At 36.3% G+C, this 144,179-nt stretch overlaps 6 protein-coding genes across 8 annotated transcripts; 4 read left to right on the plus strand and 2 right to left on the minus strand.

Annotated features, from left to right (window-relative positions):
* Positions 1-18,123: 18,123 nt before the first annotated feature.
* LOC132558848 (uncharacterized) lies at positions 18,124-26,306 on the plus strand. Its single transcript, XM_060223469.1, has 4 exons — positions 18,124-18,780; positions 22,337-22,360; positions 25,644-25,682; positions 26,064-26,306. Exons 1-4 carry the CDS (start codon positions 18,124-18,126, stop codon positions 26,304-26,306), a joined length of 963 nt encoding a protein of 320 aa, XP_060079452.1.
* Positions 26,307-29,319: 3,013 nt separating this feature from the next.
* On the plus strand, positions 29,320-31,587 carry LOC132559187 (uncharacterized). The gene is made up of 2 exons (XM_060223810.1): positions 29,320-30,717; positions 31,357-31,587. Exons 1-2 carry the CDS (start codon positions 29,320-29,322, stop codon positions 31,585-31,587), a joined length of 1,629 nt encoding a protein of 542 aa, XP_060079793.1.
* A 4,309-nt stretch (positions 31,588-35,896) lies between these two features.
* Positions 35,897-67,978, minus strand: LOC132559374 (uncharacterized). 2 transcript variants are annotated; one of them, XM_060223985.1, is made up of 13 exons: positions 67,928-67,978; positions 63,961-64,495; positions 62,029-62,204; positions 58,383-58,551; positions 56,772-57,070; positions 55,131-55,218; positions 54,691-54,797; positions 54,057-54,231; positions 43,124-43,239; positions 41,589-41,766; positions 40,494-40,618; positions 36,968-37,012; positions 35,897-36,576 (listed from the first exon to the last, which is right to left on the minus strand). In XM_060223985.1, the coding sequence occupies exons 1-13, from the start codon at positions 67,964-67,966 to the stop codon at positions 36,457-36,459; spliced, it is 2,172 nt and encodes a 723-aa protein (XP_060079968.1). In that variant the 5' UTR covers positions 67,967-67,978; the 3' UTR covers positions 35,897-36,456. The 2 variants fall into 2 exon arrangements, with proteins under 2 accessions (XP_060079968.1, XP_060079975.1); XM_060223992.1 differs by lacking the exons at positions 35,897-36,576; positions 36,968-37,012 and having other exon boundaries at positions 40,499-40,635.
* Positions 67,979-69,176: 1,198 nt separating this feature from the next.
* On the plus strand, positions 69,177-87,587 carry LOC132559143 (uncharacterized). The gene is made up of 10 exons (XM_060223755.1): positions 69,177-69,263; positions 70,835-71,492; positions 72,467-72,636; positions 73,173-73,341; positions 73,580-73,803; positions 76,932-76,995; positions 77,125-77,225; positions 77,877-78,084; positions 79,491-79,594; positions 87,391-87,587. The coding sequence occupies exons 1-10, from the start codon at positions 69,180-69,182 to the stop codon at positions 87,508-87,510; spliced, it is 1,902 nt and encodes a 633-aa protein (XP_060079738.1). The 5' UTR covers positions 69,177-69,179; the 3' UTR covers positions 87,511-87,587.
* Positions 87,588-95,254: 7,667 nt separating this feature from the next.
* LOC132559086 (tuftelin-interacting protein 11-like) lies at positions 95,255-112,687 on the plus strand. Of its 2 annotated transcripts, none has more exons than XM_060223700.1 (15): positions 95,255-95,386; positions 97,011-97,183; positions 97,664-97,836; positions 98,575-98,632; positions 99,687-99,899; positions 100,440-100,584; positions 102,533-102,695; positions 105,890-106,012; positions 106,731-106,878; positions 107,307-107,503; positions 108,578-108,993; positions 109,320-109,526; positions 110,128-110,303; positions 111,147-111,212; positions 111,757-112,687. In XM_060223700.1, the coding sequence occupies exons 1-15, from the start codon at positions 95,281-95,283 to the stop codon at positions 111,928-111,930; spliced, it is 2,538 nt and encodes an 845-aa protein (XP_060079683.1). In that variant the 5' UTR covers positions 95,255-95,280; the 3' UTR covers positions 111,931-112,687. The 2 variants fall into 2 exon arrangements, with proteins under 2 accessions (XP_060079683.1, XP_060079690.1); XM_060223707.1 differs by having other exon boundaries at positions 111,154-111,212; positions 111,757-111,935.
* Positions 112,688-115,318: 2,631 nt separating this feature from the next.
* LOC132559114 (zinc finger protein 18-like) lies at positions 115,319-120,677 on the minus strand. Its single transcript, XM_060223727.1, has 2 exons — positions 120,623-120,677; positions 115,319-118,764 (listed from the first exon to the last, which is right to left on the minus strand). The coding sequence occupies exon 2, from the start codon at positions 118,728-118,730 to the stop codon at positions 117,339-117,341; it is 1,392 nt and encodes a 463-aa protein (XP_060079710.1). The 5' UTR covers positions 118,731-118,764; positions 120,623-120,677; the 3' UTR covers positions 115,319-117,338.
* Between the last annotated feature and the right edge of the window lie 23,502 nt (positions 120,678-144,179).

A 144,179-nucleotide genomic window follows, 5' to 3' on the forward strand; every position in this document is an offset into this window, starting at 1 on the left:
TGAGGTACAGATCCTTCAGAAACCTAGTCATAAACATTGGATGAAGGCTCCAGCCTCTATGGAAATTCAATTTCGATTTTATGTAACTCAAACTATAATTGCCAAATTCTCTGTAATTCGTAGAATGTATGATAATTATCAGTCTCTCCTTCCATGATATCTGTCCTTACTTTTAATAGCACATAAAACAACAGTTGTATGTGTTGTGGACTGTTTCTTGTCAAAAGTGTATGTTTTACTTTGTTGAAGTATGAATTGATTATTATCAATTCATCAAAAGGTTGTAAATCATCTAAATGATACAAATTCTTTGTATTGTTAAACCGTTATAAATGAATTCATGTTTCCGTCCTAAATCTTATTTTTTTCGTGTTTTGCTTATATATAGGGCAATTTTACACAAATGAGTGTCCACCATGTTTTACACAGGTAATGTTATTTGAAGGATATATGCTACTTTGACATTTTATTTTTGTTTGTATTAAAGTTATCTCCCTTAGCTTTTTTATGCTGCCTTATGCCACTGATTTGATTTAAAAGTTATCTCCCTTTGGCATTGAAGAATTTTAATTGCTAATTTTATCATAATTATCTTAATGCATTATCATGTCAACCCTCAAAATGAGGTAACAGATATTTTAATGTTAGGAGTTTTAAAATAAAAATTACACAGAGAAAAATACAATTTAAATCTAGATTATCTTGAAATGTACCATAAACATAGAGTCAATCTCTTTAGTAGAAAATTGAAAAACAACATTCTGTCAAATTAAATCTATTGTTTTATTTTCTCACTTTGACAGTCTAGGCTATGTTACCATCAAATTGAAAAAAAAAAAATTTCATTTGCAAACCTATTCACATTTATTGAAATGAACATGTAATTTATTACTATTGTCTGAGTACAATGGTTTGACACAATATCATCAACATTCATTGTTGTGAACTGTAAAGATAGCAAGTTGTGTCTATCCAAAAAAACATACGATTAGTATCTGAAAATTTCCAAATAAAGTAAAATCATGATTGAAATTCAAGTTCAAACTTCAGACAACAATCAGAATTCAAAATTGCATGGATATTGTTTTTATATTCTTTATCTCAAGAATCAATTTTTATATTTGAAATAAAGACTGTTGATGAAAGATATGAAATTATTTCACTGATAAGTCAAATTCCAGACATTTACCATAAAAAAGAGGACTTGAACTTTTCCAGTGTATTTGTGGATTATAGAATGGAGACAAGATCTTGAAATACTCGGTATATTAATTATACTTTGCTTGTTTTCAGACTTGCTATCATGGAAGAATCTCCTTCTCTGGTAATTACAGTCTGAACTATTGTTGACCAAATATTTTTTTTCAAATAAGAGGATATTATGTATTATAAGATCAGATCATCCTGCACACATTTCACAATACAAGTTAACAAAAATAAAAGCACTTTTTCAAGTTGATGGTGTTGGGTTCTTTTATAAATATATATATATATATATATATATACATTCATTTGCTTACGGGTCTGATGTCAGTTCTTGTTACCACAATTTTTCAAGAATTATGAAAGAGAACATTTTAAAGATGGTACAAAAAGACACACAAGCAAATATTGTCTTTCTATACAGTAGAGCCAAATGATACACTACATTATAAAGCTGTTTCATCTGGCTCTAGTGATACGTTATGTCTTTGTGACGTTTTAAGCCATAATATTGTGGAAACCTTATAGGCAATTGGAGAGAATCAAATCTGGTCAAAATGATCTCCAAATCAGGATGTGGAAGTGCAATAAATCCCAGGATCCAAAAATAAATAAATAATTGGTGTAATGATTTCAAAATAATGTAAGTATATGTGTATCTTTTAACTTTGCCATCACTGGAATGAATTAAATGTAGGCATGCAAAACCTTTTACAAGAAAAAAAATAACGGACCGAGTTGTCAAGTTGAACATTTGATATTCATCTGTCAATGTACATTTTGGGTGTTGTCAATAAAGGATCTTGTTTTAACTTTAATTTAAGAAATATTGAAGACAACTTTCGGGAAACATCGTCTTTTTTACTAAAAATTGCTATTAGTCATGAATGACTGAACAGATGTTGACCAAATTTAGACCAGAAAGGAAAAGGGAAATAGAGTAAATTCTTTAAAATCCCACACCTACTACAGGAATGACTGAATATTGCCCAAATTTGGTCTGAAATGTTGTTGCGTGAAGGGTAATTAGTCTCTATAGATGTAAGGCCTCGGCCCTCTAGGGGGTTTGGAGTGTGGGGCACATTAGAGGAAATTGAGTAAATTCTTTAAAATTCTACTCCTCCTTTAGGAATAATGCCCCCATCCCCCAAATTAACAAGATGAGCAATGCAGGTCCCTTGGACCTCTTGTTTTCCTTTCAAAAATGAATAATGTCCACTTTGAAAATTATGTGTCACTTATAATAATTCATTTGGACACACACTTTGAGTTGACGTGATATCGTTTCATAAGCCAGCAACCAATCAAACGCCAGTTATATATTTTAATCGCAATTGAGCATGCGTGGAATTGAAGGTTTCTTTTCCTAATAGTGTCGTATGCAAAATAAAGGCAGCCATATTTGAAAATTTTGAATTAAAACCTTGGGCTAAAAGGCGGGCAGAAAATACTCTGAAGCATTTTAACATCGGAAAACGGAAGTGTGAAATGGTATAAAAGAATATGGAAACCAAAATATGAAGGTAATTATCTTATTCAGAACAATGCAAGTTGCTTATGAATCGTTCTTCACACATTTCAAAACGAGTCTGGAGTTGCGTTCAACTATAGCTGGAAGAACGCCTTTCAATGAATAGGTTTCACAAGATTTTTATCACGCTAATATCCAACATGCCGACACGCTGGGATTTCCTATCCATTGACGATATCGTTTTACAATAGGGATGCATTTTTTGTAACGCATATTTATAATTTTATAATAGGGCGAGGAAAATGAATTCTTAAGCGAAGAATGAAAGCAAAACTATGTGGTTGGGATTCTTTTCTTGGTGCATATTCTACTCGTGAACTAATAGGACTAGAGGCATGATATTTAGCTGGTATACATGTACCAGGTGAGCTCTGCAGGCCCATTAGGCCTCTTGTTTACATAATTCCGATAAATTGGATTTTGTACCTATTTGCTTTTGCTTTATGTTAAATGTCTTCCTGATGTGTTTACCATATTATTCCTTTGATGTTTCTCCTGATTGCAGTGATGACTAGCGTGCACTGTAACCTGTCTTATAACGATGCCAAGGTTAACAAGCAAATTCATGGAATTTATATTCCCCGCTTTCCAAACATATTGTAAGTTAATATTTTAGAGGTTAGGAGTAAACATGCCATAATGCTATGTAGAATTATATAGTTTGAGGATAAACTGGTAATATTTGTGGGACTTCAAGTTACATCTAAATCAGATTATATTTAGGAAAGTTAGAGCACAAAAACTGACCGACCAAAGGATACCTAATTAGTTTGCATAGAAATGAACAGATAATGTTGATTGCTGAACTCAGTCTTATGTGCCCTAATATGCATCTGCAGACCAAGTTTCATCTAAATTGGATTATATTTAGGGAAGTTAGAGCACGGAAATGAACCGACCAATGAAATCAAAGGATACCTTATCAGTATGCATAATTATTAACAGATGACACTGATAGTCAAAGTCAGTCTTAACGACCCCAAGATGCATCTGCTGACCAAGTTTCACCCAAATTGGATGATATTTGGGGAAGTTAGACCACGGAAACGAAAGTGTGACAGACAGACTGTTTATAAACGAACAAACAAAAAAGTGAGCTTAATATAGTAATTATTATACGTATTAAGTGAATCGAATTTAAAAAATATCTAGAAAACGAACATTTCCAAAACTTCCTTGCGAGTTTGTTTGTCCAAGACTTTTCCCTCATCAATATCCAGCATGCCATTTTATAATAGGTATGTTATGTCTTGTTATTAAAACTTTACGTTGGTATTGGTATTGTCACTGATTGTTACCTGCAAAATATCATGATTCTTGGGGAGTATTTATGATTTGATCATTCAAATTCCAAAAATTTGATCATAACATACTTCCGTGAAGCCGAACAGAAGGTCTAGTTAACGTACTGTGGTAAGGGTACCGCATTTTCATAAAAATAAAAGAAAAATGACTGCTTAGGATTTGGTTTTCGGTGCACCGTTTGGTTTGAAATAGTATTTGACGAGGAAAAAAATGGAGAAATATATGTCAGAATGAAGCATCCGATCAAATCTACGTGTATTGATAAACAAGTGGCCCAGAGGGCCTGTATCGCTCCCTGGATCTTTATGACCAACATTACTATATCTGTGCATATGTTCCACGTTTAACACATTTGACCCCTGTGACCTTGACTATGGGTTAAGGTCATTTCTCTTACTTTCTTGAACTTCATAAAAGGAACATACTGGTTAAATATAATGATTCTAGGCTTTTCGATATTTCAGAAGAAATTGTTTAAACGTTTTAACACATTTGATTCCTGTGACCTTGAAGATTGGTCAAGGTCATTTCTTTTAGGACACCATAAAAGGAACATAGTAGCCTAATATAATGATTCTAGGCCTTCCGGTATTTTGGAAGAAGTCGCTTAAAGGTTTTAACACATTTGACCCCTGTGACCTTGAATATGGGTCAAGGTTATTATTATTATGGGGTTTTTTTTACAAACTTTGTTGGGCTTCATCAAAGGAACCTTCCAGCCAAATATAATGATTCTAGACCTTCTGGTATTTTTGAAGAAGTCGTTTAAAGGTTTTATCACATTTGACCTCTGTGACCTTGAATATGGGTCAAGGTCATTTCTTTTTGTAAACTTTGTTTGGCCCCATCAAAGGAAACTTCCAGCCAAATATGATAACTCTACGCCTTTCGGTATTTCAGAAGAAGTTGTTTAAATGAAAAGTTGACGGACGCCGGACGGACGGACGACGGACGCCGCGCTATGGCATAAGCTCACTTGGCCTTTTGGGCCAGGTGTCATGTTAGTGTAGCAGGGTTATCCCCCTTCTCGGAACTCCTGTCTATATTTGGTAGCGGGGATTTCCATTATCTGTGTCGTATGCTGAACGTTTCAAGATGTCGGACGTGTTTACATCGCTGAGCGATTCACACAGTACAATTCTAGGAATTTTACCGTCTCTAGTCCCCCAAAGATTGAGTTTATTGTCCCATACAAGTTGAAGAATTATGTTCTTCCAATTGTTGTAAAATAGTCACTGCCTTTGATACGCTACACAAGTTGGAACTTATTACCAATTTGCCAATTTTTCCACTGTCCCATTTCGCCCCATAATGTTTTCATCCTGAATCGACCCACTATTTGCTCCCATCTCGATTTCGTGTTCTTTCTATGTTTTTGCTAAATATGAGCCGTAGTAGATTTTTCCCAATTACTCGTGTTGTGTGCCCAAATTTTGGTAAGTGACTTATGAGTGTTCATTTTGTTCTTTCAGTTTTTCACTACATACATGCTCACATCCGTAGTCTGATCTAGATACATACATCGATCAACATGTTGTACTTCGTTTGACTTCTGCGTGTTAGCAACATACTTGAAGTATTGCTTTTTCTGGAATAAAATCGAAGCCAACATTTCTACATGCTTCAAGCGTTTTTCATTTTCATCGATCACAGGCTTGATAGTGAAAAATCTAGTCGGTCTAGAGACGCAAAATGATAAATCTACTCAGTCAAGAGACACAAAGTGAAATACCATCTCGGTCCAGAGGACGCAATGTAGAACATTTATAAGGTCAGCTCGACCCAGAGAAACGAATTGTTTCAAACTATAGAGTTTCATCATGTCTTTTTCGGACCAACGGGACGAAATTAACCAGGACGATCCTGAACAAATGGATTCAACATCCAAACGGCAACATACTCTGACAGAAAGAGGCCAGTCATTTTTCAGGGAAAGCTTGGATCATAATTTGAATAAACTGACCAAAATTGCTAGGGAAATTGACAGTATTGTTGAATGTGTGGTCCCAACATCCCATGATGCCATTGCTGATTTACACTCACGCTTAACCGAAACATATAATCGCTACGATAAACTTTGTGTTGAATTGTTGAACTTCCTGGTCAAATACAATACCCCTGAAAGTGCCAACGAACAGGCAAGCCTTGCATCTCTGAAAGAGGTCTACGTGAATAAAGTTTCGAAATTAAAAAAACAGCTTGAATACACGACAGCTGAACTTTGTGACCAACATTCATCTGAGAAACTAACACCATCCCTTGTAAGTTCTAGAAGGTCATCTAAGTCAAGTTCTAAAAGATCTTCAGCATCGACGGTATTAGGTCGCCAACGAGCCAAACTGGATGGGGCTATAGCTAGATTACGTTTCGCGCAGAAAGAAGCTGCTATGAAGCAAGAAGCTGCTCTACTCTCCATCAAGATGGAACTACTGGAAGTAGAAAAGGAGGCTGCAGTCGCGAGTGCAGAGTATGCCGGTATGAAGGAAGAGCTGTATGATGACCGAAAAAGTAGCTCGGATAACGTCAACAGAAGCGACAGTATGAATCGGTATTTTGATTCCATGAATCCAGACACTACAGGTAATATACAGGTCAATACCCAACCTGACCATTCGATCCACACTGCTCGTCCACAACCCGCGGATATTGGTAAACCTATCGTGTCGACAATGAATGTACCGACAGCGATACAGCAACCTAGTCATTCCATCTCATCCCCTATTCCTACTGCATTTGACCAGAACAAAGCCCCTATGGGTGAGGAACATGTACATCAAACTGTTGAGTTCGAACCTGGTGTTCAATATTCTATTAACACGATAAATTCTGCACCTATCCCTCAGACTGTGGTTACTACTGCTCCGTGTTCTGTTATGGTAACTAATCCTACCAGCTTGATATCGAGTTTATTACGTACCAGCATGCCTGCTGCTCCATTACCCAGTTGTAGCACTCAAGTACCTCCTCAGGTCACTCACATACCCCCCGATGTATCCAGTGCACTTAATGTTCATGGGAGAGATCCAATTGCCAACGAAATGAATGCATTTTCCAATTATCTGATGAAGCGTGAAATGCTACCTCTGCGGCTGATAGAATTCGACGATAAGCCCGAGACGTATCAATCCTGGAAGATCAGTTTCGACATCCTCAAGGCAGAACTGAGAACAAATCCTAGGGAGGAACTAGATTTGCTGTTGAAATATCTGGGACACAAATCTAAACAGCATGCGATTAGTATAAGGTCTGCGAATGCCAATTGTCCTACACGTGCCGTTGAGATGGTTTGGAAACGTTTAGATGAGCGATATGGAAGTCCTGTGCTTCTAGAGACATCCTTGAAGGCCCGCATAGATGCATTCCCCCAACTTACACCCAAAGACAATGCTCGATTGTATGATTTGGCTGATCTACTTTGCGAAATACTGTCCAGGATGGAGGATCCCGTGTACAGTCGTTCACTGAGCTTTTTCGATTCATCTACAGGTATGCGACCTATCATATCTAAGCTCCCCTTCAATCTACAGGAGAAGTGGACTTCTCGTGCCTCGAGCTACAACGCGTCTAATCAAGTGACTTATCCGCCGTTCGCGTATAGGATATATATATGCGCAGGATAGACAACTATGAGTGGTAGGCAAGCGAAAGGATTTGTCATTGAGTCAGCTGATGGTACTTCTAAACTGGATCTGCCAATTATCACAGAATGTAGCGCGATCCCAGATGAGAGAAGCGAGATTCCTACGCCAGAAATTACTCGATACCACAATCATCTTAGAGATGTTCCGATTCCTCCTTACGATCCGGATGCCCCCATCCTTCTGCTGATTGGTCGAGGCGCATCACACAGAAGATCAACGTACAGGTCCTAAAGGTACACCGTTTGCTCAGAAGCTTGCACTTGGATGGGTCCTTGTTGGTAATGTGTGCCTGGGTAACGTTCATCCTCCAGATAGGCTGAGTGTTTTGAAGACTTCCGTCACCAAAGATGGCCGAGTGAGTACCTTCACAGAATGCGACCTCTCCTTGAAAATGGATGACAGCAATCTTTTCGTTCGGGATTGTAATGATAATAACATTGGGCCATCTATCGAGGACGAACAATTCATACATCTCATGGATAAAGAGTTCAAGAAAACTTCTTCAGGCAATTGGACAGCTCCTCTTCCTTTCAGGGAACCTAGGCCTGTACTTCCCAACAACAGACAAGTGGCATTGAAACGAGCACTCATTACTTGATACCAGGTGAGGTAAAAATGGGACGTTTGTCAAAAATTTGCTGAAGTGGCTACAACCAAAACATTATTTGTTACCGAACAAATGTGTTTTTATGAAGTGTCTTATGTGAGGGAGCATTTAAATCTAATTTAACAGACACCGACACAAGTAATCAGTTTCTACTAAGTCTGACTGCACTACTGCACATTTGCTGCGATTTTTTTGTTCCTTTGTTAATAACATTTATTGACATTTTAACAAAAGGATATTTATATATATACCATATAAATATCATGTATACGTATTTTCAAAATGTATATTATTATTTTTGAAGACCGTATCAAGTCATTTGGTTTTAAATTATCATTATAAGTAAGATTGTGTATCCAATGACGACATATATTACAAAAGAGATGTGTGTCTTGTGACTCAGATTTCACTTGGGTATTACGGGCATTGACTATGGACATTTACATGTATAGTGAGGTATTGATATCTTATTGACTAATATGTTAGTTAGATATTAAACAGGCATTGTTCTCTCTCATCGTTGTTGAAGATTGGGGATCAACAAATAGTGACAGAGGGAGTGAGCACCGAAACTAATAAACATTTGGCACCATTAAACTTTTTGATAGAAAAAATGAATGGACATTGCATTCTTGTTTTATTGATGAATTACTTGCGGCATGGGCCTGTCATTTCCATCTGGGCCTACTCTTGATCTTGCATCTCGCGGTGAATGTTGGTGGAAGAGTTATCTCCCTTCGATTGCCCCATGCTAATTGCACTATGCACGTGAGTTTCCCTGTTTCCTGATCTGGGGACTTCGTGTTGCTATGTCAATGAGAAAGTCTGTATTTTAATGCAACATTTCGCTTGATAGCTTCGTTTTACTTCAGAATAGAGAATTCGGAATATGTGTTTTTTTCTTGCCCGAATTACATTGCTTACTTTAAATTACTGTCACGTGACAGATTAACAAATACGGAGATACAGAAAAAATGGCTGCACGGAATATGGGTGATAAGTACTCCGAAGGTGCCCTACGTAAAATGACTCGTCGGGTGAATAGGAGGATGGGAGATGTAAACATATGTATTTTCCACAGATATAAAGTAGGTACATTTTAAATTTGTGCCCCATCTCAATACAACGTATTGTTTTGTGTCCCAACTTCTCATACGTATACACAATGAATCAGTGTCATACTTCCTGTATACAATGCATTGATAATGCCCAGTACAACCAATATACAATGTATTGATGGCCCAGTACAACCAATATACAATGTATTGTTGGCCCACCACCCGTATACAATGTATTGATGGCCCACCACCCATATACAATGCATTGATGACCCACCACCCATATACTATGTATTGATGGTCCACCACCCATATGCAATGTATTGATGGCCCACCACCCATATGCAATGTATTGATGGCCCACCATCCTTATAAAAGTATTGATGGCCCACCACCCATATACAATGTATTGATAGCCCACCATCCATATACAATGTATTAATGACCCACCACCCATATACAATGTATTGATGGCCCACCACCCATATACAATGTATTGATGGCCCACCACCCATATACAATGTATTGATGGCCCACCACCCATATACAATGTATTGTTGGCCCACCACCCATATACATATACAATGTATTGATGGCCCACCATCCTTATACAATGTATTGATGACCCACCACCCATATACAATGTATTGATGGCCCACCACCCATATACAATGTATTGATGACCCACCACCCATATGCAATGTATTGATAGCCCACCACCCATATGCAATGTATTGATGGCCCACCATCATTATAATTGTATTGATGGCCCACCACCCATATACAATGTATTGATAGCCCACCATCCATATACAATGTATTGATGGCCCACCATCCTTATACAATGTATTGATGGCCCACCACCCATATACAATGTATTGTTGGCCCACCACCCATACACAATGTATTGATGGCCCACCACCCATATACAATGTATTGATGGCCCACCACCCATATACAATGTATTGATGGCTCACCACCCATATACAATGTATTGATGGCCCACCACCCATATACAATGTATTGATGGCCCACCATCCTTATAAAATGTATTGATGGCCCACCACCCATATACAATGTATTGATGGCCCACCACCCATATACAATGTATTGATGGCCCACCACCCATATACAATGTATTGATGGCCCACCACCCATATACAATGTATTGATGGCCCACCATCCATATAAAATGTATTGATGGCCCACCACCCATATACAATATATTGATGGTCCACCACCCATATACAATGTATTGATGGCCCACCATCAATATACAATGTATTGTTGGCCCACCACCCATATACAATGTATTGATGGCCAACCACCCATATACAATGTATTGTTGGCCCACCACCCATATGCAATGTATTGATGGCCCACCACCCATATGCAATGTATTGATGGCCCACCACCCATATACAATGTATTGATGGCCCACCATCCTTATACAATGTATTGATGGCCCACCACCCATATTCAATATATTGATGGCCCACCAACCATATACAATGTATTGATGGCCCACCACCCATATACAATGTATTGATGGCCCACCACCTATATACAATGTATTGATAGCCCACCACCCATATGCAATGTATTGATGACCCACCACCCATATGCAATGTATTGATGGCCCACCACCCATATGCAATGTATTGATGACCCACCACCCATATGCAATGTATTGATGGCCCACCACCCATATGCAATGTATTGATGGCACACCATCCTTATTAATGTATTGATGGCCCACCACCCATATACAATGTATTGATAGCCCACCATCCATATACAATGTATTGATGGCCCACCACCCATATGCAATGTATTGATGGCCCACCACCCATATACATTGTATTGATGACCCACCACCCATATGCAATGTATTGATGGCCCACCACCCATATACAATGTATTGATGGCACACCATCCTTATTAATGTATTGATGGCCCACCACCCATATACAATGTATTGATAGCCCACCATCCATATACAATGTATTGATGGCCCACCACCCATATGCAATGTATTGATGGCCCACCACCCATATACATTGTATTGGTGACCCACCACCCATGTACAATGTATTGATGACCCACCACCCATATACATTCGATTTGTAAAGTAAGTAGTGATAATGAAGCTAGAAATACCTTAATTATTCAGCAATAAATAAATTAGATTTTTTTACATTGTTGTCAAGTGTATCAGAATCATTTGGTGAAAAGCGTCTACACTTGGTTGGGATAATCAAACAAAACAAGAAATCAAGATTATTATTTCATTAAATCTATGTAATTTAACGCTGGCAAATTTAGTGTTTCTGTTTTAAATGTTATCCTTTGATTCCTGTTTAAAAACTTGTTCGATATTGATTTATTTCACCGACACTAACGTCAGTGTGTAAAGCTCTCGAAACAGCAAGTCAGTATTATTATACAATTATCGACCTGTATTTATGCGACTACAATGATTTATGAACCTGAGAAAGTGATATATACCTCCGCCTCAACACGAGAAAGTGATACCTTCCTCGGCTGAGGGAAATATCACTTTTCAGGTTGATAAATCATCGTAGTCGCATATTATATGATATTTCCCCAAATATCTTTACAAAATGGCGATTTCTATCATTTGAGAGCGGGAATGTATAAAACATTATACATCAGTCAATAAAACAATTCAATATTACAAAATCTAATATTGCTAAAAATCAACACAGTTAATAGGAACTACATGTACACGATTTTATACACCATTTCATTTACTGTTCTTGTCTCGGCATAAAATATCTACAATAATCTATCTAATTCAACACTTGAAAAAAGTTTTCACAATCGGCTAACTTAATTTTTTCCATTAGATATTATCAGAAATCTTAACTGCTATATCTGTTGCGCTTTTTTTCTTCCTACAAACTTTAATATTGCTCCTCATCTAGAGGGATTGGAGACAGATGACTTATTACAATTTTGTTGTGTCTAGATGGAAGAGGTTTTAATGTATTGTGTAGTGGGTTATATTCACAGAGGATTTAATTTCGCTCTATTTGCGGCTGTTAAAGGTAGCACGAAATTAAATACCCTGCAAAATTTTTTTCATATTTTTCATTTACCTGAATACTGTGGTACACATTCATACACAAGCGCAAAAATGTACCACCAAAAACATGTATACCACAAATAGAAATATTTGATAAAGCATGAAGCTTACACTGATTATAAATTAAGGTTACCCTAGTTGGAGTTTAAGTAACACTGATAAAGGATAAAGGTAACACTGATAAAGAATGAAGGTAACACCAGTGAAGGATGAAGGTAACACTGATAAAGGATGAAGGTAACACTGATAAAGGATGAAGGTAACACCATAGAAGGATGAAGGTAACACTGATAAAAGATGAAGGTAACACTGATAAAGGATGAAGGTAACACTGATGAAGGATAAAGGTAACACCAGTGAAGGATGAAGGTAACACTGATAAAGGATAAAGGTAACACTGATAAAGGATGAAGATAACACTGATAAAGGATGAAGGTAACACCAGTAAGGATGAAGGTAACACCGGTAAGGATGAAGGTAACACCGGTAAAGGATGAAGGTATCACCGATAAAGGATGAAGGTAACACCAGTAAGTATGGAGGTAACACCAGTGAAGGATGGAGGTAACACCGGTAAAGGATGAAGGTAACACCAGTGAAGGATGAAGGTAACACCGGTAAAGGATGAAGGTAACACTGATAAAGGATGAAGGTAACACTGATAAAGGATGAAGGTAACACCGGTAAGGATGAAGGTAACACCGGTAAAGGATGAAGGTAACACCAGTAAGGATGCAGGTAACACCGGTAAGGATGAAGGTAACACCGGTAAGGATGAAGGTAACACCGGTAAAGGATGAAAGTATCACTGATAAAGGATAAAGGTAACACTGATAAAGGATAAAGGTAACACTGATAAAGGATGAAGGTAACACCGGTAAGGATGAAGGTAACACCGGTAAAGGATGAAGGTATCACCGATAAAGGATGAAGGTAACACCAGTAAGTATGGAGGTAACACCAGTGAAGGATGGAGGTAACACCGGTAAAGGATGAAGGTAACACCAGTGAAGGATGAAGGTAACACTGATAAAGGATGAAGGTAACACTGATAAAGGATGAAGGTAACACCGGTAAGGATGAAGGTAACACCGGTAAAGGATGAAGGTAACACAGGTAAAGGATGAAGGTATCACTGATAAAGGATGAAGGTAACACCAGTAAGTATGGAGGTAACACCAGTGAAGGATGGAGGTAACACCAGTGAAGAATGAAGGTAACACTGATAAAGGATGAAGGTAACACTGATAAAGGATGAAGGTAACACCAGTGAAGGATGAAGGTATCACTGATAAAGGATGAAGGTAACACCAGTAAGGATGAAGGTAACACCAGTAAGGATGAAGGTAACACCAGTGAAATATGAAGGTAACACTGATAAAAAATGAAGGTAACACTGATAAAGGATGAAGGTAACACCATTGAAGGATGAAGGTAACACCAGTGAAGAATGAAGGTAACACTGATAAAGGATGAAGGTAACACTGATAAAGGATGAAGGTAACACCAGTAAGGATGAAGGTAACACCGGTAAGGATGAAGGTAACACCGGTAAAGGATGAAGGTATCACCGATAAAGGATGAAGGTAACACCAGTAAGTATGGAGGTAACACCAGTGAAGGATGGAGGTAACACCGGTAAAGGATGAAGGTAACACCAGTGAAGGATGAAGGTAACACCGGTAAAGGATGAAGGTAACACTGATAAAGGATGAAGGTAACACTGATAAAGGATGAAGGTAACACCGGTAAGGATGAAGGTAACACCGGTAAAGGATGAAGGTAACACCAGTAAGGATGCAGGTAACACCGGTAAGGATGAAGGTAACACCATTGAAGGATGAAGGTAACACCGGTAAAGGATGAAAGTATCACTGATAAAGGATAAAGGTAACACTGATAAAGGATAAAGGTAACACTGATAAAGGATGAAGGTAACACCGGTAAGGATGAAGGTAACACCGGTAAAGGATGAAGGTATCACCGATAAAGGATGAAGGTAACACCAGTAAGTATGGAGGTAACACCAGTGAAGGATGGAGGTAACACCGGTAAAGGATGAAGGTAACACCAGTGAAGGATGAAGGTAACACTGATAAAGGATGAAGGTAACACTGATAAAGGATGAAGGTAACACCGGTAAGGATGAAGGTAACACCGGTAAAGGATGAAGGTAACACAGGTAAAGGATGAAGGTATCACTGATAAAGGATGAAGGTAACACCAGTAAGTATGGAGGTAACACCAGTGAAGGATGGAGGTAACACCAGTGAAGAATGAAGGTAACACTGATAAAGGATGAAGGTAACACTGATAAAGGATGAAGGTAACACCAGTGAAGGATGAAGGTATCACTGATAAAGGATGAAGGTAACACCAGTAAGGATGAAGGTAACACCAGTAAGGATGAAGGTAACACCAGTGAAATATGAAGGTAACACTGATAAAAAATGAAGGTAACACTGATAAAGGATGAAGGTAACACCATTGAAGGATGAAGGTAACACCAGTGAAGAATGAAGGTAACAATGATAAAGGATGAAGGTAACACCAGTGAAGGATGAAGGTAACACCGGTAAAGGATGAAGGTAACACTGATAAAGGATGAAGGTAACACCAGTAAGGATGAAGGTAACACTGATAAAGGATGAAGGTAACACAGGTAAGTATGAAGGTAACACTGATAAAGGATGAAGGTAACACCAGTAAGGATGAAGGTAACACTGATAAAGGATGAAGGTAACACCGGTAAGGATGAAGGTAACACCGGTAAATGATGAAGGTAACACCGGTAAGGATGAAGGTGGCACCAAAACAGCCTCCTTTCTTTGTGTACCTTTACACCAATATCCTTTATCCCTGAAGTTTACAGAGTATATTGCACTGTTTTGCATTTCAAGTAACCCTAGTTCTTACATGTATTTTCACCTGATAATCACTTTTCTACTGTTTGTTGATATACAAACACGCTGCCCTCCCTCCCCCTTCCCCTTAGTGTCATTCAGTGAGGTACTCAGTAGTATATATCTTTCTTTATGTTCTGATTGAGAAGAAGAATACATCCAACATTGCAGGTACGTTGAGGCATGAGGTCATAAGATGTTCTGTGGAAAAATAATACTGCACTGTCCCTTAAGGAAAAAAGGAAGAACGAGAAGACGTCTGATTTCGCACAGTAGCGCTCACTGGTAAAGTTGCTTTCCAGTATACCCAAAGGGGTCCCTCCGTACACTGAATTACCCTCCTCATCCACACAGGTTAAGTTACCTACCAGTGTAACCAAAGGGGTCCCTTCGTACACTGTAATGTCCTCCTCATCCACACAGGTTAAGTAACCTACAGTGTAACTAAAGGGGTCCCTACGTACACTGTAATACCCTCCTCATCCACACTGGTTAAGTTACCTACCAGTATAACCATAGGGGTCCCTCCGTACACTGTAATGTCCTCCTCATCCACACAGGTTAAGTAACCTATCAGTATACCCAAAGGGGTCCCTCCGTACACTGTAATACCCTCCTCATCCACACAGGTTATGTTACCTACCAGTATAATCATAGGGGTCCCTCCGTACACTGTAATGTCCTCCTCATCCACACAGGTTAAGTTACCTATCAGTGTAACTAAAGGGGTCCCTACGTACACTGTAATACCCTCCTCATCCACACTGGTTAAGTTACCTACCAGTATAATCATAGGGGTCCCTCCGTACACTGTAATGTCCTCCTCATCCACACAGGTTAAGTTACCTACCAGTATAACCATAGGGGTCCCTCCGTACACTAATGCCCTCCTCATCCACACAGGTTAAATTACCTACCAGTATAACCATAGGGGTCCCTCCGTACACTGTAATGTCCTCCTCATCCACACAGGTTAAGTAACCTACAGTGTAACTAAAGGGGTCCCTACGTACACTGTAATACCCTCCTCATCCACACTGGTTAAGTTACCTACCAGTATAACCATAGGGGTCCCTCCGTACACTGTAATGTCCTCCTCATCCACACAGGTTAAGTTACCTACCAGTATAACCATAGGGGTCCCTCCGTACACTGTAATGTCCTCCTCATCCACACAGGTTAAGTTACCTATCAGTGTAACCCAAAGGGGTCCCTCCGTACACTGTAATGCCCTCCTCATCCACACTGGTTAAATTGCTTTCCAGTATAACTAAAAGGATCTTTCCATACATTGCAATTTTATCCTCAACCCACCCAGCCGCCCCCTCCCCCCCCCCCAGTCCCAGCCCCACCCAACGCTGACTTCCGGCCGACGGTACAACCGAATACGGCTGTCATCTCTGAAAAAGCTCCATGTTCAGCGATAAATCTGTAACGGTGAAGCAAAACTATACGGATAGCTGGCCGTCATGGGCAGTTGCTATTGACTCAAAACCGTTTGGCAGTATTCGTTGCCTAGGTTCGAAACCCGAAAAATTTCCGCTGACCATTGGAGCGTTACGAAAGCAAAGTTAAATTTTTAACTATTCTAATTTTACCACTTTTATAATTCATAATATAACTTTTGAAATTAGCGATAAAAATACTTGGATTATTATTTTTTTGTTCTGTTTGTTTTTTCCGTGCGTGTATAAACAATTGTTTTGTATTTACATCAATCCTCATTTTGAAAAAAAGTAAAGTTGTTGATATGCTAACGATTCCAACAGTATATTTCCGAATTCTTCATCAGCAATCTCCCGATTTTGTGAAAGAAGCGCTGGTCGATGCTATCTCCTTTATTCTCAAAAGAATGTGTTTTCGTGTGCATATCTGTACACTTAATGGGAATTACTACAAGGCTGTAATTAAATTGTCTAATTATAATTTGACATGTAACATATCCATAATGTCTCGTTGATACATCAACGTAAAATTAGTGAAAAACGAATCAAATTTCAATTAGATTGACACACACACGTTTTTTAATTGACCCTCCTCTGTAAATAGTACACATCAATTATATCTTTCAGTGAAAATGTAGTCTACACAGTACTTAGATGTAACATGACCACTTTCGCCGTAATTGTATTTTTTTATAAAGACGTACCTGTAGGGGTGATATAGTACCTGTCTGTTACCTGTAAAACCAGTCAGGTATAGTGAAAACACTCTTATGTTTAACTTATAGATCCATAACGGAATTTTCTACACGAAAACCGGTTTTGTATTTATTTTGTCAGACTGAACATTGGATACTGGGTATTTCACAGATCTTGGGTTTTACTTAGTGTACCGTAGTGTAACACATGTCTATATGGGAAAATATAAACAATAAGGTAATTTCCTCGTCTGTCGTCACAATAGCTGTCTTTTTGTATCTGACTACAGGTGGGAATTACAATTACGTGGTCTCATTGTCCAGCGGCTTAGTGTTGGTCAACGATCGCTGTGACGTGTTAAGGCTGACCTGTCGGTCTTCTAAGGTATTGAGTTTGTTGATGGTAACTAAGGTCACAAACACGTGAACGATGTTATGATACCTGACGGATCAGGGAAAGCCTGTCGTTGACATTTACCCGAACACAGATATAATGGAGCAGTAGTGTTGTGTATGTGGTGATTTTTTGGTCTGGATTTCTATGGAGAAATATGCCGTTACTGACCACGGGTTAAGCTGTTGTGTAGTGATTTATCGATTATTTACTAGTGTTTTACGAGTCCAGAATGCGGGGGGCTCCAAGTGACGTTACAGGAGGGGAATTAGATTTTTCGGAAAGTGAGAGAGTGTATGGCAGAGAACTCGGATACGGACGTATAGAACGACCACTGGAGACAGAACGAAGGCAGGGTGGAAACGTGGAGAGTGTTGGTACTGTAAACTTAGAAAGATTTCGTAGAGACGGTCTGAGTAGTCGACAGAGTGCTAGCATGGGATACAGGGACAGGAGGAGAGTAGATTCCTACGGGGCTGGAAGGATCATGACTGTTCCGGAGCGAAGGGTTGTAAACCACACTTCACATGACAGAGTCGTTAATCGGAATCCGGATAAACGTATTGTGGAAAGCAGAAATATTGTTCGTAGTTCGGACAGACGGCATGTGATCGCGTCTCCAGAACGACGTCGCGTGTCACCTTCCCCGGAAAGACGGCGCGTCTCCCCGTCTCCCGAGCGGTATTACGTCCGGGAGACGGTTGAGACGAAGCCGAAGGTTGAAACGGTAGACAAAGAGGTGGAGACATGTTGTTGTGGCTGTGTGGAAATCGTGGACAGCATTTACTGTTGTACTGGTGTCAAAATGCTCCGTTGTACGTGTCTTGATTCTGCGGAAGAAGAGGAAGAGGCACAGAAGGAGACTGTTAAACAAACGGAACAGCCTAAGGTAGATAAACAGTATTTATTTTATCGGACACATGACCGGATGTCGGATTATTCAGATTCGTATACTGACGAGACAGAGTCAGATACATACGACGAAATAGATACAAGAAGACTCGTGCCTCGACCGCGCTCAGCAACATACGAAAAACGCGTGGTGTCACGTGACCTAGGAAATAGTACACGCGAGTATGCTAATGTCGCACGTTCCTCCAGGCTTATGTCTAGGCCGCGGTCAGCGGAGCATGCGCGGTACGTCAGGAAAGTGCAACCGGTACAGACTCTTCATCGCGAACAGCTGGCCCCTACACTCCCCCCTCGTCCACCTATGTATGAGCGGGATATTCACGTATCCAGCAAACCACCTATGATTCCATCTACGTCAAAACCAACACAACGCCACGTGGGTGTTCAGATGACCACAAAGTATATAGTCGAAGAGCCGAAAAAGAAGCTTGTACGAAACATGGCATGCCAAACAGTACATATTCCTTCTCCTCCTTCTACACCCTCTACATCATCCTATACCTCCCCCTTCCCCAGCCCTGCCCCAAGCCCCGTCCCAAGTCGAGATCATACCCCTGTGCCAAGTCCCAGGGTGATCTCCCCACCCCCTAGCATACGAGAGAGGACGCCATCACCGGAAGTTGAACCTCTTTCGCCATATGAACCGACGCCAATTCGTGGATATAAAACGGCAGTCATCAATATAGAGGAACCGGAAATAGAACCACAAGAGGAGGTTTTAGTGTTAACAAAGCCACCACATAGGATTGAGATACCAGCACCACAAACACCACCTCCGCCACCACCACCGGTAATGTATGGTATTTCTAGACCTGAACTTTACGTAAAACCGGATGTTAGCTCTCCTTCTGAACCTTTGTACTTTTCTGTTAATGTTAATCCACTTCCTGTCAAAGGAGCCCCACTTCCTGTAATTTCACTTGCTGAGAAACCGAAACCAGTTCAGAGACCAGAAGTTTATGAAAGTGGGGATCCTGTTTACTCTATCCTTCCAACTAAATCTTCTCATTCAAAATGTTCACCTCCTTTTAACAAAGCGAAACCGGATGCTGGCACCGTTACGAATACTGATTATTATCCTTTTTCAACTAACGCACCAAAGGCAAGATATGAATACTTAAAAAACTGGGAACTTAAACCAGATCACATTTTGGAACGGCCAAACTTAACTCATCCTACAAAATCTCGTAATTCCAAATGTCTGTCTCGGCCGAGAAAGAATCGGAAGAAACCGAAATCAAAACAAGAACCGGAAATACTCAATGTGGTGGATCCTGTTTACTATTCTGTTCCTACGAAATCTCTTTATTCTAGAGGTGGAACTCCGCCTCCTATTGTCTATAACATCATAAAACCTGAACATCGTCTGGATCCGGAACCAGAACCGGAACCGGAAGTTAAGAATGTAGTGGAAACCTCTCACGGTCTTCGTCCTGTAAAATCATGTCCTGAAATTCCTGTTAACAAGAAGGTATTTTCTAATAACATGTTTGTAGAGTTTGCCTTTGTCGATACTGATACATTTGTCAAAACATATATATTAAATCATGGAGATATATTATTGTAATTTGAATTTCAATTTTGGAACCAGTATTTAAATTTAAAGTCCTTTGTAAATACCACAAACAGACGAAAGCAGTATGGAAATTAAAATTTGATAACGTGATTGTAGAAATAGCTTTAATTCAATAGATTAATGCATTTGATAAAGATACAAATAAACAAACTTCTATAGGTTTACGTCTTGACAAATTCATCTTTATTGTAAAATAGTCCTCGTGGTTTATACCTATCCTTGTTCTAATTATGACGATTACGAAGGCCTTCTCTACAGTTACCTGTCACTGTCTATTTACTGTTTACTCACTATGATCCTATGTTGTGTTACCTAGCAGTGGCAAATTTAGAAACCTGTCTGGGATGAAAACTGTGAATTTTAAATTGGTAAATGTATAAACTTGGTTGGGGAGGAAGTGGAGGAGAAAGGGGGTTGACGGTTGACTGGTTTCCAGAAGTTTCTTTAGATTCGTCACTGCTTGGCTTCAGAACCTTATCCAAAATATTTTTTGAGCGAAAATAAGCTTAAAGATCATTTGGATAAGATACTGGGTGTTATTCTAGTTTATGTTTGTTTTTAATGTTTTCTCATTCTTTTAATAATGACACAATATATTTCCTCCAAATATAAGACAACATTGAAACACATTGCTGTGCCTGACTAACATTAGCGGGTATCGTGATGTCCGGTAAATGTCGTGATATCGGGATTTTTCTAATGCTCTGTAGTACAAATTTCCGGCCCGATACCGTGCGATGCTGTGTCATGATACACCGCAATTATGTCATGATGTGCCGTCGTGATATTCCGGTATCCTGTTGTTTTTACGCGATATCCATATTAGTCGTGTCGTAATAATGTTTTATATTGTGCCGATACCGTTTAATGCTGTGTCGTGATATCTCAACCTCATTTTATGTTGTGTCGTGACATACCAATATCGTTTTATGGTATATGTCGTGATATGCCAATACTGTTTGGTGATATCACAGCATCGTTAAATGCTGTGTCGTGATATCACAACATCGTTAAATGCTGTGTCGCGATATCAGAACATCGTTTTATGGTATGTCGTGATATACCAACATCGTTTTATGGTATGTCGTGATATACCGATACCGTTTTATGGTATGTCGTGATATGCCGATACCATTTGATGCTTTGTCGTGATGTCTTATATGAAGGAGAATGTGTCTTTCACTAACCCTCATCCGCCGATCATACTTTCTGTTTGTGTATACGTGTGTTCTCTCTGTCACATCTTAGCTGTAGAGCCCATTTACCATCAAACCACAGGTAGTCTACTGTATATGTCGTCATTGCCAGTTAATTGTAGACAGACCTGTTTAGAAATCGATTTTACTACCATTACTGGATGTTCTCGGTAGATATAAACTGGCGATGTGTGCGAGATTAGTCGGATTGCGATCCATAAATTGTCCACTAGCAAACTCTTTGTTAGGCTGGAAGCCATGACGGTTATCAAGCATCTACTTGTAGGCGTGTTGATTACAATACATTTTGTTTCTGTCTCTGACGAAATACACACTCACAAATAGAAATACATAATTTAATACATTTCTGACAGTGAAATAAAGAGAAATATCTTATTGATTAAAAGGGGGGAGTTTCACTAGTGTCCGTCCCAGTTTTTTTTTCACATGCATCATTAAAATTAGTCTATAATATTCATGTTCCCTTTGAGAGTTTACCCATGTCGTATGAAATGTTCATGGATCGTATATTATAATACCTGTATAAGATCTTTCATGCTTCTGATAAAATTTTACTTACACTTCTTGCCTGTAATATACGACAATTTGTTTACATCATATTATACAATACAGATAAAAAAATACCTGTATCGATTGATTGAATTGAATTATATGACATTTTACCTTTACGTACACATACAATGTATGTATACTGCTTATACTCGTCACCTAGTAATACAACTCTGTAAATTGTATTTCAGAAAAAAGATGACGCATTATTACGGGTAGGTTGTTTTAATTATTTCTTTGACTTAACGCAAACTAACTGTCTGTAGCCATTTAATAAAGGTCTGTAGTCCTTGTAGCAATTTACGTCGTTTTCGTTTCCACAAAGGGGGCCTGTATCGATTAATTTGAAAATTTAATTATGTAATGTGTACTCCTCTATCTAATGGAATTCGTCGACATATCGGAAATACATAGGTCTCTTTATTTACCGAAATCATAAATTTTAAGTCGTTGATGGAAAATTTCTGTTAAAGAAATGGTGCAATTAAGCGGAAACTTGTCACCCTGGACACCGATACCGCATAGAAAAAAAAGTTCATTTATATACTGATGTACAAGGTTAAGAATTGTGGTTATATGCACATGGAAAAAGTTAATCACGTGAGAAAATAGTGACTTTAATTACAATGTACGTAAACACAGGTTTAAGGAATGTACAGATATATAACTACTTATTGATACATATATATGTAGTAGATAAGAAACTATCTAGTCCACTCGTTTAATATGTTTGTTCATTTGGACAGTAATACGAGGAAAATAGGTCAGAGGAAATGCCCATAGCGGTACAGTAATTAGGGTCGTTAAGCAATATGCAGTTAGGCTGCTTAAAATTTTTTAATTGAATTGGGCGGTTTGGCGTTTCATATTTTCAAACATTACAACTATAAAAACGAAGCTGTATTATTCAAATTCACGCTTAAAAATTATGAGTTCTGTACAAGATGAAATGAATATCGCCTTCTTGGTTTTAGTTGTAAATTTGCCTGTGCCACTGAGGCGGCGTGTTTTGACAAGAAAATCTAACAAACAAGAATTCTCTGATTAATGAATAACAAATGATTCATTTATAAGACCTTGTGCGGGCATTCCTTGTGCATTGTTTGAAACTTACGCCAAATTTTTGTAAATCAGAATCTTACCAACAGAGGGTGGGGCGTGAAACAGAGTATCCATTGTACACTGCATGGTAGACTGCTGGTTGTCACTTCTCTAACACAAATTTAGTGGAAAAAAGTGCAAGTGAACGAGTAGAGAAAGTAAAAATCAATTGATACGGGTATGAAGAATTTAAAAAAAAGTGTGTGTATGAGTGTGTATGGTATTTTTAGTTCAATATCGTGGGTTTGCCGTCGATAGGACGATTTCAAATGTCACTGTTACAATAGATGATCCGAGGATATCTTCTAAGTTTACACCAAAGTAAAAAGTCGTGTAGACTTACGTTCGTGTTTCAACTTGAATAGAGTTAAATTGAGAAGGGAGGACTGTCAGCGGAATTAATTGGGTTTTAAAGTCACCAGAATATATAGGTAATAAACACGTGTTAGGTGCGTACTAGTAAACAAGGTGTATTTTATAGGTCAAAAATTTAATCCTTCAGTGACGGACACGGCTCGGTTACTTAAACAAGGAAGCATTATATATTGTACATGTACATATACTATTACGAATCGAAAATTTAATTCTTATTTAAGTCTCCGAATATATATATATATATAATCAATGAAGTAATAACGACGGTATGGAGAAGTGAATTGTTAATTTTGCGAGGCAATCTGCCCCTTTATCGAGACACAAAATAAGTCACAAAATATTACATATTTTACATCACATACATAGAATATAAAACAAATTCAGAGTTATAAACTGAAAATGAGAACGGTAGTGTAAATTAAGGTGTCTCTTTAATCCTTCGGCCGATGGACGCCAAAGGCCCTTTATAAGGGGCAACAACCGTCTTAAGTTTTGTGTGAAAGACAGTGACTCAGCTATATCATATACCGTTGACCTGAATGTTCTAGATTTCAAATGCTTGTCGTCATTGTACTTGAAGCCATCTGGAGTAAATGCAAATATAGCGGGTTTTTTTTTATATATACATATTTTTATGCTGTCATTTGAAACACATTAAAATTCCAGTTTGACGTTCGTCTGTGATAATTTCCTACATGCTTGTATGAATTCCCTAACAGTTATTGAACAAGGTCATTCCTACATTACTGAAACCTTACTAAATATGTTCATCCATTCAGCGTTTTAAATAATTGCCGACATTTTGATTCCAATAAAGACGAAAAAAGTGATTACTACACTGATTTCACTGTTAACAAAATAAATCTTATCCACAACAATACGCCCGTAGTAGACTATATTTATTATCAATTACTGACAAGCTAATGACTTCAAAGCCTTTCGCTATTTGTAAGTGGGTGTATGGGAATGGTTTCGTGTCACGTCAACCTGTCCCGAGAACATCAGTGTGAAAGTCCTATGTAAACGTACATACCTGTATACCTGATTTCAGTGGGGAACAATTTCAATAACTTTGTTATTAATAATGATTAAAAATGGATTTCGTTTGTTAGGTATGTGATCAGTCTCGAGTCGAACACAACCATTTATATCAAGACAGATTATTATGTTATACATATAATCCGGGGATTTGGAGAGGGTTGTCTGTAACCATTTATATCAAGACAGATTATTATGTTATACATATAATCCGGGGATTTGGAGAGGGTTGTCTGTAATGTTGTAAATGTGTTACTTAGAAGAGGGGCAGGGGAGGGGGTGGGGGGAGAGAGAGAGCGAGAGAGAGGGGGGGGAGAGATTGTCATGTATGTAAGTTGTTAAGTAAAACAAATTTCTCATATTTATAAAACATGCTTAAAATAAATTTTATTCATGTAAAAGATAACTCCCTCCTCTAACATACTTCTCGATTTTCAGAGTGCGCTCAGTGTTCACACATTAGATTTCTTCTCATTCTGTTTTAAAAACCCTGCATGGCTATATTTGCCGAGCAACAATTAAATATTTTTAGGTTTTCAAAGAACATAGAATCTTTGCGTCTCTATGATACACCACAGAGACATCGAACTCTAGGTTCAACTATTCAAATACTTCAGCAGTGTGTGTACAATGTATATATGGATATGTAAATTGTACACGACTCTGAAGTATAAGGGGTTTTATGTATGAGAGGTGTATACATTCAAATAGTCACTCCACGTCTAATAGAATTTTCGAATAATAAAACTTTGAATTTGAAAACAAATTGATAATGTTTAGGCACAGATCAGCTGTAGTGTAATGCTGTACAAGGCTAAATAAGCTGAGAGAGTGGGAAGCTTAACGTGTACATATGAAGGTTTTTCACGATGAGTAACTACACCCACCACAAGTCCGCGCCTTGAACTACAAACGGCTGTAAATTCTCCACATGTACTGAATTTAAGACACCAATTTACTCACTACATTTAAATGATTTTGCAGGTCTTCACGAAATCTGCCACAGCACTGTACAAAGTCAACGTAAGTATTTCCGCGTGATCCCGACTTACTTTAAATCTACTTCTGAATTTGTATAGACACGAAATAGGTATAATCTTAAGATGTACTTTATATACATATATCTTATATGCCATCTGTGTACCAAATTCAGAGCACAGGGGCTTGGTTCACGATAATAATAATAGAAATAATTTACATCCACCTCGGTTTACATATAATGGTATTATTACAATGTATATCCACCTAGGTTTACATATAATGGTATTATTACAATGTATATCCACCTCGGTTTACATATAATGGTATTATTACAATGTATATCCACCTCGGTTTACATCTAATGGTATTATTACAATTTTTCTCGAAAACAATATAACATGCAATCTCTCTTCCAACTTTCAGTCTGTTCCGAAAGGGAAATCGATGATGGTGCGCGTGGGAGGAGGCTGGATGAAGGTGGAACACCATCGTAACCATCACATCCCCCTTAAGGTCTATGAGCACAATCGTGACGCAAACCGGGACAAGTTTCTCTTCATCAAATCGCGCTTCGCAACGAAACAGAAATACGTACCTATCGCATATCGGAAGTACAGAGAGGAGATTGTCCGAGACCCTTGGGACCCGTCGGTTAAATTAACATAGATAATGAGTTGACGGAACCGAAGTACGTCCAGATTTATAAGGACCCGGATGTTGTGCACAGATGAATGAAACCGTTCCGACTCTATTGAATTGTCTGTTCAGTATAAACAAAGAAAAGAGTGATGGAACCGAAAGTACAATAGGGAGGAAGACGGAGGAACAGGATAAATTTCAATAAATACGCGCTTATTAGGATCGGGTCCGGGAATACATTGGTCATAAAGCAGTAACCTTCATTTTAATTCCACGGAAGCAGTTCTAAGTAAAATAATTATGGAACGATATATATATATATAAACTGTCAGCTCATGCTAACCGGAAGCAGGCGTAGCATGACAATGCAACATTACGTCATGAAAAGATGACAACGAGGAATAAGCAGAAATGATCGTGCTCATTACGACAGTATGACTTGTAAACAGAAAATATTGAACAGACTTGCTGAACTGTACAGCGTTTACTCTGTAAAAGGATATATTGTTTTTTTATCAGCTTGATACGAAAACCTCCAGCAAGTCATGCTTAATTTCCTAATTTCAGGAACACGAAACAGTCCAGCCGTTGTACAGTATGAACATATTCGTTTAATTTATTAAATGTGGAATACATGTGTTATTATACAGTAGACAGATAAACTGGTATCAATAAATACACATGTTGGTTTCTAGCCAAAGATGACGAAAACAAGAAAAGAAAACAAAGTCATTCAGATATTTCCCTTGGGTCACAATTTAAAGTAAAATGTTTGTTTTACTCAAAGTTTATTATTTTAAAATATATAATTTTCAAACAAAAATTACATTCTAGACTTCAAAGACCAATACTGTTTCGTGATTCTGCATCTTTGATCATTTAGCGAGTGAAACATCAGGATTTGAAAGGCCTTTTAAACAAATATACACATAATATATTCTGTATCATGTAGGCATTTTATTGTGATGAATTTTCTGTGATAATCAAATGTAGACATTATGTTATATCTCCGACGCAAGTAGTTTAGTGGCAGCAGAAATACACTCTACTTAATCAATAGTTTTAGTCTTCTTCAATGGAAACTTATACAACTGAACTCGTTAATCCGGATTCCGGATAATTCAAACGCTTTGCTATCTGACTTAAAAGATTTCGTTATTCTGAATTTGTATGGAAAGGTGCTACAATATATTCACTTCTGCATCTTTTATACGATAACATGTACATTATATCGTAAGTATATCTAGTGTTGATAAAGTCAATCTGAATTAATTATGAAAATAATAATATTGAAATAATACACATCTCCATTTGTCCCGGATAACCCCCATCCCCTCAAAAGATGTATTAAGTGATTGGAGAGTTTTCAACTCCCCCCTCCCCGCTCCCAAATAAAAAAGCCTCAATGTACTTTACTGTTCATGAGAAATGAAACAAGCTGAAAAATTACCTTTTTTTTTTTTTTTTTTGGAGAAAATGTACTTCTTGCTCCTCAATAGTTACATGTTATCATTCATTTCGACGTGTCTTACGTATATAGATGTATGTCTACATACACTGTACCTGCATAATATGCTTTTATGTATAATGGAATTTGTAATATTTAATCAAGGTTTTGTATTTTAACGTATTTCAAACAGGAGTTAAACCCCGCCCCCATAAATTATTAGTTATTGTTTGTCTATATCTATATCAGATTTTCCCAACAATGAAATTTCCAGAAAATTTCTTTTCACAGCTTTCCTCAATCACAATACGCGTTATCGCTGTATACTTAATGTGTGATATAATGTTAATAAAAGTTATAATTAGAAGAAAAAATACCTCGCTGAAATCAGAACTGTACCCAATTTCATAATGATTACATTATACCGATAATAAAAACATGATGTACACATGAAGTTGTTTTTTTTTTATTTTAAGCCCACCATCATCAGTTGGTAAGCTATACGTCCTTGTTGTCGCTATTTCTTCTGAAGTATAAGATGGGTCTTTCTTAATTTTCCGCTTTGTCTCTAGTTGGGCTCTTTTGATTTTGGTACTGATTAAGAAAAAAAATCCGACAGGTGACCACCATCGGTTAAATATTATCACCGCTATTTCTCACACAAATTCTCAGATTTCATGTAATTCAGAGCGAGAACGGAAGAAATATTAGAAAAGAAGGGAAAAGATCCACGTTTTAAAGAACAAATAATGACCAGACAATGGCGAGCTTTAAGATCCTTTTGGGATAACTATTATGTTTCTTTTTCAATGCAAAAGAGTTGTGTTGCATCAACCACAAGGGTTTATTTCTTTTATATAATGAGAGACAGTCAGTACAGTAAACTATGACCTTGACGTACCCAACAATCAAAGTACCTGAGTGTGTGAAATTTACAGTATAGAATAATTTCAAGATTAATTTCATATAAAACTAATTTAATGGAATAGAAACACTTTATACCTGTATCATATTGTTTCCTTAACTACAGCCCACAGTGTTTACTAGTGTGTTACACCGAGTGACTATATATAATATTAGAACTTCTTAGGATTAAAAAAATGCATTTTGTATGTGTATACAATAACTGCTGCCGATATAGCTAGCTGGAACAAGTAGTGTATACATATATATATATATATAGATATAGACTTGATCACATTTACATGTAAGACAAACGATCGCTGATCTGAATAACAAAAGGGATGAATACACAGTTCTTGGTAACACACGATTCGAAACACAGATAGCTTTGTACACTACCAGTGGATCACGTTGACATTGGCTATACTTCAAAACAAACCACATTCGAACTTGAACGCTTTATACTTCTTTCGAATTAGGTCAAATATTTCAGTTTTGACAACCATACGACATTCAAGAATAATTCTTGAAGATTCTGCAGAGAAGAGCCAGGAATTAACAAAAAGGAGGTACGTTAACCGTACCATAGTGAGATTTGAAGTGGAAGTTTTGTTGTTCTACGGGGGTATCAATGTGAAGAGGTCAGAGATTTTCCGCATTTTTTTGTTTTATGAGTCTGGAGTATGAGACATGGTACAGGAGTATTACTTGCCTTCGCAAACAAGTGTCTATCCCAGCTACCTGTCTCGCCCCAGCTACAGGTACTCTGTATCCTCAGGACATCGTGATGGACGTCGACGACAGAAGAGGGTTGGTTGGAATTTTTCTGATCTAAACAGTACCGGGAGTACTCATTATGGATATAGCACGGATGGATATTCACGTGAAGTTTCTTACAGAAATGCTCGTGCCCGATACAGCTATACGCCCGTTGAGCCTCTTTACGGTCGGAACACCTATGTGAAAACGTACCCAGGACACAGCAGTGATTCAGATGATATGCGTAATTATGGTTGGCGAGCACGTCACCTTTGGCAACCTGATGGCGCCCGACGAGATTTTATTGAGTCGGTCGACAGGAATGGCAGCAACATTCCATGGCAACCTCAGAGATATAGATACAGGCGCAAGACAAGTGGCGTGGTCTACTCGTCTCCGAGACCTGAACAGGTGTCTGAGGAAAACCAATCAACAGACGACGAAGAATCTGTTGATACCGTTGTTGACACGTGTTGTTGTGGTTGTGTAGACATCGTGGTGACGTCATGCTGCTGGAAGACAACCGTGGTCACGTGCCGATGTCATGATTCCTCCAATGATGAAAAAGATTCAGATACAGACACATTGAGTACGGAAGAGGACAAACAACTGATGGGTGACAAATTAAATGATAAAATCATTATCATCGATGAAGATGACGATGATGATGAGGATGACGACGATGATGAGGATGACGACGATGATGAGGATGACGACGATGATGATAAACGATGGGCGACACCCCGCCGTAAACCCCCTGCTGTGATACCAGTATCTCCACCAAAGATAGAAACCAAAACTATAGTTGCTAAACAAGTCCGATCGAATCCCAAGAGTTACGAGGAATACTCGACAAATGGCTCTTCAGATTTATCAGACTCCACAGAAAATCTCACCTCTGTTCATTCGAGCAACGACTCCACTGACACCACCCCACCGGACACAAACAAAAACAAAATAACAAGTACACGCAAGATATTTCTACGTGAAAAAATTGAACTAGAAATCGAACCGAATCCCACTGAAACTACGCCGGTTGTCTTTCTTCCAAAACCGCCTAAGTCACCGACAGAGAGACCACAGAAGAAAATATCCAAAATGCCAAAATACATAGGCGAGAAACCGAAACTAGACAATTTCAAGACTGCTATACTGGCGGATATTGATCCTGCCGATGGTCCATTTGTTGATGGTGAAGGGGACCATCCACTCCATATTCGAGATACTGTTCATCGCGAACGAGAACTTATCATGTACAAACCGGAACCGGAAATACCTCCTCCGTACAAGCATAAACCGATTCCACCACGCCCCATGTTTCCTTTAAAGGTGAGTTAAAGCAATACATTGATATTCTACAATCAAAGTAAGGAAAACAAAAAATAAAAATTAAGTAATTGTCATAGTAATATTGAATACGTGTTCTAACAATAAAGTAACCTTGGGTGGACTTCTAAAGCTACCTGCCCGTGACGGTTTTTCTTTCACAGGTGTATGCTGTGTTGGTTGTGCTAATAGGAGTCCTCGCCTAAAAATGACTGTGACTGTTCACGGGACAAACCCGGCGTGCGATATAAATGTATTTTGTGTAAATAAAATAAACAAAAGAGCATGGAATCATGTTATCAATAGCTGGGGTCGAACGTGCGACCCCCTTGAACTAACCATCGGTGTTGAGACATGGATTAGAAATAAGGGTAATTTAAATCGTAACTTCAAAATAAGTTCACCACTTTTGGTCAACTTCAATTTTCATTGTTTTGGTAACAGTCTCGTTTTCGCGGCTTTTCATCGCAGGCCCGATAAAACGTAAACTTTTTTTGTGTGTTGCGTCCGGTATTTGAAATGATTCTGTCGGAGTGTTGCGTCTGCATTTAAAACAAAAGTTCTGGTTGATAAATATTCCCATCTGTAACAATGTAGAGGCCTGTACGTCATAACTTTAACACCGTGTCCATTTTGTTACAGCATTTACCAAAGCGAGAGGCCGTCATGGTTCGTGTTGGCGGAGGCTGGATGAATGTGGAACACCATCGAAAGAGACGAATACCGTTAGAAATACATGAACACCACCGAAGCGTATCGAATGATAAGTACCTGACGATCAAGTCGAAGTTCACGTCACATAAAGAATTCATTCCAGTAGCATATACAAAATATCGGGACAGAGCAATATGGAACAAAAAGGAAACAAAATAATCGTTACTCTTAAAGCTTAAAGTATTTAAAGAAGATTGTCCCTTATTTAGGTCAAATTACATATATCCTCTACTATGACGTTTAACAACATTTTATGGGATACCCGCCGCAGGTAGCTCATGTGATTTGACTCTCACAGCGCAGGACTTCAATTAGTGTTGGATCGGTCGAAGAAACAGCATATATATCTATATATATTGAGTACAAGCTTTTTCGTTCAATCAGCATGAATATTGTAAGTAAAGTATCAGTTGTCAAAGCTCGTGTCATTGGAGAATCACATCCCAAACCTCACACATTTATTTATCAGAGTTGAGGGGCTTGTGTTTATTAACAGTATAAACAGAGAATACATAGTTATATACAGATCACTGATGCTGGACGTAAATATTAGTCTGGTCATCAATGGAAACGAGCCCCAGTAGTTATCATACTACTATCATATGGTTTGAAGAAAATTAAAGAGAAGAAAGTATTTTTGTCTGGACTTTAAATGTCACATTCTGATATAATGATTTGTTTTCTTGGATATCAAGATTGGCAAGAATTCAATCTATTTTGAAAAAAATACTCTGGAATAATTAGGATTCTGTATACTATTTAAATAACACTGTTCTTGCGTATCTACCAATGATCATATGGAAATTGTATGCCTTAGTCAACACACACACACTTACAATATTCATCATGTAAAAAATCTAAATATAGATTTAGTTAGTTTGATTTACCTTTGGTCCTAACTATGTCACAGCACATTTACACATGTGTATTTTACAAAAATGGACAAAAATGGATACTTCATTTGGTGTGCATTGTGCAGCTCAAAGTCTAACTGTGATGTCATCCATTGTTGTTTTTGTACTTTAATTGAGTGTGTATATGGCCATTATCTATAACACATACCTGTGGCTGTCTGGGGACTGCATGGACATGAAAAGAATAATACATACATACAGCCATATATTAGATTCAAGTCAAACTGAAAAGATCAAAGGAAACATAACCCTAATTCACTCCAAGAACAATAAATTTGTGTATAATTTGCCAGTAGATGCATATATAAAGTTTATCCATTCAAAGATTTTCACATAATTTCTGTGGTGGTAATTTCCAAGACTTGAAGCTGTAAGACATATTTTCAGCATTGGTGTTGAGCTCTCTAAAGTCTATAGGTGTGGAATTTTCATCTTTTTCATAAAACGTTTGAACTACCTTTTTGAAGATATTATACAATGGGTCAATACATTAACAAAGCTCTTTGCGTCATTTACAAAATTATTGGTAGCTGATGATATTGTTCAGTCTATTTAATCCTAGAAGTATATTTAATGTCATATATGTCCGTTCCAATAGTACAAACTTTGATTTCTGCGATGATAGCATCCTTTATATAAGTTAATCTTTGCTTGAATCTATGCATTAAAATGAACTCTCATTAGACATTTTCGTTTTTGTTTTCATTGTTGAAATAAATCCTGGGTTTTGAATGCTTCAGTTCCAAAATAGACACGTGATAAATGTGCTATATTTTGACTGCCTAATTCTGAAATGGTCAATGGGATTTCCACAAACTTGGTCTAAACTGGCCAGAGGAAAGATATCTATATGCTGAAGATACTTCAAGAAGTAAGCAGAAAGAGTTCTGGTACAGAATATCTAGAAATGCACACCTGGTGAAGAATGTCCCTTTAACACACTCCTGTTCTTTGTCTGATATAAGCAGGTGTAAAATTGCGACTTTCCTTCATGTCTTCCTGTGTAGCTACAGTTTTCTTAGATTGTGGCTTTGGTAGGAAGGAGGACGAGTATCAATATTGCTACCAATGTCAGTGGTAAAAAGCCTGATTTTTGTAAATATGTTTTTTCACTGTCCTACTACTTTGGATAAGGTTACTTATATCTAAGTGTCCCCTCAATTCCTGTTCTAATTTGGAATTTTAATGTTGCTGTCTTCCCTTTGTATTGATACCTTCCCTTTTTCCTGTTCTTTCCATTTTAGCATCTATTCCAATCTCAATTCCTTTTGTTTTGGTGATTTCTTCTTTTTCATATTGGTGCCTCTTTTGTTCTTTTTGAGTGATTTGTCATCCTCTCCTTTCCCCATGATTCTTCTTGGCATCTCCTCTCTTCATGTTGAGTCCTTGTCTTTTGCTATAGTGTCTCCTCTGTTCCTGTAGAGTCCTTGTCTTTTGCTATAGTGTCTCCTCTGTTCCTGTTGATTCCTTGTCTTTTGCTTTAGTGTCTCCTCTGTTCCTGTTGAGTCCTTGTCTTTTGCTATGTCTCCTCTGTTCCTGTTGAGTCCTTGTCTTTTGCTATAGTGTCTCCTCTGTTCCTGTTGATTCCTTGTCTTTTGCTATAGTGTCTCCTCTGTTCCTGTTGATTCCTTGTCTTTTGCTTTAGTGTCTCCTCTGTTCCTGTTGAGTCCTTGTCTTTTGCTATGTCTCCTCTGTTCCTGTTGAGTCCTTGTCTTTTGCTATAGTGTCTCCTCTGTTCCTGTTGAGTCCATGTCTTTTGCTATAGTGTCTCCTCTGTTCCTGTTGAGTCCTTGTCTTTTGCTATAGTGTCTCCTCTGTTCCTGTTGATTCCTTGTCTTTTGCTATAGTGTCTCCTCTGTTCCTGTTGATTCCTTGTCTTTTGCTTTAGTGTCTCCTCTGTTCCTGTTGAGTCCTTGTCTTTTGCTATGTCTCCTCTGTTCCTGTTGAGTCCTTGTCTTTTGCTATAGTGTCTCCTCTGTTCCTGTTGAGTCCTTGTCTTTTGCTATAGTGTCTCCTCTGTTCCTGTTGATTCCTTGTCTTTTGCTATAGTGTCTCCTCTGTTCCTGTTGATTCCTTGTCTTTTGCTATAGTGTCTCCTCTGTTCCTGTTGATTCCTTGTCTTTTGCTATAGTGTCTCCTCTGTTCCTGTTGAGTCCTTGTCTTTTGCTATAGTGTCTCCTCTGTTCCTGTTGAGTCCTTGTCTTTTGCTATAGTGTCTCCTCTGTTCCTGTTGATTCCTTGTCTTTTGCTATAGTGTCTCCTCTGTTCCTGTTGATTCCTTGTCTTTTGCTTTAGTGTCTCCTCTGTTCCTGTTGAGTCCTTGTCTTTTGCTATGTCTCCTCTGTTTCTGTTGAGTCCTTGTCTTTTGCTATAGTGTCTCCTCTGTTCCTGTTGAGTCCTTGTCTTTTGCTATAGTGTCTCCTCTGTTCCTGTTGATTCCTTGTCTTTTGCTTTAGTGTCTCCTCTGTTCCTGTTGAGTCCTTGTCTTTTGCTATAGTGTCTCCTCTGTTCCTGTTGATTCCTTGTCTTTTGCTATAGTGTCTCCTCTGTTCCTGTTGAGTCCTTGTCTTTTGCTATGTCTCCTCTGTTCCTGTTGATTCCTTGTCTTTTGCTATAGTGTCTCCTCTGTTCCTGTTGAGTCCTTGTCTCTTTCTATGTCTCCTCTGTTCCTGTTGATTCATTGTCTTTTGCTTTAATGTCTCCTCTGTTTCTGTTGAGTCCTTGCATTTTGCTATGTCTCCTCTGTTCCTGTTGAGTCCTTGTCTCTTTCTATGTCTCCTCTGTTCCTGTTGAGTCCTTGTCTCTTGCTATAGTGTCTCCTCTGTTCCTGTTGAGTCCTTGTCTTTTGCTATAGTGTCTCCTCTGTTTCTGTAGAGTCCTTGTCGTTTGCTATAGTGTCTCCTCTGTTCCTGTTGAGTCCTTACATTTTGCTATAGTGTCTCCTCTGTTCCTGTTGAGTCCTTGTCTTTTGCTATAGTGTCTCCTCTGTTCCTGTTGAGTCCTTGTCTTTTGCTATGTCTCCTCTGTTCCTGTTGAGTCCTTGTCTCTTTCTATGTCTCCTCTGTTCCTGTTGAGTCCTTGTCTTTTGCTATAGTGTCTCCTCTGTTCCTGTAGAGTCCTTGTCTCTTTAGGTCTGTCTGTATTCTGACTGGATTCTTGCCTTTTGGTTTGAACTTCCTGTTTTGATTTTACTATGATTTGCTTTTGTTCAAAGCCTATAGTTCTTTTTTTCTTGTTTTGAAAATAACAAAATGGCTGAAAGGGTGCCATCTTGGATTTTGAAAGCAACAGTTTTTCACCATTTCTGTACTGGAATGATCTTTGTTAACATATGAAGGTTTTTTTTGTATCTTATTGCCCATGATAAGTGTTCAGATGAAATATGAGGATAGAAGAGAAAACAGCAAACTAATAAAGATCATACAATTGTGGGCATTAAGATTGATTAATCGATTAAGACAACATTGTACTAAAAATAAAGACAGTAAGTACTCTATTTTCATTAATATGCTAATAATGAAACAATTTATCTTCTACAGTACAACTGTAATTTTTATTAAAAGATTGTCATTTATACACAATGGATTCCTTTTATACACAATGCTATTTTCTGTGTTTTAAAATATCAAATGATATATTTATGTCTCCACACCTTACCATTTAACTAGACATATGTTGTTTTACTTTTGCATTCCAAACATATGGGAAATGTAACCAGTATGTCCTAGTTCTGAAAGACACAACTTCATCATCAAATGGTCTGCTGTATAATGGGATAATGTAACCAGTATGTCCTAGTTCTGAAAGACACAACTTCATCATCAAATGGTTTGCTGTGTTATGGGAAATGTAACCAGTATGTCCTAGTTCTGAAAGACACAACTTCATCATCAAATGGTCTGCTGTGTTTTGGGAAATGTAACCAGTATGTCCTAGTTCTGAAAGACACAACTTCATCATCAAATGGTTTGCTGTGTTATGGGAAATGTAACCAGTATGTCCTAGTTCTGAAAGACACAACTTCATCATCAAATGGTCTGCTGTGTTTTGGGAAATGTAACCAGTATGTCCTAGTTCTGAAAGACACAACTTTATCATCAAATGGTCTGCTGTATTATGGGATAATGTAACCAGCACGTCTTAGTTCCATTATACACATTTTTGCTGCATCTTTCTTGGCCTTTTTCTTTGAGCTTTTTGCCGACCCTTGGAATTCATGAGAGTTAAAAAGAACCTGTAAAATAGATTGAATATCAACTGTATTTACACAGCAACCCACCTTCAATTAGACTGATGTTTACAACAATAAATAAATGTATATGCTCACACCTGCTTTTCTGGCAATTGAGCTAAAATTGTGTTGTTAAAATTTCAGTTTTGAGAAGTTGTTTAGACCTATGTTTAGTGCATTTCCAGTCATTGCACATTTCCATACTAATCTTGAATGATTCACTTATTTTTTTGTTTGACAATTTTTTTGCAGAAATCAAATCATCAATCAAATGTTTATGAAAAAAAATCTAATAATTTTGAGTTTTTATGAATCTAACAAAATTAAGCTTTTGAAACAAAATCATTTAAAGAGAGTTATTAAACAGAAACCAAATCATCAGAATTAGCCTTACCTTCTTGGTGTTATCCTCACCGGGTTTTGATAAGTTTATAATCACCTGCAAAACAGATGTTAGACTAAATTAACATTAATTAGTGTTTAATACTGGAATAATTTAAATTGATAATACAACTACAGTTTTCATTCTGGATTCATTATAAAGAACAGGGAACATTTGTGTTGAAAAGTTCACTTTTGCTTTTCGATGGCTACAAAGTCAGTTTTTCTATTAGACTGATAGTAGTCTGTTTTTCCCTTTTTACTGCTGGAGGAATTCTACTGAGAAATTTGCAACTTCTTTTAATAACATATCAACACCGCCTCATAACTTTAATGCTGAATTATCAGAAAAAACAAATGTTGGAATTTAGAGTTCACTGATTGGTGGTTTGGTCATCACTACCGACCAATCAAGAGGAGGATGTCGTGGTTCAGGGTTGAAACATCCAGCAGTACACTGACAATCACTTGATGACAGGTGTCAGATATGGAATTTACTTTGGATATTAACTAACAACAACAGGCCCAAAGGGCCTGTATCACTCATCTGGTTTGGTCAAAATTGCCTTATCTAAAATAAAGAAGAATGACAGCGAAGATTTACATCAATTTTCTATATTGCTGACCTCTGAACCTAAGAGGGTCAAACAACTAACAAAATCAGATTCTCTCTATCCTAAGCTTCAGGAAAAATCTGAGTGAAATCCCTTCATCCCAACAGATCTGAAAGAATTTAAAAGATTTACTGAATTTCACATATTGGAACCTACCTCAGAGGCCCTAGAAGTGCAAGACATACTGTTAATACAAAACTGATACAGACCCTCTCACCAAAGGATGCTCCAGACAAAATTTGGTCCAAATCCCTTCATCCCAGCAGGAATAAGATTTTAAAGATTTATCTCTACTTCACCTATTGGTCCCTGCATCTCTGACCCTCTGCTCCAAAGGGGTCAGAGATACTGTTTATACAAAACTGAGCATTCAAGGGTGCTCTAGGTCAAAATATATGAGTGGAAATCCCTTCATCCTGACAGAAGAAAAGACTTCAAAGACTTAATTGAATTTACCTTCTTGGGCCTCACCCCTTAGGCTACAAGAAGCCAAAACCTACCATTTAAAACTGAAACCCATAAAACCGTAAAAGTGACGATCTTGGTAACAAGACAAGAAAATGTCTATTTATTGAACAATTATAGATACAACTGTACACAAAAGTTCATTACCAGACCTGGGTTTATTATCGCATAGATAATGACTACATCACACTACATCAATAAGAGTACTTACATAACACGACATCAATAAGAATACTTACATAACACGACATCAATCAGAGTACTTACATAACACTACATCAATATTAGTACTTACATAACACTACATCAATATTAGTACTTAAATAACACGACATCAATCAGAGTACTTACATAACACTACATCAATCAGAGTACTTACATAACACTACATCAATATTAGTACTTACATAACACTACATCAATATTAGTACTTAAATAACACGACATCAATAAGAATACTTACATAACACTACATCAATCACAGTACTTACATAACACTACATCAATCAGAGTACTTACATAACACTACATCAATCAGAGTACTTACATAACACTACATCAATCAGAGTACTTACATAACATTACATCAATATTAGTACTTACATAACACTACATCAATATTAGTACTTACGTAACACTACATCAATCAGAGTACTTACATAACACGACATCAATAAGAATACTTACATAACACTACATCAATCAGAGTACTTACATAACATTACATCAATCAGAGTACTTACATAACACTACATCAATCAGAGTACTTACATAACATTACATCAATATTAGTACTTACATAACACTACATCAATATTAGTACTTACATCACACTACATCAATCAGAGTACTTACATAACACTACATCAATATTAGTACTTACATAACACTACATCAATATTAGTACTTACGTAACACTACATCAATATTAGTACTTACATAACACTACATCAATATTAGTACTTAAATAACACGACATCAATATTAGTACTTACATAACACTACATCAATCAGAGGTACTTACATAACACTACATCAATCAGAGGTACTTACATAACACTACATCAATCAGAGTACTTACATAACACTACATCAATCAGAGTACTTACATAACACTACATCAATCAGAGTACTTACATAACACTACATCAATCAGAGTACTTACATAACACTACATCAATCAGAGTACTTACGTAACACTACATCAATATTAGTACTTACATAACACTACATCAATCAGAGTACTTACGTAACACTACATCAATCAGAGTACTTACGTAACACTACATCAATCAGAGTACTTACATAACACTACATCAATATTAGTACTTACATAACATTACATCAATATTAGTACTTACATAACACTACATCAATCAGAGTACTTACATAACACTACATCAATCAGAGTACTTACATAACACTACATCAATCAGAATACTTACATAACACTACATCAATCAGAGGTACTTACATAACACTACATCAATGAGAGTACTTACATAACACTACATCAATCAGAGTACTTACATAACACTACATCAATGAGAGTACTTACATAACACTACATCAATCAGAGGTACTTACATAACACTACATCAAAGAGAGTACTTACATAACACTACATCAATATTAGTACTTACATAACACTACATCAATATTAGTACTTACATAACACTACATCAATCAGAGTACTTACATAACACTACATCAATATTAGTACTTACATAACACTACATCAATATTAGTACTTACATAACACTACATCAATCAGAGTACTTACATAACACTACATCAATCAGAGGTACTTACATAACACTACATCAATGAGAGTACTTACATAACACTACATCAATATTAGTACTTACATAACACTACATCAATCAGAGGTACTTACATAACACTACATCAATGAGAGTACTTACATAACACTACATCAATCAGAGTACTTACATAACACTACATCAATATTAGTACTTACATAACACTACATCAATCAGAGGTACTTACATAACACTACATCAATGAGAGTACTTACATAACACTACATCAATATTAGTACTTACATAACACTACATCAATATTAGAACTTACATCACACTACATCAATATTAGTACTTACATAACATTACATCAATATTAGTACTTACATAACACTACATCAATCAGAGTACTTACATAACACTACATCAATCAGAGGTACTTACATAACACTACATCAATGAGAGTACTTACATAACACTACATCAATATTAGTACTTACATAACACTACATCAATCAGAGTACTTACATAACACTACATCAATCAGAGTACTTACATAACACTACATCAATCAGAGGTACTTACATAACACTACATCAATGAGAGTACTTACATAACACTACATCAATATTAGTACTTACATAACACTACATCAATCAGAGTACTTACATAACACTACATTATCCAGATTACCTACCTTATATATGAACTGGTCATAACCAGGGGAATCATTCTCACTGACAAGCTCATATACTGGTGCCTGCCACCCACGTTTTACACAAGATTGGTGCAGGAATTGTTCAGGGAATTGTTCACCAAAGTCTGGAAAGGAAGAATTACTAAAGCAAGTTAATGACGAGGAAACCTGCAGAATTGATGTCTACCATATTCTGAACAGCATGCTAGCTATGGTGGAGTTTTAGTGTGGCACACTTAAAAAGACTTCTTAATACGTGTATGTAATCTACATTACTGTCAGTCATTATCAATCAATTTCCCATAGATTATTCTATGGGAAGTATTCAGCCAATCACAATCTTGCATATTCATTGTCTAGGTGTGTGTAAAACTGTAAAAATAAACACAACTATAGCTGATACCGTTACATAGTTAGCTGGTTTTATTGCTCAAAGAACTGCCAGCATTATTTTGAGATGCAATCTCAATATAAAAGCTGGTGTCTACTTCACTTAATAACATATGAGAGACACATCACTTGCCCTTCAGAGCAATTAGGGTAAAGTCCAAGGATGCAGCCATGACAACACAGACCAATCAGATACTAAGGTTCCAACGAAACACAAACTGCGTTGGGTAGGGAGTCATCCCTTGCACCTTTACCTGAATTCTACTGACTGAGATTTTGCAGTCCCTGATAGAAAGAATGAGATTGTTTGGTACTAGAGGCCAGCTGAACTAACAAGGCCAGCTGAACTAACAAGGCCAGCTGAACTAACTAGGCCAGCTGAACTAACTAGGCCAGCTGAACTAACAAGGCCAGCTGAACTAACTAGGCCAGCTGAACTAACAAGGGCAGCTGAACTAACTAGGCCAGCTGAACTAACAAGGCCAGCTGAACTAACTAGGCCAGCTGAACTAACAAGGCCAGCTGAACTAACTAGGCCAGCTGAACTAACTAGGCCAGCTGAACTAACAAGGCCAGCTGAACTAACTAGGCCAGCTGAACTAACAAGGGCAGCTGAACTAACTAGGCCAGCTGAACTAACAAGGCCAGCTGAACTAACTAGGCCAGCTGAACTAACAAGGCCAGCTGAACTAACAAACTACTTACGTATTTGATCTTGTCTCCTTATTTTGTTTCCTGTTTGGATTAAATGTTTTATAACATCCTCATAGGTATCACTCTCGGATCTCTGATGATATGTAAAAAAGGACTGTGCTGCTGCTTCCTTGGCCTCAGTTTTACTGGAAACGGCTTCTGACTGATAGTCTCTACCATCGACCATAAGCTGCAAAACATGATACACACAATCAATAGACAACATCACCTAATACCTAAAGACATATCAATATCACAGTTGATATATTTTCAATTTCAATGATTGTAAGGGTCTGTTCAAAAAGACATGTATTGTTGATATAAATACCCAATATTTATATCAGGAAATGATAAAAATAAATACCTTCATTTTAACAAAAAGTACTGGCCTTGCCCTTCTACCCCAAAGGTGGGCAGATCTAGTTTTCTTAACTAAACAATGTTTACAACCAAATCTGGACAAAATCTTGTTATTCCTACAGAAGTCAAAGCATCAGAAAAAATTTACAATATATCCCCTATTGGGCCCACTTCTCTGCCATAAAGGTGTGGGTGTCAGACCCACTGTTTATACAAAATTGATTTCCGTTCACCTAAGGATGCTTCAGACCAAATTGGATAGGAGGCCTAGTGGCCTTGACAGTCACCTCAGATAAGCAATATTGGATATAAAGGTTAAAGGATAGTTATCAAGTGTCATGAAACAGAAATTGTGACACTGAATATAGACAGTGTCCATACATGCATACCATCAAAATTGTCATCCTATACTGATAATTCTTATAAAGTTAGTTCCATTGGGAAATAACCAACCTTATGCTAAAAAAGGCAATACTTTTATGAAAATTGCAGTAAGGTCTAACAAATATGCCTCCCCAAGAAGAAATGTGAAATAAAAGATTTTAAAGATTTTTTATAAAGTGGTAATTAAAGCACCTTAAGATGCTTCCATTCATGAAGAGCATTTGAATCTTTTGATTTTTTGATTTTTTAAATTTAATTCAACTTGGCACTTTCTGGCTCTGCCCATATGTCCCTGGATCAGCCAGGATGCATATGGGCAAACCATCTTGCCATCATCCTTCAATTATTACTATAACAACATTTGAAATATTTCAAATGAAAATTAGATAAATTATGTTCAAAATTCTAGTTTTCCGATATAAAAAAACTAATAAAATTTATCCCCTCCCCATGGGGAAATGCGAGACCCTTGGGCCATGAAATTCAAAATTTTGGTAAAGCACCCTAAGATGCTTCCACTCATGAAGATACTACCAGATCTGGGTCTTGAGAAGAAGACTTTTGAAACCTGAGTCAATTTGACTCCTTTCGACCTGCCTCTCAGGCCCCTGGGTGTGGGGACTGTATAATTCATAAATTTGGTTCATCTTAGACCAGGGAAGGTTTCTGCAAAATTTCACTGTTTTGCTTCAAGGTTTTGGTTTCATCATGAAAATTTGAACTATCCCAAAAAAGACATTTTATTTGATTTGACTGTCCACCAATACAACGATCAATGTATAAAAGAAAAATGTGTTTTTCACCTTACAAACAAACTTATCGGTGGACTCTGAACATTGTCTTTCAAACTGGTACACTGGAATATCCCATTCTAAGTCTTGGTAGATAATATTCAATGCAGAGACAGCATTCCTTATTGCTGTAAAAATAAAATAAATCCATTTTAAAAAACTCATCATTCCACTTTGTTATAACACACCTGTGCAAAGACCCCAGTTATAAACCTAAAGACCCTTCAAATTACCAATCTGAAAATATTTCTAATTTGCATAGGTCATTCAATATTGACCAATCAGAGAACATCTCTTTTGGAGGTTTGCATTATCTAACTAGAGACCACAGAGCAATCTTGTCACCCACCCACAAAAGATCTTTTCTCTTTTTTTTTTCTCCTCAGTCCTCTTATTTGCTCTTGATCATAATTATTTTTGTATCAATATAGACAGGTGAACCATTATATAATAACACTGGTGAACACCAGAAACTTAATCAGATTTTTTTTAAAATCCTGAGGAAGGAATTCAACAATTTGCGAGTGCCAACCACAGGCCATCTGCACTTCTAAATATAAAAACCATGGGGAACTTCTTAAAAGAAATCTGATAACAATCCAACAAGTACTGAGAAAAATAACGATAACAAATTTAATCGAATATGGCCGTCTGCCAGTCATTTCCTTTTTCCTTATAAAATTTTATATAACACTGAGCATTGGAAAAAAAATCGCTAACCGAGATTCATCAAGACAAAGACCTTCCAAGTAAGAAATAACGATATCAAAGTATAAAGATACTCCTAGTAAGAAATATCAAAGTATAAAGATCCTCCAAGTAAGAAATATCAGAGTATAAAGATCCTCCTAGTAAGAAATATCAAAGTATAAAGGTCTTCCAAGTGAGAAATATCAAAGTATAAAGATCCTCCAAGTAAGAAATAGCGATATCAAAGTATAAAGATCCTCCAAGTAAGAAATATCAAAGTATAAAGATCCTCCAAGTAAGAAATATCAAAGTATAAAGATCCTCCAAGTAAGAAATAACGATATCAAAGTATAAAGATCCTCCAAGTAAGAAATAACGATATCAAAGTATAAAGATCCTCCAAGTAAGAAATAACGATATCAAAGTATAAAGATCCTCCAAGTAAGAAATATCAAAGTATAAAGATCCTCCAAGTAAGAAATATCAAAGTATAAAGATCCTCCAAGTAAGAAATATCAAAGTATAAAGATCCTCCAAGTGAGAAATATCAAAGTATAAAGATCCTCCAAGTAAGAAATAGCGATATCAAAGTATAAAGATCCTCCAAGTAAGAAATAACGATATCAAAGTATAAAGATCCTCCTAGTAAGAAATAGCGATATCAAAGTATAAAGATCCTCCAAGTAAGAAATATCAAAGTATAAAGATCCTCCAAGTAAGAAATATCAAAGTATAAAGATCCTCTAAGTGAGAAATATCAAAGTATAAAGATCCTCCAAGTAAGAAATATCAAAGTATAAAGATCCTCCAAGTAAGAAATATCAAAGTATAAAGATCCTCCAAGTAAGAAATAGCGATATCAAAGTATAAAGATCCTCCAAGTAAGAAATATCAAAGTATAAAGATCCTCCAAGTAAGAAATATCAAAGTATAAAGATCCTCCAAGTAAGAAGCGATATCAAAGTATAAAGATCCTCCAAGTAAGAAATATCAAAGTATAAAGATCCTCCAAGTAAGAAATATCAAAGTATAAAGATCTTCCAAGTAAGAAATATCAAAGTATAAAGATCCTCCAAGTAAGAAAAATATCAAAGTATAAAGATCCTCCAAGTAAGAAATATCAAAGTATAAAGATCCTCAAGTAAGAAATATCAAAGTATAAAGATCCTCCAAAAGAAATATCAAAGTATAAAGATCCTCCAAGTAAGAAATATCAAAGTATAAAGATCCTCCAAGTAAGAAATATCAAAGTATAAAGATCCTCCTAGTAAGAAATATCAAAGTATAAAGGTCTTCCAAGTGAGAAATATCAAAGTATAAAGATCCTCCAAGTAAAAGAAATATCAAAGAAATATCAAAGTATAAAGATCCTCCAAGTAAGAAATATCAAAGTATAAATATCCTCCAAGTAAGAAATATCAAAGTATAAAGATCCTCCAAGTAAGAAATATCAAAGTATAAAGATCCTCCAAGTAAGAAATATCAAAGTATAAAGATCCTCCTAGTAAGAAATATCAAAGTATAAAGATCCTCCTAGTAAGAAATATCAAAGTATAAAGATCCTCCAAGTAAGAAATATCAAAGTATAAAGATCCTCCAAGTAAGAAAATATCAAAGTATAAAGATCCTCCAAGTAAGAAATATCAAAGTATAAAGATCCTCCAAGTAAGAAATATCAAAGTATAAAGATCCTCCAAGTAAGAAATATATCAAAGTATAAAGATCCTCCAAGTTTGAAATATCAAAGTATAAAGATCCTCCAAGTAAGAAATATCAAAGTATAAAGATCCTCCAAGTAAGAAATATCAAAGTATAAAGATCCTCCAAGTAAGAAATATCAAAGTATAAAGATCCTCCAAGTAAGAAATATCAAAGTATAAAGATCCTCCAAGTGAGAAATATCAAAGTATAAAGATCCTCCAAGTAAGAAATATCAAAGTATAAAGATCCTCCAAGTAAGAAATATCAAAGTATAAAGATCCTCCAAGAAATATCAAAGAAATATCAAAGTATAAAGATCCTCCAAGTAAGAAATATCAAAGTATAAAGATCCTCCAAGTAAGAAATATCAAAGTATAAAGATCCTCCAAGTAAGAAATATCAAAGTATAAAGATCCTCCAAGTAAGAAATATCAAAGTATAAAGATCCTCCAAGTAGAGAAATATCAAAGTATAAAGATCCTCCAAGTAAGAAATATCAAAGTATAAAGATCCTCCAAGTAAGAAATATCAAAGTATAAAGATCCTCCAAGTAAGAAATATCAAAGAATAAAGATCCTCCAAGTAAGAAATATCAAAGTATAAAGATCCTCCAAGTAAGAAATATCAAAGTATAAAGATCCTCCAAGTAAGAAATATCAAAGTATAAAGATCCTCCAAGTAAGAAATATCAAAGTATAAAGATCCTCCAAGTAAGAAATATCAAAGTATAAAGATCCTCCAGAAATATCAAAGTATAAAGATCCTCCAAGTAAGAAATATCAAAGTATAAAGATCCTCCAAGTAAGAAATATCAAAGTATAAAGATATCAAAGTATAAAGATCCTCCAAGTAAGAAATATCAAAGTATAAAGAAAGTAAGAAATATCAAAGTATAAAGATCCTCCAAGTAAGAAATATCAAAGTATAAAGATCCTCCAAGTAAGAAAAATCAAAGTATATCAAAGTATAAAGATCCTCCAAGTAAGAAATATCAAAGTATAAAGATCCTCCAAGTAAGAAATATCAAAGTATAAAGATCCTCCAAGTAAGAAATATCAAAGTATAAAGATCCTCCAAGTAAGAAATATCAAAGTATAGAAATATCAAAGTATAAAGATCCTCCAAGTAAGAAAAATATCAAAGTATAAAGATCCTCCAAGTAAGAAATATCAAAGTATAAAGATCCTCCAAGTAAGAAATAGCGATATCAAAGTATAAAGATCCTCCAAGTAAGAAATATCAAAGTATAAAGATCCTCCAAGTGAGAAATATCAAAGTATAAAGATCCTCCAAGTAAGAAATATCAAAGTATAAAGATCCTCCAAGTGAGAAATATCAAAGTATAAAGATCCTCCAAGTAAGAAATATCAAAGTATAAAGATCCTCCAAGTAAGAAATATCAAAGTATAAAGATCCTCCAAGTAAGAAATAGCGATATCAAAGTATAAAGATCCTCCAAGTAAGAAATAGCGATATCAAAGTATAAAGATCCTCCAAGTAAGAAATATCAAAGTATAAAGATCCTCCAAGTGAGAAATATCAAAGTATAAAGATCCTCCAAGTAAGTATAAAGATCCTCCAAGTGAGAAATATCAAAGTATAAAGATCCTCCAAGTAAGAAATATCAAAGTATAAAGATCCTCCAAGTAAGAAATATCAAAGTATAAAGATCCTCCAAGTGAGAAATAACGATATCAAAGTATAAAGATCCTCCAAGTGAGAAATATCAAAGTATAAAGATCCTCCAAGTGAGAAATATCAAAGTATAAAGATCCTCCAAGTAAGAAATATCAAAGTATAAAGATCCTCCAAGTAAGAAATATCAAAGTATAAAGATCCTCCAAGTAAGAAATATCAAAGTATAAAGATCCTCCAAGTAAGAAATATCAAAGTATAAAGATCCTCCAAGTAAGAAATAGCGATATCAAAGTATAAAGATCCTCCAAGTAAGAAATAGCGATATCAAAGTATAAAGATCCTCCAAGTAAGAAATAGCGATATCAAAGTATGAAAATGGTATCATAATCAATGACTTTTGGCTGTTGGCCAGGCTGTTGTTTTCAGTCCCAACATGGCTGACACACATTGTATAAATCAAAAACATTTCAAAATGATCCTGAACTTGTTGAGTAATAACAATAACAAACTATGATTGTTAAAATCCAAGATGGTTGTATGTTGATCATTTTATTTTTTTGATCTGTCCCAAAATGGAAATGTACAATTAGAGAACAAGGAAAACCTAACTAGGCAACATGAACTGCCAGGAACCAGGTCTCATTAAATGGATAAATCCGTTACACCAGTGGTACACCCCCCAAGGAGAGTACCTATATCACTCAGAGATAAAGCCAAAGATGAACTGGACCGCATGGAGAACCTGAGAGTTAGAGTAAAGCAGGAAGAACCCACTGAATGGGTTAACTCCCTTGTGACAGTCCTGAAACCAAATGGGAAACTGAGGTTATGTATTGACCCATGTGACCTGAATAGAGCTATACAGCGAGAACATTTTCCACTCAAAACTACTGAGGAGGTGGTTTCAAAGATGCCCGGAGCTAAGATTTTCAGTAAATTAGATCTTACTTCAGGATTCTGGCTACCCTTTGGAGTCAAGTCAGCACCCGAAGTATTTCAACGGGTAATAACAGAAATGGTATCAGACCTTGAAGGGACAGAAGCCATAGTTGACGACATATTGGTATGGGGAACCACCAAAGAGGAACATGATCACAGGCTACAGAGAGTGCTGGAACAGGCACGTGAGTACAATGTAAAACTTGGCCAAGACAAGTGGGTAATAGGTCAGACAGAGGTCATCTATGTGGGACATTTATTGACTATGGATGGGGTGAAACCAGACCCCGAGAAGGTGAGAGCAGTACAAAATATGGAGAAACCAACCAATGTAAAAGAGCTCCAAACCCTAATGAGTTTCATTCAGTACCTACACAAGTTTTTGCCAAGACTGGCAGAGGTCAGTGCACCACTACGAATTCTCGAGAAAGAGACTGAATGGCATTGGGAGGAAAAACAGGAACAAGCATTTCAAACTCTTAATACATTTGGTTTCAGCCGCACCTGTACTACAGTTCTATGGCAGCAGTAAACCACTTACACTCTCAGTGGATGCCAGTAGCTAAGGGCTAGCTGCTGTTCTTGTACAAGAGGAAAAACTGGTCGCGTACGCCTCGAGGGCACTCACCACTTCACAGCTAAAATACTCACAAATAGAAAAAGAGTTTTGTACGGATGTGAGAAATTTCATGACTACGTGTACGCATGACAAGTTACAGTGCAGTCAGACCACAGACCTCTACAGGCAATATTCAAAAAACCAATTCTACAAACACCTCCGAGGTTACAGAGGTTGTTGTTGGCTATGCAACGGTATGATGTTGAAGTCGTTTACAAGCCAGGAAAGCTCATGTTTTTAGCTGACCATCTGAGTCGTGCATACTTGAAAGAAACAAAGGAAGTTTTGGTTCCAGAATTACAGGTAAACGACATTAACCTGACTGCTTATTTACCTGTCTCACCTGAGAAATACAAACAACTCAAAGAGACTACTGCTACAGATGATGAGTTACAGGATATTGTTCTGTACGGATAGCCGGACAACAAGGCGGACGTACCAGATGAGCTACATTCATATTGGACCTTTCGCGATGAAATATCGTGCATTAATGGGCTCATGTACAAATCTCAAAACTCATAGTTCCCAGGTCTATAAAAAATGAAATGTTGGACTTTATTCACTCTTCTCATCTTGGTGTAGTGAAATGTAAGAACAGAGCAAGAGACATACTGTTCTGGCTAGGCATGTCACCAGACATTGAGGACCGAGTCAACTCGTGTGAGATATGTGCCAAACACCATAACACCAACCATAAGGAGCCAATGGTCTAAAATAGGTGTGGACCATAAGGAGACAATGATCTAAAACAGGTGTGGACCATAGGGAGCCAATGATCTAAAATAGGTGTGGACCATAAGGAGCCAATGGTCTAAAATAGGTGTGGACCATTAGCAGCCAATGGTCTAAAATGAGTGTGGACCATAAGGAGCCAATGGTCTAAAATAGGTGTGGACCATTAGCAGCCAATGGTCTAAAATAGGTGTGGACCATAAGGAGCCAATGGTCTAAAATAGGTGTGGACCATAAGGAGCCAATGGTCTAAAATAGGTGTGGACCATAAGGAGCCAATGGTCTAAAATAGGTGTGGACCATAAGGAGCCAATGGTCTAAAATAGGTGTGGACCATAAGGTGCCAATGGTCTAAAATAGGTGTGGACCATAAGGTGCCAATGGTCTAAAATAGGTGTGGCAATAAGGAGCCAATGATCTGAAATAGGTGTGGACCATAAGGTGCCAATGGTCTAAAATAGGTGTGGACCATAAGGTGCCAATGGTCTAAAATATGTGTGGACCATAAGGAGCCAATGATCTGAAATAGGTGTGGACCATAAGGAGCCAATGATCTGAAATAGGTGTGGACCATAAGGAGATAATGGCTAAAATAGGTGTGGACCATAAGGAGCCAATGATCTGAAATAGGTGTGGACCATAAGGTGCCAATGGTCTAAAATAGGTGTGGACCATAAGGTGCCAATGGTCTAAAATAGGTGTGGACCATAAGGAGCCAATGATCTGAAATAGGTGTGGACCATAAGGAGCCAATGATCTGAAATAGGTGTGGACCATAAGGAGATAATGGCTAAAATAGGTGTGGACCATAAGGAGCCAATGATCTGAAATAGGTGTGGACCATAAGGTGCCAATGGTCTAAAATAGGTGTGGACCATAAGGTGCCAATGGTCTAAAATAGGTGTGGACCATAAGGAGCCAATGATCTGAAATAGGTGTGGACCATAAGGAGCCAATGATCTGAAATAGGTGTGGACCATAAGGAGCCAATGATCTGAAATAGGTGTGGACCATAAGGAGATAATGGCTAAAATAGGTGTGGACCATAAGGAGCCAATGATCTGAAATAGGTGTGGACCATAAGGTGCCAATGGTCTAAAATAGGTGTGGACCATAAGGTGCCAATGGTCTAAAATAGGTGTGGACCATAAGGAGCCAATGATCTGAAATAGGTGTGGACCATAAGGAGCCAATGATCTGAAATAGGTGTGGACCATAAGGAGCCAATGATCTGAAATAGGTGTGGACCATAAGGAGCCAATGATCTGAAATAGGTGTGGACCTGTTTGACTACAACAATGAATCGTACCTACTGACAGTTGACTATTTTTCAAAATGGACAGAAATTGTGAGACTTGAATCTACCACAGCAAAGTGTGTCATCAGCCACATGAAAAAGTGAGCATTGTGTCCCGTTCAGAATATCCAAAGGTCTATGGTCATGGTGGGCTAAAAGTTTTCATTAGAACTGGTTTAGGCCCCTGTTCCTCTGAATCTTCCTTAACTTAAAGAAATCTGAATTCCCACAGAAAAGCATTTCATATGTTAAAGAAAGGCTTAAATTCAAGGAAATTTCTTTAACTTCTGCAATATTTTGCTTTCCTTTGGGCAATTTAATGTCGAAGAAAATTCATTAAGTTAAGGAAAATTGATTAAATTTGGATCAGGTGCTTTTGAGCAAATTTTGTTTACAGATTTATGATGGACAAAAACAATTGTAATAGTCTCTTCAGATTTGGTCTCAAAAAACCTAAGAACACTCAGTGTTAACACCTAATCGGACCTTACTGAATCTCAGTCTACAACGTGTCAATTTCTTCTGTCCAACAAGGCCTTACTGAATCTCAGTCTACAACGTGTCAATTTCTTCTGTCCAACAAGGCCTTACTGAATCTCAGTCTACAACGTGTCAATTTCTTCTGTCCAACAAGGCCTTACTGAATCTCAGTCTACAACGTGTCAATTTCTTCTGTCCAACAAGGCCTTACTGAATCTCAGTCTACAACGTGTCAATTTCTTCTGTCCAACAAGGCCTTACTGAATCTCAGTCTACAACGTGTCAATTTCTTCTGTCCAACAAGGCCTTACTGAATCTCAGTCTACAACGTGTCAATTTCTTCTGTCCAACAAGGCCTTACTGAATCTCAGTCTACAACGTGTCAATTTCTTCTGTCCAACAAGGCCTTACTGAATCTCAGTCTACAACGTGTCAATTTCTTCTGTCCAACAAGGCCTTACTGAATCTCAGTCTACAACGTGTCAATTTCTTCTGTCCAACAAGGCCTTACTGAATCTCAGTCTACAACGTGTCAATTTCTTCTGTCCAACAAGGCCTTACTGAATCTCAGTCTACAACGTGTCAATTTCTTCTGTCCAACAAGGCCTTACTGAATCTCAGTCTACAACGTGTCAATTTCTTCTGTCCAACAAGGCCTTACTGAATCTCAGTCTACAACGTGTCAATTTCTTCTGTCCAACAAGGCCTTACTGAATCTCAGTCTACAACGTGTCAATTTCTTCTGTCCAACAAGGCCTTACTGAATCTCAGTCTACAACGTGTCAATTTCTTCTGTCCAACAAGGCCTTACTGAATCTCAGTCTACAACGTGTCAATTTCTTCTGTCCAACAAGGCCTTACTGAATCTCAGTCTACAACGTGTCAATTTCTTCTGTCCAACAAGGCCTTACTGAATCTCAGTCTACAACGTGTCAATTTCTTCTGTCCAACAAGGCCTTACTGAATCTCAGTCTACAACGTGTCAATTTCTTCTGTCCAACAAGGCCTTACTGAATCTCAGTCTACAACGTGTCAATTTCTTCTGTCCAACAAGGCCTTACTGAATCTCAGTCTACAACGTGTCAATTTCTTCTGTCCAACAAGGCCTTACTGAATCTCAGTCTACAACGTGTCAATTTCTTCTGTCCAACAAGGCCTTACTGAATCTCAGTCTACAACGTGTCAATTTCTTCTGTCCAACAAGGCCTTACTGAATCTCAGTCTACAACGTGTCAATTTCTTCTGTCCAACAAGGCCTTACTGAATCTCAGTCTACAACGTGTCAATTTCTTCTGTCCAACAAGGCCTTACTGAATCTCAGTCTACAACGTGTCAATTTCTTCTGTCCAACAAGACCTTACTGAATCTCAGTCTACAACGTGTCAATTTCTTCTGTCCAACAAGGCCTTACTGAATCTCAGTCTACAACGTGTCAATTTCTTCTGTCCAACAAGGCCTTATGTAGAATATCATTTTATCCCTATAACCCAAAATGTCATTGATTTAACTTTCATGCATTGACTCTAACTTGTGTGATGTTATATTTTCAAGAACAAGAGGCCCAAGGGTCTTAACAGTCACCTGAGGTACAACACTTTTTGTAACATGTCCTGGAAATAATTGTATTAAACAAAGTCAGATAACTACATTTTACATGTAATACAAATGTATATTGTGCATAACATTGACTGTCGTCTAATGATAAACTTCTAACCAATTTCAATTAAAAGAAATTACACCCCAAGATGTAATTTCCTTATAAACTCTTCGTTCCATGAACAGTATTTTATAGATCATACTGGGGTGTCATGATGATCCTTTGAAGTTGGAGTCAATTTAACCCCTTTGGACCTGCCCATCAGCCCTTAGAGTTCAGCTAAGGTCAATATATATGCATATCATAAAACCCATCATTCTATCAAAGTTTCAACTATTTCTAAAAGAAAATAAACAAATTATGCTCAAAAACGTAATTCATATACTATTGTAAATTTTACCCCCTCCCCATGGGAAAATGCGAGACCCTGGGGTTATGAAATTTACAATTTTGGTAAAGCACCCTAAGACACTTCCATCTATGAAGAGTTCATGTATTTGGTTTTTCTTATCTGGGAATTGAGATTTGTGAAATTTCAGTCAATTTAATAATAATAATAAATAATAATGATATACAACATTTATATAGCGCACTATCTATTTTGACAAAATACTCTAATGCGCTTCACAATTACATAATAATCTTACTACAAAATTTATAGAACATGTATAACACAGTAATCAACATATGTAACACAGTAACCAAATCAAGTAAGTAGTGGTGAAAGTATGTATATACAGGACGTCTGCGTTAGAGTCTAAAATGCAGACGTAAACAGGTGGGTTTTAATATCCCTCTTGAATTTGGCCAGGGATTTTGATTCATTTTTGGCCCTGCCCATCAGTCTTTAGGGGTCAGGCAAGGTCAATATGTGCGTATAATCAAATTGCCATCTTATAGTAAGAATTCTAACCAAGTCTGGACTATTTCTAATTCAAAATGAACTTTATCCCCTCCCAAGAGGGGAAATATGAGACACTGGGGTCATGAAATTAGGTAAGTTTGAAGTTTGGTCATCTTACGGCCTTTCTGATTATACTATACTTGGTTCACAACACATGAAGCTGGACAAAAGGTGATCACAATAGGTCACCATGAGACTACGAGACCATGAGACTATGAGACCATGAGAATATGAGACCATGAGACTATGAGACCATGAGACCATGAGACCATGAGACTATGAGACCATGAGAAGTTGTCAGACACACAACATGCCAAGGCTCCCTGATTTTTGTGAAAAATTGCTCACATGACATTTTGCTTGTGTTCTCTCTATCGCTGCTGGTTAACCGTTCTATTACACTTCTGTTGGTTTCTTTGTTTGATTTCCGATGATGACAAAAAAATCCTTCTGTCGCAGCTGCTTTGGCTTTTTTTTTACTACGAAAGGCATCTGACTCATATTCTTCACCGTTCACCAAAAGCTGCAAAAAGTTAAACAAACTCATAGATATATACAGACAACAGTTTTCAATACTGATCTTCAGTCCCACAGAGATACATCTGATAGAAATGGGGCAATATATCAAGTAGATATAGTGAGGACACCAATGTATGAAGACAAGAAAAAAGCAGACTAAAAATTTATTCAAAATTAATTCGTCAGTTGACTTCATATTAAGTAATTCTGGGTTTGTATTCATGGTGTCTTTTAAGAATATTCAAGATTGCTGATGGTAGACATTGCTGGTGTATTCTCAGTTCCTGAGGTTTTATTAAAACAAGCATGCCACATCAACATTCATTTGATCATTGACATTATTTTGAAATCATTCAATATTGAAAATCAAGAAATTTACCTGGGACAAATGGACTGACAGAATACTAATATATTCCCTACATATATCTTCACCCAAGGGTACATTATAATTTTCGATATTTACCTTACAAACAACCATTCCTGATGACTGCCATTTGTATTGATAGTCTGGTTGCTCCCATTGTAACTTGTCAACAATCATTAATAATTCATTGATTGGACTTAAAGGAACTGTGGTAACCAAGAAGGAAACAAAACACGACTTTAAATCTTCCACACAGATTTCATACTTATATATACTTACATATATAAACACTGTTAACAAGGTCCAACTTAGATATCTACAATATTTTTAACAACTCAGTAAATCGGTTGTAATTAAGCAACTGACAAAGCAGTGGTAGTATTGAATTATTATTTCCTTTTTAAATTCTTCAGTCTGGGAAATTAAGACAAACTGTAACATAGGAAGAGAAATTGTTGTAAAATTGCTGCAAAAATCTTTTGTAAATTGACAGGGGCAGGCTGTTAAAGAGTTACACAAGAACCAAGTAGTAATATTACCTTTATCATAGACATTTCTGTTTGATGTACCATAGCCAATGTTATTTACACTGTCTAGTGGAGTCTCAGGGACATCTGTCTCACAGTTCTGAAAGAATACCACGGAACAATGATGTTAGACTCCACAGAAGACCAAGGGGTTGATTAGGTTTATTGTTGCTTTATGTCCTGTTAACAGCTGGGGTCACTTAAGGACATGCCAGGAGGATGAGAGTGGAGGATGAGTTACGGGAGGAAAACCACTGACCTGTGGCCAGTACCTGGTGGTTGGCCCCATAGGCCTTGAACCTAGAGGTGGAGGGCTAGTGATAAGATGGTCAGACACCTTAATCACATGACCACTGCAGCTCCTCTGTGTTGACATAGCAATAACAACAACAGTACCGCAAAGCGGAACAAAACACGCCCGTAAATATCCAAAACAAAGAAGATAATTCAAGAATTACAGTCCTCCACCTGGTGTGCCTTTGGCGAGGTAAAATGAAAAATTTGACGCGAGTTTCATAAACCTCACATCAAATGGAAACGAATATAAGATCCTTTTCATCACATGATCAAATATTCACACAAATTAATCGTAAAAATATTGAGTGATTGAATACTTTTGGAATGGTTCTGTATATATCATCTAACTAACCTCAATTCAGAAAAATAAAATCATGTTATAGAGATTAAACCTACAAAAGTTCATAAACATCGTTTAGAGGAAATATTCAGACAAGATTTTTTTATTTCATATCATGGTGATTAAGCCTACCAAGTTTCATAAAGATCGGCTGAAAAATGTAGGAGGAGATCTCCGGACAAATAAAAGTTTACGACGGACGACGGACGGACGGACAGCACCATACTATAATACGTCTGTCTTTCGAAGGCGTATAAAAATTTGGATCACAACATCAACACCATTTAGATATGTTTCATGATTCCAGAGAGTCATGTGTTCATTTGATGTATTGTTCATGGCAAATACTAGTATCATTGAAACAAATCACCTTCTAAATGAGTTCTAGAGAAAGATATATATACCTTAATGTTTTAATGAGAAAGAACTAGGGAAAGGAGCCAACGTCAGATGATGCGGGTTTCATATGGTGGCATTGAGTATGGATACCCCAGTGAATAAACTAATTATAAGCCAGGTAAGATAACTGCAACATACTCAAGCGTTTTCTGGTACTATTTATAATCGTCTGCTATTTTTGACCCAATCGCTGGGTCTTCATCTGGACAATTTATTTCAGCCAAAAAAGCTTTCTTTATAAAATGTTTAAGGGAGGTACGATGTAGTAACTCTGACATATGGATACAAACATACTGACTTCCACAAGGTTTTACAATAAGTACTTCTTCCTGACGTCTGATTGTGGGGTAATTGTATTATGATGAAAGAGCATTTGTTTACATTTTTTCATTTAAAGTCTTAATTTTTTTTTATCTTTACAGGCATGGGCTTATTCTCAGATAAAATACAGTCGCACACATCAAAATCAATTTATGGTTTAATTATCACTAATTACATCACTAAAGCTTTGTGAACTAAGGAGAAAACTGATCAGAGGTGACAGAATTACTGGCATCCATTTTAACACACTAAACAAGATTTTGTCAACAATAAGTTGGTATACCACACATACATACCCTGGGCCTAAACTCGTCTCCCAACAGCTCCTCATCCTTCTCACTTCCATCGATCTGTACAAAATGTGATCTTATTGTACTATTACAGTGGATGTCAGATGTGGAGTTAGGCAGATCGACATCTGATGTGGAGTTAGGCAGATCGACATCTGATGTGGAGTTAGGCAGATCGACATCTGATGTGGAGTTAGGCAGAAATGATGACTCTTCCCACTCCTTTCTCATCAGTTTAAATAAGTCCATGGCAGCTGTAGCATCCTCAACTGGGCTGTGAGAACCAGTTACCTGTATTTTCTTACCTTGAAACACAAAACATACACTCAGATTTATGGTTTTTCCAAAGAAGTTGTTCAAACATTTTTCATATATCTAGTCCCTGTATCATTGATATGAGATCAATGTCATTCATTTGAAAACCAGAGATCCCGGAGGGATCTTGGACCCCACCACTAAATGATCTTTATCAGTTCTATACCATACTGAGCTTTTCTCTACTTTTCCTTCCTTTCCTATTTTCCTCTTAATTCTTTGATAACAAGGGAATCCTACCTATAACAAGGGAATCCTACCTATAACAAGGGAATCCTACCTATAACAAGGGAATCCTACCTATAAAATCTTCCTACCTATAAAATCTAACACAAACTTTCTAAGAAATAGCAATAAAAACAAACTTCAACAGTCAAAATAAAAGATTATCTATGGTTGGCCATTTTCCTTTCTTGACCAGACACAAAATTGAACGGGCACAACTTTAGATCAAAAGGAACCTGTCAAATTTGACAACTGTCAAAATCCAAGATGATGGCCTCTCAGCAATTTTGATTCACTGATTAGTCATAAACTCAAATGGGCACATTTTGTAAAGGGACCATGGGAAATATACACAATAAGTTATCCTTCCAGTACTTCTTAAGAAATGGCAATAACAATGGTCCATCAGCCAGTTTGATTCACTGACATGACTTAAAGTTCTATGGGCACAACTTAGGACCATGGGGAACATACTTTTGAAATCTGAGAAATATCACTCCAGTACTTCTCAAGAAAGAGTGATAGCAAACTTCAACTGTTTCATTTTCAAAATTATACAGCCACTTCTAGGGATCATGAGGAACAAACTTGTCAGTTTTGATAAATATCCTTCTGTTACTTCTCATGACAGATATTGATAATAAACTGTCAAAATTCAAGATGGCCACCTGTCAACCATTTTGTTTCACTGATGGGACCAAATTAAATGGGCAAGACAAGGGACAAGAAGGAAGCTACATATGAGGTTTGAAAACTACCCCTCCCATTCTCCTCCAAAAATAGTGATAACAAGGGTTATTTACTGACAGACTATAGAAAACAGATGATAGATGGTAAGATAAAAATTAAGAATTTTTCATTACATTAAGCCATCATAATTACATTTTTACTCTAGTCTTAGCAACTCAACATAATCTCACTTGCCTTATAGACAGTGAATTTTTTCAGAACACACATAAAATGTTGGAGGCTGGTAATATAATACATGTGTTATTTTTGACAACAAAGTCATTCTTAACTATTATTTATCTGTTAAAGTTTGTAACTGTTCTTGATGTCATTCAGACAGAGACTCACCAAGAAGCCACAGGGAAAGACCCTTGAGAGAAGCTACTTTACATTTCCTATCCCTGGCTAGTTGTTTCATGCATGGATGAGTGTAAGTATCTATAATCATCTCCGCAGGGTGCTTTATTCCCAGAATATGCAAATCCGAAAGGATGCCATGGCCAATTAAGATTTTGCCCTGTAAACCAAAATTGTTTTCAGATCTAGTAACAATAAGAGTTTTTAACCACTACACATTACAAAGTATTCTTTAATGAGAATTAATGGAAAATTCCTGAAGTGATCGGTAAAACTCTTAATTATACTAAATACAATGTAGCAAATGATATTAAGGAAATGAAAAGGTTCAAAGAAACCATGTTAATTGTAAATATCAGAGAGTATTTCAGAACATTTCTTCAGGTTGGTAATGTCAATAGGATAGAAGTCCCTAAAACACAACCAGTAGGAGATTTGTGCATGACTTTTTGATGACTACACCGTCACCTTTATCAGACAAATGATCAGTGTGGAGTATACTAGCAATGACGTATGTAGTGTCCGAGATCTGCATGGTCACCTTCATCAGACAAATAATCAGTGTGGAGTATACTAGCAATGACGTACGTAGTGTATGAGATCTACATGGTCACCTTCATCAGATAGATGATCAGTGTGGAGTATACTAGCAATGGCATACGTAGTGTACGAGATCTACATGGTCATCTTCATCAGACAAATGATCAGTGTGGAGTATACTAGCAATGACGTACGTATTGTACGAGATCTACACCATCACCTTCATCAGACAAATGATCAGTGTGGAGTATACTAGCAATGACGTACGTATTATACGAGATCTACACGGTCACCTCATCAGACAAATGAACAGTGTGGAGTATACTAGCAATGACATACACAATGTACAAGATGGTAAAGAACTCAGTTGGCTGTACTACAATCCTACTAAAGTTGGGAAAAAGTGTGATGGGCTGGTGAACAGATGATAGTAAAATGTACTTAAGTACAGCCATAAACAGTTGGTTGATTCTATCGCCTTAAAGCACAGTGATGAAAACCATTGGCAAACAACAATTATACACACTGTGTTAGTGTCTGCATCTTTCAGCTTTGACAGACACCTGATAAACCTCCGTATACATTATTCCCTTTGATATATACAGTATTGTTCAGACAAAAAACCCATCCCTGGTTTTAATCCTACTCATACAATTATTTTGCTGTACAGAAAATATCATACTGATTTTTATGAGCCTACCCACTAACTTTTAATAAGAAGTATTGGTCATCTGGGTTTTTTACAGCCCAAATCCGGTGTTTTGATATCCATGTTGATGTGCTTATATTGTAGATTGTACAGATTGTACTCGTATTGTATCAAAATCTCTCTCAGTTATCAAAAAGGATCTGTTCAAACATCTACTAATTCAAAGTGATCTGATATTTATATAAAGCTTGACAGTGTTCATCTTACAGCAAACTTTTTCCAAAATGGTTTGATTTCCTGTCATTAACAGAATAAGAGTTTTTATAAACTGTGCTGTAAGTTTTGATGATAAAAACAAACCATAACAAGTTTAAAGTAATGGGTAACAAATAAAGATCAAAACTGTCTAGACATGAGAAAAATGTCCAAAGAAGGGCAATAACTCTAACAAATATTATTAAATCAAAACATTGTTTATGAAAGAATCATGTTTATGGTTTTACTGCTTACTAAGTTCAAAATAAATTTGTTACAAACTGAGGTAGGAGATGAACAAAGAGCAATAACTCTTCTGAAAATGTCCACAATGTCATTTAGGACTGGAGCACAACAATTTCATTTTATAGGTATCATGTTTCAGAGTAATTAGTTGAAACATAAGGAGGAGTTATCTGTACCAAAATAAAATGCTGTAAAAATGAAGGGCAATAACTCCTTCAAACATCATTAAATTGAACTGCTGTCCAGTTTAATACAACAAGGAAGAGATCACACAAGAAGATTAACATTACGAAAACCAAGAGTGGTAACTCTTCTACTTACGGTCAAATCAAATTCTCATTCAAGAAAACAAACTTAATGTCTTGGTGTTTATACCTGGCAATTTTGAAAGAAAACAGTAAAAAACTGTCAGAGCAAAAAGATCTCATGAAAACAACAAGGAGCAGTAAATCTTCCAAATTGGGTCAAATCAAACTGTCATTCAGTAAAAACACAACCTCATGTCATCATTATAAAGCCTACCGAGTTTGAAAGTGATTGGTTGTGGGAGATCTCATGGCAAGTTAACTTTTTCCACAGAGATTGTTTAATTGTTGACCTTGTTGAACTTGAAATGATAGAATTTTCACTAAATAATCATCTTCAATTTTTATCCTACAATAAGACTAGTGGTCAAACACATTACCTCAAGAACTGTCTGAAAGTCAGGACACATGGGCTTTTTACCAGACAGCTGATCACAAAAGTAGACTTAGAGTCTTATGTGTTAAGGCAGATGCATGTACTACAATGTAACATCTTATGTGTTAAGGCAGATGCATGTACTACAAGGTAACATCTTATGTGTTAAGGCAGATGCATGTACTACAATGTAACATCTTATGAGTTAAGGCAGATGCATGTACTACAATGTAACATCTTATGTGTTAAGGCAGATGCATGTACTATAATGTAACATCTTATGTGTTAAGGCAGATGCATGTACTACAAGGTAACATCTTATGTGTTAAGGCAGATGCATGTACTATAATGTAACATCTTATGTGTTAAGGCAGATGCATGTACTACAAGGTAACATCTTATGTGTTAAGGCAGATGCATGTACTATAATGTAACATCTTATGTGTTAAGGCAGATGCATGTACTATAATGTAACATCTTATGTGTTAAGGCAGATGCATGTACTACAAGGTAACATCTTATGTGTTAAGGCAGATGCATGTACTACAAGGTAACATCTTATGTGTTAAGGCAGATGCATGTACTATAATGTAACATCTTATGTGTTAAGGCAGATGCATGTACTATAATGTAACATCTTATGTGTTAAGGCAGATGCATGTACTACAATGTAACATCTTATGTGTTAAGGCAGATGCATGTACTATAATGTAACATCTTATGTGTTAAGGCAGATGCATGTACTATAATGTAACATCTTATGTGTTAAGGCAGATGCATGTACTATAATGTAACATCTTATGTGTTAAGGCAGATGCATGTACTACAATGTAACATCTTATGTGTTAAGGCAGATGCATGTACTATAATGTAACATCTTATGTGTTAAGGCAGATGCATGTACTATAATGTAACATCTTATGTGTTAAGGCAGATGCATGTACTATAATGTAACATCTTATGTGTTAAGGCAGATGCATGTACTATAATGTAACATCTTATGTGTTAAGGCAGATGCATGTACTATAATGTAACATCTTATGTGTTAAGGCAGATGCATGTACTACAATGTAACATCTTATGTGTTAAGGCAGATGCATGTACTACAATGTAACAGCTGTCAACAAGAGGCTTCTAGGGATTCACATTTCAGTTATAAACATACACAAATTTTAACATTTATTCACAATACATGCCCTTTTCACCTATACACGTCTCTACCAAGATCACCTGAGTCCTGAAAACTCTTGATTAGTTCATATTTACCTTCACTAAATCTTTCACCGTTTTCTGCATATCTTTAAAAGGTACAGCATTGGTCCTGCGACCAGAGCAGATGCCTCTGTAGCGGGTATTGATAGGGTAGTCAGTGATGATTTCATCAGAACACCTGTACATGTCATAAACAACCTTGCCATGATAATCCACAACAGTACAGCGCCCTACAAGACAAAAACATCACCCGATTATAACAAAATATGTACCTGTTCCATGCCAAAGAAATATTCCAGATTTATTGCATTGAAATCAGTACAAATTAAGAAATGATAATTGAGTTGAAATCCAAAGAGAGTAAACAGTGCTATGATTTGATGATAAATTAAAACATAACAGTAACAAAGGCCAATAACAGTTTCAACTTTTGTTGATTCATGGTAACAAAATTTCCAGATTAGATTTACATCTGAGAGAGGAAATATGTGAATAAATTTCCAGATTCATGATTTACATCTGAGAATAATTTTGAAAACATAATTCCATATCAGATTAACATCTGAGAGATGAGATCTGCAAACACAGTAAGGTGAAAAAAAACTGCTGTTCAGGAAAACACATGAAAAAAACTGCTGTTCAGGAAAACACATGAAAAAAACTGCTATTCAGGAAAACACATAAAAAAACTGCTGTTCAGAAGAAAAAGACATGAGAAAAAAAATGCTATTAAGGAAAACACAACTTTATATTGAGGAGATTAATCTTAGGCCATTTGGAAGAAATCAATGACAATATTAACATTGTGGAAATAGCATGTTGCTGTTACTCTTTCAATTAGTCAGATCAAACTGCCTTTCAGGAAAACACAACTAAAAAGAGATTGCATGGTTGATAGTGGTGAGGAGATATGTGTACGAATGGAAGATTACAAGTAATCAATGGTCCTTGCCTGTTAGTAAGTATAATATCCATGTCTCTAAGCTATGGAAGAAGATGGCTTAATTTTTCCTTAATGTGATTTAATTAATCATTTGCTAATTATAGGTGTGTAACAATATATACATTATCCTACAGCTGACTAATAAAGTGATAAATGCTTGCATCAAAATGTTTCAACTGATGAAAATATAACCAAGTACAATCATAAAATTAAAATGTCATTAAAAAAAAGGACGAGTACAATTTACATATGGTATCTAAAGGCTAAGCAAATTTCAATTTCAAAGTAGGTGGTCAAAAGCTGAGATAATATCTCCAAACAAATGCCATAATAATTTCTCATTGTCATTTTTGAACTTTTTCACTTTGTTGACATCTTCTTCTCCCTCTTTGGAAGTTTTATACCTTACAATTACACTACCATGAATTATAATTTAACTTAATATTGTTAAATTAGTCAATGCCCTGAATCCATGCTTAATGAGAATCTGAATTTCCCAGACTATACCTGACATATACCACCTATACTAGTACTGAATTCAGCAACTACTCTTCTGTATTACATTTTACCTAAGGATGTGTACAGGGGACACTCTGGATATAATCTTACATCAATATTTAATTCAGCAAGTCAATAATAATATGAATTATATTTTCCATGTGAAATATACATCTTATTAGCTAAACTCCAATCAGTCATTCTGGAGAGGAAGACTTTAAAAAGACACAATTATCAAGTTCCTGTGAATTTGATTTTGATTGATTTTGTGTATTCAACAATTTTTCTGTCCACAAATTGTTAAATGAATATATTAAGTATATTTATTAGGAAATTTATCTATCTACAAAATTATGTATCCATGAAATGGTATTTTGTGGAAAAACCACAAAAATTGAGCCCAACAAATATGTATTACTGTATTGCACTTATCAATGACCAGTACATATGCTGCAGATTCAGAAAATTGATCACTGCCTATGCACCTAGTATGATAAACAGTGCAAAAGAGTATATATAAGGAAAGGTGGTCAGGTGGCACGTACTTATTCCACGGACAGCTCCATTTAAGCTGACTCCGAAAAATTCGCAATCAAGAGCTAAATACTGATCCAAAGATGGTACTGGTCGCTGATTACTTGTATCTTCTGGAAAGTCTTCTTTTTGACAAGGTTTATCTGAAGAGGAAGACAATGTACTTGTGTCCACTTTATAGTGTTTTCTCACTTCATCGTCCAGGTGATGACCATCATCACCAGATTGTGTGCTTGTTTTTTCACCAATATCTATGGATTCATCAAGAAAGAGTTCATCAGAATTTATTCCACATGTTATCACAGAATCTGTTAATACACTTTGTATTGGAATATTCTTCTCAATATGAACATATGTTCTCAAACCACAATTGTGCTGGAATTTACACTTCTTTTTGTGCTGTATTTTACTCATGACTTTTTGTAGATCTACTTCATCAACATCACTGTCTGCAGCCAACACAATAGATGGTTCTTCCATTATTGGTCTGAAGTATTCTATCTGCTGAGACAGATGCCCAAGATAAGACTGAATAACATCCTTCATCTAAATGAAATAAAGATACAAAAAAGAAAATAGAAAATGTCTGTTATGAAAAGAATACATTGCAAAAACTATCAAATTATGTAAAATGCAAGGCAAAAAGAAAATGGTTGACAAAAAAAGAATAATTTTAACATCCTAAAAATATTCCACCTATCCAACATGACCCATTGAGATATACCAGCTACAGAGTATTGATATGGCTATATGAAATTGTTTATCCATTTTTTTTCTACTTCTTTAAAATTTCAAGTTCAAATTCTGTTTTCTTTTAAAACCAAAATTCCATACAACCTACATTTGAGGTTAAAGCAAACCATTTTTTTTTGGCTTCTGTGAGCACACAGTAAAATGTGAAACTCAGAGGTAGTATCCTGGGGTGGCACTATAGGTAGATTCTACAGACTGCCTTACTAATAACACAAAGAATCTCATTACAACAAAATGGTTTACAGTGCTGTTTACTGTCTACAAGTTTTTCTGTTTGTGCAGGCATCATCAGGATCCTGATGACCACCACATTAACAAGCTGAAACATGTAGACATGAGTGTAATACAAAACCTCTTTGTGGTGTTTAGAACTCTTAATTCTTTTATTGGGGTTTGGAAACATTTCCCATCCCGTTCCTTAACATCTGAATTAGGTTCTACTCTCCCTTTCCTGTAAATCAATGATCTACTATCACATATTACTAACTTCTACCCAAGTTAATAAGAATGAATCTCAGGAACCACATGGGCTCAAGTGGTGCTCTTCAAAGACCAGAGAATGCATTTTAGATCAGTGACTAGACTGAGTTATCTTCCTTTCTATATGTGTTGCTTTTATCTTTAGATGGTCTGAAAACCTGAAGCAGTACTCCAGCAGAGAAAGTCTCCCTTCATCCAGTTCTTAAAAAATTTACAAACAGATCAAGTGGCTGGGTGAATGAGATTAGAGTAACCTTCCTAAAATGAATGGTCCACACATGTTGCTGCACTGCACAGTGTATGCAGCTTTTACTTGAATACTTACTGCTTCATTTATTGATACATATTTTTATCCATTTAATGAATATTTCATGTCCAAACTAATTATTTGCAGAATAAATAATATGTAAAAATGCATAGCCTTCACAAGAGTGTCACGTTTGTTTACCAAGCAATCAGTAGCAAAGTACATGTACCTTTTCTTGTAGTTTTACCCCCTTACATGAATGCACTACAAACATTGTGGTGATGTAACTGGCCTACCACTTTTATTCAATTACATCTACATAAGACTACATTCAGTGATACAAGAATGTATGTTTACTAATCTAGAGAATGATTTACATCTGAACAAAATGTAACTTGAAAACTAAAACTTAAAAATTTCAGATAGTCAAACTAAATTTAAATCAACCAAATAAAAACTTGTTGCTGTGTCGTCTCCATTTGCTTCAAGATTATTTCTCAATGGAAAACTGCTTCCAGTTTTCAGATCATCAAATAATATAGGCAACATATATGAGAAGGGAGGTAATCATGTCAAGTCTGATTTTAGTTCCATATTTCCATAACAGATCTAGAGCTATGCTTATGTGCCTTTAGTGCCTGATGGCTACATTCTTATTACTTTGGTATTTAATAATTTTTCAATGTAAATATCCTGGTACTTAACAAGCCATTTTGAATAAAACTTTAAAATGGAACCACAATTGAACACTGTCACTGGCACAGGAAGTGGAAACCAACTTTTCCTCCCCGACTCTGGAGATGCCACATGTGTTTTGTATTTGTGGGAATATTCAAATTTCTTGAATACTGATAATAAAAGAGACAAGACAAAAATATGATCAACTTCATAGTTGGATTAATTAATAAAAGAGACAAGACAAAAATATGATCAACTTCATAGTTGGATCAATTAATAAAAGAGACAAGACAAAAATATGATCAACTTCATAGTTGGATCAATTAATAAAAGAGACAAGACAAAAATATGATCAACTTCATAGTTGGATCAATTAATTATGGTATACTCAAAAACAAGACATATTACTTACTTACTTGATAAAACCTGTCATTATTTGAAAAATTGGAGACCACTTTCTTTTTTAAATTTTGTATAAAAGATAGCTTCAGGGTTTATAGCAGGTAGAATGAAAAAGTATTAAGTAAGCAGATCAAACAAGTTTGATTTCAGTAGGATATATAGGGGAAATACTAGACTGATTTATGATATAATTCAATATGTAGAAGCTAAGAAAAAGGGGATATTTAATAGTCTTCAGTAATAAATATATTTCACAAGTGCATCAATCTTACAAAAATCAAAGACCCGAAAAATCGCCCCTTCATGCACATCTACCCATTGTAGTAGTGACATTGAGCAAGTTTCGTGAAAATCTGATGATTAGTTTAGGAGGAATTGCGTTCACAAGAAATGGACGGACGGACAGACGGAGAAGATGATGCCAATATACGACCAATTACGAGAAATTAATCTATTGGTTTTTGTTTTATTCCATTTCAGTTGGCACATGGTGGGAACTTCCCTTCAGTCGAGTGGCAGAATGTCCAACTAGAGACTGAAGGGTCACTAGTTCAAACTTCAGAAGGGTGTTTTTCATTGCTTTGTCCTATATTAACCAGACAATCTACCTCTCTATCATCACTATAAAAGAGGGATCAGGACTTCTCTCCCGACATGGTAACATACCGCAAAACAATTTCCAACAAGAGATCCCAGAGGGATATTGGCAACCACCATTGTTTGACTTTTCATTTGCTCTTTGAAAGTTTGATCTTTTCCCTCCTTTTCTCTTCCATGTTTATGCTCTTAATGATAAGAATTTTGAACCTTCCTTTGCAGAAATAGCGATGATAATCTTTTATCAGCCAAATCCAAAATGGTCGTCTGGAAGCCATTCTGTTGGCATAACTAGGGACCAAGACAAACCTTTACATGACCTTTGAGAAAGATCTATACAATACTTCTTGAAAAATAGCGATAACAAACTTTAGAAGTCAAAATATAAGATGGCCACCTGTCAGCCATTTTGTTTTTTCTAATCAATACTAAAATCAAACCAAGGGAAACCTACATCTGTGTCACTTTAAGCTAACTCAAGCGTCTCTTTGATAAAGTGATGTAGGTTATCTCAGGTAAGCAAATTTGTGGTTGTATCTGCGGATATGTTTTAGGAAATACTGGTGTTTCATCGGTCAGGTTTTCTTTTTTTTTTTAATAAATTTTAGAGTATGAACACTTTTCAATTTATTATATGTATTTGTTTGTTGGCAGTTCATCGACATAACGTAGCTAGCGAGAAATTATTCTTAAGGGGTCCGAAACTAATGCGCCAAGGATATACAAGTGCCACATTTGCTGGGTTCCAACCTATATTGACACTTCAGTCCCGTTGACGTTTCGTCGCAGTGTCGGTTACGGTAAAACACAATTAAACAAACCTTATTAGATAGCACCTGTCGAACCGGGATGTAAGCCATCCTTCTTTGAAATATTAACAATCTACAATGTTATTGACACATGAGCTGGATCCTTCTCTAAGACGCTTAACCTCGTCTATTTCAAGCGTTAGTCAGATCATGATACAAACTGTTAGCATCTAATTTCGGTCCAAAACCGGTCTGGTCCCGATTTCTTACCTGTTAAATGCTTGTAAGATGTCTGCATCATGAGCAAACCCCAATAAATGAATTTAAAAATTAAACAAACAATCAAGATAATGTATTGACTCAAGAAATGCTTTGTCACCGATTGAAAAGACTGATTCATTTTACGAAAACAAAATGCCAATCGCCAATATCAAGAAAATCAAGAAAATAAAGCAAATTCATTGGAAGTGTCTGACTTATTCTGTTTATTTACCGAGTTAAAATTTGTGAAAAAAATGAAATTCGTCGTTTTTTCAGGGATGTATCATATAGAGTGATAAGAAACTAGGTGCAGTGGTGATTTATCTTATGTTAGCTTTTGTGTTTGTGCACTGAGCTATAAAATTCCTTCTTCTCCATGTTGTTAATTAACCTTATCTACCTATGCCCTATTCACTTCATTGCAGATAGACCTGACCACAGCCATTTTATGGCCAGTGAGAAGTGAATATCATTTCGCTAAAAAATAACACTAATGAATTAAAGCACAGAGATCTTTCTCTTAATCTGTTATTAAAGTTACTTATCAATTTATCACAAAACTGACATAAATCAGTTGGAAAATTACACCGCTTTTAAATGATAAATATTCTTAGACTTGAATTTCTTATTAGTTTTGTCAAAAAGTGGTTGAAATACATGATGGTATTTCGTTGGTAGTTAAAATGAACATAAGTATTAATTGTCAACAGAAATTATTTGTTGCAAAAGTTAGCAAATCAATTTTAAAATTTTGAAAACCAAATTTATTTTATTTTGAAAAAAATATATATACTTTTGGTTTATAATCACAGTAATGTTAGCTAACTCCAATTTCTTCGCTAAAATGATGCAGAGAAATATAGGAAGTTTTGTTATACGCCCTTCAATTTTCGTTCTTGATATATTTTTCTATTTTGTTTAATCTTGATACTAGTTCCTGTGCCGGAACTGGTCACGGCGTACACCAATTCACCCCATCATCAACATTCTTGTCTGACTAACGCTTGAATTTTACATGGAGTTGAAGCGTTTGAATGACAAGTGATAGTAATGTATAGAAAGCATGGCCTTTGGATTTCACATTTTGCGGAACTCTCGAATCGTAAGCCAGGTGTTGACGTTACAAAAGGGCAGGGCGTACCGACAGGTATTTCAATTAAAATTGGTTTCACTTTGTGTTGTAGCGCATGACACAAGGTTTAGTCTAGTCCAAAATAATTTTAGGTTCAGCAAGGAACATTTATGTGATAGTTTCCGATGCTGAATCTTATATTGAAAGTTTGGATTTTGATGACATCACAGAGATCGGACATACTTCTACACGTGTATGTGAAATATACCTAATATACTTATGTATGAAGTAGTTTGAATAATTTACATATGTTCATAACTTTATGTAATAAATGTCCATGATATTAATCGGATGCTATCTCTAATATTTATCTGTATTTATGTTAATTGCGTAATATGAGTCAGGCATTGAAAGAACTTGCCGACATCTTAAGCAAACCACCAAATATATTTAATGAATCGCCGCAATCTTGGAAAGATGCTAATATCACAGTCATTTACAAAAAAAGGATCCAAATCGGACACAGAAAAAATATCACCCAGCTAGTCTCACACGTATCATAGTAAAGGTAATGGGAAAGGTAATGCGAGATAAAATTGTATTACAGGAAAATAATCAGCAACAAACAATTAGGCTTCATTGTTGGAAGATCAACAACTCTCCAGATGTTGATGGTTTTGGATGATAGGGCAAGGATGTAGGATTCAAGTGGGACATACCAATGTTATGGATTTCATGAAGGCTTTTGATAAGGTTCCTCATTGCTGCCTACTACACAAACTTCACAGATAAGGAACCATATTCAGTAAATTGGAATTAAGACTTTTTGAATAATAGACATCAAAGAGTACTCATAAATGGTTCATCATCAAAAAGTCACAAAGTACACAGTGGAATTCCACAAGGAAGTGTACAGGGGTGAATTTCATTTTCCACTTCTATCAATGATATGCCAGAGAATACTGTACCAACATGTGTTTCCTTTGTGCTGAATAAATGAAATTATGCCGTAAAATCAGAAAGTAGGATGACATAGATATTCTACATTAGGTTTCAAATCAGCTGCAGAAATAGTCAAATGATTGGTTATGAAAATGTTATCCTAATGAATGGAGAGCATTACATATTAGAAAATCAGGACAAACAAAAAGGAAATACAAAGAGCAGAAACTGAAGTTAAGAAAGTACTGAAACTGAATAAGACCTGAGTGTGATGGTTGATGATAGATTATACTTTTGAAACCATATGCAAAATTCTGTCAATAAAGCCAAATCAATGTTAGGCCTTATCAGAAGATCCTTTATATACATTGGTGAAACTCTTACGAAACAATTATTTATAGCATTGGTTAGGCCACATGTGGAATATGGAACTCCAAAAGACATTCAAATGATAGAAAACATACAGCCAAGAGTCACCAAGCTAATACCAGGATTTAAAGAATTATCATATGAGGAGCGACTACATAAGTTAAAGCTCCCCACTCTGAAATATAGAAGAATGACGAGACACTTGAAAAGTTTCTATGAAGTAATTAACAAACATTTTGATGACGATGACTGTTGCAGCATCTGATTTATAAGAATGTGCCTACAAGTAAATATTTTAGTGGTATATGTCAAATGGGATTTTTTTTCTCTTTCAGATTAAGGGTGTGATTCAGTCCTATCAAGGACAACTTTCTCAACAGATAGAATACTTTAGACCAATAATGGAAGAACCATCTATTGTGTTAGCTGCAGAAAGTGATGTTGATGAAGTAGATCTACAAAAAGTCATGAGTAAAATACGACGCAAAATGAAACGTAGTCTCCAACAAGACTGTGAAGGGTTGACAGAGGATAAGCAAACATGTGATCAAATTGATACAAACATTTCAATACCGAGTGTGTTAACAGATTCTACGTTACACTGTGATAAAGGAAACAATACAGGGTCCAGTATTCATGAAAGTCCTCTGAATCACTCGTCTACTAATGCATCAAATGTTGGTGAAACATCTCACACAAGCACTGGTGAAGGTAGTGGAAAGGAAAAAAAGAAGCGAAAATTGTCATCTAGACTCCAAAGGATTCTTAATCATCACTTGGATAAGAAAGTGAAAAAAAGTTGTGGTGATATAACACATAGTCAAGTGAAATCAAGTACAGATTCTTCTGTTTCAGATATATGTAGTCAAAATAGCAATGAAAATGAAGTGATTGATAAAAAGATCAAACAGTCAATACCACCTGTAAACCAGTACTTAGCTTTGGACTGTGAATTCGTTGGAGTTGGAATTAAAGGATCCATCAGTAGATTAGGTATAATCTTATTTACAGTTCGTTTTTGAGTCTACCATCATCAGACGATGGAGTGTTCAAATCGCCCTTCGTCTGTGGTCTGTCATCAATTGACAATTGTTCATGTAGTAACAATTATCACTATATTCTCGAGTTTCAATATACATTCTTCTTGGTCCCTAATTGTTCATTGTCAGTTTTTGGGATAGATCAGAAAGTAAACATGGCTGACAGGAGACCATTATGTATTTTCTAAGTTATACTTTATCACTATTTTTGACTGAGGTGCCTTGTCTGGATCATTAATAAATTGACAAAGTATTCTTGAGTAAGCTGTAGAACAGGTGAGCGATACAGACCCATTGGGCTTCTTGTTGTTGTTACCCTGTGGACAGGGTTTAGGAATCCCTGAATGGGGCTGAAAGATGAAAATACATCATAAGTTACTTATTATACTTTTCCAGCATGCACAGTTAAAAAAATATGAATGATGAATATTTGACATTTTTTTTGTCATTTAGACTTCATCCAGGATGCCTGGAAAATAAGAAATCCTGGCTCATGCAAAATTATGTTATTGCATGGTACAAAACTTAAAAAACGACCAAGGGAAAATGAGAAGATTAAATGAGATAGGACTAATAAGCATTAATTAATTAAGCATGGATTCATGGGATTTTAAGGAAGGAAGACAGATATTAAATATTATGGTAAGGATCATAAATTACAGAAGGGGCTATATTGACTGCTTTGAAATGAAAAGTTTTAGGTAAGCAAGGGGAAGTCAGTTGATCAATGAATCTATGTGCCCCTAAAGCAGAGGCACGTACCAGTACTGTACATGTCGAAAAACTTTTCTAAACTTTTCACAAGGAATATGTTTGAAAATATGTTATGCCATGGTGGATCTATGATCTAAAATTACTTTGTATTGACAAAAGTGTTATAGAGATATTTGGTCAAAGGTGATAAATATGCTGATGGTTTGTTTGTAGGTCGCTGTAGTATTGTGGATTATTATGGCAATATTGTTTACGACATGTACAGCTCTTGTGAGGAATTGATCACCGATTATCGTACCAAGTACAGTGGCATCAGACAAGGTCACATGGTCAATGCTTTACCTTTTGAAGTTGTACAGAAAACTGTGAAAGATTTATTGAAGGTAAATATGAACTGAACAAGAGTTTTCAGGACTTTGTGTTATAGTCTCAGTAGGTAGGATTGTGTATGTTGGTTAGATGTGAAAATGACTTAGTAGGTATTTCATTTGTGTCCAATATTGTGTTTATTTAAGGATTGCAGTGTCTTCTTATGGCATTTATGGTCTGTATAAATGCCATAACATGAAGACAGATCAATGCTTATATTTACATTCCCTATCCATTTTGTTGTCTTATGTCAATTATAACTTGATTTAGAATGAATAATTCATTATTAGCGGTGTACGCCAGTTATAATAGAACAGATATTTTCCTTGTAGTGATGGGAAATTGGTAAAAAAGTCCATAATAGATCATTGCTTAAGATTGGAAAGACTTTTTCGATAATTGATTCATTGCATAATCAGCTGACTGTGTATTCAATATTCATAGAAAGGGATGAATGCATTTTCTGTAGTGATAGTATGACATTTATGTTGTGTGATATATATAATCTACTTGAAATACAAGTACATTAACGTTAAAATATTGTTTACAGGATAAAATTTTAGTTGGTCATGATGTTGGTAATGATTTGCGTGTGATGAAAATAGAACACCCAGCAGAGATGATTAGAGACACTTTACATAATCCTGTTATGAAACGAAAAGTGAAGGAATTGGGATGTGAAAGGAACAATTTAAGGGAGCTATCCTGGCGTTTACTTGGTAAGACTAGTTTTAAATTTTGACAGAATTTGAAATCAAAGTAAAATTACATAGATTTATACATGTTCTGTTAGAATGTCAACATTTGTCAGAATAAATATTGAAAAACAATATTTAAAAATATTAATGTTTGATGATTTGGAAGAACTACACAAAAATAGGAATTAAGTTGATTATGGTAACTTACACATGATATTAACAACATTACACCGAGTTTTTTTCTGTTGTAAATTTGAAGGAAGGAGAATACAGTCACACACTCATTGCTCAGTGGAGGATGCTACAGCCACTATGGATATATTTAAATTAGCTAGAGAGGAATGGGAGGAGTCATTGAGTGAGCCCAACCCCAAGTCAAAAAAATATATGATGCAGACACAGCACACACAGCATTCACAGCTTGCTTGTAGTATGGAGGATAACGGGCTCTCAGAATACCTGAAGGACAAGTTTTGGCCCAAGGTGTGTAATATTAACTTGTATTATTGACTGAAGATGATGTGTCAATTTGTAGAAAAAAAGTTTAGTCTAAATAAACAGTAGTAAATCGGTTTCAGAGAGTCTATAGATGAAATCTTTTAATACTGTATAAGATTGGCTGTCCACCTGTCCTTTCAAACAAACCTTGTTTTTTTGTGGTTAACTGACTTCACCTTGTCTGTTCTTTTATAGGTATAATTTTATTCTTTTGTGGATTCTTGAGTTTCAGTTGAGTTTTGTTTTTGTGCCTAACATGTTAAATGAAATAGCAAAGAAAAGAAGGAAAAAAATCGTACTTACAAAGAAGAAAATTAATAAAGATCAAACAATGGTGGATGCCATGATCCCTCTCGGGCCTCTTGTCAAAATATTAGTCAGTTTGACCTGTTTCATCCCTCCCTACAGGGAAATTGGAGGCCCAAAGGTCATAAAGTTGGCAATTTTTAATGAAAGCATCTTCAAATCATTTCATCCTTACCAATAAGCACCATAGAATAAAAGTTCTTATAACACAACCAGAAGCAGATTTGAAAGTGAAATTTTGACGACTGCATGGTCGCCTTCACCATACATATGACCAGTGTGAATTGTGCTAACACTGAAGGTACGAGATGGTAAGGAATTGACCAATTTTTTTGGCTGTACTCTAATCCTATGTGCACTAAGATCAAAAATAGTTTGACGAGATTGTTGATGTACACAAGGTGGTAACAATGTACTGTAGTTGATTTGCTTTGTAACACGCATGGTCATAGATGTGTGAGACTCTGTAGCCTGCAATGGTTATTTGTCTGATGAAGGTGACAGTGTAGTCATTGAAACAACCACATCTTCTACTGGTTGTGTTATAAGATGAAGGTGACAGTGTAGTCATTGAAACAACCACATCTTCTACTGGTTGTGTTATAAGATGAAGGTGACAGTGTAGTCATTGAAACATCCATTTCTTCCACTGGTTGTGTTATAAGGTGAAGGTGACCGTGTAGTCATTGAAACATCCATTTCTTCTACTGGTTGTGTTATAAGATGAAGGTGACAGTGTAGTCATTGAAACATCCATTTCTTCTACTGGTTGTGTTATAAGATGAAGGTGACAGTGTAGTCATTGAAACATCCATTTCTTCCACTGGTTGTGTTATAAGGTGAAGGTGACCGTGTAGTCATTGAAACATCCATTTCTTCTACTGGTTGTGTTATAAGATGAAGGTGACAGTGTAGTCATTGAAACATCCACATCTTCTACTGGTTGTGTTATAAGATGAAGGTGACAGTGTAGTCATTGAAACATCCATTTCTTCTACTGGTTGTGTTATAAGATGAAGGTGACAGTGTAGTCATTGAAACATCCATTTCTTCTACTGGTTGTGTTATAAGATGAAGGTGACCGTGTAGTCATTGAAACATCCACATCTTCTACTGGTTGTGTTATAAGATGAAGGTGACCGTGTAGTCATTGAAACATCCACATCTTCTACTGGTTGTGTTATAAGATGAAGGTGACAGTGTAGTCATTGAAACATCCACATCTTCTACTGGTTGTGTTATAAGATGAAGGTGACAGTATAGTAATTGAAACATCCATATCTTCTACTGGTTGTGTTATAAGATGAAGGTGACAGTATAGTCATTGAAACATCCACATCTTCTACTGGTTGTGTTATAAGATGAAGGTGACAGTATAGTCATTGAAACATCCACATCTTCTACTGGTTGTGTTATAAGATGAAGGTGACAGTATAGTCATTGAAACATCCACATCTTCTACTGGTTGTGTTATAAGACCTTTTATTTTGTAGACATTATCCAACTGAAGAAAATGTTCCGAAATATGCACCACTTGTTGATATATACATCCAAACATACGTTTATATATCTACCTTTTTAAGGTTAAACAATAGTAGAGATCAGCTGAACAGTTTTAAAAGAAAAGCTTACTATCATTAAGTTTTGTTTTTCTGACTGTTTCCTTGGTAACAGAGAGAAGATATCAAAATTAAATTCTTATCAATATCAAAGGCACAACTAGGGCACCAGCCTGATTTGCTCACACAGTTGTGTAGAGATCCATTGAAGACTAAGTTGTAGTGAAGAAAATCTTGCAATTGGTAAATTTTGTATTTCTGACATTGATTCCATGGTAACAGAGAAACGAAATCTCGAAAATTTCAATGGAACAGATAGATTATGAGTGTGATATGCATACAGAGCTTTGTAGAGATCAGATAAACAGTTTACAAGTTATGATCTAGAAAACTTGTAAATGTTAAATTTTTGTATTCATGATGTTTCTTTAGTCATTAGCAATGGCACAATAAGAGCAATGTAACAATAAGCATACAAAGTTTATTGAGAATGGATTTCAAGTTGTAGCTCTTAAATCTCCTCAGACAGACACACATTATAGCATCCATTCAAGTTAATATCCTCCACAAATTCATTTCCTGAAAGGAATTTCATTTTTGTCCAATACACAGTAGTGGCCATAGCAGCCATATTGTAACATCTGTGCCCAGTCATGATGATGATTTGCTGAGCAAAACCAATTTAAAATTTTTGCTTAGAATCCACCTGTGGGATTGACTTAAAACTTGCCTGAAATGATTCTGAGTTGGTCCTGATCAAGTATTGTTATATTTTGGGTTGTTCCAAAATCCAATATGGCTCCTGTCTTGAAAAACACATTTTAACATTTTTTTTATTCTTTTGGTGCCGTTGAAGTGAAATTTTTGGGAATTTTAAGAAACTGTAATGAGGAGTGTTTTTTAACATTTACTGCTAAAATGTTTAATAACAGTTCCTACTACAGTTACCTGTGATTAACCTGTAGTTTCTTTGTGATAGTCAGCAACTTGAAGTGTTATTATGCATTGCTCACATGAAAATAAGTAATATCAGATGTTGGATAACATAGAATATATAGGGGAAAATCAGTGTTTCAAGAAAATGTGATATTAACCAGAAAGTGATCAAATGTGACATTAAGTGGGTTCCACTGTACTACTACTGGTGTTGTATCATAAACAGGTATTTATAGTCAGATGATCAGTTAGGTCCACGGGCATCTCATGTGGATGTTCACACCATTACAGTACTCTTCGATATTATTTCAGGACCATGTGACAGAAAACATGTACACTGACAGTGATTCATCAGATGAAAGTGTCCAAACTGAAGGTAGTGTTCCAATAACTTGAATTTATAATATCAAATCTTAAACAGACTCAGATCATTTTATCTATTTGATATTTAAACTTGGTGCTAGTTTGGGAATATTTTATACTGTTTCATTTATAATTGTCACAGCATCACAGGATCCTGTCGCTCTCTTAAACGAGATTTGCCAGAAGTTACAATGGAGTGACCCACTGTACAGCAGCAAATTGCAACCAAAGTTTATTTGTAAGGTAAAAGAAATCTTCATTTTACTCTAATTTATCCCAACAACAAAAATTGTTTAATGAGATGTAAGACTGAAATTCTTAAACTATGATAAGGAAACTTGGTGGATACATAGGTCATACTAAGAGGATGTATAGTGTACCAAATTCAGTGCCTGAAACCTCTTAATTACAGAATTATTGTCCTTTGTTGAAATTTTTGTGTCAAATAAAATTGTTTTTCGGGAAATGTTCATCAGATTTACATTATATTATCCAACAAAACATTTTGCTCTCGCGTAGTTGTCGCCAGTTTGGCAGTATACTTCAGTGTGGTAGTGCCATAAAGTTGGCTTTAGTTTAACATCATTACAAAGAGGCTTCCACAAAAATACACAGCCAGCTCCCACAAACAAGGTGACACGCACTCAACACATGCCCTCACCTCATGATATATACAGATAGACAGGCTGTTGACAATAGTAAATGCTAGGAGTTTAGACAATATAAAACCAAACTCAATACGTACATTTCCCTCCCTGATAGCCCTACCAGGGACCTAGGACAACATGGAACCCCCACCATTCTTCCTCAATTAGTTAAACTGGCATGTTGTCCCAAATCTGGCCTTGATCCTTGATTTAGTATTTGAAATAAATTAGAATAATGTTTTTGCAGCTGGTTGTAAATGGAGAAGAATTTGAGTCCAAAGCTTGTTCTACTGAATGGGAAGCCAGATCATCTGCAGCAGAAGCATTTTTTGCACATCATCGGATATCAAAGAGTGATACCAACACAGATGTTTTCGTATCTTTTACTGGCACCACACCGAAGATGGAATACAAGACAAGTCAAAGCAACCAGTCAAGACGGCTAGAATCAAAGAGTAAGAGGTTTTTTTCAATTAATTATTTTTATTATTAATTATCTTAGTCTACTTTGAAACTTAGTGTCATATTTGACCTGAAACATGCTGAACAAAATATATTAAGTTTGTGATTCACATAGATTAATCCCAAACTTAATTTTACACAACAATTTGAATTTCACTGGCATAGCTGATGAAAAGTAGGCATCTTTATTTATTTCTTTTGTTTCAACAACAGCCTTGAAATGTTTTAACCAAATATTTCATATCTCAGGCTAAGCTAGGTTGCTAATAAGGTGAATAAATACTCTCATTAATTTGCAAAGGTAATTTGTACTTGTCAGGATGACCTATAGCCATCAAGTGTTGGTATTTTGTTGGGTCAGTCCAAAATCCAATATTGCTGCCGTGGCCACCATCTTGATAAACACATTTCAAAATTTCTTCTTGATTCCAGAGATGCCACTGAGCTGAAATTTTGAGGGAATATTAAAACTTAAGAGGAGTGATTTTTGCTATTACTGCAAAAATATTCCAAATTGTATTAGTCATTTTATTAATGGTCCTGATATTTTAATGCAAACAATATTGTGCATTAATCCTGTCATAAAGATCTGTATAGTTAAGTAGCTTGTTCACAACATCTGTTTGTTTCAGTAGTATCATGTACAGCTACAAAATTAGCAGCAGAATCATTACAAAAAGCTGACAAATATTTGATGAGATGAAGAATCTGCAAATAACCCAACCAAGTACATTGCTAAGGGGCAAAACAGTGTATGTAATCCCTATGTGATTGGGTATACAATATTACAGGTATTGCATGGTTTCAAAAGACATCAATATTTTTCATTTTCACCAATTTTTGCAGGTATGAAGGAATTACTTGCACCCCTATGAATGTTTACATTCAATAATCCAGTCATGAACAATCATGGGAAATCCTGATTGTTTTGTGTCATTGTCAGAGATAAAACAAGTAATTGATGAAATTCATATCACATTACAAACCACATTAACTCTGCTGTTGTCTCTGTTACCTAGCAATAGTTCATAAAATAACTTTCATAAAAATTTAGGACAATTTAGTACCTAAAGTCTGTCCAGACACCCGGACATAATTTTGTCTGGAGCATAAGACAAGAACAATAAAAGGTATCAATGTTAAACTTCCTAGGTACATAGATCACAGCAAGGAGAAGTGCAATGCATTAGAACCTTCACTCTCTCTTGCATAAATTAGGAGTTATTGCCCTTTGTTATTTTTCATACTCAAATTATGTCCCAATCAGGGAGCATAATCCATCTTTGACAGCCCTTGTTTTATAAGTCCTGCAGTAAGTCTGTCTTCACCAAACCTGAACTATAGGCTCTTTCAGTTTGTTGTATAATTGCATGAATTATCTTGTTTTCATTTTTTCCAGGAGCTATTCTCCATGAATTCTGTGTTAGACAAGGCTGGGAAATACCAGAATACTACCTTGTTAGTGTGACTGAAGTGAATTTAAATAAAAAGTTTGTGTACAAGGTAAATATACATTATCTGGTACAACAATAACAGTACCTTTCATTTCTGACATGATACACATCACAATACACAGACTACAATTTTCAATTCTCTATGATTTTTGATACAATACTTTTGCCATTAGTAATATTTATGCTGCTTTTAAAAGGAACAATTAAAATTCAACTACAATACAACAATGAAATAGAACATGATGCTGATAGAAGGTATATTTAAAATATTAATGAACCAAAAACTAACAATTTCAATCAAAAAAACATCAAGAAAAATATCAATATGTCAAAAGTGCCATTTTTGCTTGCCATAGAAAAAAAAAACCATTCATGACATGACAATCAGGATGCAATTACTTGGTGTGTTTAGCACCTGTTTCAACAATAATGGGGTAGGTATTACATTGAAAGAGCAAAAGAGATATCAGAGATGAATCAGGACTAAAACATCACTATCTGAATTGTGATGGGAGCTACTAAAATACTGGAGTGCACTGGTCATGGGAGTAACGATAATGGTCTTACTGAAGGCACTAAAACAATGGATGAAACAACAATATGACAGACACAATGAAAGGCATTGTGTATGTAATGTTTCATAATTTGATATAGTCATGACACAACAGTATTTCATTTCAGTAATAATTACCATAACTTTAGTATGCAAATATGGTACCTACACCCATCTTTGTATCCCAAAAACAAAAGATTCAAAAATCCCGCCCTCCCTACGACCATGAGCCTTCACGTCATGAACATAGAGTTATTTCCCCTCCTCTTATCTTTATGGCTACCGGAGCGGGCGGACGTGCTATATTCAGCTGAGTGCCTTCCTTTTCCTTTTAGCTTAAGTCTAGCTTATAACCGAGTATTTATATATCGGTTTATTGCTTTAAACCCATCCTTAACTATAACTGTCTTTTGCAGACGTTTATTTAGTTAATATATCCTGCTTTTAGGCCTTTATCGGCCGGCCTTTGTTCGGCCATTTTGCTATACTCCACGCACCGAGCGCGTATCTACGTGTTTTGCGCTGTTCGGTTATTTCGTGAAGTTTTTTCGCTTTTTATCGGTCGTATTATTTATTCGACCGTATATTTTGCTTTGCTTTTTTACGTTTCGTTAGCTTTTGCTTTCGTTCGTATTTGTTTGTTGGAGTTGTGTTTTTTTCACTCCATTTATTTTTGTTACGTTGATTTGTATTAATAACTGTTGTTATTTGATTATTTATTTCGTAACAATTATGGATTCAGGGATGCGTCGTGGTTCAGCACATGGGTGTTCTCACTTCTACGGAGAGCAGGACCCCCATGATGCCTGTCCCTTATGCCGGCCTTGCAGCGATGCCTCGCCGTGCGAACTTTGTTTGCACGCCGGGTCCGCTGTAAAGGTTCCCCTACCCAGTCGGCGAACTTCTCGCCGGAAGAGGGATTCGTCCTCATCTTCCGGTAAGAGAGGTAAGCCATCCAGGTTTTCTACCCCCGGCCCTGAGCCGAGGGGTGAGGTTGTCACTGCTGGGGGTGTTCTCACACTGAGCTCCGCCCTCGAGCAGGGGGTGGCTCCCCCTGTCCAGGCGCGTCCTGGTATAGGGGGGGAGCAACCCGACCCTGACTCGGCGAAGTCTAGGGTCGAATCGGCCGGTAGCTCTCAACAGCCGGCGGTGCTACCGTCGGAAAGGGACTTCCGGTCACAGGTCTCTGAGTCTTTCAGGGACCTCGGCACGCCAGGTGGCGTCGTTGGTGGGGGCCGCCCTGACGCCGGACCGGTACCCTCGGGTATGGGGTCAGGGGTCACTGATTTTTTGTCAGGGTTGTCAGTGGCTACGGGGATTAGTGACACTGAGTTCACTAATCCTAGTGTCAGTGCGGGGCCTGGGTTCCTACCCTCACAGGTCTCTGCATCTGGGGCTTTTCGCTCTAGTCCAGATTTTCCTGTGCAAGGTTTCCCAGGGGGTTTCCCCCAGGGATTTGGGGCCCCAGGTCAGGCTTCCGGTTTCCGGTCGCCTTTTCCCCCGGGCTCGGGGTGTAGGGGTGCCTGCGGGCACTCAATCCCGGGCCGCCCAGGCCAACCTGCGGATGGTCATGGGTACCAACAGTTACCCAGCTGTTACGGGCTCGGCCCGTACATGGCTGGGTTTCCACCTGGTGGGAGTGGAGGTTCATCCTGGTCCTTTGGACAGGGTGTCCAGCCCCAGGCTCAGGCAGGCCAATTTGGTCAGTTCTGGGGTCACTCCCAGCCCGTGTGACTGTTCCCATTCCCTCAGGGGTTTGGGTTCAACCCCATGGGTCTTCCTTCATGGAACCCTTGGGGTATGGTCTCTCCCTCTAGGAGACGTTTTAGCAGTGCTGAATCCCCCCAACGCTCTGCTACTTCGGGGGCCGTTTTGGCCGGTCCTAAAAAGGTTCGCCGGACCTTTAGGACTTCCGCCTCCCGCGCGGACTCGTCGGTCTCCTGTCCTCAGGGGTTGGCTTCTAAGCCTACAGCTTCGGCTGTTAGACGTTCTACGTCTAAACGCCGTATAGAGGAGTCCCCCTCTCCGGAGAGGTCTCCTCTGGCGGCCCCTGTTCCTCCCAGGGCGACTTCGGTCGTTAGCGAGGAGGAGATGGACGCTGAGGGCGTGGGCTTGGCAGAGGATGACGATGTTATCCATCTGTCTCCTGGGTGCTCGGCGATTGATCCGTCCGAGTCATCGGCAGATGACCCTTCCGACCAGGAGGGTTCCCAGGAGGTAGGGGGCTCCGAGATTGCTGAAACCGAGGCTCAGCATGTTCTTTCGGGGATGCGGGCCCTACGGGCCGACATTTCTCGGATTCTCGGAGCGGAGGTATGCCCACCCCCTTCTGCATCGTCGGTGCCCGAGTCCACCACCCTTCTAGGTTCTTTGGTGGCTCCTCGGGCTTCCGTTCGTACTGATCGGACTCTGCCAGAAGGCACCATTGTGTCTTCGGCTCTGGCCACTGCCCGGGCACGGGTTTTGGAGAAGAATTCTTCATCTACCCGCACCCCCGGGTTTGCCGGTCTGCAGCTCGGTGTTGGCGATTTGTCAGAGGCTTCTACCGCTGACTACGCTACACATGACGGGCAACTGGCCCCTCAACCAGCAAAGCTGGAGTCGAGGGAGCTGGCTGCCTGGCCCGGCAAATCAGTGGACCAGGTGGTGTTCGATGCTAGAGAACACCACAGGATGGAGAGGATGTTGCGCCTTTCCATCCAAGTTCTGTCTTACATAGACTTCCTGACTGTGAGTCTATACAAGGTATCCGACTTGCCTGAGGGTCGGGTACCAGAGACGGAACAGGCCGACATTCAGGACAGGCTTACAGCTGCCCTGAACGTGGCGTTGAGGGCATCGGCGACCTTACAGGTCTCCCTGCTCGCCAATGTCGTGTTGGCTAGGCGATTTTCTATTTTAAAAAATCGCCCAGTCGAAGAACCTTATCTTTCTCGTCTATTGACTGCCCCCTTCACTGGCTCTACCCTGTTCGGGGGAGCTCTTCCTTCTGTCCAGAAGGATATGAAGGAGGACTCGGTCGCCTCAGCACTCTTGGTGAAGAGGTTTCGTTCCGAGAAGGCCAGCACCTCGCAGGGGTCAGCGCCTCCCAAGAAGAGGGCTAAGTTTTCGGCTGGGCAGGCGTCTGCCCAACCCAAATCGCAGCCACACTTCAAGGGCAATAAGGGGAAAGGTAAGAAAGGTAAGAAACCTCCTGGGAGCAAGAAGAAGGGCTCCTGACTCTTTCTTCTCCTTGACCGAGACAGAACAGGGGTCTGGCGGGGTGGACGGCGGTCCTCCCGTTCAGGTCTCTTGTCCTTCTCCCGCAGGCTCAGACTCCGGATGGGCGGACGAATCTCTGTTTTGGCAGGGACTCGATCTGCCCCAGCCAGAGCTTCCTGTGGGCGGGCGTCTCTCCGCTTTTCTATCCCAGTGGCAGGAAATTACGGAGGACGTGTGGACGTTGTCGGTGGTCAAGGAGGGTCTAGGTATTCCCCTTCTTCAGGATCCGCCTCTTACCGCCCAGCCGATCTTCTTTCCTCCTCCAGGGGATTTGGAGAAGGCTCGGGCGATCCAGGAGGAAGTAAGGACCTTACTTGCCAAGGGCGCGGTAGAGGAGATTCCTATGTCGGAAATCACTCCCGGCTTCTACTCCCGAATGTTTCTCGTTCGGAAGAAGTCCGGAGAGTGGCGCCCGATCATAGATCTCAGTGCCTTCAACAGGCACGTAGATTCTCCTCACTTCAAGATGGAGACCCCACGGGGCATCATGGCCTCCGTGAGGGACGGGATGTGGGCAACTTCAGTAGATCTGAAGGACGCCTATTTCCATATCCCCATCAAGAAGTAGGCACGGAAGTTCCTCCGTTTCACGTGCAACGGCAAGGTCTTCCAATTCCGGGCCATGCCCTTCGGGCTAACGACAGCTCCCTTGGTTTTCACCAAGCTGCTGCAGGTAGTCGTGGGATTTCTTCACTCTCGTGGAATAGACGTCCACATCTATTTCGACGACTCCCTCATGCTTCACAGGGTGAGGGAATCGTTAGTGAAGGATACCAGACTGGTCCTGAAAGTCTTACTCAAGAGTCGGCTTCATTCCTTCCAGAGAGAAGTCAGAGGTTTCCCCATCTCAGGACTTTGTCTTCCTGGGGAATCGTTTCGATACGGTTCTGGGCATAGCCCTACCACTGGTGGAGAAGTTCGAGAAGGCCAGGGCTCTAGCTCTGTCCTTCATCGAACGGTCGCAGGTCCAGGTACGTTGGTTCCTCAGTTTTCTGGGGTATCTCAACATTCAAAGAACCACATATTGGGGAAGGGAGACTGTTACTACTTTAGAAATTGAAAATTCACAATACAGAAATCAGTGGTCATGCTTATGATACTGCTAAGTGGAGCTTACCTCGACGGCCATTGTCGCTCGGGGAAGTTTCCCTCGGAGCACATCAAATGCATAGTCTTTTGGCACTGTAATCCTTTGGGGATTTCTGCAGTCCAAGGCGATTTGTGTGTGTCGCGTTTGGAGAGACAAGGGGGCACCAGGTCTCATGTCCTGTGCGCCCTCTATCCTTCTTCTCTGTCAGGAGATGCAATTGTCCATTACGGTCAAGCATCTTCCGGGCAGGTTGAACGTGTTGGCGGATACCCTCTCCAGGCGCCGCCGGACGGATTGGCAGCTGTGTCCCTGCCGGTCATCCGGGGAATTTGTCAGGTGTACAGACCTTATGAGATCATTCTGAACAATCAGCTGCCAAGGTCCCAGATCCGAAGGCTTGGGCGAGGGATGCATGCTTATGCATTCCCTCCCTTCAACCTGGTGGGCAGGGTGCTTCAGAAGTTCAGGGAGCATCACTGCTCCTTACTTCTGATAGCCCCCCTGTGGCCGAGGCAGCCTTGGTTTCCGGAGCTCTTGTCGTTTCTGGTGGAGGAGCCACTGGCTCTCCCCACCAGCGAATCTCCTGCGTCAGCCTCGGCAGGATGACACACTCGACCAGAGATCCTCCACCTTCACGCGTGGAGGCTATCTCTGGAAGCCTCGCCAAGGCAGGCTTTTTCGAGAGAGGTCGCATCGCACGATCTATCAGGGCTTCCTCTTCTGCCGTCTACCAGTCCAGATGGAAGATCTTCTGTGATTGGTGTGTCGGCAGGGAGGTTGATCCACGAAGCCTCTGTTCAGCTGATTGCGGATTTCCTACTCTCTCTGTTTAGGGACCGCAATCTGGCACCTGGCACTATTGCTGGCTATAGGACAGCAATTGCCAGTGTCTTGGCTTTTTACGGCAGGAAGGAGATAGGTTCTTCCTCATCTCTTTCTGCCCTAATCAGAGGCTTCGCTTTGGATAGACCCAGAGTTCGGCAGCTGGCCCCGCAGTGGAATTTAGCCTTGGTGCTAGATTCCCTGACGAGGTCACCTTACGAGCCTATGGAGTCTGCCTCTTTGAAGTTTCTAACTTTTAAGACAGTCTTCCTTTTGGGTCTGGCCTCTGGACGTAGGAGGAGTGAAGTGCACGCCCTGTCGTCACTTCCTTCCTGCCTTCGTTGGTCCAGAGGCTACGCTGCCGTTACTCTTTTAACTGATCCTTCCTTCCTTGCGAAGAATCAAGTCCCGGGGTTCTCGCCCGATCCCATCAAGATTCCGGCTTTGACTAGCTCGGAGGAGAGGGATAGATTGCTTTGTCCCTGTAGGGCTCTTAGGTTTTATCTCGATAAAACCAGGGGGGGGGGGGGGGGGGCGGGGTCCAGATCCCGTCTGTTTTTGCCTATCAAACAGGGACAGCGAGACATCTCCTCCCAGTCGGTGTCTAGGTGGGTATGCCAGGTCATTAAGTATGCTTATGAGCATTCTGATGACCAGGCTCGGGCGAGGGTGAGAGTGCGGGCTCATGAGGTAAGGGCCCTCGCTGCATCCTGGGCCCTTCTTAATGGGTCCTCCTTTCAAGAGGTCATGTCTGCTGCCTTCTGGCGGGGCAGGGATACATTTACAGATTTTTATCTGAGATCCCTGGCTTCCCACTCAGAAGGTTTGTATTCTTTGGGACCTCTGGTGGTTGCACAGTCTGTGGCTGTGCCACCCGTTAGCCCCGGGGCTCGTCTTTTCCGTTCGGCGGCACGTGGTTTACCTGCTCGGTCACGGGGAGGTTGCCCCTCCTTATTCTATGCACTCTGTCCCCCCTCCCTACCAAGTTTAGTGTGCTAGATGGGCTGCCTGGCTGCTAGTCACCACTACGGTAAGACGAATTCGCATACTAAAGTTATGGTAGTTATTACTGAAATGAAATTGAGGTTTTTTAATGTAAAACCAATTTTCATGAGGTAATACTTACCATAACTTTATGGAGTCCCACCCTTTCCTCCCCTCTTCCTATCTGCCTGACTGCCCCTCTACGGGTGCTACATAAAGGCTAAGAGGAAGGGAAATAACTCTATGTTCATGACGTGAAGGCTCATGGTCGTAGGGAGGGCGGGATTTTTGAATCTTTTGTTTTTGGGATACAAAGATGGGTGTAGGTACCATATTTGCATACTAAAGTTATGGTAAGTATTACCTCATGAAAATTGGTTTTACATTAAAAAACCTCAAATTTGTACCATATTAGACACTAATTGCCTTAGTAAACAGACACAATGAAAGGCATTGTGTATGTAATGTTTCATAATTTGATATAGTCATGACACAACAGTAATTTGTACCATATTAGACACTAATTGCCTTAGTAAAAATATCAAAAGTTTCATTACAGTATAGTTACCAGAAGGCAGTACACAGTGTATGAACTGTAATGTTTATTGGGAAGGAAGTGATCAGTTACAATGAATTACATTATGAAAACCTTATAGCCATTAGACACTGCAAGTTAGATCCAACAGTGCTCCTCTTCAAATAGTAAAAACAAACTTATAACCGTAAAGAAAACCACATGAATTCTCATTACAGTTTGATCAGTATTGGCAAAACTCAAAATCTCACTGCACTTTAGTGAGATCACTGGCAAAACTCAAAATCTCACTGCACTTTAGCGAGATCACTGGCAAAACTCAAAATCTCACTGCACTTTAGTTAGATCACTAGTAAAACTGAATTTCTCACTACACTACAGTTAGACTACTGGTAAAACTGAATTTCTCACTACACTACAGTTAAATTAGTGGCAAAAATAATTTTTTCTCAACATCTCTACATTTACATCATGTAGTCAAGTGACAATGTAAAGTAAAATTGACGATATAAATAGGCAGTGTGGTTTTAACATTTTTACCATAGTTTTATTAAGTACAGTTGATGTTTTGTTAATTTATTTTCTGTTTTTTTTTTTCAGGTTATTGTAAATGGTTACGAATTCCAGGGAAAAGAAAAAGTCTCCAATAGACAAGCCAGGGAAAATGCAGCAAAGTTGTGTCTATCAGTACTGAAACGTACTGGTTACATCATTCAATAACACAGCAGATAATTTGATATTGAAGGTGACTTTTTCTGCAGCCAAAGTATTGAAAAAATGTTGATAGCAATCGTTGTGATGATATGTTAATAAATAATATTTATATGTTACTGTTGAAATTGTTAAAAAGTTTTAATATTTTGAGGAAGGGATTTTCTCAAGTAAAAATAATGTACCATATACAAAAGCCAGTGATTTGGTGACAAAACCTGTTTGTGGAGGACATTTAACTGGACTGTCTTGTGTATCTGTCTGTGTATACATCCTGAAGCATAGTTCTAACTCTTCCACTACAGTTGTGTATGTCAATCTTTACAACACAAAATGTACTAGTCTAGACTAGGGCTCCAATAAGGGCCTCTTATTTCCATGTATTTCAACAACTGGGTGATGGTTCTTCGACTTCAGGAGATTGAACTCGATCAAACTAGATTAACTTTCAAAGGAGGATGCTCCTGACTAAATTTGATACCAAAAGAAGCAAAACAATTTTGAATATCAGTATATACCAACAAAATGTTGTCACCTTCATTGAAAGAAAACCCATATTGGTTATGATACGAACATATGGCAGTAACTAACCTGCCTCTATTTTTTACTATTGGACCCTGCCTCTGCATGAAAGAGACAAGACCCTTAATACAAAATGCAAAACCTTTACACCAACAAGAACTTACAAACATTGTATCAAAGTATTTATTACATCCAAAAATCCATAAAGAAAGAGCAAATTATGAACAAACCAAAACTTGACACCAAGACAAATGTAGAATCACAATGACGTATGAGAATATGACCAGGTGTTTAGGAAGGGCCAGGACTCGTGTATTATATATTTAATCTTGGACATTTGCCAAGTTAATCTTTGTCAATCCAAGTAAGTAAGGTAATACCAAAATATCCAGACATACTATTGAACACACCTAACTTCATAAATGAACAATGAAATAGAATATTTCTCACCGAGATCATCATGATAGAATATTTCTCACCGAGATCATCATGATAGAATATTTCTCACCGAGATCATCATGATAGAATATTTCTCACTGAGATCATCAAAACACCCATAAAAGTTTTCCGTTGTCATTATCAACCAGCATCTCTCAAACTTTGTGTTGTAACTTCGTGGAAATCGTAATATTGCAACAAGCTTTTTAATATTGAATCAACTGTGACATTCAAAGAACCACATATTGGGGAAGGGAGACTGTTACTACTTTAGAAATTGAAAATTCACAATACAGAAATCAGTGGTCATGCTTATGATACTGCTAAGTGGGAAAGTTTCCCTGTCAAATGCATAGTACTAAGTAATGATTGAAGGTGCTGTAAGCAGCTGATATATTGATTTTCTAATTTTGGTGGGTATAATACCATAGACATCATACTCTGGACAAATAAGATCTTTATACTTTACATACATACATTCTTTTCTACTATTTTAAATTCTACTCAAAGAAAAAGTTGATGGACAGTCGATCACTCTGATCTATGCACTTGAAAGTGGGCCCCAATGATAAATTTCAAACTTTCATGTATATGATGACACTAAACCTCTACGAGGTATTTAGTGAAATATCTTATAAGAATTCACCTCCCCATCTAGATTTTGATATTTCTTTAGGTCACTAAATTGTATTTTCTTCTGTTGCCTCCTAGGTTTCCAAAACTTCGACCTTTATCATCAGTGACGAGTCCTAGAAGGACTTAACATCTCAGTGACGCAATTAATTCATTATTTAGCTCTGTCTAATTTTTAATTAGTATTGAAAGGTGTTTTTGTGTCTTTTGTACAATCTTTGAGATTTTCAATAAGTCCCTGAGGTCTTCTTTATTCTGCTCGTTATGTTTTAATTCATTTTAAAAGTGGCACAGCTCAGAATATGAAGATGTTCTTGACCTTCCTCTGAAATAATCAGATGTATGAAATTTACAAAATTATTGAATTATGGAACAAGTGTACCTCCCCATCTAGATTTTGACATTTCTTTTGAACACTTTGGATTTTCCTCAGTCACCACCTAGGCTTTATTTAGGCCTTTAACATTGCTGGCAAGTCCTAGGATGAAACAGTTGTAGGATGCTGTTTCATTCATTATTTGGTGCTATTGTATCAAATTCTGAATTAATATTGAAATGTGCTATTCACTTGTGTGTCTTTTGTACAAATTTAAGACACATTTAAGAATGTTGTTAGCTTGGGTAAAGGTATTGGGACCAATCCTCATGTGTGTAAAGCTTTGTTTAGAGTAAGGTACAAATACACCTTGTGTCCATGTAGACTGAGGTTCATTTCAACATACAGTTTGTCATCCTTGCTCGCGATGGACTGGATATTGTGGTTCTCAGATACTCCTTCTTTGACACCTGTAATCTGATTTAAGGTCATTCCTGACCCTTGGTTCTAATCCATACATCACATGCATAGAAAAAAATCATGACTTGCATGCCAATTGCTGTTTTATTTTGCTCATATTGGTAAACCTCTGGATATATTTCTGTATTTGGGCTGTTCCACTTTCATACACAAGATGAAGTCAATTTGATTGACCATGCCCTCTATATAAGGCTTGATCTCAGAAATAATGAGAAGATCTGCAAGTTATCCTCTGCATCATCAGTTGGTAAATATTCAGTTATAAGCCTTGATAATGTGTCGCTACAGTAACGGAAATAACATATACATTTTCTAATTACACAGACAAAGTAGTACAATTTAGTAACATCAACAAATATAGACAGAATAAACTAAAAAGATTCACATTATTCATGTATATATATTTATGTGCACCCATAGGGCATGTATCATTCATCATGTTTGACTTGGTCACAATTGCTTAATCCAAGCAATATGATAGATCCTAGATTATACACATTGAGCACTCTCTTAAGATATTTCTGACCAATGATACTCAACATACCTTTTTCACAGCGAAAGGACTTTGCAGCTTTTCCTTGACTGAAATAGAATCCTGACATTCCTACGGAAAGCAATTTTTAAGAATTTGCCCTATTTCTCTCGTTTGGCCCTGTCCCTCCCAGCCAAGGGGGCCAAGACCCAGTGTTTATACAAAATTGATTCCCCATCACCCAAGGATGCTTCTGATCAAATTAGGACAGAATCATTCCACTCCTATAGAAGGGTTTTAAAGAATTTGCCACATTTCCCCTATCATGCCTTTGTCCCCACCCCTACCATTAAAACAAAATTTGTTTCCCTTCACCTAATTGGAATCTGGTCAGTTCCCAAGTGAGGCAGTCACAATTGGGTACAATAAATCATGTATATCTCAAGTAATGGCTGGAGAAAACAGGAAGAATGGAGGTATCGTACATGACAGATCATGGTGGCCAATTTTAACATCCTAACAGCTGATGATGGAATTAAAATCAGTTCAAGAATCCATGTTGTCTTGTGAGTCACAGTCATGAAGACCAGCTTAGTCCAGTGGAGACATTTTCAGATGGTATCTTGTGATCAGTCTAGCAGCAACACAATGGATTTCATGTATTTATCAGGTATTGTTCAGACCACAGAATCATTACACACTCTAAGCAAAAGCTTGATAAACAACACTGTATCATTTATTGTTGTTTTGAAACTGAGCTTTATCAGAAATCTGCCTAAAACATCTTTGTTGTGTTCCTACTTATGAGACTGTTTAACTATTCTAACAAGTTACACATATGTATTCTATTTTACTAATTACAATTTATCTACTTAGTTTATGTTAAATGAGTACAATGTTTCCTTAAACTGTTTGATAACACATCAAGATGGATACTTTAAATATCTAGTACAGTTCACCATAGATGGTTTGACTGCGTGAAGTCATAACAGCACAAGATGTTTTTATCTCTAATCAAATGAGAAAAGCTTAACAAATTTACATGGTTTATAAAGTTGTCAAGATTTTGTGTTTTTTGAGACGTTTCATGATTTGACTGCACATAATTCGTTTGAGCAGTTTGGTACAGGGGATACTACCAGTCAGTAGCTTGTTGCTCTGTGGCTGTCACCTTTCTTCAATAACTACCTGACTGAGCGTTGGAGCAGGATGATCAGCACTCTGTTTGGGTGCTCTATTTGGGATGTTATCTTGTCCAGATGCTCTTGTGGGGTTACTTTTTCTTAGTTGTCTACTCCATCCTCTGTGATTTGGGATGTTAGTATTTGCTCTTGGTTGTGTTTATATTTTACTGGCCTTTCCCCTAGTGTATACAGAGGAGAATTTTCTGATGAGGATTTGTGCCTTAGTTTTGCTGTTTTTGATAACTAGGCCATTTTTTTCAGGGCTACTACTCCTTTGCTGTCTTACTTCCTGGAGTTCTTGTACCTCAGGAAAGGCTTGTTGTAGTTATTCTTAATACTCTCGATATTGCTGAGTTTATGTACTAAAATTCCATTCTAATCGTCTTTTTACTTTTTTGCATCCTTTCTGGTAGTGTTTGGCTTGATTTTACATGTGTTCTATTTTCCTCGACATTTGCTTTAAGTTTAGGTTGAACTATCAAGGTACTTTGTTGTTTGACTTGATGGATTTTTGCTCCATATTTGGCATGTGTGTTCTTTGTGATATGACCTTTTCGTTGGTACCATGTTTGTTCACTATGTGACCTTCATCGTGACCTTTGACCTACATTTGCAAAATTTTAACATCGTTTATAACTATTGCACCATGAGAGGTCGGGCTTTCATATTTGGCATGTGTACTCCTTGTGACAAAACAAAATTTGTACCAAATGTTTTCACCGTGTGACCTTGATCGTGACCTTTGACCTACATTTGAAGTGAAAAAATATATGACCTCAATGAGGACTAAGTGTTTCACAAAGTGTGCATGCATTAAGTACCTGCTTTACACAGTACGGTTTTAATGTCCCACTTCATAATCTTGTTGCAGCAGGGGGTATAGTGTTTCATAAACATATCATGTATAACTTATTCTAACCCATTCCTTTTCACATTTGGTAACTTATTGCACATTTTTAGTTGTTTTGATGGGGTTTTTTTAACAACACAAGTAATACCTTTTATAATTAATTCCGATTTGCAATTTATACCTCTATTCATTCGGTGTGAGAAAATATCTCCCAGCAATTGTTTGCAGTTGTAACTTTCAAATTAAACTTAATTTGCCAAATTAAAAAAAATAGATCGTACATATTTATATTTAATACCGAATTTCTAAGTATATAAAACCCCAATACATACTTACAAGTATTAAACAAATGACTTCATATCGTGACAACCAAACAAAATATTTCCAAATTTGTGTATGACGAACTGTTTATTATAAATCTCGTGAAAACCATCAGCTATCGACACATACATCGGATACGAACCCTTCATTCAAATCGAATGCGACATATAAAAAATATTTGTTGAGAAAATCTGTTGGTTACTACATAAAAAATTAAAATAACCAATCGAAATATGTTTTGTAAAAAGATGTATTCGTTGCGTCGCAATTAAATATCGAAGTAAACGGCTGTCGTGTCCCTGTGCTAAATAACTATTATTTAAAACACAAGACAACACTATACAAATCTTGTCCAGATACACCCCCTCCCCGTTTTCTGGTCAAACATTGTAGGTTTTATAACTGTGACGTGAAATTTTGTTTTCAAGAACATAATTTTGATCCAATAACTTTTGTTATTTTCCTTTGTTTTTTTTCAGCGTGACAATTTTGTTCGGATATCTCCTTTGGTTTTCAATTAACATCATTGAAACTTGGTAAACTTTACTTCAATACACCAGGAAATTGTTTGTGCTTTCCTGAATATACGGTATTAAGAGTCAACAACTTTGGAAGAGTAATTCCCCTTTGCTACTTTTAGCATTTTTACTATTGTACAGACAATTTGTCTCTCATTTTCGACCGTTTTCTTCTACTCTTTGTTTTGCTTTATCATAAACATGTAAAACTATTTTCCCTATTTTCACTCTGACTCTACAGATTTTGAAAGAGTTAATGCCCTTTACATTTTTGTATGGAGGTACTCTCCATCAGTTTTAGTGACAATTTTCCATGAAACTTAGTAGCCATTCTTTTAATGACACGATATTATGGTTTTTAGCATTTCGATTATCGATAATGGTTTCATTTCTATTTGGTACGGGTTCTACCATGAGATACTCTGGTTACACAAAACAAGAGATTCCAGAGTGTTCTTGGCACCCACCATTGTGTGATCTTTATTTAGTCTTTAAAAGTCTGTTCTTTTCTCATTAAGCATTGGTTAGAAGCAAATATTTGTTCAATCCATCATTTTTTTTCTTGTTGCACTATCATGAATGATATAAGATACCAGCTAAATGCCGACCCATCTCCGATTCGCTAACATTTCGTGTTTTATGTGTGATGATTCTGACTATCAACACACAAATGTGGTTGGTGTCGCAGTGGCCTTTCACCTGTAGGACCAGAGTTCGATTACTTTGACGTGAACAATATGTGACCAACTGGTTAGCCACATGGATAATCTTCCAGTACTACGAATACGGTTTGCTACCTCAGTAAAAACCCTGATTGGTATCAATCCCAGCCAACAAGAGTGAAAACCGCTTAGTACAGAGAAACCATTCATATCAAAGCTAAAAATCTTTATGGACAAGATTAGAAATTGCCCCCCCCCCCGCCCCTTGCTCATTTGCTCGTTGAGCCCATGATATTCTCAGCTTGTTTTATACATATTGGAGAGCAATCAGAGTCTATTTCTGGACATTTTTCACTGAATTGCATTTGAAAAAAAAAACAAAAAAACAAACAAAAACAATAATGATCATAATGGATTTCGTTGTCTTTAATTGTGGTCTATATAAATTGCTATTGTTACTGCTATATATGCTACACAATCCTTAAATAATGGCAATATTAATAACAAAGGTTTTAGTATGTCGTAATATATTCATATATATATGTGAACTGTGAGTTGGTAATCCGTGCCTAGCGAGTTGAAGTTGAACTAAAAATATTTATATTACATGATGACATCCTTTCGAGATTTTTTCGATTCCACAGAAGAGACATAGATATGACAGGTAGATCCAAAATATTTTATCTATCGACGATAACATTATTCTTTGAAATGTATAATCGCATGCAACGTTCATATATCCGTGAAAATCCGCAATACATTTTTCTTTACCCTCACCCCAAATAAAACATTTATGTGATTATGTTTCTCCTATAGACTTCCGGTGCTGGCGGTAAGTGGATTTCGGCGTACGTTTTGTCGTCGTTTTTAATATTATTTACTCGCTTTCAATGAAGATATTCACTGTTTTAAGTTTGTATGATACATCAACTCTGTTCCGTGTTGTTGGGCTATTCAAAACTAAAAGTATTATTCAAAAACATGGTTAAACTGACATATTTGGCTTACTTAGTCTAACACATTCGACTATACAACAATCTGTTTCTTATTTACAAAATCTGGTTACTACACATCGATGTACATGGTTATCTGTTGGATGTAAAGTCTGGTTGGCGAACCGGGGAAGACATTTTTCGTATATCTGACCTATGGATTATGAAGAATGAGAGAAATTGACCATTTTTACCAATTTTAGACAATGTCCATTTTACGTAAAGAAGAAGAAAAAACCCACACACAAGTTGGACCATTCTTTGTAAAACAAAAAGGTGATGTCTAATATGCTTAATATAATTCCACATGTTTAACTGACAATTTCACTCTTTGTTTCAGCTTGCTAAGGAATACATGGATAAAGTGACGTTTTGAAGATATTGACCAACCATGTCATCACCAGAGGTCGAGCGATTTGAGGTCACTGAAGATGACCTTGCCAATGAGTTCAACCAGAGACCTGGACATAGAATGTCCAAAAATAGGGCCATATATGGTAATATATACATATGATATTGATTGGCATTTATTTATGATAAATTTGAGAATGTCAACGAAGCAGTTAAAAAATACATTGGGAGTATCCATCTTGTCAAGCAGTATAGTGCTTATTCAAACCCAAGTGAGGGTAGTGGCATGGAAGATATTGATATTTTGCAGAGGGATCTGGATAAGCTTCAAAATTGGTCTAAAAAATTGCTGTTGAAATTCCATCCAAATAAATGTATAAAATATTATCAATTAAACCAAGTGAAAGAAGAAATTATTCTATGTCTGGACCCGAAAGAGAAAACCTGCAATTAGAAAACATAGCGAAGGAAAAAGATCTTGGTGTAACTACTGATGATCAATTAAACTTCCGAAGCCACATTCAATTAATTGTCAACAAGGCGAATAGCAAAGCAGGACTTATCAGAAGACCGTTTGTATTTCTAGACGAGACCATGTTCAAATTGCTATTCAAAGCTCTGGTAAGACCGCACCTCGAGTATGCCTCTAGTGTTTGGAACCCGCACCTGGTCAAAGATATAGATATTACTGAAAACGTTCAAAGGAGAACCACAAAATTAATACCAGGTTTTTAAACATTAATCGTATGAAGAGCGCTTAGCGAGACTGGACCTACCTACCTACATTGCAGGATGAGGGGAGACATGATCAACACCTTCAAAGTCATAAACAATAAATATGATACAAGAGTTACAGAAAACCAATTCCAGATGGCATCCTCCACTACAACAAGGGGACACTCCAAGAAATTGTTTAAGAAACATTCTCGATTAGACATCAGAAAACATTTCTTTAGTTAAAGAACTATAAATGTATGGAACAGTTTACCTCAACATGTCGTTGATGCTAATACAGTTAAACAGTTCGAAATTTTGTTTGATAAACACTAGAAAGAAAATTGATATCTTATTTTAAAGACTTGAAATAACACCAGAAGTATTTATCATTAAGAATATTATTTATTGTAAATTCATTTACAGATATGGACACAGAGGCTTATTCCCAGCCTGCGTTCATCATATATCCTAATAAATTCCTAATGAATAGTGTATGTTTTTCTTTACTCCTTCCTATTACACATTGCACATGTATATTGTGGAAATTTGAAAGCAAAAGTATGTTTTTCCTATAGATCAAGAAAATTCTAAATATGAAATAAGTGATAATGCACTGTTAATGCAGACTGAAGAAAAATCTGGTAGAATATGTTCTTTTAAGTGGATAAATACTTAAAAAATTAGATAAGGCAAAAAAGAAAATAAGTACAAGAATCGATGATTTTCAGATTGGTCATCCAGTAATTAATTAGTTCTTCAGACAATGGAACTGGACAAATCTTAATCAATTGATAAAAATTTTGACATTTTACATTTAAAAATATTATTACCAGGGTAAGTTACTACTGTAAGTCCAGGGGTCAACACAATTCCTCGAGCTCTGATGAAGGGAATGGGCTTATTAAAGAACAAAAACATACAAATATATTTATAGGTGTTTTGACTTAACAGACAAAGACAAGGATAGCCATATTACTAGGCATAGGTCTCTTGCTGGATAATTATGGTAAGTGAAATATGCTGTTACCACTGAAATTTTACATCATATTTCAGGAATGTGGGCCGAGGACAGTGATGAGGAAGATAGGCCTACCATTGGATTTTCTAGAGGGTCTCGAGGGAAGAAAGACTACGCAGCACCTGTCAACTTTGTTAGTGGGGGAGTGAAGCAGGGAAGTAAAATACTGAAGGAGCAGAAAGTAAAAGAGGAGGAAGACGATGATGAGGTAAGTTTCTTTTGTCAAGGTCAAAGATTTTCTACTAAAAGTCAGCAAAGATTTACTTTTTAAAATGTTTCCAAAGATTTAAAATCAGTCATAGTGTATCTACCTCTAGATCTGCTTTAAACAAAACATTTGGAACATTTGTGCATTATCAATATGAAGGCATGTAACAAGAGAGTACAATCTGAAGCTTTAAAGTATGGATTATGATTATTTAAAATAATCAGACAGTCATGAAATAAGGTAATCTCCCAATCTACAAACACAAGCCTAGCTCCAGTTTTATACAAGTAAATATTACTTTGTGATACTGCCAGATATTAATGAACAGTAATGACCAATTGGATAATACTATAAATATTTTCAAAATATGAGACATATGTTAGAGTAAAATGCATTTATATAATAATATTTTGTATCACTATTGCCATATCATTATACCTAGATGTCATATCTTATGCAAATGTTCTGATTTATTTTCAGAATTCTGATTCTGACGGTCCTGAACAGTCTGTACCGATAGTCCAGGCTCCATTAAGGTCCTCAGAGATTCCTATTGTACAACCCCCTTTACGGTCATCTGGTGGAGCATTCAAAAACAAAACAGCTCCACCTGGAGGTTCGCGAAAGTTTGCTGGCCTTAAAAATCAGGACAAGTAAGTAGAAAGAGAATTTTGACTAACTCTAGCTTTAAAGAATTTTCTAGTCTTCAAGTGAATTTTGTAGTAAAGGTTGCTACTGTACTGCCACTTCTTTCTACATTAAAGAAGGCGAAAGTGTTTCAGATTGAGATATTCATAATTCTGAATTCATTTCCATTGTAACCTGAATTTTCTGAAACCATGCAAATTAAAACTTCAACACCTTACATCAAGAAAAGCAAAGAATTAAAAGGATAATTTACTTTTACAGAAAGAGAAGGCTTTTAGTCAAAGTTCCAATTGGTTGAAGTAGAAAATCTATTAGTAAAAAGATAGCGAAGTTTCATGCTCATTTAAACTAAACTTCATTCAGTGACTACATTAAGTGCTTACAAATGGAACTTTCTGTAAATTTACGGGGTATAAAATTTTCCAGATTTGGCCAAATATTATACATGACTTCTCTGGATAAGTCATGTTCATAATGCTATGCTTTTTTTACTAGGCTTTCTTGTTAAATACTTGTGTTCTAATCATCTTTGTTTATGTAGTCTGAACATTCATTGTATTGTAAAATAGCAATTTGATAATTACCTAGTAACAAGTGCTTTAACAATAAATGTTTCCTTCCTCATCACCAAATTAGAAAAGAAAATGGTCAACAGTCAAAGAATCAAAACACAATTTGTGATGGATAATTTTCCAATGATATAGAAGATTTTCCCTATGTCTGGTTCTTTTACTTTTTTGCAGGGCATTTGGAAGTTGGGAAAAACACACTAAAGGTATTGGCCAAAAACTTCTTGAAAAGGTAACTATAGTTCTGACCTATAGATGGTGTTTTGTAGTATTGTTGTTGATAAAATGAATGCTATCATTGTAAATACTGGTAAAAATTGATTGGTCAGTTGATCTGTACACCATCACACTCACTGAGATGGTAAAGGTTGGAGTGATCAGAAATATCAGGTTTTTGTAGTGCCTTTTTCATTATAAACGTCTTCAGGGTGTTTAATATCTACAAAGATTCAGGATCTATGTTTTAATTATCCACATGGTTTAATTACAGTATTGTTATTCTATGTAAAGAATTGGTAGGCAACTTATGTTTCTTAACTTTTATTCCTACAACAAAGTAAATAAAAATTACACCAAGGCAGCAAAGAGGCAGGGAATTCCGCCCTGCCCCTCCACTCCCATTTTATTTGCATTTAAAACGAAAAGAAATTTGACAAAACAAACAATGACAAATGAAGTAAAGCTATTAATATATTGAATACCAGTAACAAAGTTTTCAGTTTCTAAATATGAGTCTTATTAATGTAGTTAGCAATAGCAGCTATGTAGTTAGCAATAGCAGTGATGTAGTTAGCAATTGCAGTGATGTAGTTACAATAGCAGTGATGTAGTTAGCAATAGCAGTGATGTAGTTAGCAATCGCAGCGATGTAGTTAGCAATAGCAGCGATGTAGTTACAATAGCAGTGATGTAGTTAGCAATAGCAGGGATGTAGTTAGCAATAGCAGCGATGTAGTTAGAAATAGCAGCGATGTAGTTACAATAGCAGCGATGTAGTAAGCAATAGCAGTGATGTAGTTAGCAATAGCAGTGATGTAGTTAGCAATTGCAGTGATGTAGTTACAATAGCAGTGATTTAGTTAGCAATTGCAGTGATGTAGTTACAATAGCAGTGATTTAGTTAGTGGCAATGTTAATATGATTAATTCTAGTGGTAATATAGTTAACAGTAGCAGTGATTAAGTTAGCAATAATGATGATAAAGTTAGCAATACAGACATTTGTTGTGTTAGCATGAATTTTAGCTGAGGTAAAGACATTATGACCTGTTACCTTTGACTTTGTAGATGGGATATAGACCAGGGGAGGGTTTGGGCAAGACTCACCAAGGTATCACCACACCTGTAGAAGCAGTCAAGCGGAAAGGCAGGGCAGCTGTTGGAGCCTATGGAACAGAGAGGTCAGAAAGGTCATTGCAGGACTACCCAGTGTATGATTCCGAGGAGGAGGAAGATAAGGAGTTTCAATCTCAGCTGCAGCAGTGGAAGAAAAAACCAGAGGTGCAAAGTTTACCCATTTGGTTCTACTCAATGACATGTTTGATTTTTCCAGCATTGTTCAGGAAAAATTGAATTCATCACTAACATTTGTTCTAGAGATTACCACATGTATAACAGACCACCTGTCTATGATATCAATATGTCTAACACAAAATATGATTTCCTTAATTCAACTGTTGGTGTTGCATGTTCCAGTATTCAAGCTTGTTTGGACTAAAGTTTACAAACAAATAACATGTCTTAGATGTAGAGAAGGTGGTATTTTTTTCTCACTTGAATGTACTGTATTATATCTGCTCACAGCATATGTTTTGTAAATTGGACGTAAATACTGGTATATTAAATTGATCAGACACGTCGAGTCATTGATGTGTTAACTGAGAAAAGAAAATAGGTTTTACTGAAGATATCAAAGACACAAAAAATTTTGATGACAAATGTCTTCTAATTCTGAGAAAAGTATATTGTAATTTTGAACATAATTCCATTATACATTGTACCAATGAGGTGAATTATTTCATTTCAACATCTGATTTTCAGGGCAGCAAAAAGAAACCCAAATATGTCTACAAAACAGCACAGGAGCTTATTGACACTGGGTCAACAAAGAAACGCCCACAGTTATCAAAATCTTCCAAGGTCAAGGTCATTGACATGACTGGCAAGGAGCAAAGAGTTCTTTCAGGTAATGATTATAAGGATTTGTTGGAGAGCATGTGGACACTTCATTTCAGTGGAAGTGAAAAAAAAAAGCAAAAAGAAAGTTTCTGATTTTACAGTATGTTAATGATTGTGCTGATTGTGCTGATTGTGCTGATTGTGCTGATTATGTTGATTGTGGTGATTGTGCTGATTATGCTGATTGTGCTGATTGTGCTGATTGTGCTGATTATGATGATTGTGCTGATTGTGCTGATTATGCTGATTGTGCTGATTGTGCTGATTATGTTGATTATGTTGATTGTGGTGATTGTGCTGATTGTGCTGATTGTGCTGATTGTGCTGATTATGATGATTGTGCTGATTGTGCTGATTATGCTGATTGTGCTGATTGTGCTGATTGTGCTGATTGTGCTGATTATGCTGATTGTGCTGATTGTGCTGATTGTGCTGATTATGCTGATTATGCTGATTGTGCTGATTGTGCTGATTATGCTGATGCTGATTATGCTGATTATGCTGATTGTGCTGATTGTGCTGATTATGCTGATTATGCTGATTGTGCTGATTGTGCTGATTGTGCTGATTATGCTGATTGTGCTGATTATGATGATTGTGCTGATTATGCTGATTGTGCTGATTATGCTGATTATGCTGATTGTGCTGATTGTGCTGATTGTGCTGATTATGATGATTGTGCTGATTGTGCTGATTGTGCTGATTATGCTGATTATGCTGATTGTGCTGATTGTGCTGATTGTGCTGATTATGCTGATTGTGCTGATTGTGCTGATTGTGCTGATTGTGCTGATTGTGCTGATTATGCTGATTATGCTGATTATGCTGATTGTGCTGATTATGCTGATTGTGCTGATTGTACTGATTATGCTGATTGTGCTGATTATGCTGATTGTGCTGATTATGCTGATTATGCTGATTGTGGTGATTGTGCTGATTGTGCTGATTATGATGATTGTGCTGATTGTGCTGATTGTGCTGATTATGCTGATTATGATGATTGTGCTGATTGTGCTGATTATGCTGATTGTGCTGATTATGCTGATTATGTTGATTGTGGTGATTGTGCTGATTGTGCTGATTATGCTGATTATGTTGATTGTGGTGATTGTGCTGATTATGCTGATTATGATGATTGTGCTGATTGTGCTGATTGTGCTGATTATGCTGATTATGATGATTGTGCTGATTGTGCTGATTATGATGATTATGCTGATTGTGCTGATTGTGCTGATTATGCTGATTGTGCTGATTGTGCTGATTATGATGATTGTGCTGATTGTGCTGATTGTGCTGATTATGCTGATTATGATGATTGTGCTGATTGTGCTGATTATGATGATTATGCTGATTGTGCTGATTGTGCTGATTATGCTGATTATGCTGATTGGATGATTTGTTGAGAATGTCTTGAATCTTAGATAATTCACAGTGTTAAACATTGGGGGTTGGGGGGTAGTTACTGTTGACAAATGGAGGAGGGATTTATGTGATGATATTGGTAGTAATTTGGGTAAAAAGAAGTTTTCGAATGGATACGCATGTATGACAGGAAGACAAGCACTTTTAACAGCAGTAGTTGTTTTGTATTAAAAAAGTACAGTTTTTTCAAACACTTCCACAGTCTTGCAAAATGCTTAATGTTTGGCACATGTGTGATACAAAACTGTTTTTGATGTTTATGATGCTGACAGTTAAATATGTAAAATGTTTTAAGCAAACGGGTAGAGCCAATGTCATTTCCATGTGAGTTGGTTAATAAGTAGGGCACTGCACGTTGGATGAGGATACTGAAAGGTATGCAGAGTGATGAAATAAGATACCAGAATAGAGAACCCACTCACTGCTGATGTGTGCTGTGTTGTGATTGAAACTTACTTGGATAGGAAACAAAATTTCAAACAAAATTTCAAAACCAGATTTCAGCAAAGAATTGTGTTATCCTATATCTTTAGGCTACCATGCCATTGCCCATCGCCATGACAAACCTGAAGCTGAGGAGGAGCCTGTACAAAACCAGACCAATCAGAGACGAGCATTTGACCTTCCAGAACTGACACATAATCTGAATCTTCTAGTAGACATGGCTGAAGAAGATATCATGCAAAACGATCGCAAGTAAGTAACAGGTGTCACATTGAAGTGTTTGGACAGAAAGTGTTACTTTGCATGCAAATTACATACATAACATTACATGTATCACATTATAGGGCATTTTCTTCAAACTAAATACCGGGTACCTTTTAATATTAAATACAGTTACAGTCGAACTTCGTTAACTCGAACTTGGAAAACTCGAAGACCCCATTTAACTCGAAGCACTTTGTCGGTCCTGGCAAAATCTTCTCTTTATTCTAGTAATCAAAACTCGGAAAACTCGAATTCGGAAAACTCGAAAAACTCTGTTAATTCGAAGTAAAAATTTGGTCCCAACAACAAAACATATACTGAATATGATCGGAAAACTCGAAGTATAAATTTTGTGCCGGTCAATTACATTGCTGATGCGCTACGCCGTTTTGCAATTTTACCGACAATAGGCTTTACAAGTGAATATTAATGAACAATACTGTAATTAACAATATTCATGTTTTAGAAAAGTGTTTATTGTTATTTAATTGAATGATAAAAGGTAACCGTTAGATCTTATAATTGATAGATATCGGCGATAAAAAGTGAAGTTCTACTCACATTGCGTAATTTCCGTGTCTGTCAGCCATAACAAACACCGACCTGTGTATACACTCAGTGAAGCGGAACTAAGCTATAGAAAACAATCACAACACTGGCCCGGTACTAGGCTTAATGTTTTTACAGGAGTACGCATGAAACGGTCACCTGTGCTCAATTAAACCGACAAATGAGTGAAACAATTATTTAATTAGCGTCGAAGTACTTAGGGCAGAATTAGTGAGGAGATGTCATGAGTGTCACATAGGGATAAAAGCAGGGGTGTTTCTCACCGAAATCATACCCGTTTCGAAATGTCGAAGTCAATTGAGCAATCCAACGAAGGACCCGGTTTATCCGGGGGGATACTTGGATCGATTGATAGGGCGAAGACCGGCGTGAAGAGGAACGTCAGGAACATTAAAAATCTTTGCACCAAAACTCATGAACTCGGCTATCTCAAAGACTCAAATAACTCGAAGTATTTTCGTGGTCCCATCGACTTCGAGTTAACGAGGTTTGACTGTACTTGCATGAAATGGTTTGTACTTAATATGAGTATAATACATTGATATATATACACAATTTCAATTTCACATATGCAAAAATGACCCACATTATGACAATTTTACTCTAGCTAAGCAAATATGTTTATGTTTTGTGCAAATACCTGTAGCATGGGAAATTGTGAAATATCTTCACACTTGATTGTCAAAAATACTGAAAGAAGGTAGCAATATCAAAAGATAATATGATACAGACTTATACAGAACTTCATGTTGATGTTTGTAATATTGATTGAGTTATGGAGAGATAATTTTCCTTGATCACCAACATTCATGTGTATATTGTGTATATACATATCACATTTTAGCAGGGTATATACATATTACATTTTAGCAGGGTATATACATATCACATTTTAGCAGGCTATATACATATCACATTTTAGCAGGCTATATACATATCACATTTTAGCAGGGTATATACATATCACATTTTAGCAGGCTATATACATATCACATTTTAGCAGGGTATATACATATCACATTTTAGCAGGCTATATACATATCACATTTTAGCAGGGTATATACATATCACATTTTAGCAGGCTATATACATATCACATTTTAGCAGGCTATATACCATATCACATTTTAGCAGGCTATATACATATCACATTTTAGCAGGGTGGTCTTGTTGTTAGTAGTTATTATATGTTGATTTAATAGGGAATAAAATCTGTTAAAGAAGATAGTCACCCCACAATTGTTTTATGACTTTTATCAGAGATTTATATATACAATGTAACACATAAATATCTTTGGTTCCTCATCACATGATATTATACATTATTGGTTTTATATAAGGAGTATTTTAATAACCATTGTTCAATAAACCACAGATAGCCTTGGCCTATTGGGGGATGGGAAACAAGCTAAAGCTAGCTAAAGTCTGTATTAATTGCAAGTTCAGACTGCCCACTAGAGTGTTTATTGTCGTTCATTTATGTATTATGGGTTTTGACACCTGGTGAATGAATCATTAATTTCATATTCATGCCACACACAGAAAGATGGAAAGAGCTGGTGTATATATAGGGTATTCATGCATTCCTCTAAATCCTGATGATGCGCCATGAATGTTTACTTTTACCTGTCACAGGAACAGTACATCAGGGATGTAAGCTGAGGGTACATTAAAAAAGTCTTCAATGATAACATTTGAAAAGTAAAAAAGGTTAAATCCGTTATTTATTCAAATCTGATACAAAAAATTCATGTATCTCTACCATTGCGTGATCCATATTGGTGTACACAGGCTAATCTTGCACTCATCAGGCAATAACTGAAACATAATTCGGGTTAGGAAATGATCAAGATTGGCGCATATTTATTAAGCAATCAAAAGACAGGAAACAGTATTAGAAATTGATTCTATTGTGAGTTGCCTATTACAAAATGAAACTACATTTTTTCAGATACTTTTGATTGATTTAGGATTTAAAACTGATATTTTCATAGCTTGTCTGTCTGTTTAACATACCTCCAGTGTCCATGTACCTTTGGCACTGGGTTTGGTGTGTGCACAATAATCCCCCAAGAGCAATGCACAGGGATCAGATTGTGTGAACATCTGACTCCTGTAGTAATGGGGCATGCTATGTAACTTAGGTTTCCTTACTGAACATACATGCTTTGTACAATCATCTGGTATATGGTGTTATTTAGGCTAGGTCTGAGGTAAAAGTGAGCTGTAAAATTTATAGGATGAATCATATATGTCACTACAAAACTTTGGTGTCATCATATTGTATGTGTACCTTCACCTGTGTCGTATGTAGCTTAAAAGGATCGTGTGAGGTTAGGAAGAAAGATGTCATTACCTGGACTGGGTTCACTATCAAATAATAATGCAGGTAGCAGTCTTGTGATTTGGAACTTTAAATTGTTTCAGTAGTGCACAGGTTTCACTGATTTGATGGAAAATGTTTTTAAAATTTGGCTGTTGATAGTCAACTTCTATCAAAGTATTTGATTGTTTTGTATATGGTGGATTATATCTTGTTTTTAAAGTTCAAAATATATTTATTATCAACATGTTTATCCTTTCAATAATTTTGGTACTTTTTGTTTGTCTAGACTACGATACCTGAAGGATCATATAGTGAACATGAGGTATGAGAAAGAACGACTGGATGAAATCTGTGGTCAGGAGGAAAGACAGATGGAGAAACTAAGGAAAGTGCTGGAAATTGTTGACACGTAAGTCACTATAAAGTAGATTTACATTGTTACGAAAAAAAATCAGAAACTCATGTTTCAGGAAAGCAGGTTTTTACCTGAAAAGCTTAGTGCAATTTCTCATGTGTCAATGAATGATAAATCTTGTTAATTGCCAGTATTACATATTATCTGTGTAGATAAATTTATCCTATTTTTGAGTAAAATATGGAAATATTGGTAAATATATTTTCTGATTACCATACTGTAAATCACTAAGTTTAGCAAATACAGATGTACTTTATTTTGGGAACTTCAAACATATTTGTGGATACATGATTTTGCAATTGCTGATCTAGAAATGACTTAAAATTCGTGAATGATGGGCTCCTCAAGATTCCAATAATGGTTACTGTATCCACATGGATGCCAGCCAGAGTTATTTTACAAGTAATAGCGAGGGATTTGAATTGGGAGATTAACTCTCCTTACATATCAATGCAAAAATAAATCTGATACCAAATAGGAGCAACTGTTCTGTCAGACTTTCCACCAGCCATAGTTTTTGTCTGTATTGGAATTAAGGGATCCAAAAGAATTACAATATTCAAAAACAATGCAAAATATTACATTTCACAATTTATAAAATTCAAATTTGAATACACCACTATCATGTTCTAGTTTAGATTTTGGGAATAAATTGAGACTTGATTGTATGTGTGTATGGATTACAAATGTAGACTTTGGTTAACCATTACAGATGTCAGTTGAGAACCCAACCTGGCTGTGATAATCCTATGTCATTGTCTGAGTGTGCAGCCATCTTTAAATCACTTCAAGAAAATTTTTACGAAGAGTACAAAATGTATGACTTGTCATCTTTAGCCATTGCTCTTGTCTTTCCCATGGTAAGTGTAATAGGTCAGTCAAAAAAATCTCTTGTGTTGAAACCTATGTATTAAAATGCAATTCAATTTGATGTGCTGGTATATTAGAGAGGGTTCGAAATTTAGATGAAAAAAGTTTTGAGAAGACATTTATTCAACAATATGGGAACGGTTTATTTAATTTGATTTTAAAAATGGAGTTAACTTCAATGACAAGGATTATCTGGATTTTCATGAAGTATGGCAATGTTGGTCTGAATATTCCACAACACTTACTGAATATATTGTGAATATTACCTACTACACTTTAATAAAAGATATCAACTTAAATGATTTATTTATAATAAAGAATGTTCAGAAAATAGAAAAAGAATAAAAAAAAGAAATGTATTTTAATGTAATTAGGATTCGTGTACAAAGGATGAAGTATCCAATTTTCATTTCTATAGATGAAGCAGCATTTTACAAACTGGGATCCATTGAAGAATCCGGCTCATGGCTTAGAGACTGTTAGGGAGTGGAAGGCCCTTCTAGAGGACTACACAAATACATTGGCTGCAGGGCCTGTAACAGGGGGACAGGACATGGATGTGTATCAGAGACTTCTGTGGGATGTATGGCTGCCATTTGTCAGGACTACAGTGTTGTAAGTACTTCAATACTAATGCCTAGTAACAAAGATATAACTACGGTGGCTATCTATTAACATAGTTTGAGTGGTTCAGCTGGCAAGAGACTAGTGTAAGGGCTGTAAAATGGCTCTATTTTTAACTGTCCCATAGAATGAACTATATCGTAAAAATTGCATGCAATGAAAATAAGTCTTATGCTGTAGTTTGTTCTGTGATTCCCTTTAATAATGCTTTAACATCTATTCTGCTTAAAGTTTTAAGTTAAAGAAACAACAGACTATCCAAAGATGTGTCTGGTGCAGTATTTGCCTATAAATAAAATGTTCATTTGTATCTTAATATTTCCTGACATTTTGTGAGGACTGACCTGGTATTATGAAGAAAGTTTGAAAAAGAGCAATAGGTGGTGAGCTTGCTTATTCCAAGCAAACAAAGCTGGCTCATTCAAACTGTTTTTACAAAACAATCCAGCTCAGTTCTGATCTCTGCTTGGTGTTAATACATCAGGTTCTATTTTAGATTTAGAAAGGTTTTAAGATAAAATCAATTGACGACAGTTGAAATCTCGCCCCAGTTGCTCAAACTCTGATAAGAGTTAACCAGTGATTGGGTCCCACTGAATATAACTAGGACTTTCAAAGCATCATTAACTCTCAGAAAATATCAATCTTACCTTGTCAAATGATAAAGCATGTTCCAAACCACTGGTAACTTTAACTTAGCTTGAAGCAACCAGGGCAACTAGAACATACAGAATCACCTACACTCACCAAATTTTGTATATGTGTACATACTATTACATCATGTAGAAAATTAATATATGGTAGGGTAAGATTGCAAAGTCAAATCTCCCTAGCCTTTCATCTTGACAACTAGGATTCAATGACCTGGTCAGACATGAAATTGTATGGGATCCCCAACCAACCATAGGGATTTTGCCCAAGTTTTAGGATTTCCTCCCACAGTAAGGCCCCTTGTGCTCTTCCAAACAAGAGTGATTAACGTAATATTAAGATTTTCTTAATTCTTGTAAAGTAAACAAAATTCTAAGCTGAAGAAATCTAGAACATTGTATGCGTTACTCACAGGACATGGAATGTAAGGAACTGTGACAATCTGATTGAACTCTTGGAGACATGGATGCCAGTGCTTCCGGGATGGGTAATGGAGAACATTCTCAACCAGCTTGTGTTACCACGGTTACTACAGGAAGTGGAGAATTGGAACCCGTTGACGGACACAATGCCGATTCATGCATGGCTGCATCCCTGGCTGCCACTCATGGGTGAAAAACTTGAGCCACTGTATGCACCAATCCGACACAAGCTTGCAAATGCTCTCATTAACTGGCACCCATCTGATTCATCAGCAAAGGTCATTCTGCAGCCATGGATGAAAGTGTTTAAGCCAGGACACACTGAGGCATTTCTTGTCAAAAATATCCTCCCAAAACTGGCCATGTGTATGACTGAGTTTGTCATCAATCCACACCAGCAGGTTCTGGGTAAGTCAATAGTTATTAAACACAATCATTTTTTCAAAAGTTTTTATGCATTTTGGGGTTTTTGGGGATGTTTTTTGCACTTCAAAAAAAATAATAGGAAGAAACTTGTTACTTTTGAAGGGTGTGTTTTGTATAAAAGTTTAAATTCAAATATAAAATTGAAGTGAATTTCTGCCCAAGTAAATGTACAGCTTTGAATTTTTCAAATGAAGATATTGATTTTCTGAAAATGTTAATTTTGTATTGGAATAAATTTGATGTGTTTTAAGATTCCTGGTAAATATATTCCACATTTAATATTATATGAATTCTATGTTGATTTTCAGACCCATGGCACTGGGTGATAGCCTGGCGAGACCTAATTCCACCGAAACACATGGTAGCCATGCTGGACAAGACCTTCTTTCCCAAGTGGTTGCAGGTGCTGTGTGGTTGGCTGGGCAACATGCCTAATTATGAGGAGATCACCAAATGGTATCTTGGTTGGAAGTCACTGTTCCCAGACCAGTACATGTCTATACCTGTTGTCAAAGGTACAACTGTAAACCACATTATACTGTAAATGTACATATTTTCATGTAATCTTATCTTAGTGTTTTTCACACTTAACATATTGCATTAAAATATTTGCGTTAATTGCAATTTCAGATTGTTATTATATACCAATCATTGTAGATGTGCTATTTCATCATTTCACTTATTTGCCAGAAAATGCTAATACTGTACAACTGATTGTGCTGAATTAGATGTTTACAGTAGATCTTCACAGCCATCCTAGCGCCTGGCAGATAATCATAGCCTCTAGATTAACTAATAAATCTAACACTGGTGTAATGTTGTTCTTATTGCAACAGCTGTAAATAAGGAAGTATTTCAGTGTGTTTTGTAGAAAGTAAGGCCTATGAAATGGTATTTAATTGCTAGTCATGTCGCAATTGCTATAAAAACATGTAAACAAGACAGGTCCAAGAGTTTAAAGTTTTTGCAAAAACATTTTGCTTATTTCGCAAAATTGTGATAGGGAAAAGATGAAATTCTAAGTGTAGATTTATCAGAAACGTTTGTAAAACTGTTCAAGTCTTGACAACAATTTTTGTTTGAAATTTCATTCTTTTTCATATCTTCTATTAACAGATCACTTTAACAAAGCTCTAGACATTATGAACCGGGCAGTCTCTGGTCACTTCCAGCCTGGAGCAAAAGAAAACATGGCTTACTTTGCCCACACAGAGAGAAGACATATGGCAGACACTTTGATTCCTCCTCCTCCCCTACCCCCTGGTCCTCCAGCACCACCTATACCACAGGATGTAAGTATGACTACCCCTGGTCCTCCAGCACCACCTATACCACAGGATGTAAGTATGACTACCCCCTGGTCCTCCAGCACCACCTATACCACAGGATGTAAGTATGACTACCCCCTGGTCCTCCAGCACCACCTATACCACAGGATGTAAGTATGACTACTCCCTGGTCCTCCAGCACCACCTATACCACAGGATGTAAGTATGACTACCCCCTGGTCCTCCAGCACCACCTATACCACAGGATGTAAGTATGACTACCCCCTGGTCCTCCAGCACCACCTATACCACAGGATGTAAGTATGACTATTCCCTGGTCCTCCAGCACCACCTATACCACAGGATGTAAGTATGACTACCCCCTGGTCCTCTAGCACTACGTATACCACAGGATGGAAATATTACTACTCCGATCTTGGTATCCCTAGATCAGTATATCAAATGTTGTGTTTGCTTACTTGATATCTTTCCCCAGAGTATTATATAGATCATTCTTTTTCACTGTATTATGATGAAAGCTTCTATTATTCCTTATGCATATGCTCAACTTTATAAATCTAACTACTGATTTGTAGGCATACCTTATAAATGTCCTTAATAGATTTCCTTGCTGTTACTTTGGGGAATGATATTTGAACATATTTTATTATTGAATTGACGACATATACAAAATATTGAAACATCACAAATCTACAGTAGAAATACTTGCCATGGATTTAGAACTTGATAAAGTAATAAAATTGAAGTCACATTCAGTTAAAGAAAATTTGATTAGAAATACTGAATGAAATTCATGATAAGGGTTTCAATTGCAGGAAAGATGTGAGTTCATGTTATCTATTTCAGTATCCAGCTGTCCGAAGCTCCACAGCTTCCTACCCTGCCAGCTTTAAAGAGCTTGTGGAGAAAAAGGTAATCTTCCTTTGTCAGTCAAACATTTATTTTTGTCCAGTGTTTACTGCCTATAGTCAAACAACTGATCTCAGACCTTTGTCAAACAAATGTTTACTGTTTGTGGTCAAACAACTGATCTCAGACCTTTGTCAAACAAATGTTTACTGTTTGTGGTCACACAACTGATCTCAGACCTTTGTCAAACAAATGTTTACTGTTTATGTTCCACCATGTATCCTAATGAATCAGAAATGGGGTAAGGGAGACAATCCCATGTCAGTTTACACTCTAAACCTAATGTTAACGACAGTTTAATTGCCAAGACAGTTCATTCTAGTTTTATCATCTGGTATTTCTGTTAAGACTCCCCCAAACCATTTTATGTTTTTGTACAATTACATTTTTAGAGGAAAAAAATTTAAAAAATTGCAGTAGTTGATCCAAAGTCATGGTAAATATCAAATTTTATTTTTGTTTTTACAAAGTTACAATATAGTCAATTGGAATCAGGTTTTTAAATCTATTCACATTTGTGATTTTTATATTATTTTTTTCCCCACAGGCAGAGGAAAATAACATCCTTTTCATGCCTGTGCCTGGTCGTACACAGGAGGCGAAGCAAGTGTACCGTTATGGCAAGCTAATGATGTATATGGACAGAAGTGTGATATTTATACAGGAAAACAATCAATGGATTCCTGTATCCCTACAGACCCTCATAGACAAGGCTATTTAACACAGGATAACCGACAGATTCATGTCATTCTTGCAGGACCATGTAGACAAGGCAACACACAGGAAAACCATCAGAGTTCATGTTTTTTCATACCATTTATGGTTGGATTTCACTTCAACAGTCCAGCAATTTGATATATTGTTCTTTGATTCTGGAGATGGTGATTATAAATTTAGATAAATATTGTATGTTAAAATAAGGCACATTGCTTACATTTACTGTATATAGGGGAAGTATTGCTACAGTTTTACTTTTGCCCTTTTACAGCAAAAAATTAAAAAAAAAAAACAAAACAGCAGCATAAGTTTGAAGTGCAAATTGAAACTTATCTTTTTGTGCTTTAGAGGTGACTTTGCACTTGGCAAAGGCAAATGTTATTTGAAGGGTTACATGATATCCCTGTAGCAATGTTTCTCCATATACAGGGTTATATTCCTTATGTTGAATATAGATGTTATTGATATAAAAAATCACCCTGATGTTTACAAAATCTTTACAATTTCAGATGGTTATTTGTATAGTTATCTGAATATATCCACCATATAAATCAAAGCCTGGGATATAATATTATACTTGTTTCTCAGAATATTGAGTTCTGCAAGCCAGAATGTCACGGATCTAATTATATCTATAGCCTAATAAATGCTTGTCTGACACCTGTGTTGATAATAATGTGATTGTACATTGTAAACAAGTATGAAAGGATGTATGTGTAGATGTGTACATGACAAAGCAAAATAAACTTAAAGTATGACAATACTTTGTTGTATTATTTATTTCTGCTAATATGCATTAAAATGTCCTCCTTTTTAGGAGTTATGTCCCTTGAATGGAGTAGATCGCTTTCATTGGCTTGCGAATATTTTCCTGTGGAAGTGTATGTTTTAACGTTAATATTCGTGCGATCTTCGCCAGACGCTTTCAGTATGCTTTCCTCAAGACATATGATCTTACATCAGGCCCGAACGATACATGTAAGTCTTATTATGGAACTTTTTCAACAAGTGTCCGAAATCTACTCACAGTTGCCATTTATGCCATTTTGATACAAAATATATCAAAAAAAACAAGTCATATTTTATGAAAACCTATTTCAAACTGAGGGTTGGGACAAAGAAAAAGCTGAATAAACAAAAAAAGAAAAAGATAAAAATAGACAGAAATATAGAAAATGAAGAAATATACAATACAATGCGTTCCTTAAAGACAATAAATCACCTGGCAAAGATGGAATAATTGCAGAATTCTATAAAAGATATTGGGGCATTATTCAAATAGAATTTATTAACATAATCAAATATGTGTTTGAAAACAGTCTACTATCAAAATCACAAAGTAGGGGAATACTAAAATTAATTAATATAATATTGAATATGGAGAGAAAAAATTCAAAAAATAAAAAATCGTATCCATATATGGAAAACAAGAAACCTGACATTTAAAGGTAAAGTTATATAATAAGGTCACAATAAACAAAATGGAGGTAGGAATATGGTTGATTTAGAGATATTCATCTTAAGTAAATATATAAAGACTTTTTACAGACTTATACCCTCCAACCTAGAGAGTTGGAGTGTCTTTAGTAAGTTTTATTGATAATACATCCCTTCTTGAGAAATTGAGAAGAAAAAAAAATTGGATAGCTGAATTTTCCTGTGTCAAATTATCTATTCCACTTATACAAATATTAAAGGATAATGTATATAAAGAAAAAGAGTTATATATAGATAACAACTTGCTTTTAGTCATTAAGAATAATACCAAGAATAGAAAAGAAATGGTATCGTACAATTTACTTAAAGAAAAATTTATACAAAAGATTCTGATCCCAGACTGTAAACCCTTAGCAGAAATCAAATGGGTAAAACAAAGGAGTTGGAGTAAAAGACTGGGGACAAATTTGGGAAAAATCTAAATTTATACCAATATGCCAAAAGTTGAAAAAACTTTGAATGGAACTTCTTACATAGAATAATCTATACAGAAGTAAAATTGCAAGTCATTAACAGATCTGATGGGAAATGTCATTTCTGTAGGAATATTGAATCCATTGAACACTTATTTTACCACTGCGATTATGTACAGCAGTTCATTTTGAAAATTGAATACAGAATGTCAGACAACTTTCCATGGAAAAATGAACTTCTAGATGTCATTAGGACTGAAGATAAATTTCTTCGTTGTAATTTTTAAGATAAACACAAACACATTATTATGACAATAACTACTTGTATGAAATACACAATATGGAAGATAAGAAACATTTTGAAATATCAACACAAAAACATAAATACAGAGTCTGCATATATAATATTTAAAGAATTATTACTTGATAATGTAAAAAATTATACAAAATCAATTTCTCTGAAGGATAAAGATATTTACATGTCACAACTTACTTCCTTTTAAATTGTCAACTTAGTAGGAAGAGTTCTGTTTACAGACATTTTTCTTGATATCTGTGTCAGCCGTTAATTTGCTAACTACTGTTTTATGCATTAATTGTAATATCACTAAATTTATTTTCAGTTTTCAAATCAGTCAAAAAAACAACTGAATAAATGAATGAATTAATGATGAATGAAGGAATGGAAGAAAATGAATGAATCAATCAATCAGTCAATCAATGAATCAATGAATGAATGAATGAATACTATTGATGGAGAAACTTCTCAATCTCTTACACACATGAAATATGTTGGTAAATATAGAATTGTAATATTTATATAAAGAAAAGTTAAATATTCTACCATGAAAAAAAATGTTGATAATGCAAGCATTTATTTAATTGATATGTTAACAACACTAAAAACGTCTCTTGTTTTGACAGTGTCCGGTTTGGTAGGGCTTCCCCAACCACTGGACAATGACATGGCGAAGTGTTTGTTTTTGTAAATTTTATGTTTATATCAGACTTGGAGATTGAGTTTTTATGGCCCCAAGGGAGATAACTCTAACTAGGAATGAAAGGAGTGTGTACGAGGATGAAAGTAAACATGTCAAGTGAAAGCCCTCTTGAATGAGGACACATAATGTTAACTTTTCATTTGTCTTTGGTTAAAAAATATCCATTTTCTTTCTAAATCTGCTAACAAAAAGAAAATCTTCATAGATTTATACCAGATACCCACCCCCACCCCCCCTAACACAAGGCCTGTGGTACGGTATATAAACATCAAGTATTTCATTTCCCCACTTTTCACTTTTGCCAGAAAGCAACTGACTTACGAACCTTTTAGCCATCAGCAGCATTTTCATCAACTATTCTGTTTTTGCAAATATCAACTACCTCAACCTAAAAAGCCAAAAATATTTAACTAAAGTTGATGTTATTGGTGGTCGGGCAGTAATTGCACCTTTCTCTTTGAAATCAAAAGTTAAACAAGACTTTGTTGTGTCACAAGTTTATTTCCTTGAATGATTTCAACAGATTTATATGGTAAATCATAACATTATGGTAATACCATTGTGTGTATATGGTGAAATGTAACAATTTGGAAGAAAGCTAACATTTCAATGTCATCGTAGCAGGAAGATTTTATCAACAAATGTTTATAATATCATACTGTAAACAATAACACATCTGTTATAAACAATGGAAATACAGAACAAAAGTATTTTTCACTTGGAATTTAAATGAACTTATGGGGACTGGTCTTCAGAAGGGAGTGTAAGATTGATTTCAGAATACCAACCCAACTGTATGCTTATAATGAGGACTGCTGAAATAAGCTTGACTACAGAATAATAAGAATACTCCTCACTAAACTGTCTGGGATCTTCATAATACAAAATATATTTTACGATCAATGTTTCCTTCAAAATCATTTTTCCATTTAGAACATTTCAGTTTAGCTCATTAGTTAGCCAACATTCTGTATAACTTGATATACAGGTCAAGTCTCATAACATTGGATGTCGGAAAAGTTGGGTGTCACTCTATTTAAAATGTACCCTCAAATTCATGATTGTGGAATAATACAGGAACCTGGGAAAATGAGTGATAAATGTAAGACTGCATGATATGTGACCAAAAGCATCAAATCAGGCCCTTTAAAATTTATAGGTAATAGAAGCACATTTTCCGATAACAAAAATATTTTGCCAATCATGTTCATTTGTACGATACATAGTACATAATTTTCCTTTGATTATTAAAGTAAGCAAAATTCTAGGACTGCATTGAATTACTTCTGAATTATCTTTCTTATAATTTACCCATCTGATATTCTGCAAAAATAGGCCTGTGTGCCAGACTACTTAATATATTGTGGGCATTTTATTGTAATAACCAGTTTCAAAATTTGAAAATGTACAAAAAATAAAACAACCCCATGAGACCATCAGAGCAGAGTACGAGAAATTCTTCTCTAATACACAATTTACTCTCAAATATTTTAGTATTACATTGTATATATAATTCCCTTTTTTCTTTATATTCAGTCTCAAGTTTAAATAGTAACAAAGTACACCTATAATTATAAGGACCATGCTAAGGGAAACCTGAATTAGAAAACTGATGAAGATCTATCAACATTCAAAATTGGTTCCATTACTTCAGGACTTGCAAAATTGCAAACATGTGAGAAGACAAAACTGGAGAACAGCCTCCCTCCATGTCCTCGTAAGTTTGAGGCGATGATCATTGATGGGACTTTTCAGACTGAAAAGCATGTCAAAAAATGTCAAGTGCACTAATATTTATAAATGTTCACTAACAAATGTTAAATTTCTATGAGGTACGTAGTTATGTAAACTAAAAAATAAAATAATTTGGATCATGTTTCTAAATAAATTATCAACTAGTTACATAAATAATTTTATTAGCATTATAACTATAACATACTGTCCATAAACTTCTCCTTTGGCATGTCATGATCCTGAATAAACTCTTAATACATCCACTTGATGTCTCTGAAGTCAACATCACCGGAGACCCGCCCCCATTTTTTTAATGCTAAAACTTTATTCAACTGTAAATCTGAAAACAACCTTGAAGTTAAAAACACACTATGCTTATATTCAGTACAGCATAGATGTTGATAGCCATACAACAGGATATTTATCCTTGTGACTTATGGTGTTAATAATATAGGCTCAGATAAATTTTTAATCACCAATAACATCACTGTACAGCTACAAAAAAAACCCCAAACAATTTCAGTGATGAGAAAACTTTAGACAGAGTTCTGAAATTTCTTTTTTGATAATATTTTCAGAAATCATTGTTTCCTCTGACAACTTATTATGTTACAATTAATTTGTATACACCAGCACTCAAATCTAGTGTGTTGTGTGAGATAAGTGGCACAGTCGCTTAATGTACAATGATGACACAAGATCCTAGACATCATAGCACAGGTGTTGAGTACAAATAAAATTACTGTTAACACAGAACATAGACTTCTTCAATGATCAGCTTTCTTTTTTCTTGCAAATGGTGTTTTCCCAAGATGAAGCAACATGTGTTTCTTTAGATGTTCAGACCTGGTGAACTTTTTGTCACAAGAATTACAATCAAATGCTTTTATACGTGTGTGGACCGTCTGGTGGCGTCTGACATGCTCTGCTCGTTTAAAACCACGGTCACAAATAGGACACTTGTATGGTGTGGCATCAAGATGAGTAAGTCTATGTCGTCGCCAATGTTCTCGGCGACGAAATGTGTATCCACATACCTCACAGGGATAGACTTTTCTGGATCCATTGCTTTGACTTGATGTTGCAGAGAAAGATGATTCATTTTTTTTGTTTTTGTTGTGGGTTTTTCTGTGTGTCTGCAACTTTTGTTTGTCAAGAAAATGCTTGCCACACAAGTCACACTTCAACATACGAACCTTAAGAAGATCTTTTGATAAATCACTATCACTGTCCATTCCATCACCATCTTCACTCTCATAAATATCATCCACATTGAGCTTGGTTTTCTTAGGATCCATTTGCTTTCTGCTTCTCTTCACTTTAGGTTTTCTGCCTCCATTTTTCACTGTCTGTCCATTAGCATCTGATTCTTTCATCATATGTGCAACAAGAGCTCTTCCAAAACCAGGAATCTTTCTTCCATCCTCATCACCAAATACTGAATTAATTTTAATAGAACGGTCACTTTTCCTAATTGGTGTTACACCACTGACCTTATCTCCTGTTTCATTCAATGCTGTAAAAGAATTTAAATCAACATCTCCTAAACCAGAATCACCAATGTCTGACTCCCTTGGTTCTGGTTTCTCCCCAATTTCTTCATACTGTCCAACAGCATTATCAGAAAATGTCATCTTAAGTTCCCCCGTTTCATCATTAGTTATTACAATTGTATTAATATCTGCATCAAAATCATTGGACACATTGTTTTGAGAGCTGATACCAGCTGAATTGTCTCCCCTTTTATCATTAGGACTTTTACTGTTGTCACCAACAATTTTCATCAGAGCTTTATCTCCATCGTCATTGTACGGAAATGTATCCATCAAGTCCATCTGAACAGAAGGCTCCACCTTGACAGAGAGTTTCTCTGGAGAAGAAGATGGACTATCACTTTGGTTAACTAGACCGTGGGGAGTTACAAGGAGTTGATGTGGTAATTTTAAATCTCTGGGGATAGTAGTTGCAGTGGAGGTGCTGAGTTGCATTGTAATAGTTTTAGGAAGGTGTTGCATTGGAGTCAGGATATTAGCCGTGTCTGTGATCTTTGTCACCGCTTCATGGAACAATGTTGGCACAGCAGTTGTTGCTGTTGTGTCATGTCCATCTTGTAGAATGCTTGTTTCACTAGTTAAAGCACCAACAGCCTGTTGATACATGTTTATAACTCCATTTGATTATCTCCAAGTCAATCTGAAAAAAATAGAAGATATTTCAAAACCTTATTCACTTTATAGTGTTATGTTGCAATTGAAAGTGATTAAAAAAGAACACAAAAAAAGACAAAAAAAACTGCATCCTGATCAGCCCTGGACAGCTGACTTGATGGAACTTTTTTGCAGAACTGCAAATTTTTAATCTTAACTATGTGGTTGAAAAATTATGATGACCTACAAAATATCTCTTCAAACATTCAAGTTGAAATAAAAACATAGGAAACTGGTTAAGAAAAATACAAATAAATTTACCAAACACATATATTAACAATTTGAAATCATAATGCTGAAAACCTATTCCAGATAGTAGGTTTTAACCAAAAGGGTAAAACCAAATTTGATTCCTGTTATTTCCATTCTCTGTACTGGTATATAGCACAGGATTTACAAAGGCATGGATTGAACAATATGGAACAAAAGTATACAAAATGCAGAACGGATAAAAGTTGTACTAAGGCAGTGAATCCAGTCAACATAAAAAACTATCATCACTTCTCCAAGTGTGCATTACAAAGCGTGCCCTAGATTCTATAGATGGCATCAAATTGACAAATATTAATGTATCAACTAATCAGTAGATGTTTATGGGTCAAGGACAATCTAATTTGCATCTTATAATAATTGTCCCTCTTTGGAAGAGACTATTTCATAATAAAAATGGATTATGTGCATTATTTTTAGCAAAGAAAAGTCCATTTCTTTTCATTTTACTTCATTTCGTTGAGATTCTAATTTTAAAAATCATCTCAGGTGTAACAATGCCCAGAGAGGAATTCACTTTTTAGGAAACAGCAAGAAAAGTATATATGTACCTATACAGTTTACAAATGTACACAGATGTCAGGCGACAAAAGTCCTATCTAAACTTGGTAACTAGACCAAAATTTCCCATTGGATGTTAAAGGGTGTAATAGGAAGAGGTAATGAAAAATATCCTGCCACCGCTGAGGTTTGGACTAGCGACCATTTGGTCTCTATACAGACACTCTACCACTAGCCTAGGGTAGTAAAGCAATCTGTACTCTCAATTTCTACAAAGGCACGATGGGGTCAATTGCCAAACCATGTCAGTGAATTTTGGGACTTCTTTGAAAATGGACTCATCAAAATCTTGGAAATTATCCTCCAGATTCACTAGAAAAAGTTCAACAAAAATACTGCACACATGTGTTTCCCCTGGACACTGCAGTTTCCCCCACAGTAAGAATGAAAGAAGTTTCAACCCAATGACCTAGTTTTATTTATTTTTTTTTTAAATATTAGCCCCCCTCGCCCCATTTTTTTTCTATTAGTAGACGTGTCACTATTTCCAAAATCAGTAATTTAGGGTGAACTTTGCCCCCGAGTTCATCATTCATATTTATCACATCGTCCGAATAATTATATGGGAAATTGTCTAAAAACGAAAATGTAACTTTCATGAGCTATGTGTTAAATATCAAGTTTGTCTTTTTCATTCCACGCGAAAGCTCATCTCCATTTTTTTTTTTATTTTGCTTGCCAATGCTCCCAAAAACAAATATTTTCAATGAGAGTAACATAAAGTTTGGCGTCAGCACAAGGACATAGTCTATAACTATAAAACAAGGTATGAATAATTATCTTTATATAAATGCGTTCATTGACAATTTTGTCATGACACAAGACTATGCATGTCATGTCCCTTTCGTGTGACACGTTCACGTTCACTACAAGAATAAACTACCTCCCCCCGCTTATCAGCCGGGGGGTGATTCTTCCATGGTAAATATTGACCGTTTTGCTTGAAATACCATGAAGAACATGAATTCAATTTTCCATCTGAACCGGTTGAACATTGTAAACGAATTCCTTACCGAGAAAATGTAGAGATATTTGTAGATTTTGCACGATCACCTGCTTTTGTTTCATACCGGAAGTCAGTGGAGTGAAAATGCGACGCTTTGATTTTGCGGAGTGCTCATTGGCTGAAAAAAAGTTTTTTTGAGAAGCCTTTCACACACAAAATATAATAAAACTAGAGAGTATCAAATGTATGATTGTACGCCCCTCTTTCATGGGCATCTTTTTTTGGGAAACACAAAATTTTAATATATTACGAAAAATTTATCAAATCAACAATTGAATTGGCTTGTAATGTTAAATTTACAATAGAACATTTTAAAATTATCAGTTTAACAGCCGTCACTACAGTATACATCTTAGTAAGTGGTTACTTTAAGCCTTTACTTTGCTTCAACTTTTGCATGTATTGTTTTCAATAGGCCTAAGATGGAAACATTATATACTTTTCTGTATTCCTCAAAGAGTAAGAGTTGCTTCCCTTGTACCACAAAATTCATCATAACCTGGTATGAACCTACATCTTACTGTTCACCAAATCCCATCAAACTAGAATAGTGGCTACAGAGTCTCCAGTTGATATTATCAAGAGAGTCCAAAAGAAATCAATTAACGATAGCGCGGACTTCGAATATTCTCAGTTTTCACGTAATTCCGCGTTTTATCTATGGTCTCCATTGTTACGTCACAATGCAATTTGTGAGTGTGTGACGTCAATTTATAATTAAACTTAACGTCATTTTAGCAACAGGTTATATCACACATGTTCTGATACGAAAGGACATTTAATACATTTTTTTATTCACTGAATTACGGGACAATAATCAGTGATCAATAGATATATAAATTAACTATTTATTTTATGGCATTAAATCGGTTCCAGGATAGTTTAGTTCGAGTCTTGTATTGTTTGATATCATGTCAACAACTGACCTCGTGTGTTGAGTGAGGGAAGGGGTTGCGATATTTCTTGTTAATCTTGTGCTACAATGCTGAGTTTGACTCCCGATGACTTCTAGAAGGACATGTACATGTACGCCGTGTCCGGCCACATCATACTGACAACGGGCAAACGAGTAACGATGCTGAACGCTAAACAGGAAAGAGTTGATACTACTTGATTTTAACGTGAAATACCTCCAACAGAAAGCAAAGTCTTCCTTCCTCACAAATACAAACGTTTACCCGATTTCCGGAAATGAGACAGCGTCAAAGTTGACGTTAAAACAAATAGTTGTTAAGTAAAAGAGAAAACACGTGTACCAAATTTAGTCGCCTTTTATGATCACGCAATGGGGAAACAGCTTCTTTTCTTCCACCCGTCCCAACGAAAATCTGTAACAGGAATATGATTTTTTCATGCCGTTTCGAAATATAGGGGAATATTGTTTTTGTGCTGTCTGTTTGTCTGTTGTCAATTTTAACCTTTGCGAAAACTATTGCACCGTAAGAGGTAGAGCTTTCATATTTGATATGTGTGTTCCTAGTGACAAGACCTTTGCTGGTGGTACCAACATTTTTGACCATGTGATCTTGACCGTGACCTTTGGCTTCATTTTAACATTGGCCTTAGCTATTGCACCGTGAGTGGTAGGGCTTTTAACAAATTCATTATCACAACGTGCATAGTGTTTCATAAACTGTTTTGCTTATTATCGTTCTTTGTATTTCCTCACAATTCTAAGACAGCTCATATTTTCTGTACGTGACTGTAACGCGGGACGAGCCTCAGTTCGGCACTCATAGGAAAAAACACAAGAGATACTGCAATACATATATATACACGTTTATTTACACTACATACGCTAAATATAGACAATAACACACTCACATTCACCCACTCTATCTTCCACACCTACTATCTAAATGTTACACTACAGTCTCTTCACACATTGGGAGTCTTGTCACCTTTCTCCGAGGAAATACGTTCAAAATCCAGTTATTTTGACCGGTCCCGACTCGTCGTGCCCAAGGACGAGACGGCGCACGAAGTGTATACAAAATGTAGCCCACGGCTAACACAATTTCAATATATCATGTGCATATCAGCATCATCGATCTATCTCAGAACATGATCCCCAACACCAACACTAAATGAAAAGCCCACCTTGAGTCTTGTCTCCACGTCTTGGTAGCTGACCGTGTCCCTGGTGGTTGCTGTTGCAATACTGGCCGGCCCGTTGCATACCAGTCTGTCACATTCTTCGCAGGCTCTGGGTAGCATAACTATTGTGACTATTGTGCATGTGATCGGCATCTGTATTGTTGATTTATCCTTCAATTATAAATCTTAATATGACTTGAAACCTTTATCAACTCAAGGCTTCTAGCCTGATATTCATAGATGACAAAAAGTGACAGAAAATGTGACCCAATTACAACGATCCCTATAGGAAATACGATAGGATTTTATATGATATATGGGTTTCATTCGAAAAAAACGCAATTTGTTGATAACCCTATTTGCTTGTAGCGATGATATGAAGCTGGATGTATCTAATGCTTGTTAGTACGCCTGGTGGACCAGATAATGTGAACATTGTCCTCATTTTTCTTACTTGCATTGTCCAAGTTAGTGGAAGACGTTTACCATTCCGGAACACATGGTAAAATTCTCCTTTTTTTCAAGCGTCTACGTAAAAATATTCTTCTGTTGATATTTTGACATTGTTTAATCAAATTTGAATTTCAATTAATATTTTTTTTAATGTCAGCATTTTCTTCGTTGCCCTTTTTTAATTTGGTTTTTCCCACTTTGTGGGGTAATTTTTAAAAGATTTAGCTTCTTTATATGTAAAAGAAACCAGCTTAATGATAATGTCTATTTATCGATATATTATAAACGGAGATAAAGGCCCTTTGATACCTCTTGGTTCATTTTTACTTTGTCAAAGTTAGCTAAAGGAATGGTATGCTGACGATATTGAGTTGAAACTGGTTGCTATTATTGCGAACATCTTGCAGAACCAAAGATGATGTCGGAATTCAGCACTGACAGAACAGACGACATAATACCAAAATATTTCAATCAATTTCCTCGAGATTAAGCATGCATGTACTTCACGTCATCGAATCTCCATATCTTTCGCTGTGTCTCTTTATGTTATTTAAAATTCCGTTGTAATGCAGTTGAAATGTTGACAGGATTACAATTTTCTGTTTGAGGTCTGAATGAATGTAGATATTTAGCGTTGTCCCGTTCTCTAACTAATTGTTTCTTCCGATGATTAGTCAACAACATGTTTCTGCATTTTCCAGAGGACCAGCAGCACTGTCTCGTTCGCATCTAGGCCTAGTTACAATATTCCAACAGTGCAATTTTATTTAGCTGAATTGACTACAATTAATTATTACCATCTTTTGTATTTTTTTGTCTATAACATAACCTGTTTACCATCTCATCACACCATTTCCGACCTTGTTTTACGTAATACTTCCGAAAACGTTGGTCAATTTCTGACCATCTCGTCCACTACGTACGTCAGTGTTAGTACGTTCCACACTGATCATTTGTCTGATGAAGGTGAACTTGTCATGGAAACGTCACACGTTTGAGAATATCAACAAAAAAATCGACAAAACATAAGAAGATAAGTACAAGGATGAGGAGACCATGTGTTCTAGAAGACAAGTACAAGGATGATAGACCATGTGTTCTAGAAGACAAGTACAAGAATGATAGACCATGTGTTCTAGAAGACAAGTACAAGAATGATAGACCATGTGTTCTAGAAGACAAGTACAAGAATGATAGACCATGTGTTCTAGAAGACAAGTACAAGAATGATAGACCATGTGTTCTAGAAGACAAGTACAAGGATGATAGACCATGTGTTCTAGAAGACAAGTACAAGGATGATAGACCATGTGTTCTAGAAGACAAGTACAAGGATGATAGACCATGTGTTCTAGAAGACAAGTACAAGGATGATAGACCATGTGTTCTAGAAGACAAGTACAAGGATGATAGACCATGTGTTCTAGAAGACAAGTACAAGAATGATAGACCATGTGTTCTAGAAGACAAGTACAAGAATGATAGACCATGTGTTCTAGAACAGAAATCATGCCAAGAAGAATTTGCGACCAAAATGCAACATTTGATGATAAAACTGTATAAGATATGCAGTTATTGAGAGACCGAATGATTGAGAAAATTTGAAATCAAGCCTCATCTGTGGTAACTAATGTGTATGACATATTACAATAATGAAAATAAAAATATCATTGATAAACAAATATATAAATAAAGAAAAAAAAAGCTTAGAGTATACATTTTCCCCTCAATCGACCTCCCATCTCCAGATCTACGACCACCCGCCATTCCACCTCTACAATTATTTACGCTGTAAAGGTGTCTAGCTTACGAGGGATGTTGATTACAAGCTACAAAGATATTTGGCTACTAATAACATCCCTCACGATAGGTCGTTTTAACGCCTTACCGCGGACTTAAACATTTCTCTTCTAATTCAACAGACAAACTTAAAACATTTTATTTTATTTCTACCGAAAACCATTTAAACCGCTGTACGCGGAGACTAATTAGCACATTGATTCCATTCACAACCCCCTTCAAACAGTTACATCCGTCAAAACTTCATCTAACACATTTAATTCAATTCACAGACCAGATCGTCCTACCCAACCAACGCCTAATATATAGCCAACCGCTTTAATTTTGTCCATCAAAGCTTTATCGCTTACACCAATTTAACGCGGAAGTTGGAATTTCAGGAGACAAGTATCACCTCTCCTCGAAGCTGGTGTAGTAAGATTGAAGTGGCTTGGTCATCAATTATAAACTTCTCTTGTTTGAATTTCTTTCAATTTAGATCGACATAAATGGTATCCCTTATTTGAAGGGGGCCGGCATCCTGCTGTATCCTTGACCTTTGTAAAGCACTATTTTCTTTTGATGCGCACGAGTCTCCTTATTTATGTATACACATTTACATCCTATCTTTTAACCCGCATTGTCTGAGCCAATCTCCATTTCATACAAATCCCTCCCTCCCGCTTTATGCGGTAGCATTTACATAATTTCTTTTTGTCCTGGGACATCGGAAGATTCTGTTGTAATGCTTCAGATACCTGCACTATCTAGCATCATTTTGGATTCTTTTATACTGCCAGTGTTACGCTTTTAACCCCCGTGATCTCACATGCATTGTCATGGTAATGGGAGCGTTCTTCTGCCAGAGACGATCGACCCAGACACAACAACCAATTACAATCTCTAAAATAATTGCTGTGTTGACCTGAATTTCCAAAATAGAAGAGGAGGAATAATTGAATAGAGGACCCATTGGTTTGGTATATCATTCAAAACTTGTAAAAAGACAAACTACTTTTTTAGCATCAAAGAGGAAATTGTACCAAAAGGGTACAGTGATTTCTCTCCTTTAGCACTTCCTTGTGAAACATAACATTGTCGAAAACAAACTTTTTGTGTTTATTTAGCAAATTTATTCAATTTTTGTCAAAAAACGTTAGGGTGGTAAATACAAGTTTTACCCAAATCGATAAGTCCCCAGTTTAACATAAGAATATGTCCCACAACAATGGTCGTCTGCTCGACAAAATAGTTGTCTGCTCTACAAGTGACGGAGAAGACAAGATAAAGTGCCCATGACCTTCCCATGATGGGTTTTCAAACTAGGAAGATGTATACATAATAGAAATCCATTGTTACCTCACTCTCAAAACACCAACACGTCAAGTGGCATAAAAAATCCCGTTCTGCACTGGTTATACAACAAGTATAATGGAATTTATTTCTAGATAATTTAGAATAAAAAAGAAAGAAATTCGAAAGGATACCAATGCCCATTTAAAAGCAAATATTTAAAATTCTCGTTTATCGGATTTTATTGGGTAAAGTGTACCTCAGCATCAATAACCTTATTTTCGGTTTTTACTGGAAATCTAGATTTTTACACTTTACCTTTATCTTAGCATCACTATTGAGTTCTAGACGGAGATGTGACAAGTTTTACTTAACCGTGTTAATGTTACTACCTAGTATCACTGACGAGTTCTAGACGGAGATGTGACAAGTTTTAATTTACCGTGTTAATGTTACTACCTAGTATCACTGACGAGTTGTAGACGGAGATGTGACAAGTTTTAATTTAGCGTGTTAATGTTACTACCTAGTATCACTGACGAGTTCTATACGGAGATGTGACAAGTTTTAATTTACCGTGTTAATGTTACTACCTAGTATCACTGACGAGTTCTAGACGGAGATGTGACAAGACCGTGTTAATGTTACTACCTAGTATCACTGACGAGTTCTAGACGGAGATGTGACAAGTTTTAATTTACCGTGTTAATGACCTAGTATCACTGACAAGTTAGACGGAGTTTTAATTTACCGTTGTTACTACCTAGTTTAGACGGAGATGTGACAATTTACCGTGTTAATGTTACTACCTAGTATCACTGACGAGTTCTAGACGGTGATGTGACAAGTTTTACTTAACCGTGTTAATGTTACTACCTAGTATCACTGACGAGTTCTAGACGGAGATGTGACAAGTTTTACTTAACCGTGTTAATGTTACTACCTAGTATCACTGACGAGTTCTAGACGGAGATGTGACAAGTTTTAATTTACCGTGTTAATGTTACTACCTAGTATCACTGACGAGTTCTAGACGGAGATGTGACAAGTTTTAATTTACCGTGTTAATGTTACTACCTAGTATCACTGACGAGTTCTAGACGGAGATGTGACAAGTTTTAATTTACCGTGTTAATGTTACTACCTAGTATCACTGACGAGTTCTAGACGGAGATGTGACAAGTTTTAATTTACCGTGTTAATGTTACTACCTAGTATCACTGACGATCTCTGGACGGAGATGTGACAAGTTTTAATTTACCGTGTTAATGTTACTACCTAGTATCACTGACGAGTTCTAGACGGAGATGTGACAAGTTTTAATTTACCGTGTTAATGTTACTACCTAGTATCACTGACGAGTTGTAGACGGAGATGTGACAAGTTTTAATTTACCGTGTTAATGTTACTACCTAGTATCACTGACGAGTTCTAGACGGAGATGTGACAAGTTTTAATTTACCGTGTTAATGTTACTACCTAGTATCACTGACGATCTCTGGACGGAGATGTGACAAGTTTTACTTAACCGTGTTAATGTTACTACCTAGTATCACTGACGAGTTCTAGACGGAGATGTGACAAGTTTTAATTTACCGTGTTAATGTTACTACCTAGTATCACTGACGAGTTCTAGACGGAGATGTGACAAGTTTTAATTTAGCGTGTTAATGTTACTACCTAGTATCACTGACGAGTTCTATACGGAGATGTGACAAGTTTTAATTTACCGTGTTAATGTTACTACCTAGTATCACTGACGAGTTCTATACGGAGATGTGACAAGTTTTAATTTACCGTGTTAATGTTACTACCTAGTATCACTGACGATCTCTAGACGGAGATGTGACAAGTTTTAATTTACCGTGTTAATGTTACTACCTAGTATCACTGACGATCTCTGGACGGAGATGTGACAAGTTTTAATTTACCGTGTTAATGTTACTACCTAGTATCACTGACGAGTTCTAGACGGAGATGTGACAAGTTTTAATTTACCGTGTTAATGTTACTACCTAGTATCACTGACGAGTTCCAGACGGAGATGTGACAAGTTTTAATTTACCGTGTTAATGTTACTACCTAGTATCACTGACGATCTCTAGACGGAGATGTGACAAGTTTTAATTTACCGTGTTAATGTTACTACCTAGTATCACTGACGAGTTCTAGACGGAGATGTGACAAGTTTTAATTTACCGTGTTAATGTTACTACCTAGTATCACTGACGATCTCTGGACGGAGATGTGACAAGTTTTAATTTACCGTGTTAATGTTACTACCTAGTATCACTGACGATCTTTAGACGGACATGTGACAAGTTTTAATTTACCGTGTTAATGTTACTACCTAGTATCACTGACGAGTTCTAGACGGATATGTGACAAGTTTTAATTTACCGTGTTAATGTTACTACCTAGTATCACTGACGAGTTCTAGACGGAGGTGTGACAAGTTTTAATTTACCGTGTTAATGTTACTACCTAGTATCACTGACGATCTCTAGACGGAGATGTGACAAGTTTTAATTTACCGTGTTAATGTTACTACCTAGTATCACTGACGAGTTCTAGACGGACATGTGACAAGTTTTAATTTACCGTGTTAATGTTACTACCTAGTATCACTGACGAGTTCTAGACGGAGATGTGACAAGTTTTAATTTACCTTGTTAGTGTTACTACCTAGTATCACTGACGAGTTCTAGACGGACATGTGACAAGTTTTAATTTACCGTGTTAGTGTTACTACCTAGTACTAAATAGATATTAAAAGATTCTGTTACTCGTGTATTTATTGTACAATATATTGAATATATCATCAATAGACAAGTTACTAGACACTCCGTTTAAAACATTATACAAACATGCACTTGTGAAGTTTTCTGTTTTGTGTCTTTTTAATTTTTGTGTGTGGTTTAATGTCCCACCAAAATAACTACACATAAACAGAGTCTAAAGAGAGAACAGATTAGGGGGAAAACTCGTAAGGAAGACAGCTGTATAGGAATTTACCACAAATAAACACAAGATAGAAATTGATTAAAATGTTTCCTTCTTTATTTCTCATGAACCTACCTTCACGTTATGCAAAATGCAAATGAAATTGTCTCATTCTTTCAACAACATATAACAACGGTCACCTCTATCACACTAAAGAATATTTCTAAACCTGTTAAGTAAATGAATGTAACAGAAGAATTTGTTTCTGAGTGTAAAGACACACATATGATACTACTATCAATGAATGAGCTTGTGACCTTCCATGATCATAGCAATGAGGTCAGACATGACTGGAGGGCAAACCAGATACACGTCCAATGTCAAGGGTGAAACAAGTCTGATCAAGATAAACGACTTTAAAATATACAAACTACAAAAAAACTTCATTATTCATATAGTTAACATAGGACGAAACCGAAAGTCCATAGAAAACATACATTACATATTGACACAAACGGAAGACGTCACAAATCTTAATTTTTTAAAAACTCGGAATCGGAAATAGAATACTTAAAAAGGAGAAAGTTCCCTCACTGCACCCTTGTATGATAATATGATAAATGAGTGCCGTAACACACTGTTACATGTATTCTTTGATTTACTTATTTGAAAAGTGGCGAGGTTCAGAATATATACATATTGAACAAATTCAACAATTTAGACAGCATCACTGACAAGACCTAGATAGACGAAACAGCTGTATAGTACAATTCTATTCTATCAAATTTTTTTTCTTATTGATTTCACCTATTTGACTTTTTTTGCGACCTTAAAAAATTATTCAATATTGAAAATAATTAAATGTAGCCAGTAATTTGGGTAATTTCATCTCTCTATGCGAGAAGGATGAAGCGTCTGTATGATTAGTAAAATTCATTTTTGGCTCTACTTTATGTAATTCTAAATTTGTATTAAAATATGCTGTTCAGTGTCATTCGTACAATCATTCATATTCTTTCCATCATTGAGCTTCATTGCGTCATATACTTTCAATGTTTTGTGATTTCATCACCAATGACAGCAGTGATGAAGTCAAAATTGCTTTAGATTAGCACGAGAAAATATCTAGATTTTATGTTAAATTTCCACGAATTTACTTTCTTTTCTCTCTTGAATAACATTTACGCACAGAAACATCCATCTTCGTGATGTCTTTTAATGACGTTCAGTACACACATTCTCTTGTCTGGACTACATATTTGTCTGTTTACTGACAGAACGTTAGTTACGTAAACAAGCCAGTCTGACAAAAGCAAAAAATAAAATGTTGAAATATTTTTATAGGAATACACAGAAAAAAAACCCCACACAAGCAAAGAACAGCTTCTTGTGTCAAAATCAAATTAGGGCAAATATTAAACAAAGGAAAAATTAACACGGAAACTAATGAAAAAGTACAAGGAGAATAAGACCAGGTGTTTCGGAAGGGAAACCATCTTGAATCAAATAGCGTTTTAGCTTACCGAGACTTCTGATTCTAGCGACATAAAGTTTGGAGCCAAAAGGGGAACTAGGAAAGATGTAAACTTAAGAAAATAATAGAGAGAGTTATGCACAAAGTGAATTGTCAAATCTATTCCGTTAATTTTGGAGGTTGAATAATTTCTAATGATTTTTACTTGTTTGTGTATATTCTGCGTAAGTACCACTAAGACACGGAGATATTGGTTACGGCAAACCTTGTGGACTAAGCAGTCTACCAGTTTACCACCCAGGAATCTCATACAAATGTATATAAATGTATTATAATGGAAAGATAAACGATAAGTGATGATAAGACCTAGTTGGATCTCTTAATAGAGGGATCGTTATTGATGGTTTAAATTCTCTAGAACCCTATTTTCGAACCTGGCACTTTTTGATAATTTATGAGAAGCCAGGTTTACATTTGTAATTGATACTGGTTCCCAAGGGATATTGATGAACAAAAGAACATCGACTTAAGTAAACATGAGATACACAAAACCCTTACTTACAGGGTTTACAGTAAACATTATTTGAAGTATTACCTTGGAGTTGACATACAACGATTTGAAGCAGGTAAGAATCCGTGTAATGTTAGTACTAATATACTACCAAAGCAGTCCCTTAAAAGAAACTGAAGACGAACTAGATATCACACCAGACCTCTCGCCAGTCAATCCGTTCTTGTGTTGAGTCTGGTTAACTTAATATAATCCAAAATGGAATATAGTTCAAACAAGTAAAGAGAAATATGAATATTTTAAATCAATAAACTACAGAAATATTTTAAACAATTATTGATACACAAAAAAAGATTGTTTGTTGGGAGAATTAAGAAATGTGTAGAAATCACTTGAAAATCAAAAAGAGAAAACAAAACAAAACAAAAACAAAAGAAATCATGTTTTAAAGATGTAAAAATGGTTGGCTACGAGCACCTTCACATACTTTATATGTATAAAGTGTTATGTCTTCTTTCCAGTATCTCAAAACATGTACAATTAAAAATATTACAAACCAATAACAAAAGTTTAAAGGATAATATTTAAAAGAACAATATTAACGACATGTTTCGTACTTAGTTTAAGGTAAAACTTGATAACCCTTGGATTTTAGTTTCTATATCACCCAAACATTAAAATAGTAAGATCACTTCTTCATCAAGGTTAAATGACTTTATGATCAGTTCCTTTTCAGCTAAAACTTCTAAAAAATTCGCTAAATATGAGCTAATTGGATAGGCTTTTATACAACCCATATTTGATGATTAGTGATGATAAATTAATTACAATCTTATATATATATTCACATTTAAGCTAACAATGAGCTAATTTTGTAAGTTTATTTTTCTACAGACCATTTGCTGTGATGGTTCAACTCCTCGCCATTTTGATTTGTTACAATAGACGCTATTGTGAATCACAAATAATGGCTCCAGTTTCTGTCGCTTGTTAAAACGAACAGATTTATTTCAAATAACAACTCCTCGCTATGATTTGTGTAATAGATGAAATGAAAATGCGGGATATCATACATATAAAATGTCATATCTGAGTATCGTCTTTACTACAAGTGGAGACAGGGCAAATGTCAGATGTTATTTCACATACATCTTTTTGTAATAAATCGAATGGTTGGAAATCTCATACACATACAGCTGCAGAGGGACTCGAATTCCGTATTTTCTTTTTTCTTTTGTATGAGTTTTGAATCTGAAAAGGCATTATGTTTTCAGGGCATGAGGTTTCACGTTGAAACTATTCAACATATAAAATCTGGGGTTTATTTTATTACAAAATAAACAAAAATGTCGCGTGCCCATAACACAAAAATGGTAAACTATAATGACATGATCCCATTGGTATCCAGTTTCACTGCAAAATCATGTCTAATATTTCAAATTGCTTTCAATTTGAAGAAACGATAGGCATCATAGACCACGGCTACGTTTTAGATATCTAGCTTTGTTTCTACTAGGACCACACTTGATGATCCTGTTTTGAGACAATAAATTTACACTCATTGTGACAACTTTTGATTTATTGTTATCTAGCCGACTTCCAAGATATCTAAACATTCCCATTTCTCTATATAAAATCCTTATTAAAGTAAATATACAGAGATATGAACACATATAAGTGTCTGGTTGTAGTAATTTTATCATTAATAAGATCATTTGTTAAAGATATGATCCATTTGCTTAAGGTTCTTTAAATGTAAACTGTAATATATTAATTCTATTAAAGATTCACTTTTGTGTGATACAATAACTGTTGAAACACAGTGATATCTTAACATAAAAAAGTTTAATGCATAGAGATATGGATATTTGATTTTAATAGTAGAAAACTCAGAAATGCTTTGTAATCAGTCATGTTAAGGAAAAAAGACGATTCTTTCGCTGCCATAAGCTAGAGGAATGCTCGATGAAGTCCGTGTTAATGTTTATTCTAAGGCGGATATGGTGTTATTTTGGTTCTTGTCATTTGTATCTATGGTACATTAATCATGGATATGCATAATATACACACGTATCATGGGCGTGGAGACAACTGGCGTGGATGTTCACTGCAGTTTTACCTTCAAAGCGGTCAAGATAATGAACGGAAATACGATGTGCAATGACCCATCGTAGGATAGTCGTCAACACGGGGTACATTAAACATGTCCTTGTTCTCCGGACAATTGTGAGTGGTCATTAGAGCCTACAAGGCATGGATAGATAGACTGGTGCATACTGACCATCAAGGGATCTGCAATTAATCATAGTTTACCATATCAGATCAATTTGTCATGTTCATGTCAGTTGATGTTAAAAGAGATAAATAACTGTGTCGTTTTTTGCCATGTTGAACTCTCTTTGGAGGATATGGGTGACTGACATTCTTTAAGGTCATTTTAAAGACATAATGAAATATGAAGCAATGTTTCTCTATTAACTACTTCGATGGAATGTGAAGTTGCCAAACAAAAATAATATCGAGAATAAAATGGAATTTCTGATTTTGCTTTTTGATTTGAAAGGAATATTTCATAGTTGCTGAAACCATGATTTTTGTGTGTTTTATCTTACGGAAAACCCATGCATGATTCGTTCATGATTAGATGTGACATCTATTGTTGGTGAAAAATTGATATGATGATTAATTTACGGATACGTCATTCTCTCATTTTGTTGAATCAAAGTAACTAACCCGAAAAAAAAGCAAATGAGCCTTATCTTAACAACAATTAACCGCGAAGATTGAAAATTTAGACATATGCTTTACCAATGAATGTCCGTTTTGTTGTTGTTGTTGTTGTTTATACATTAATATTAAGTGTAAATGGCATCAATCACATTTGTCTGTTACCATACAATTACTGCAGTACTACAGTTGCAACCTGTCCCGCTGTTTTGTGACGTCACAATTATACTGACTGTTCCTCGATTTGGCTGTGTATAATTGTACTTTGTATATATAATAAATGATTTTCGCTCAATATACTTAAAATATCTATATCTGTATGGTAGCAAGATGTCTTTCCGGCAAATTTAAGGATTTCCTAAATATATCGACCATAATCAGGTTCAGAAAACCCCTTATTGTTTTAATTGAAACTCTTCATTAATCAGAACAGGAAAGTTTAATCAGACGTACTGCACATCACTTACTTTATTTCACGAACTTATCTCTTGGACTAATTCGCGAATGCATGAGACCCGGATTCTTCAAGACTCCTATGTCAGTAACAGAACCAACATGGATGCTATCTAGAGTTATTTTCGCACGAAAAATCCCGAGGAATTTGAATTCGCGATTGATGCTCTTCAGGTATTGACGCGAAAATATATCCCACGCGAAATATAAGTAATTTACAGTAACTGACAACGATATATTGGGATAAACTTTCACTTTCAGTTGTATGGTAGAAACCATTTGCTATCAGAAATATCAACATGCATTGCCTCTGTTGACGATGGAATAAATTGAAAAAAATAAGTTTGGATACAAATTGTAGAAACTTTATAGTCCAATTTATGATTTCCTTAAAAATGTATTTTCAGATAATGGTAAGTGATTGACGTATTTCTAATGTTGTCAGACACTACAATACTAAATCTAGTATCATGTTTTCGATTTTTTGTCTCAATGGCCGATACATTGAAACTTATAAACCCTATACTTTATTCTCAATGTTGTCATACTATCTTAAGAACTTAATAAGAATTATTACACCAATAAAACGAAACCATCAAATTATAAGCATTAAATGTCTTTTTTTCCCTACATAGTCAGTGATATGGTTGGTATTTGTAAATATTTGACCTAGGTCTGTCCAGATATCTCTGTGTTCATGCATACTTTGCCTCTCACCTTCACACAAAAGGTGACTATATTCAGTTTCGTTCGAGCGCACCTGTTGTGGGTACTGACCATGGGTAATGAAGATGTTGACAGTGAAGGCCTCTCGACCGTTGAATATGGCATTCATTACATCAACGTGTAAGTTAACGCTGCATTACATTCAACTAGAATACAAATTTGTCTCCCTTTTACTGCCACGCACGTGTGTCCTCGTATTGAATCTTTCGTGTCTTTGTCAGACAAGAAATTGATGTTTTCACAAACTTTTCTGACAAGTCTAATACATTCCTTAAATCAATATTCTAATTCTTCGCAAATTTATTCAAAAGTTTATTAGTTTAGAAATTCTTTCTATTTTATATTTTGCTGTATTTTCACTGTGCCGTATTGTATGTGAAACGGCACGCATGTCACCGGGTACATATTGCCGTATATTGATTTAACAGTATATGACATCTTAATTGACCAATCTTCATTATTTCCCAATTTATCTACTCACAACCTTAGCACAGATGTCCAAAATACTGACAGTGAAAAGCACTTTTTAATGAAAAACTAAATTATCTCAAGATTTCGCCATTTCAATATTTATGAATGTATGCTTGCATGGAGACAGGTATGCATGAAGACAGACAGGCATGAAGACAGGCAGGCATGTAGGTACATACGAAGATTAGGTAGGTTGGTAGGTATGTATTGTAATAAAATACTTGGGTATTATTTATTCCAGAAATTTCATGATTTTTTAGACAACTTCTAAAGTTAATCTTTAGTCTAGTTTGATTGATTTGTTTCAGACAATGTTAATGTATCCTCTACTTCATTAAGAATACATTTCATTAAATGAACCGTTGAAACTATCTTTTCATCTGATCAATCGTTCATGACAATTTTCAATCCCGTTCATTAAAATCACATTTCATTGATGAAGTTGAATCTTTTATCTGATCGGGAACCATGAGAGAGACAAGCGTACCAGTGACAATGCCTTCCCGCTATCTACTAACATTAACTGCATAGATCGTCTATCTATCAGCTTTACAGCTATCAGTGTTTACAAGCTCCCCATCTCCTAGTTTCACAGAGTATCTCAAGATATACAGTCCGTGACATTGATAAAGCTAGACTTTTTTGCATCATTTGCATATTTACTATGGGGAAGGGTATCATATTCTTGATTAAATTAAACCTATCAATTCCAAAAACATTTTACTCCACCCAGACGGAGGCCGCCGCGATGTTTACGAAGAAAACGATACTAGCATTGTTTGTACCAAGTTAAGCTGAAAGTGAAAGTATCAGTATACGGGTCTTAAGCATTGGAGCTAATAAGAAGGCTAGGAAACTATATATCCTACCTGACCCACACGGGCTGTTAATGGGAAATATCAGACGAGGATTAAAGGCTAGTAAAGGGATATTCGGTTACTCTAACCATATCAATAGGCGCTCAAACACATTACTCGACCATTGCTCCGGCAGACTGTCGATAGAATTTCTGGAGCAATGTTAGTAGGCAAAATATCATCACGGAAAAGAAATGTTGAAAACTTTCATTAGAAAAATTTACAATGCCAAAGCTCCAAAGCTTAAAATATTTCAATATGGAACATAGACAAAAAAAAAAAAAAAATGAATGTAAACTGGAAGATAGTGCGGTGGAATATACACTTAACAAAATGGAAAATGTGAAAAATCACCATTAGAACGAGGTTTGGAACATAATTCCTTGAGCACATGTTAATAAAATTATATAAAGATTTTCAAAGAAATGAAATGTAATAAAGACATACATAATAGCGTTGTATTAGAAATTCAGAACAACAGAACAAAACTATTACCAATCATCAAAACATTTTAGTAAAAATAACAAAGAAGCTAGCAAACGTCAACAGAATCGTAATTCAAACTTGATTTCGAAAAGTGTAATAATGAAGCGATGGTTGTGTTACACCGTCTGGGGATAAATACATGTCGCATTTTTTTTTATTGTGGCAGAGACTGAATCTAAACATTCCCATTAATAATACATATTATTAAAACAGAGTTTATATAAAGCAGGTCTGTTTATAGATGAGTAGCACTACAGGTGTTTGAACGATAAAATTTTACACCACCATGGTGGGCGGAGTCGACCTGTGACAATAACTACCCCATCACTTTATGTTTGTATCCTCCTTGTCGTCGAAGAAAATGAAATTTATTTGTTTGTTTACACGAACATGTTGTAAACTTGTCATTTATACCTTTGTGAGACTTAAAATAGACGTTCACGAGCATTTAATACATACAAATTAGAATTATAACATAACGAAATCTTTTAATTAATGACAAGTTAAAGTAATAAATTCGAATAAAAAATTATTTTTATTCTATTAAATCCAAAGAAAATAAATTTCTTAAGTCTTATTCATGTTGATTTTAATACTTCTATAATTTTTAACACCTCTGCTACACATAAAATCTAAGTTGCAAGCTCGGTATCAAGTGCAACACAAATATTTAGAGGGTATATACAGAAAATCTGTCACAATAAATACAATAAAAGTAACAACAGTTATTTGATATATATGTTTCTGTACTGAAGGAAATCTTGTCTGCATCAACTGACAGTTGATTAGAGCGACCACACCATAACAGGAAACAGGGATTCCTCAACTTAAGCAAGACTTTATTGAAATATAAATTGCTGCCCTAAAACTTTCTATCGGTTTGATAGCTATTGTTTTATCGATAGAAACGTGTTCAAACTAGAATGCTTATTATTTAGACAAATATCTTTCATACCGACAGAATCATGTACGATAGTCAAATTCATCTTTTACTTTATATACGTGGAACAAGTTCATTAAGAATGGAAAACGGAACACCAGGAGAATTTTGGATTTTGGACACGTTTGCTAAAAGTTTATAAGCAATATACTTATGTAGGTGGAAATCTTGCTTCCCTCAGTTACCTAGGTACCTGTCTTGTTATAGTATATATGGTCTGTATAAGCAATACAGTTCTGTTGCCAAATATATCGTAATATGATGTTTGCCTGTAAAATTCTGTTATTTTATTCTTCTTCAGGGGAAGCAGCTATTTCAATAGTGAATTGTTTGTCGTTTCTATACCCACAATACTGACGTCATAATGGTCACCGTGCTTATGGTTTCCATTGGTGGTTCAAATCCATCAATGACTGTAGTAAAATATTTTAATCAAATAGCATGAAAATGACATTTCAATAATGCTGCTATACTGAATTGTAAATTTTAGAATTTGATAAACTTTGATAAATTTGAAAACCTGTAAAGCTTGATATGTTCTGGTGTGATTCTAATTCTTTACCTTTACCGTCTTTTGTTTCAAGCTTAACTAACACATCAACCAGAAATCATCAATGTGTAACACTGAAAAAAAACAAACAACAATATATAAACAATAATAAGTAAATGAATGAAGAATTAATAAGAAAGGAGAGACGTAATAACACTTAAGTAATAGACAACATCAGAGCGTGTCAAACGTCTGATAAATATATATAATCCATTTAAGATATGGATTATTTTCCAAGAGGTAGGTGAGCATATTCTGAACCGGTGCTACAATCTATATATATATAATATATCATTATAGATCTATGTTAATAAACAAATATAACATGAAAGAAGTATGTGCATACTGTAAGGTTTTTGAGTCCAATAAATAATAATATTACGATAAAGTATGTAAAATATTTACGTCATGAATCCGTTAAAGTGACAGTCGTTTGAAATTTGAATATGAATCTTAAAATCTGTTCAATGCCGACTCGAATCTTATTCTACAAAACACTTATTTTGACATTTAAACGCAATCTATCAATATATCAAAGCCACATTTTTTCAAAAAGAAGTTTTAAAAACGTGTACCAATCATTAAGTGTCTTACAGTGCGAGTACAAAGTAGGAGCACATCTAAAATAAATCATATTTAAATCTTGACTGCACTTTATTTGTATTTTATAGTAATCATTTCGTTCATGCAGACGGTGATTTTAAATACATAGCCACAAGAGTAGGTTTTTAGTTTGTACATACTTTTTCTAGAGCTGGCGCGTGTCACTTACTTTAATATTGTAAGGAAATGATCAGACAATGACGGCAGGTGCTGGTTATTGTATATTTGTACTTTGCCCTGAATGCTTCTGTGGGTAAGATTACATCTACCTTAGGCTGGTGTTATTGGTGAAAGGTTCAACATGCTGTCGACAGTTAGACCAAGAACTAACCATCAAGGGTTATAACCATGGAACGTTCATTAAGTCCAGAACAGGTGTGTTCGTCAGGCATGGTACAATATCACCTGTCCGCACACCCATGTAGACTGAATTCCTATGCAAAACTTTAACATTATAATTAATAAGTTGTATCAGATATGTGAAATGTTTGAAGTTGAATACTAAAATTTGCAATTTTATCGTCAAATAATCAATTTGGAACAAGACAATGCACTTAATATATAAATTCATATTTATCCATTCATCAGCAAAAGTAAATACGATTTGAATAATGGACATGTAAATGGGATATCAATGGTTACGAAGATCATATTAAGTATTGCAGTTAGTTTTAAATTAAAGGAGATACGTTTAATGGAAAAGAGATTGTAGACACATGTCACTCAGTATAGCGCTTATCCACTATGACAATACAAGATCAATCCCTAAATCATCAGCAATTGACAGTAGCAAATGTAGGTAAGAAATGATCAATTTTATATACAAAGTTAAAACACATCATCTGATCTAAAAGACTAAAAAAGCTGTTTATAGAGAATATCAAGAAATACTCAAGAGGGACAAACCTGTGATACTATATCAAAATGGACATAGAGAAGTGAAAATATGAACAATGAAAAGGACATAAACATGGAGCGCAAAATAATGAAATGAGTCATTCTAGGTCTATCGTAGTGATATCAAGCTCTGAACGTAAGAGCCAAGGTAATAGTGAAGAAACAATTTACTAAAGATCACTGAACAACTGAACTACCGATTATATTATTATACTTTCAAAAACCTTTCATTCAACAAATTATCAAACATAAAACTTTAAATTCAACATGTATATGTTAACATAAGATCACACATTACACACACAGTCATACATTGAACACATTTACATAGTCATACATTGAACACATACACACAGTCATACATTGAACACATACACACAGTCATACATTGAACACATACACACAGTCATACATTGAACACACAGTCATACATTGAACACATACACACAGTCATACATTGAACACATACACACAGTCATACATTGAACATATACAAACAGTCATACATTGAACACATGCACACAGTCATACATTGAACACATACAAACAGTCATACATTGAACACATACACACAGTCATACATTGAACACATACACACAGTCATACATTGAACACATACACACAGTCATACATTGAACACATACACACAGTCATACATTGAACACATACACACAGTCATACATTGAACATATACAAACAGTCATACATTGAACACATGCACACAGTCATACATTGAACACATACAAACAGTCATACATTGAACACATACACACAGTCATACATTGAACACATACACACAGTCATACATTGAACACATACACACAATCATACATTGAACAGATACACACAATACACACAGTCATACATTGAACACATACACACAATACACAGTCATACATTGAACACATACACACATTACACACAGTCATATATTGAACACATACACACATTACACACAGTCATACATTGAACACATACACATAGTCATACATTGAACACATACAAACAGTCATACATTGAACACATGCACACAGTCATACATTGAACACATGCACACAGTCATACATTGAACACATACACAACACATACACACAATCATACATTGAACAGATACACACAATACACACAGTCATACATTGAACACATACACACAATACACACAGTCATACATTGAACACATACACACAATACACAGTCATTAATTGAACACATACACACATTACACACAGTCATATATTGAACACATACACACAATACACAGTCATTAATTGAACACATACACACATTACACACAGTCATATATTGAACACATACACACAGTCATACATTGAACTACATTGAACACATACACATAGTCATACATTGAACACATACAAACATACATTGAACACATGCACACAGTCATACATTGAACACATACACACAATCATACATTGAACACATACACACAATACACACAGTCATACATTGACACATACACACAATCATACATTGAACACATACACACATTACACACAGTCATACATTGAACACATACGCACATTACATACACAGTCATACATTGAACACATACACACAATCATACATTGAACACATACACACAATACACACAGTCATACATTGACACATACACACAATCATACATTGAACACATACACACATTACACACAGTCATACATTGAACACATACGCACATTACATACACAGTCATACATTGAACACATACGCACATTACATACACAGTCATACATTGAACACATACACACATTACACGCACACGTTCATACACTCGACACATTGGTTTACATGAAGTATTCGCTGATACAATACTATTACATTCATACAAAAAAACTCCATAAAGATTCTACAAAACATACACAAGTTAATAGCACATTTTAATAAAAAAAATAAATAAAATTAGGTATAGCTTAAACAAAGAATGAAAGAAACTGCATGATACAGCTGTTTCGACCTTTCGGGACTCGTCAGTGATGCTTACTGGCTAAATTTTGAAGCAACGGAGGAAAATTGGAAACAAATTGAAAAATTCATTGCTTACTTGACGGCTCGTCCTTTTGATTCTGTCAATGATAAATGTTAATAGTCCTTTCTAATATTTTATAAAATGCCTACCTGTAGGACAAGATTCTCTACACGGAATTAAGTTCGATGATAAGCCAATATCTACACAGCAGTTTTATGAAAGGGTCAAGTATCTTGGGTCATTACTAAGCATATAATTGTCTGGATCTCTTATCTTTCAAAATATCCTTTTTTCACATTAACCAGAAATAGGATACTGAAAATATATATTAAAGAATGGGGTCAAACGTTCAAAGTATACTGTTAGGATGACAAGATTTAACGTTATAATGTCTGCGGAATTTTGTTTATATCATAAGAATCCCGTTACGACTACAAATACCAGCCTGTTAAAAACAAGCATAGATTGCACATTATCACGAATTATACCCGTCAATGTGAACGAAATATTATGCTTCATCACATAAAATTGTAACGTTAATCAAATCCGTACATTGCCTTATTTGTTACATCACAATAAAATAGACAAGAAACAGAAAACATTTGATATTTGATTTTAGGACATTGCTTTGAAGCTAACATAACATGATGTATCATTAACAGTCCGTTTACACTTGTACGACGGTTTGTTGTTATTTTTCATTTGTATGCAGTACACATAAGTCGTTTATATCATATATAAGTAAACTCCTTGACCTCGGTTGAACCCAGGCATTCTTGTAACTGCCAAATAACTGTGTGCTGTGTAATTGAATACAAAATGATATACAATATTCTTTACAAACCGGTTATATTTAGATGTTTAAAATGAGGATATCTGATTCTGAATGTTAATTACGAAAATGATGGTAATTCAAAACGTGCTCTTTCGCACGTTTACCGTTTGCATCTACATATTGAATAATAACTCCGAAAAGGAGTGATTTTTCTAAAATCTTTACACTTATCCTGTTAAGATCTAACACAGACTCGCCGGGAAATCGAGAATCGACATACGGACTTGAAAAGTTTTGAAACGGTCTGCACCTTGGGGCAAAATCCTATTTTGTTATAATAGTTCTAACTACAGGTACATCACATCTTATTTCAATATGTTTTTAATTTTCATAGTCTCTATTGATCATAGTCACCTGATTTGTTACTAATCGTGTTCTATTTTTGAGAACATGACATTGTTTGAATTGACCAAGATTGACATGACGGGTGTCGATGTAGCGAAAGGAGTTTACCATTCCGGAACAAGTGGGACTAATATTGTTCCAACATTTACGTAAGGTCTTCATTTGTTCATATTTTGCCTTCGTTTGATCGATTTCAATTTTGAAGGATGTTTTTGCTTACATGTAATTATCTTTTCTCGCTTTTTTCAACATCACGATGTCCGAATTATAAATCGGAAGTCCTTTCCCCATGTAGAAAACCTTGTTGTTACCGCACGGATAGGGAGGCTCCATTCTTTTTATATTGTCTGGTTATCTTACGTTTGCTATCCATACGTTCACTTGGAATCATATTGTATACTAGCTTCAGCGAGAGAAGCGGTAACATAAAAACCTATACAAAACTTGAGTATGATGAATCATTATCGTAACCAGCCATCATATACAAAACAGATACGTAAAATGAGTATATGTGTAGTGAAAGGTGAGCCTTATTCTTAGATATACTGACAGTTGCGATTTACGACTTGAGAAATTGCCCCATAGACAATAATAAGCACCTCTGAGTAATATCTGTGTGTTCCATTTTACTCATAATGGCATGCAATGTTACGAACACTTCACTGATATGCTGGAATCATTTCGCTGTATCAGACAGTGGCGATGTGTCAGGATTTATTAAACTATTGCCACTACAGTTTGTAACTGAATCGCGATACCGGTAAATTCAGGTTTCGTTTAATATCATGATGATAATGCGAAAATTGTTTAAACTGAAGTACAGTGAAACTTGCCTGACTCATAGTAATTTAATCTCGTTATGAAGGTTTCCTTCCTATAAGGACCACTTTACTTTGCTCCACTGACTCTCTTTTTATAGACAGGCAAGATTGTATTTCTTTTCGACAAAGACACCATCCAGATATTGGAATACACAAACATTGATTCATTGTAATGTCCTAGTGAGGGCATTCTTTTGTGATTTTGTTCACATAAAATTTCAGACATTAGTTCAGACAGACTAAAACAAATTCGCTGTTTTAAAATATACGTTATGATTTACAAACCAAAATATCAGTAAAAAATGTGTCCGTCTATTTT

The sequence above is a fragment of the Ylistrum balloti genome, unplaced genomic scaffold, assembly GCF_031769215.1.
Source record: "Ylistrum balloti isolate Yb309-2 unplaced genomic scaffold, AGI_CSIRO_Ybal_v1 Utg369662, whole genome shotgun sequence".
Taxonomy (NCBI): Eukaryota; Metazoa; Mollusca; class Bivalvia; order Pectinida; family Pectinidae; genus Ylistrum; species Ylistrum balloti.

Excerpts from the sequence above, each read along its gene's own strand:
- LOC132559187 (XM_060223810.1), top strand. The coding sequence starts at position 29,320 with ATGGTACAGGAGTATTACTTGCCTTCGCAAACAAGTGTCTATCCCAGC. Across the intron at positions 30,718-31,356 it reads GCCCCATGTTTCCTTTAAAG|CATTTACCAAAGCGAGAGGC; the intron begins GTGAGTTAAAGC and ends ATTTTGTTACAG.
- LOC132559374 (XM_060223985.1), bottom strand. The coding sequence starts at position 67,966 with ATGGCTTACATCCCGGTTCGACAGGTGCTATCTAATAAG. Across the intron at positions 57,071-58,382 it reads TCTTTCCCTGTGGCTTCTTG|GTAAGAAAATACAGGTAACT; the intron begins GTGAGTCTCTGT and ends TTGTGTTTCAAG. Across the intron at positions 36,577-36,967 it reads GTGAGGATAACACCAAGAAG|GTTCTTTTTAACTCTCATGA; the intron begins GTAAGGCTAATT and ends TCTATTTTACAG.
- LOC132558848 (XM_060223469.1), top strand. The coding sequence starts at position 18,124 with ATGCGGGGGGCTCCAAGTGACGTTACAGGAGGGGAATTAGATTTTTCG. Across the intron at positions 18,781-22,336 it reads AACAAACGGAACAGCCTAAG|AAAAAAGATGACGCATTATT; the intron begins GTAGATAAACAG and ends ATTGTATTTCAG. Across the intron at positions 22,361-25,643 it reads AAGATGACGCATTATTACGG|GTCTTCACGAAATCTGCCAC; the intron begins GTAGGTTGTTTT and ends ATGATTTTGCAG.
- LOC132559114 (XM_060223727.1), bottom strand. The coding sequence starts at position 118,730 with ATGTATCAACAGGCTGTTGGTGCTTTAACTAGTGAAACAAGCATTCTA.
- LOC132559086 (XM_060223700.1), top strand. The coding sequence starts at position 95,281 with ATGTCATCACCAGAGGTCGAGCGATTTGAGGTCACTGAAGATGACCTT. Across the intron at positions 97,837-98,574 it reads GGCCTTAAAAATCAGGACAA|GGCATTTGGAAGTTGGGAAA; the intron begins GTAAGTAGAAAG and ends ACTTTTTTGCAG. Across the intron at positions 102,696-105,889 it reads ATCATGCAAAACGATCGCAA|ACTACGATACCTGAAGGATC; the intron begins GTAAGTAACAGG and ends TTGTTTGTCTAG.
- LOC132559143 (XM_060223755.1), top strand. The coding sequence starts at position 69,180 with ATGGCCTTTGGATTTCACATTTTGCGGAACTCTCGAATCGTAAGCCAG. Across the intron at positions 76,996-77,124 it reads TGAAAGTGTCCAAACTGAAG|CATCACAGGATCCTGTCGCT; the intron begins GTAGTGTTCCAA and ends TAATTGTCACAG. Across the intron at positions 78,085-79,490 it reads AAGACGGCTAGAATCAAAGA|GAGCTATTCTCCATGAATTC; the intron begins GTAAGAGGTTTT and ends CATTTTTTCCAG.